Here is a 122,762-nt window from a genome sequence, read left to right as displayed (position 1 = left end):
GCCCACCCACCATCGCCCACCCCCACCATCACCCACCCCCACCCCCACCATCGCCCACCCCACCCCCACCATCGCCCACCACCATCGCCCACCCCACCCCCACCATCGCCCACCCCCCACACCCACCATCGCCCACCCCCCACACCCACCATCGCCCACCCCCACCATCACCCACCCCACCCCCACCATCGCCCACCCACCATCGCCCACCCCCCACCATCACCCACCCCCACCCCCACCATCGCCCACCCCACCCCCACCATCGCCCACCCCCCACACCCACCATCGCCCACCCCCACACCCACCATCGCCCACCCCCCACCATCACCCACCCCCCACCATCACCCACCTCCACCCCCACCATCGCCCACCCCCCACCATCACCCACCCCCACCCCCACCATCACCCACCCCCACCATCGCCCACCCCCACCATCACCCACACCTACCATCGCCCACCCCACCCCCACCATCGCCCACCCCCCCCCCCACCATCGCCCACCCCCACACCCACCATCGCCCACCCCACCCCCACCATCGCCCACCCCCCACCATCGCCCACCCCCCACCATCGCCCACCCCACCCCCACCATCGCCCACCCCCACCATCACCCACCCCCACCACCGCCCACCCCACCCCCACCATCACCCACCCCCACCATCGCCCACCCCCCCATCACCCCACCCCCCACACCCACCATCGCCCACCCCACCCCCACCATCGCCCACCCCCCACCATCACCCACCCCCACCCCACGATCGCCCACCCCCACCATCCCCCACCCCCACCACCCCCCATCCTTAACCCACCCCCACCATCGCCCACCCCCCACCATCACCCACCCCCACACCCACCATCGCCCACCCCCCACCATCACCCACCCCCACCATCGCCCACCCCCACCATCACCCACCCCCCACCATCACCCACCCCCACCATCGCCCACCCCCACCATCGCCCACCCCCACCATCGCCCACCCCCACCATCGCCCACCCCCACCATCACCCACCCCCCACACCCACCATCGCCCACCCCCCACCATCACCCACCCCCACCATCGCCCACCCCCACCATCGCCCACCTCCCACCATCACCCACCCCCACACCCACCATCGCCCACCCCCCACCATCACCCACCCCCACACCCACCATCGCCCACCCCCCACCATCACCCACCCCCACCATCGCCCACCCCCCACCATCACCCACCCCCACACCCACCATCGCCCATCCCCCACCCCCCACATCCACCATCCCCCACCCACCATCGCCCACCCCCCACCATCCCCCACCCCCCACACCCACCATCGCCCACCCCCCACCATCACCCACCCCCCACACCCACCATCGCCCACCCCCACCATCACCCACACCCCACCCCCGCCCATCCCCCACCCCCACCATCGCCCACCCCCCACCATCACTTACCCCCCACACCCACCATCGCCCACCCCCCACCATCACCCACCCCCCACACCCACCATCGCGCACCCCCCACCCCCGCCCATCCCCCAACCCCGACCCCCCACACCCACCATCGCCCACCCACCATCGCCCACCCCCCACACCCACCATCACCCACCCACCATCGCCCACACCCCACCCCCGCCCATCCCCACCCGCACCATCGCCCACCCACCATCGTCCACCCCCACCATCGCCCACCCCCCACCCCCACTCATCCCCCAACCCCGACCCCCCACCATCGCCCACCCACCATCGCCCACCCCCACCATCGCCCACCCCCCACCCCCACCATCGCCCACCCCCCACCATCACCCACCCCCCACATCCACCATCGCCCACTCCCCACCATTACCCACCCCCACTATCGCCCACCCCCACCATCCCCCACCCCCACCATCACCCACCCCCACCATCACCACCCCCCACCATCACCCACCATCGCCCACCCCCACCATCGCCCACCCCCACCATCCCCCACCCCCCACCCCCATCATCGCCCACCCCCACCATCCCCCACCCCCACCACCCCCCACCCCCCACCATCGCCCACCCCCCACCATCACCCACCCCCCACACCCACCATCGCCCACCCCCCACCATCACCCACCCCCACCATCGCCCACCCCCACCATCACCCACCCCCACCATCACCCACCCCCACCATCGCCCACCCCCACCATCGCCCGCCCCCACCATCACCCACCCCCCACCATCGCCCACACCCACCATCACCCACCCCCACCATCGCCCACCCCCCACCATCACCCACCCCCACCATCGCCCACCCCCCACCATCACCCACCCCCACACCCACCATCGCCCACCCCCACCATCACCCACCCCCACACCCACCATCGCCCACCCCCCACCATCACCCACCCCCACACCCACCATCGCCCAACCCCCACCATCACCCACCCCCACACCCACCATCGCCCACCCCCCACCATCACCCACCCCCCACCATCCCCCACCCCCCACACCCACCATCCCCCACCCACCATCGCCCACCCCCCACCATCCCCCACCCCCCACACCCACCATCGCCCACCCCCCACCATCACCCACCCCCACACCCACCATCGCCCACCCCCACCATCGCCCACCCCCGCCCATCCCCCACCCCCACCATCGCCCACCCCCCACCATCACTTACCCCCCACACCCACCATCGCCCACCCCCCACCATCACCCACCCCCCACACCCACCATCGCCCACCCCCCACCCCCGCCCATCCCCCAACCCCGACCCCCCACACCCACCATCACCCACCCACCATCGCCCACACCCCACCCCCGCCCATCCCCCACCCCCACCATCGCCCACCCACCATCGTCCACCCCCACCATCGCCCACCCCCCACCCCCACCATCCCCCACCCCCACCATCGCCCACCCCCACCCATCCCCCAACCCCGACCCCCCACCATCGCCCACCCACCATCGCCCACCCACCATCGCCCACCCCCCACCCCCACCATCGCCCACCCCCCACCCCCACCCTCACCCACCCCCCACCCCCACCATCGCCCACCCCCACCATCGCCCACCCCCCACCATTGCCCACACCACACACCCACCATCGCCCACCCCCACCCATCCCCCAACCCCGACCCCCACCCCCGCCGTCGCCCACCCTACCTTTTTGGATTCTCCTCATTGCCCTTGTCCAGTTTGTGTTTGATCATTTTGTATCGTCCCAGCGAGAGGGGAGGGCGGGAAATCCGCATACCGGCCAATTGCAGCCTGTGTAGGAGAGCAGAGGGGTCAGTGTCACTGTGGAGAGGGAGGGGGAGAGAGGGGGAGAGAGGGAGGGGGGGGAGAGAGGGAGGGGGAGAGAGGGAGGGGAGGGAGTCACTGTGGAGAGGGAGGGGGAGAGAGGGAGGGGAGGGTGTCACTGTGGAGAGGGAGAGAGGGAGGGGAGAGGGAGGGGGAGAGAGAGGGAGGGTGAGAGGTCAGTGTAGGGAGTCACTATGTAGAGGAAGAGAGGGAGGGGAGGGAGTCACTGGAGAGGGAGAGAGAGAGGGGAGGGAGTCACTGTGGAGAGGGAGGGGGAGAGAGGAAGGAGAGAGGGAGGGGGAGAGAGGAAGGGGAGAGGAAGTGGAGAGGGAGGGGGAGAGAGAGGGAGGGGGAGAGGTCAGTGTAGGGAGTCACTATGGAGAGGGAGGGGGAGAGAGGAAGAGGAGGGAGTGAGGGGGAGAGGTCAGTGTAGGGAGTCACTGTGGAGAGGGAGGGGGAGAGAGGGAGTGAGGGGGAGAGGTCAGTGTAGGGAGTCACTGTGGAGAGGGAGGGGGAGAGAGGGAGGGGAGGGAGTGAGGGGGAGAGGTCAGTGTAGGGAGTCACTGTGGAGAGGGAGGGGGAGAGAGGGAGGGGAGAGGCCAGTGTAGGGAGTCACTGTGGAGAGGGAGGGGGAGAGAGGGAGTGACGGGGAGAGAGGGAGAGGAGTGAGTGGCGGGGAGAGAGGGAGGGGAAAGGTCAGTGTATGGAGTCACTATGGGGAGGGAGGGGAGGTGGGGAGAGAGAGGGAGAGGAGAAAGAAGGAGTGGGGGAGAGATGGAGGGGAGGAGGTGAGAGGGAAGGCAGGGGGTAAGAGGGAGGGGAGGGAGAGAGTGGAGAGAGAGGGCGTGAGGGTAGAGCGTGTGAGGGGAGCGGGGGAGAGGAGGGAGGGGAGAGAAGAAGAGTGGAGAGAGAGGGAGGGAAATGAGGACAGAGAATGAGGGAGGTGAAAGGGGGTAGAGGGGGAGGGGATAGAAGGGGTAGAGAGGGTGGGAAAAGAGTTAGAGGGAGGGGAGAGAGGGGGTAGAGAGAGAATGAGGAGAGAGGGGAAAGGAAGAGTAGAGAGGGAGGGGATAGGAGGAGTAGAGAGGGAGGGGAGAGAAAGAGGGAAGAGGGAGGGGAGAGAAGGGATTAGAGAGGGAGGGGAGAGCTCAGTGTTCAAGGTTCTCTATGGAGGGGGGCTGCAACAGAGAGGAGGGAGAGGGACATGAGAAAAGGAGAGAGGGGGAGGGGTGAGATGGAGAGGGAGGGAGAGAGAAAGGGGAGAGAGCAGATGATCAGGGGGTAGTGGCAGAGAAAGGGAGTAAGAGGGAGAGATGGAGGGATTGTCAGCAAAACATAATAATTTTCATAATGTTATTGGAATTTATTGTAAGGTAGGAATAGGGGATGTGTTTGTGTGTGTGGGACTTAACTGAACTAAAGGCGGCTGGTCTGAAGGCTTTAATGTACCAGAAGAGAAGTCAGGTTTGAATTGTTAAATCGATAAAGATGTAATGGGAAATTTTGCACTTTTAGATGAACCAGAGTCATTTGATTTCAAAAGAGAGTGTGAAATGTTACACTTGGCCAGAAGAAGCCAATCAGTGTGTTTACTTTTCCCAAAGCTTACTGATTAAAATTGGTACAATGAAAGACGATTATTAGAAAAGTAGTGTTGAAAAGACACATATTGGGACAATGGGGATTTACATTAAAAAGGGAGAAACCTGTAGAAAGGAGACGGGGTTATGTGCAAGAAGGAGGAATTCTAAGATCTAACAAGCATGAAAAGCATCCAGACTCTAAGCCTCAAACTGCTGTCTGCACAAACTGAAGTGTTCAGGGCATTGTGTCACTTTGCCTGGGTCTGTTTAAAACCTGTGTGTTTTACTGTTTCCTTAACAGAGATGTAACTGGGGGTGAGATTAACATGGGGAGCTTGGAGTTACCAGAGTGGTAACTTGGAAACCGATGTATGTGCTTAAAATCATTTATTTTTTTATTAATAAAGGTTTAGTTTAGATTTGTAAGAAACCTATAAGACTCAGTGGTCTTATTACTACTGAATTCAGGCACGCATCTCGAAATAAATACAAATTGTAAAATCGTTGTGGCCGTTGGTCCAAGTTTCTCACTGGGATTTGAACAACTCAGCATTTACCATCCGCTGGGCCATAAGGGGATCGAGATAGGGGAGTGTGTGAGCGAGAGGGCGGAGGGAGAGAGGGGAAAAAGCATATGAGGGAGAGGGTGGTGGGGGGGGAAGAAAAGAGAGAAGTAAGGGGAGATGGAGAAGGGAAGGGAGAGAAGTGGAGAGAGTTGATGAGGGAGATTCTTAGCAGGAAAGAGGTGATGATGGAAGGGAGGAGGGAGAGAGGCAGAGATAGTTCACAGTAAAGTTACAGTCAGTAAGACAGGATGCTGGGGGGAGAGGGGTTACTGAGTGACAGTGTGAGGGAGCTGGATTAACATCAGTAGAGATACAGTCAGTAACACAGGGCGCTGGGGGAGAGGGGTTACTGAGTGACAGTGTGAGGGAGCTGGATTAACATCAGTAGAGATACAGTCAGTAACACAGGGCGCTGGGGGGAGAGGGGTTACTGAGTGACAGTGTGAGGGAGCTGGATTAGCATCAGTAGAGATACAGTCAGTAACACAGGGTGCTGGGGGGTGAGGGATTACTGAGTGACAGTATAAAACTTACCTTTAAAAAATGACGTTCCTGGAACATTGAAGGAGACAGAATGAGAGGGAGCAATATAGGAAGGCAGACAGGAGTGAGGGAATGGAAGAGAGAATGATATATGAATGAAAATGAGAACAATAGAAACATCAACAAGACAACAGGAACAATCGACAATGATGATCAGACAATCCAAGAACTCTCTCCCCCTCAATCTCTCTACTTCAGTCTCTCTCTCTTCCCCCTCAATCTCAGACAGTCTCGTTCCCTCTCCCTATTTCTGTCTTTTTCGGCCAATTCTTTTCCTTTTACTCTTGATCTCTGACATCCAGTCTCTCCCTCGTCCCCTTCAGTCGCTCTCAGTTCCTGTCTCTGCACACCTTGATATCGCAACTCCAGGCTGTCTCTGCTTTCACCCGGGAGTGAGTTACAGACTGGAAGCTAATCGAGGGGTTCGGGGTGGTTTATATATAGAATAACAGATACCCGGGAGTAAGTTACAGACTGGAAGCTAATCGAGGGGTTCGGGGTGGGTTTATATATAGAATAACAGATACACGGGAGTGAGTTACAGACTGGAATCTAATCGAGGGGTTCGGTGGGGTTTATATATAGAATAACAGATACACGGGAGTGAGTTACAGACTGGAATCTAATTGAGGGGTTCGGGATGGGTTTATATATAGAATAACAGATACCCGGGAGTGAGTTACAGACTGGAATCTAATTGAGGGGTTCGGGATGGGTTTATATGTAGAATAACAGATACACGGGAGTGAGTTACAGACTGGAATCTAATTGAGGGGTTCGGTGGGGTTTATATATAGAATAACAGATACACGGGAGTGAGTTACAGACTGGAATCTAATTGAGGGGTTCGGGATGGGTTTATATATAGAATAACAGATACCCGGGAGTGAGTTACAGACTGGAATCTAATCGAGGGGTTCGGGATGGGTTTATATATAGAATAACAGATACACGGGAGTGAGGTACAGACTGGAATCTAATCGAGGGGTTCAGGGTGGTTTATATATAGAATAACAGATACCCGGGGTCATTTACAGGCTGGAATCTAATCGAGGGGTTCGGGGTGGTTTATATATAGAATAACAGATACCCGGGAGTGAGTTACAGACTGGAATCTAATCGAGGAGCTCGGGGTGGTTTATATATAGAATAACAGAAACCTGGGAGTGAGTTACTGACGGGAATCTAATCAAGGGGTTCAGTGTGGTTTATATACAGCAGTCCATGCCCAATTGCAGCAAGACCTGGACAATATCCAGGCTCAGGGCTGACAGGCGGCAAGTAACATTCACGCCACACAAGTGTCAGGCAATGACCATCTCCAACAAGAGAGAATCCAACCATCGCCCCTTGATGGTCAATGGCATTACTATAACTGATTCCCCCACTATCAACATCCTGGGGGTTACCATTGACCAGAAACTGAACTGGACTGGACATGTAAATACAGTGGCTACAAGAGCAGGTCAGAGGCTGGGAATCCTGCGATGAGTAACTCACCTCCTTGACTCCCCAAAGCCTGTCCACCATCTACAAGGCACAAGTCAGGAGTGTGATGGAATACACCCCACTTGCCTGGATGAGTGCAGCTCCCACAACACTCAAGAAGCTCGACACCATCCAGGACAAAGCAGCCCCGGCTCGATCGGCACCACATCCACAAACATTCACTCCCTCCACCACCGACGCACAGTAGCAGCAGTGTGTGTACCATCTACAAGACGCACTGCAGGAATTCACCAAGGCTCCTTCGACAGCACCTTCCAAACCCACGACCACTGCCATCTAGAAGGACAAGGGCAGCAGATAGATGGGAACACCACCACCTGAAAGTTCCCCTCCGAGCCACTCACCATCCTGACTTGGAAATATATCGGCCGTTCCTTCACTGTCGCTGGGTCAAAATCCCGGAACTCCCTCCCTAACAGCGCTGTGGGCAATTAGGGATGGCCAGTACATGTTGGCTGAGCTAGTGAAGCCCACATCACACGAATGAATTTAAAAAAAAGATACCCGGGAGTGATTAAAGACTGGAATCTAATCGAGGGGTTCGGGGTGGTTTATATATAGAATAACAGATACCCGGGAGTGAGTTACAGACTGGAATCTAATCGAGGGGTTCGGTGTGGTTTATATATAGAATAACAGAAACCCGGGAGTGAGTTACAGACTGGAATCTATTCGAGGGGTTCGGGGTGTTTATATACAGAATAACAGATACCCGGGAGTGAGTTACAGACTGGAATCTGATCGAGGGGTTCGGGGTGGTTTATATATAGAATAACAGATACTGAGGAGTGAGTTACAGACTGGAATCTAATCGAGGGGTTCGGGGTTGTTTATATATAGAATAACAGATACCCGGGAGTGAGTTACAGACTGGAATCTAATCGAGGGGTTCGGGGTGGTTTATATATACAATAACAGATACCCGGGAGTGAGTTACAGACTGGAATCTAATCGAGGGGTTGGGTTGGTTTATATATAGAATAACAGATACCCGGGAGTGAGTTACATTCTCGAATCTAATCGAGGGGTTCGGGGTGGTTTATATATAGAATAACAGATGCCCGGGAGTGAGTTACAGACTGGAATCTAATCGAGGGGTTCGGGGTGGTTTATATATAGAATAACAGATACCCGGGAGTGAGTTAAAGACTGGAATCTAATCGAGGGGTTCGGGGTGGTTTATATATAGAATAACAGATACCCAGGAGTGAGTTACAGACTGGAATCTAATCGAGGGGTTCGGGTTGGTTTATAGAAAGAATAACAGATACCCGGGAGTGAGTTACAGACTGGAATCTAATCGAGGGGTTCGGGTTGGTTTATAGAAAGAATAACAGATACCCGGGAGTCAGTTACAGACTGGAATCTAATCGAGGGGTTTGGGGTGGTTTATATATAGAATAACAGATACCCGGGAGTGAGTTACAGACAGGAAATAATCGAGGGGTTCAGGGTGGTTTATGTATAGAATAACAGATACCCGGGAGTGAGTTACAGACTGGAATCTAATCCGAGGGGTTCGGAGTGGTTTATATAGAGAATAACAGAAACCTGGGAGAGGGTTACAGACGGGAATCTACGAAGGGTGAACAGGTGGGGAAGGGTTTACCTGGTCGCTATGTCATCATCCTCACCACCCCAGCCCCAATATTCATTGGGGAAGCCATTCATCTGGAGATACTGTTCTGGAGTAACGGCTGACACCCCACCAAAGTATGTCTTGTATGGAAGTCTGCAAGGGAAAAACAAAGGAAGGTTCACAAATAATATGAAGATAAATATTTATTCAGGATCATTCGTTTAATAGTGATTTCAGTGTGTGTCAGCCCGGGTGTGAAGGAACACTCCTTTAATAGTGATTTCAGTGTGTGTGAGGCCGGGTGTGAAGGAACACTCCTTTAATAGTGATTTCAGTGTGTGTGTGAGTCCGGGTGTGAAGGAACACTCCTTTAATAGTGATTTCAGTGTGTGTGAGTCCGGGTGTGAAGGAACACTCCTTTAATAGTGATCTCAGTGTGTGTGTGAGCCCGGGTGAGAAGGAACACTCCTTTAATAGTGATTTCAGTGTGTGTGAGTCCGGGTGAGAAGGAACACTCCTTTAATAGTGATTTTAGTGTGTGTGTGAGCCCGGGTGCGAAGGAACACTCCTTTAATAGTAATTTCAGTGTGTGTGTGTGAGCCCAGGTGTGAAGGAACACTCCTTTAATAGTGATTTCAGTGTGTGTGTGTGAGAGCCTGGGTGTGAAGGAACACTCCTTTAATAGTGGTTTCAGTGTGTGTGTGTGTGAGCCCGGGTGTGAAGGAACACTCATTAAATAGTGATTTCAGTGTGTGTGTGAGCCCGGGTGTGAAAGAACACTCCTTTAATAGTGATTTTAGTGTGTGTGAGCCCGGGTGTGAAGGAACACTCCTTTAATAGTGATTTCAGTGTGTGTGTGTGTGTGTGTGTGTGAGCCCGGGTGTGAAGGAACACTCCTTTAATAGTGATTTCAGAGTGTGTGTGTGTGTGAGCCCGGGTGTGAAGGAACACTCCTTTAATAGTGATTTCAGAGTGTGTGTGTGTGTGAGCCCGGGTGTGAAGGAACACTCCTTTAATAGTGATTTCAGTGTGTGTGAGAGCCCGGGTGTGAAGGAACACTCCTTTAATAGTGAGTTCAGTGTGTGTGTGAGCCCGGGTGTGAAGGAACACTCCGTTAATAGTGATTTCAATGTGTATGAGAGACCGGGTGTGAAGGAACACTCCTTTAATAGTGATTTCAATGTGTGTGTCTGTGTGAGCCCGGGAGTGAAGGAACACTCCTTTAATAGTGATTTCAGTGTGTGTGTGAGCCCCGGTGTGAAAGAACATTCCTTTAATAGTGATTTCAGTGTGTGTGTGAGTCCGGGTGTGAAGGAACACTCCTTTAATAGTGATTTCAGTGTGTGTGTGAGCCCGGGTGTGAAGGAACACTCCTTTAATAGTGATTTCAATGTGTGTGAGAGCCAGGGTGTGAAGGAACACTCCTTTAATAGTGATTTCAGTGTGTGTGTGTGTGTGAGCCCGGGTGTGAAAGAACATGCCTTTAATAGTGATTTCAGTGTGTGTGTGATTCCGGGTGTGAAGGAATACTCCTTTAATAGTGATTTCAGTGTGTGTGTGTGAGCCCGGGTGTGAAGGAACACTCCATTAATAGTGATTTCAGAGTGTGTGAGCCCGGGTGTGAAGGAACACTCCTTCAATAGTGATTTCAATGTGTGTGACTCCGGGTGTGAAGGATAACTCCTTTAATAGCGAATTCAGTGCATGTGTGAGTCCGGGTGTGAAGGAACATTCCTTTAATAGTGATTTCAGTATGTGTGTGAGTCCGGGTGTGAAGGAAAACTCCTTTAATAGTGATTTCAGTGTGTGTGTGAGCCCGTGTGTGAAGGAACACTCCTTTAATAGTGATTTCAGTGTGTGTGTGTGAGTCCGGGTGTGAAGGAACATTCCTTTATTAGTGTTTTAAGTGTGTGTGTGTGAGCCCAGGTGTGAAGGAACACTCCTTTAATAGTGATTTCAGTGTGTGTGTGTGAGAGCCTGGGTGTGAAGGAACACTCCTTTAATAGTGATTTCAGTGTGTGTGTGTGTGAGCCCGGGTGTGAAGGAACATTCATTAAATAGTGATTTCAGTGTGTGTGTGAGCCCGGGTGTGAAAGAACACTCCTTTAATAGTGATTTTAGTGTGTGTGAGCCCGGGTGTGAAGGAACACTCCTTTAATAGTAATTTCAGTGTGTGTGTGTGTGTGTGTGTGAGCCCGGGTGTGAAGGAACACTCCTTTAATAGTGATTTCAGAGTGTGTGTGTGTGTGAGCCCGGGTGTGAAAGAACACTCCTTTAATAGTGATTTCAGTGTGTGTGTGTGTGTGAGCCCGGGTGTGAAGGAACACTCCTTTAATAGTGATTTCAGTTTGTGTGTGAGAGCCCGGGTGTGAAGGAACACTCCTTTAATAGTGATTTCAGTGTGTGTGTTTGTGTGTGTGAGCCCGGGTGTGAAGGAACACTCCTTTAATAGTGATTTCAGAGTGTGCGAGCCCGGGTGTGAAGGAACACTCCTTTAATAGTGATTTCAGTGTGTGTGAGAGCCCGGGTGTGAAGGAACACTCCTTTAATAGTGAGTTGAGTGTGTGTGTGAGCCCGGGTGTGAAGGAACACTCCGTTAATAGTGATTTCAATGTGTGTGAGAGACCGGGTGTGAAGGAACACTCCTTTAATAGTGATTTCAATGTGTGTGTCTGTGTGAGCACGGGAGTGAAGGAACACTCCTTTAATAGTGATTTCAGTGTGTGTGTGAGCCCGGGTGTGAAAGAACATTCCTTAATAGTGATTTCAGTGTGTGTGTGAGTCCGGGTGTGAAGGAACACTCCTTTAATAGTGATTTCAGTGTGTGTGTGAGCCCAGGTGTGAAGGAACACTCCTTTAATAGTGATTTCAATGTGTGTGAGAGCCAGGGTGTGAAGGAACACTCCTTTAATAGTGATTTCAGTGTGTGTGTGTGTGTGAGCCCGGGTGTGAAAGAACATGCCTTTAATAGTGATTTCAGTGTGTGTGTGATTACGGGTGTGAAGGAATACTCCTTTAATAGTGATTTCAGTGTGTGTGTGTGAGCCCGGGTGTGAAGGAACACTCCATTAATAGTGATTTCAGTGTGTGTGTGAGCCCGGGTGTGAAGGAACACTCCTTTAATAGTGATTTCAGTGTGTGTGAGCCCGGGTGTGAAGGAACACTCCTTCAATAGTGATTTCAATGTGTGTGAGTCCGGGTGTGAAGGATAACTCCTTTAATAGTGAATTCAGTGCATGTGTGAGTCCGGGTGTGAAGGAACACTCCTTTAATAGTGATTTCAGTATGTGTGTGAGTCCGGGTGTGAAGGAAAACTCCTTTAATAGTGATTTCAGTGTGTGTGTGAGCCCATGTGTGAAGGAACACTCCTTTAATAGTGATTTCAGTGTGTGTGTGTGAGTCCGGGTGTGAAGGAACATTCCTTTATTAGTGTTTTAAGTGTGTGTGTGTGAGCCTCGGTGTGAAGGAACACTCCTTTAATAGTGATTTCCGTGTGTGTGTGTGAGTCGGGGTGTGAAGGAACACTCCTTTAATAGTGATTACAGTGTGTTTGAGAGTCCGGGTGTGAAGGAACACTCCTTTGATAGTGATATCAGTGTGTGTGAGTCCGGGTGTGAAGGAACACTCCTTTAATAGTGATTTCAGTGTGTGTGTGAGCCCGGGTGTGATGGAACACTCCTTTAATAGTGATTTCAGTGTGTGCGCGAGTCCGGGTGTGAAGGAACACTCCTTTAATAGTGATTTCAGTGTGTGTGTGTGAGCCCAGGTGTGAAGGAACACTCCTTTAATAGTGATTTCAGTGTGTGTGAATCCGGGTGTGAAGGAACACTCCTTTAATAGTGATTTCAGTGTGTGTGTGTACGTCCGGGTGTGAAGGAACACTCCTTTAATAGTGATTTCAGTGTGTGTGAGTCCGGGTGTAAAGGAACACTCCTTTAATAGTGATTTCAGTGTGTGTGTGAGGCTGGGTGTGAAGGAACACTCCTTTAACAGTGATTTCAGTGTGTGTGTGAGTCCGGGTGTGAAGGAACACTCCTTTAATAGTGATTTCAGTGTGTGTGAGTCCGGGTGTGAAGGAACTCTCCTTTAATAGTGATTTCAGTGTGTGTGAGTCCGGGTGTGAAGGAACACTCCTTTATTCGTGATTTCAGTGTGTGTGAGTCCGGGTGTGAAGGAACACTCCTTTGATAGTGATTTCAGTGTGTGTGTGAGCCCGGGTGTGAAGAAACACTCCTTTTATAGTGATTTCAGTGTGTGTGAGCCCGGGTGTGAAGAAACACTCCTTTTATAGTGATTTCAGTGTGTGTGAGCCCGGGTGTGAAGGAACGCCCCTTTAATAGTGATTTCAGTGTGTGCGAGCCCAGGTGTGAAGGAACACTCCTTTAATAGTGATTTCAGTGTGTGTGTGTGAGCACGGGTGTGAAGGAACACTCCTTTAATAGTGATTTCAGTGTGTGTGAGCCCGGGGCTGAAGGAACGCCCCTTTAATAGTGATTTCAGTGTGTGTGAACCCGGGTGTGAAGGAACACTCCTTTAATAGTGATTTCAGTGAGTATGTGAGCTCGGGTGTGAAGGAACACTCCTTTAATAGTGATTTCAGTCTGTGTGAGCCCGGGTGTGAAGGAACACTCCATTAATAGTGATTTCAGTGTGTGTGATCCGGGTGTGAAGGAACACTCCTTTAATAGTGATTTCAGAGTGTGTGTGTGTGAGAGCCCGGGTGTGAAGGAACACTCCTTTAAAAGTGATATCAGTGTGTGTGTGTGTGTGAGCCCGGGTGTGAAGGAACACTCCTTTAATAGTGATTTCAGATTGTGTGTGAGAGCCCGGGTGTGAAGGAACACTCCTTTAATATTGATTTCAGTGTGTGTGTGTGTGTGTGTGAGCCCGGGTGTGAAGGAACACTCCTTTAATAGTGATTTCAGAGTGTGCGAGCCCGGGTGTGAAGGAACACTCCTTTAATAGTGATTTCAGTGTGTGTGAGAGCCCGGGTGTGAAGGAACACTCCTTTAATAGTGATTTCAGTGTGTGTTTGAGCCCGGGTGTGAAGGAACACTCCTTTAATAGTGATTTCAGGGTGTGTGTGTGAGCCCGGGTGTGAAGGAACACTCCTTTAATAGTGATTTCAGTGTGTGTGTGTGAGCCCGGGTGTGAAGGAACACTCCTTTAATAGTGATTTCCGTGTGTGTGTGTGTGAGTCGGGGTGTGAAGGAACACTCCTTTAATAGTGATTACAGTGTGTTTGAGAGTCCGGGTGTGAAGGAACACTCCATTAATAGTGATTTCAGTGTGTGTGTGAGCCCGGGTGTGAAGGAACACTCCTTTAATAGTGATTTCAGTCTGTGTGAGTCCGAGTGTGAAGGAACACTCCTTTAATAGAGATTTCAGCGTGTGCGTGAGTCCGGGTGTGAAGGAACACTCCTTTAATAGTGATTTCAGTGTGTGTGTGTACTTCCGGGTGTGAAGGAACACTCCTTTAATAGTGATTTCAGTGTGTGTGAGTCCGGGTGTAAAGGAACACTCCTTTAATAGTGATTTCAGTGTGTGTGTGAGCCTGGGTGTGAAGGAACACTCCTTTAACAGTGATTTCAGTGTGTGTGTGAGTCCGGGTGTGAAGGAACACTCCTTTAATAGTGATTTCAGTGTGTGTGAGTCCGGGTGTGAAGGAACACTCCTTTAATAGTGATTTCAGTGTGTGTGAGTCCGGGTGTGAAGGAACACTCCTTTATTCGTGATTTCAGTGTGTGTGAGTCCGGGTGTGAAGGAACACTCCTTTGATAGTGATTTCAGTGTGTGTGTGAGCCCGGGTGTGAAGGAAAACTCCTTTAATAGTGATATCAGTGTGTGTGAGCCCGGGTGTGAAGAAACAATCCTTTTATAGTGATTTCAGTGTGTGTGAGCCTGGGTGCGAAGGAACGCCCCTTTAATAGTGATTTCAGTGTGTGTGAGCCCAGGTGTGAAGGAACACTCCTTTAATATTGATTTCAGTGTGTGTGTGTGAGCACGGGTGTGAAGGAACACTCCATTAATAGTGATTTCAGTGTGTGTGAGCCCGGGGCTGAAGGAACCCCCCTGTAATAGTGATTTCAGTGTGTGTGAGCCCGGGTGTGAAGGAACACTCCTTTAATAGTGATTTCAGTGTGTGTGTGAGTCCGGGTGTGAAGGAACACTCCTTTAATAGTGATTTCAGTCTATGTGAGCCCGGGTGTGAAGGAACACTCCTTTAATAGTGATTTCAGTGAGTATGTGAGCTCGGGTGTGAAGGAACACTCCTTTAATAGTGATTTCAGTCTGTATGAGCCCGGGTGTGAAGGAACACTCCATTAATAGTGATTTCAGTGTGTGTGACCCGGGTGTGAAGGAACACTCCTTTAATAGTGATTTCTGTGTGTGTGTGAGCCCGGGTGTGAAGGAATCCTCATTTAATAGTGATTTATGTGTGCGTGAGTCCGGGTGTGAAGGAAAACTCCTTTAATAGTGATTTAAGTGTGTGTGTGTGAGTCCGGGTGTGAAGGAACACTCCTTTAATAGTGATTTCAGTGTGTGTGAGTACGGGTGTGAAGGAACACTCCTTTAATAGTGATTTCAGTGTGTGTGTGAGCCTGGGTGTGAAGGAACACTCCTTTAATAGTGATTTCAGTGTGTGTGTGAGTCCGGGTGTGAAGGAACACTCCTTTAATAGTGATTTCAGTGTGTGCGTGTGTGAGTCCGGGTGTGAAAGACCACTCCATTAATAGTGATTTCAGTGTGTGTGAGCCCGGGTGTGAAGGAACACTCCTTTAATAGTGATTTCAGTGTGTGTGTGAGCCCGGGTGTGAAGGAACACTCCTTTAATAGTGATTTCAGTCTGTGTGTGTGAGCCCGGTTGTGAAGGAACACTCCTTTAATAGTGATTTCAGTGTGTGTGAGCCCGGGTGTGAAGGAACACTCCTTTAATAATGATTTCAGTGTGTGTGTGAGCCCGGGTGTGAAGGAACACTCCTTTAATAGTGATTTCAGTGTGCGTGTGAGCCCGGGTGTGAAGGAACACTCCTTTAATAGTGATTTCAGTGTGTGTGTGAGTCCGGGTGTGAAGGAACACTCCTTTAACAGTGATTTCAGTGTGTGTGTGTGAGTCCGGGTGCGAAGGAACACTCCTTTAATAGTGATTACAGTGTGTGTGTGAGTCCGGGTGTGAAGGAACACTCCTTTAATAGTGATTTCAGTGTGTGTGTGAGTCCGGGTGTGAAGGAACATTCCTTTAATAGTGATTTCAGTGTGTGTGTGAGTCCGGGAGTGAAGCAACACTCCTTTAATAGTGATTTCAGTGTGTGTGTGAGTCCGGGTGTGAAGGAACACTCCTTTAATAGTGATTTCAGTGTGACTGTGAGTCCGGGTGTGAAGGAACACTCCTTTAATAGTGATTTCAGTGTGTGTGAGCCCGGGGGTGAATGAACACTCCTTTAACAGAGATTTCAGTGTGTCTGAGCCCGGGTGTGAAGGAACACTCCTTTAATAGTGTTTTCAGTGAGTGTATGTGAGCCCGGGTGTGAAGGAACACTCCTTTAATAGCGATTTCAGTGTGTGTGAGCCCGGGAGTGAAGGAACACTCCTTTAATAGTGATTTCAGTTTGTGTGTGAGTCCTGGTGGGAAGGAACACTCCATTAATAGTGATATCAGTGTGTGTGAGCCCGCGTGTGAAGGAACACTCCTTTAATAGTGATTTCAGTGTGTGTGAGCCCGGGTGTGAAGGAACACTTCTTTAATAGTGATTTCAGTGTGTGTGTGAGTCCTGGTGGGAAGGAACACTCCATTAATAGTGATTTCAGTGTGTGTGAGCCCGGGTGTGAAGGAACACTCCTTTAATAGTGAGTTCAGTTTGTGTGAGCCCGGGTGTGAAGGAACACTCCTCTAATAGTGTTTTCAGTGTGTGTATGTGAGCCCGGGTGTGAAGGAACACTCCTTTAATAGCGATTTCAGTGTGGGTGTGAGCCCGGGTGTGAAGGAACACTAACTTAATAGTGATTTCAGTGTGTGTGTGAGTCCGGGTGTGAAGGAAAACTCCTGTAATAGTGATATCAGTGTGTGTGTGTGAGCCCGGGTGTGAAGGAACACTCCAATAATAGTGATTTCAGTGTGTGTGAGCCCGGGTGTGAAGGAACACTACTTTAATAGTGATTTCAGTGTGTGTGAGCCCGGGTGTGAAGGAACAATCCTTTAATAGTGATTTCAGTGTGTGTGTGAGCCCGGGTGTGAAGGAACACTCCTTTAATAGTGATTTCAGTGTGTGTGTGAGCCCGGGTGTGAAGGAACACTCCTTTAATAGTGATTTCAGTGTGTGTGAGCCCGGGTGTGAAGGAACACTCCTTTAATAGAAATTTCAGTGTGTGTGTGTGAGCCCGAGTGTGAAGGAACACTCCTTTAATAGTGATTTCAGTGTGTGTGTGAGTGCGGGTGTGAAGGAACACTCCTTTAATATTGAGTTCAGTGTGTGTGTGAGCCCGGGTGTGAAGGAACACTCCGTTAATAGTGATTTCAATGTGTGTGAGAGACCGGGTGTGAAGGAACACTCCTTCAATAGTGATTTCAATGTGTGTGAGAGCCAGGGTGTGAAGGAACACTCCTTTAATAGTGATTTCAGTGTGTGTGTGTGTGAGCCCGGGTGTGAAAGAACATGCCTGTAATAGTGATTTCAGTGTGTGTGTGATTACGGGTGTGAAGGAATACTCCTTTAATAGTGATTTCAGTGTGTGTGTGTGAGCCCGGGTGTGAAGGAACACTCCATTAATAGTGATTTCAGTGTGTGTGTGAGCCTGGGTGTGAAGGAACACTCCTTTAATAGTGATTTCAGTGTGTGTGAGCCCGGGTGTGAAGGAACACTCCTTCAATAGTGATTTCAATGTGTGTGAGTCCGGGTGTGAAGGATAACTCCTTTAATAGTGAATTCAGTGTGTGTGTGAGGCTGGGTGTGAAGGAACACTCCTTAAACAGTGATTTCAGCGCGTGTGTGAGTCCGGGTGTGAAGGAACACTCCTTTAATAGTGATTTCAGTGTGTGTGAGTCCGGGTGTGAAGGAACACTCCTTTAATAGTGATTTCAGTGTGTGTGAGACCGGGTGTGAAGGAACACTCCTTTTTTCGTGATTTCAGTGTGTGTGAGTACGGGTGTGAAGGAACACTCCTTTGATAGTGATTTCAGTGCGTGTGTGAGCCCGGGTGTGAAGGAAAACTCCTTTAATAGTGATATCAGTGTGTGTGTGAGCCCGGGTGTGAAGGAACACTCCTTTAATAGTGATTTCAGTATGTGTGTGAGTCCGGGCGTGAAGGAAAACTCCTTTAATAGTGATTTCAGTGTGTGTGTGAGCCCGGGTGTGAAGGAACACTCCTTTAATAGTGATTTCAGTGTGTGTGTGTGAGTCCGGGTGTGAAGGAACACTCCTTTAATAGTGATTTCAGTGTGTGTGTGTGAGCCCGGGTGTGAAGGAACACTCCTTTAATAGTGATTTCCGTGTGTGTGTGTGAGTCGGAGTGTGAAGGAACACTCCTTTAATAGTGATTACAGTGTGTTTGAGAGTCCGGGTGTGAAGGAACACTCCTTTAATAGTGATTTCAGTGTGTGTGAGTCGGGGTGTGAAGGAACACTCCTTTAATAGTGATTTCAGCGTGTGTGAGTCCGGGTGTGAAGGAACACTCCTTTAATAGTGATTTCAGTGTGTGTGTGAGCCCGGGTGTGAAGGACAACTCCTTTAATAGTGATTTCAGTCTGTGTGAGTCCGAGTGTGAAGGAACACTCCTTTAATAGAGATTTCAGCGTGTGCGTGAGTCCGGGTGTGAAGGAACACTCCTTTAATAGTGATTTCAGTGTGTGTGTGTACTTCCGGGTGTGAAGGAACACTCCTTTAATAGTGATTTCAGTGTGTGTGAGTCCGGGTGTAAAGGAACACTCCTTTAATAGTGATTTCAGTGTGTGTGTGTGCCTGGGTGTGAAGGAACACTCCTTTAACAGTGATTTCAGTGTGTGTGTGAGTCCGGGTGTGAAGGAACACTCCTTTAATAGTGATTTCAGTGTGTGTGAGTCCGGGTGTGAAGGAACACTCCTTTAATAGTGATTTCAGTGTGTGTGAGTCCGGGTGTGAAGGAACACACCTTTATTCGTGATTTCAGTGTGTGTGAGTCCGGGTGTGAAGGAACACTACTTTGATAGTGATTTCAGTGTGTGTGTGAGCCCGGGTGTGAAGGAAAACTCCTTTAATAGTGATATCAGTGTGTGTGAGCCCGGGTGTGAAGAAACAATCCTTTTATAGTGATTTCAGTGTGTGTGAGCCCGGGTGTGAAGGAACACTCCTTTAATAGTGATTTCAGTGTGTGTGAGCCTGGGTGTGAAGGAACACTCCTTTAATAGTGATTTTAGGGTGTGTGTGTGAGCCCGAGTGTGATGGAACACTCCTTTAATAGTGATTTCTGTGTGTGTGTGTGTGTGAGTCCGGGTGTGAAGGAACACTCCTTAATAGTGATTTCAGTGTGTGTGTGTGAGCCCGGGTGTGAAGGAACACTCCTTTAATAGTGATTTCAGGGTGTGTGTGTGAGCCCGAGTGTGAAGGAACACTCCTTTAATAGTGAATTCTGTGTGTGTGTGTGTGAGTCCGGGTGTGAAGGAACACTCCTTTAATAGTGATTTCAGTGTGTGTGTGAGCCCGGGAGTGAAGGAACATTCATTAAATCGTGATTTCAGTGTGTGTGTAAACCTGATTGTGAAGGAACACTCCTTTAATAGTTATTTCACTGTGTGTGTGAAATTCTGGGTGTGAAGGAACACTCCTTTAATAGTGATTTCAGTGAGTGTGAGTCCGGGTGTGAAGGAACACTCCTTTAATAGTGATTTAAGTGTGTGTGTGTGAGTCCGGGTGTGAAGGAACACTCCTTTAATAGTGATTTCAGTGTGTGTGAGTACGGGTGTGAAGGAACACTCCTTTAATAGTGATTTCAGTGTGTGTGTGAGCCTGGGTGTGAAGGAACACTCATTTAATAGTGATTTCAGTGTGTGCGTGTGTGAGTCCGGGTGTGAAAGAACACTCCATTAATAGTGATTTCAGTGTGTGTGAGCCCGGGTGTGAAGGAACACTCCTTTAATAGTGATTTCAGTGTGTGTGCGAGCCCGGGTGTGAAGGAACACTCCTTTAATAGTGATTTCAGTCTGTGTGTGTGAGCCCGCTTGTGAAGGAACACTCCTTCAATAGTGATTTCAGTGTGTGTCAGCCCGGGTGTGAAGGAACACTCCTTCAATAATGATTTCAGTGTGTGTGTGAGCCCGGGTGTGAAGGAACACTCCTTTAATAGTGATTTCAGTGTGTGTGTGAGCCCGGGTGTGAAGGAACACTCCTTTAATAGTGATTTCAGTGTGTGTGTGAGTGCGGGTGTGAAGGAACACTCCTTTAACAGTGATTTCAGTGTGTGTGTGTGAGTCCGGGTGTGAAGGAACACTCCTTTAATAGTGATTTCAGTGTGTGTGTGAGTCCGGGTGTGAAGGAACACTCCTTTAATAGTGATTTCAGTGTGTGTGTGAGTCCGGGTGTGAAGGAACACTCCTTTAATAGTGATTTCAGTGTGTGTGAGAGTCCGGGAGTGAAGCAACACTCCTTTAATAGTGATTTCAGTGCGTGTGTGAGTCCGGGTGTGAAGGAACACTCCTTAAATAGTGATTTCAGTGTGACTGTGAGTCAGGGTGTGAAGGAACACTCCTTTAATAGTGATTTCAGTGTGTGTGTGAGTCCTGTTGTGAAGGAACACTCCTTTAATAGTGAATTCAGTGCGTGTGAGCCGGGGTGTGAAGGAACACTCCTTTAATAGTGATTTCAGTGTGTGTGAGCCCGGGTGTGAAGGAACACTCCTTTAATAGTGATATCAGCGTATGTGTGTAAACTTGGCTGTGAAGGAACACTCCAGTTATAGTGATTTCAGTGTGTGTGAGCCCAGGTGTGAAGGAACACTTCTTTAATAGTGATTTCAGTGTGTGTGAGACCGGGTGTGAAGGAACACCCCTTTAATGGTGATTTCAGGGTTTGTGTGTGAGCCCGAGTTGAAGGAACACTCCATTAATAGTGATTTCAGTGTGTGTGTGTGTGATTCCGGGTGTGAAGGAACACTCCTTTAATAGTGATTTCAGGATGTGTGTGTAAGCCCGGGTGTGAAGGAACACTCCTTTAATAGTGATTTCAGTGTGTGTGTGAGCCCGGGTGTGAAGGAACACTCCTTTAATAGTGATTTCAGGGTGTGTGTGTGAGCCCGGGTGTGAAGGAACAATCCTTTAATAGTGATTTCAGTGTGTGTGTGAGCCCGCGTGTGATGGAACACTCCTTTAATAGTGATTTCAGTCTGTGTGAGTCCGGGTGTGAAGGAACACTCCTTTTATCGTGATTTCAGTGTGTGTGTGAGAGCCTGGGTGTGAAGGAACAATCCTTTAATAGTGATTTCAGTGTGTGTGTGAGCCCGGGTGTGAAGGAACACTCCTTTATGTCTGATTTCAGTGTGTGTGTGTGTGAGCCCGGGAATGAAGGAACACTCCTTTTATACTGATTTAAGTGTGTGTGAGCTCGGGTGTGAATGAACACTCCTTTAATAGTGATTTCAGTGTGTGTGTGAGCCCGGTGTGAAGGAACACTTCTTTAATAGTGATTTCAGTGTGTGTGAGCCTGGGTGTGAAGGAACACTCCATTAATAGGGATTTCAGGGTGTGTGTGTGAGCCCGAGTGTGAAGGAACACTCCTTTAATAGTGATTTCTGTGTGTGTGTGTGTGAGTCCGGGTGTGAAGGAACACTCCTTAATAGTGATTTCAGTGTGCGTGTGTGAGCCCGGGTGTGAAGGAACACTCCTTTAATAGTGATTTCAGGGTGTGTGTGTCAGCCCGAGTGTGAAGGAACACTCCGTTAATAGTGATTTCTGTGTGTGTGTGTGTGTGTGTGTGAGTCCGGGTGTAAAGGAACACTCCTTTAATAGTGATTTCAGTGAGTGTGTGAGCCCGGGTGTGAAGGAACATTCATTAAATCGTGATTTCAGTGTGTGTGTAAACCTGATTGTGAAGGAACACTCCTTTAATAGTTATTTCACTGTGTGTGTGAGATTCTGGGTGTGAAGGAACACTCCTTTAATAGTGATTTCAGTGAGTGTGAGTCCGGGTGTGAAGGAACACTCCTTTAAGAGTGATTTCAGTGTGTGTGTGAGTCCGGGTGTGAAGGAACACTCCTTTAATAGTGATTTCAGTTTGTGCGTGTGTGAGTCCGGGTGTGAAAGAACACTCCATTAATAGTGATTTCAGTGTGTGTGAGCCCGGGTGTGAAGGAACACTCCATTAATAGTGATTTCAGTGTGTGTGTGAGCCCGGGTGTGAAGGAACACTCCTTTAATAGTGATTACAGTCTGTGTGTGTGAGCCCGCTTGTGAAGGAACACTCCTTTAATAGTGATTTCAGTGTGTGTGAGCCCGGGTGTGAAGGAACACTCCTTTAATAATGATTTCAGTGTGTGTGTGAGCCCGGGTGTGAAGGAACACTCCTTTAATAGTGATTTCAGTGTGTGTGTGAGCCCGGGTGTGAAGGAACACTCCTTTAATAGTGATTTCAGTGTGTGTGTGAGTCCGGGTGTGAAGGAACACTCCTTTAACAGTGATTTCAGTGTGTGTGTGTGTGTCCGGGTGTGAAGGAACACTCCTTTAATAGTGATTTCAGTGTGTGTGTGAGTCCGGGTGTGAAGGAACACTCCTTAAATAGTGATTTCAGTGTGTGTGTGAGTCCGGGTGTGAAGGAACACTCCTTTAATAGTGATTTCAGTGTGTGTGTGAGTCCGGGAGTGAAGCAACACTCCTTTAATAGTGATTTCAGTGTGTGTGTGAGTCCGGGTGTGAAGGAACACTCCTTTAATAGTCATTTCAGTGTGTGTGTGAGTCCTGTTGTGAAGGAACACTCCTTTAATAGTGAATTCAGTGTGTGTGAGCCCGGGTGTGAATGAACACTCCTTTAACAGAGATTTCAGTGTGTCTGAGCCCGGGTGTGAAGGGACACTCCTTTAATATTGTTTTCAGTGAGTATATGTGAGCCCGGGTGTGAAGGAACACTCCTTTAATAGCGATTTCAGTGTGTGTGAGCCCGGGAGTGAAGGAACACTCCTTTAATAGTGATTTCAGTTTGTGTGTGAGCCCGGTTGTGAAGGAACACTCCATTAATAGTGATTTCAGTGTGTGTGTGAGCCCGGGTGTGAAGAAACACTCCTTAAATAGTGATTTCAGTGTGTGTCTGAGTCAGGGTGTGAAGGCACTCTCCTTTAATAGTGAATTCAGTGCGTGTGAGCCGGGGTGTGAAGGAACTCTCCTTTACTAGTGATTTCAGGTGTGTGTGAGTCCGGGTGTGAAGGAACACTCCTTTAATAGTGATTTCAGTGTGTGTGTGAGTCCTGGTGGGAAGGAAAACTCCATTAATAGTGATTTCAGTGTGTGTGAGCCCGGGTGTGAAGGAACACTCCTTTAATAGTGATTTCAGTGTGTGTGAGCCCGGGTGTGAAGTAACACTTCTTTAATAGTGATTTCAGTGTGTGTGTGAGTCCTGGTGGGAAGGAACACTCCATTAATAGTGATTTCAGTGTGTGTGAGCCCGGGTGTGAAGGAACACTCCTTTAATAGTGATTTCAGTGTGTGTGAGCCCGGGTGTGAAGGAACACTCCTCTAATATTGTTTTCAGTGTGTGTATGTGAGCCCGGGTGTGAAGGAAAACTCTTTTAATAGCGATTTCAGTGTGGGTGTGAGCCCGGGTGTGAAGGAACACTCCTTTAATAGTGATTTCAGTGTGTGTGTGAGTCCGGGTGTGAAGGAAAACTCCTTTAATAGTGATTTCAGTGTGTGTGTGTGAGCCCGGGTGCGAAGGAACACTCCAATAATAGTGATTTCAGTGTGTGTGAGCCCGGGTGTGAAGGAACACTACTTTAATAGTGATTTCAGTGTGTGTGAGCCCGGGTGTGAAGGAACAATCCTTTAATAGTGATTTCAGTCAGTGTGTGAGCCCGGGTGTGAAGGAACACTCCTTTAATAGTGATTTCAGTGTGTGTGTGAGCCCGGGTGTGAAGGAACACTCCTTTAATAGTGATTTCAGTGTGTGTGAGCCCGGGTGTGAAGGAACACTCCTTTAATAGAAATTTCAGTGTGTGTGTGTGAGCCTGGGTGTGAAGGAACACTCCGTTAATAGTGATTTCAGTGTGTGTGTGAGCACGGGTGTGAAGGAACACTCCTATAATAGTGATTTCAGTGTGTGTGTGAGCCCGGGTGTGAAGGAACACTCCATTAATAGTCATTTCAGTGTCTGTGAGCTCGGGTGTGAAGGAACACTCCTTTAATAGTGATTTCAGTGTGTGTGTGCGCCCGGGTGTGAAGGAACACTCCTTTAATAGTGATTTCAGTGTGTGAGAGTCCGGGTGTGAAGCAACACTCCTTTAATAGTGATTTCAGTGCGTGTGTGAGCCCGGGTGTCAAGGAACACTCCTTTAATAGTGATTCCAGTGTGTGTGAGTCCGGGTGTGAAGGAACACTCCTTAAAGAGTGATTTCAGTGGGTGTGTAAACCTGGCTGTGAAGGAACACTCCGTTAATAGTGATTTCAGTGTGTGTGAGCCCGGGTGTGAAGGAACACTCCTTTAATAGTGATTCCAGTGTGTGTGTGAGCTCGAGTGTGAAGGAACAATCCGTTAATAGTGATTTCAGTGTGTGTGAGCCCGGGTGTGAAGGAACACTCCTTTAATAGTGATTTCAGTGTGTGTGAGCCCGGGTGTGAAGGAACACTCCTTTAATAGTGATATCAGCGTATGTGTGTAAACTTGGCTGTGAAGGAACACTCCAGTTATAGTGATTTCCGTGTGTGTGAGCCCGGGTGTGAAGGAACACTTCTTTAATAGTGATTTCAGTGTGTGTGAGCCCGGGTGTGAAGGAACACTTCTTTAATAGTGATTTCAGTGTGTGTGAGCCCGGGTGTGAAGGAACACTTCTTTAATAGTGATTTCAGTGTATGTGTGAGCCCGGGTGTGAAGGAACACCCCTTTAATAGTGATTTCAGTGTGTGTGTGTGTGAGTCCGGGTGTGAAGGAACACTCCTTTAATAGTGATTTCAGGATGTGTGTGTGAGCCCGGGTGTGAAGGAACACTCCTTTAATAGTGATTTCAGTGTGTGTGTGAGCCCGGGTGTGAAGGAACACTCCTTTAATAGTGATTTCAGGGTGTGTGTGTGAGCCCGGGTGTGAAGGAACACTCCTTTAATAGTGATTTCAGTGTGTGTGTGAGACCGGGTGAGATGGAACACTCCTTTAATAGTGATTTCAGGGTGTGCGTGTGTGAGTCCGGGTGTGAAAGAACACTCCATCAATAGTGATTTCAGTGTGTGTGAGCCCGGGTGTGAAGGAACACTCCTTTAATAGTGATTTCAGTGTGTGTGTGAGCCCGGGTGTGAAGGAACACTCCTTTAATAGTGATTTCAGTCTGTGTGTGTGAGCCCGGTTGTGAAGGAACACTCCTTTAATAGTGATTTCAGTGTGTGTGTGAGCCCGGGTGTGAAGGAACACTCCTTTAATAGTGATTTCAGTGTGTGTGTGAGTCCGGGTGTGAAGGAACACTCCTTTAACAGTGATTTCAGTGTGTGTGTGTGAGTCCGAGTGTGAAGGAACACTCCTTTAATAGTGATTTCAGTGTGTGTGTGAGTCCGGGTGTGAAGGAACACTCCTTTAATAGTGATTTCAGTGTGTGTGTGAGTCCGGGTGTGAAGGAACACTCCATTAATAGTGATTTCAGTGTGTGTGTGAGTCCGGGTGTGAAGGAACACTCCTTTAACAGAGATTTCAGTGTGTGAGTGAGTCCTGTTGTGAAGGAACACTCCTTTAATAGCGATTTCAGTGTGTGTGAGCCCGGGTGTGAAGGAACACTCCTTTAATAGTGATTTCAGTGTGTGTGTGAGACCGGGTGAGATGGAGCACTCCTTTAATAGTGATTTCAGTGTGTGCGTGTGTGAGTCCGGGTGTGAAAGAACACTCCATTAATAGTGATTTCAGTGTGTGTGAGCCCGGGTGTGAAGGAACACTCCTTTAATAGTGATTTCAGTGTGTGTGTGAGCCCGGGTGTGAAGGAACACTCCTTTAATAGTGATTTCAGTCTGTGTGTGTGAGCCCGGTTGTGAAGGAACACTCCTTTAATAGTGATTTCAGTGTGTGTGTGAGCCCGGGTGTGAAGGAACACTCCTTTAATAGTGATTTCAGTGTGTGTGTGATTCCGGGTGTGAAGGAACACTCCTTTAACAGTGATTTCAGTGTGTGTGTGTGAGTCCGGGTGTGAAGGAACACTCCTTTAATAGTGATTTCAGTGTGTGTGTGAGTCCGGGTGTGAAGGAACACTCCTTTAATAGTGATTTCAGTGTGTGTGTGAGTCCGGGTGTGAAGGAACACTCCTTTAATAGTGATTTCAGTGTGTGTCTGAGTCCGGGTGTGAAGGAACTCTCCTTTAATAGTGAATTCAGTGCGTGTGAGCCGGGGTGCGAAGGAACTCTCCTTTAATAGTGATTTCAGTGTGTGTGTGAGTCCGGGTGTGAAGGAACACTCCTTTAATAGTGATTTCAGTGTGTGTGTGAGTCCTGGTGGGAAGGAACACTCCATTAATAGTGATTTCAGTGTGTGTGAGCCCGCGTGTGAAGGAACACTCCTTTAATAGTGATTTCAGTGTGTGTGAGCCCGGGTGTGAAGGAACACTTCATGAATAGTGATTTCAGTGTGTGTGTGAGTCCTGGTGGGAAGGAACACTCCATTAATAGTGATTTCAGTGTGTGTGAGCCCGGGTGTGAAGGAACACTCCTTTAATAGTGATTTCAGTGTGTGTGAGCCCGGGTGTGAAGGAACACTCCTCTAATAGTGTTTTCAGTGTGTGTATGTGAGCCCGGGTGTGAAGGAACACTCCTTTAATAGCGATTTCAGTGTGGGTGTGAGCCCGGGTGTGAATGAACACTAACTTAATAGTGACTTCAGTGTGTGTGTGAGTCCGGGTGTGAAGGAAAACTCCTTTAATAGTGATTTCAGTGTGTGTGTGTGAGCCCGGGTGTGAAGGAACACTCCAATAATAGTGATTTCAGTGTGTGTGAGCCCGGGTGTGAAGGATCACAACTTTAAAAGTGATTTCAGTGTGTGTGAGCACGGGTGTGAAGGAACAATCCTTTAATAGTGATTTCAGTCAGTGTGTGAGCCCGGGTGTGAAGGAACACTCCATTAATAGTCATTTCAGTGTGTGTGAGCACGGGTGTGAAGGAACACTCCTTTAATAGAAATTTCAGTGTGTGTGTGTGAGCCCGGGTGTGAAGGAACACTCCTTTAATAGTGATTTCAGTGTGTGTGTGAGCGCGGGTGTGAAGGAACACTCCTTTAATAGTGATTTCAGTGTGTGTGTGAGCCCGGGTGTGAAGGAACACTCCTTTAATAGTCATTTCAGTGTGTGTGAGCTCGGGTGTGAAGGAACACTCCTTAAAGAGTGATTTCAGTGGGTGTGTAAACCTGGCTGTGAAGGAACACTCCGTTAATAGTGATTTCAGTGTGTCTGAGCCCGGGTGTGAAGGAACATTCCTTTAATAGTGATTCCAGTGTGTGTGTGAGCTCGGGTGTGAAGGAACAATCCGTTAATAATGATTTCAGTGTGTGTGAGCCCGGGTGTGAAGGAACACTCCTTTAATAGTGATTTCAGTGTGTGTGAGCCCGGGTGTGAAGGAACACTCCTTTAATAGTGATATCAGCGTATGTGTGTAAACTTGGCTGTGAAGGAACACTCCAGTTATAGTGATTTCAGTGTGTGTGAGCCCAGGTGTGAAGGAACACTTCTTTAATAGTGATTTCAGTGTGTGTGAGACTGGGTGTGAAGGAACACTCCTTTAATGGTGATTTCAGGGTTTGTGTGTGAGCCCGAGTTGAAGGAACACTCCATTAATAGTGATTTCAGTGTGTGTGTGTGTGAGTCCGGGTGTGAAGGAACACTCCTTTAATAGTGATTTCAGGATGTGTGTGTGAGCCCGGGTGTGAAGGAACACTCCTTTAATAGTGATTTCAGTGTGTGTGTGAGCCCGGGTGTGAAGGAACACTCCTTTAATAGTGATTTCAGGGTGTGTGCGTGAGGCCGGGTGTGAAGGAACACTCCTTTAATAGTGATTTCTGTGTGTGTGTGAGCCCGGGTGTGATGGAACACTCCTTTAATAGTGATTTCAGTCTGTGTGAGTCCGGGTGTGAAGGAACACTCCTTTTATCGTGATTTCAGTGTGTGTGTGTGTCAGCCCGGATGTGAAGGAACACTCCTTTAATAGTGATTTCAGTGTGTGTCTGAGCCCAGGTGTGAAGTATCTCTCCTTTAATTGTGATTTCAGTGTGTGTGTGAGAGCCTGGGTGTGAAGGAACAATCCTTTAATAGTGATTTCAGTGTGTGTGTGAGCCCGGGTGTGAAGGAACGCTCCTTTAAGACTGATTTCAGTGTGTGTGTGTGTGAGCCCGGGAGTGAAGGAACACTCCTTTAATAGTGATTTCAATGTGTGTGTGAGCCCGGGTGTGAAGGAACACTCCTTTTATACTGATTTCAGTGTGTGTGAGCTCGGCTGTGAATGAACACTCCTTTAATAGTGATTTCAGTGTGTGTGTGAGCCCGGTGTGAAGGAACACTTCTTAATATAGTGATTTCAGTGTGTGTGAGCCTGGGTGTGATGGAACACTCCTTTAATAGGGATTTCAGGGTGTGTGTGTGAGCCCGAGTGTGAAGGAACACTCCATTAATAGTGATTTCAGTGTGTGTGAGCCCGGGTGTGAAGGAACACTCCTTTAATAGTGATTTCAGTGTGTGTGTGAGCCCGGGTGTGAAGGAACACTCCTTTAATAGTGATGTCAGTCTGTGTGTGTGAGCCCGGTTGTGAAGGTACACTCCTTTAATAGTGATTTCAGTGTGTGTGAGCCCGGGTGTGAAGGAACATTCCTTTAATAATGATTTCAGTGTGTGTGTGAGCCCGGGTGTGAAGGAAAACTCCTTTAATAGTGATTTCAGTGTGTGTGTGAGCCCGGGTGTGAAGGAACACTCCTTTAATAGTGATTTCAGTGTGTGTGTGAGTCCGGGTGTGAAGGAACACTCCTTTAACAGTGATTTCAGTGTGTGTGTGTGTGTCCGGGTGTGAAGGAACACTCCTTTAATAGTGATTTCAGTGTGTGTGTGAGTCCGGGTGTGAAGGAACACTCCTTTAATAGTGATTTCAGTGTGTGTGTGAGTCCGGGTGTGAAGGAACACTCCTTTAATAGTGATTTCAGTGTGTGTGTGAGTCCGGGAGTGAAGCAACACTCCTTTAATAGTGATTTCAGTGTGTGTGTGAGTCCGGGTGTGAAGGAACACTCCTTTAATAGTGATTTCAGTGCGACTGTGAGTCCGGGTGTGAAGGAACACTCCTTTAATAGTGATTTCAGTGTGTGTGTGAGCCCGGGTGTGAAGGAACACTCCTTTAATAGTGAATTCAGTGTGTGTGAGCCCGGGTGTGAATGAACACTCCTTTAACAGAGATTTCAGTGTGTCTGAGCCCGGGTGTGAAGGGACACTCCTTTAATAGTGTTTTCAGTGAGTATATGTGAGCCCGGGTGTGAAAGAACACTCCTTTAATAGCGATTTCAGTGTGTGTGAGCCCGGGAGTGAAGGAACACTCCTTTAATAGTGATTTCAGTTTGTGTGTGAGCCCGGTTGTGAAGGAACACTCCATTAATAGTGATTTCAGTGTGTGTGTGAGCCCGGGTGTGAAGGAACACTCCTTAAATAGTGATTTCAGTGTGTGTCTGAGTCCGGGTGTGAAGGAACTCTCCTTTAATAGTGAATTCAGTGTGTGTGTGAGTCCGGGTGTGAAGGAACACTCCTTTAATAGTGATTTCATTGTGTGTGTGAGTCCTGGTGGGAAGGAAAACTCCATTAATAGTGATTTCATTGTGTGTGAGCCCGGGTGTGAAGGAACACTCCTTTAATAGTGATTTCAGTGTGTGTGAGCCCGGGTGTGAAGGAACACTTCTTTAATAGTGATTTCAGTGTGTGTGTGAGTCCTGGTGGGAAGGAACACTCCATTAATAGTGATTTCAGTGTGAGTGAGCCCGGGTGTGAAGGAACACTCCTTTAATAGTGATTTCAGTGTGTGTGAGCCCGGGTGTGAAGGAACACTCCTCTATTAGTGTTTTCAGTGTGTGTATGTGAGCCCGGGTGTGAAGGAACACTCCTTTAATAGCGATTTCAGAGTGGTTGTGAGCCCGGGTGTGAAGGAACACTCCTTTAATAGGGATTTCAGTGTGTGTGTGAGTCCGGGTGTGAAGGAAAACTCCTTTAATAGTGATTTCAGTGTGTGTGTGTGAGCCCGGGTGAGAAGGAACACTCCAATAATAGTGATTTCAGTGTGTGTGAGCCCGGGTGTGAAGGAACACTACTTTTATCGTGATTTCAGTGTGTGTGAGCCCGTGTGTGAAGGAACAATCCTTTATTAGTGATTTCAGTCAGTGTGTGATCCCGGGTGTGAAGGAACACTCCTTTAATAGTGATTTCAGTGTGTGTGTGAGCCCGGGTGTGAAGGAACACTCCTTTAATAGTGATTTCAGTGTGTGTGAGCCCGGGTGTGAAGGAACACTCCTTTAATAGAAATTTCAGTGTGTGTGTGTGAGCCCGGGTGTGAAGGAATACTCCGTTAATAGTGATTTCAGTGTGTGTGTGAGCGCGGGTGTGAAGGAACACTCCTATAATAGTGATTTCAGTGCGTGTGTGAGCCCGGGTGTGAAGGAACACTCCATTAATAGTCATTTCAGTGTGTGTGAGCTCGGGTGTGAAGGAACACTCCTTTAATAGTGATTTCAGTGTGTGTGTGAGCCCGGGTGTGAAGGAACACTCCTTTAATAGTGACTTCAGTGTGTGAGAGTCCGGGTGTGAAGCAACACTCCTTTAATAGTGATTTCAGTGCGTGTGTGAGCCCGGGTGTCAAGGGACACTCCTTTAATAGTGATACCAGCGTGTGTGAGTCTGGGTGTGAAGGAACACTCCTTAAAGAGTGATTTCAGTGGGTGTGTAAACCTGGCTGTGAAGGAACACTCTGTTAATAGTGATTTCAGTGTGTGTGAGCCCGGGTGTGAAGGAACACTCCTTTAATAGTGATTCCAGTGTGTGTGTGAGCTCGGGTGTGAAGGAACAATCCGTTAATAGTGATTTCAGTGTGTGTGAGCCCGGGTGTGAAGGAACACTCCTTTAATAGTGATTTCAGTGTGTGTGAGCCCGGGTGTGAAGGAACACTCCTTTAATAGTGATATCAGCGTATGTGTGTAAACTTGGCAGTGAAGGAACACTCCAGTTATAGTGATTTCAGTGTGTGTGAGCCCGGGTGTGAAGGAACACTTCTTTAATAGTGATTTCAGTGTGTGTGACCCCGGGTGTGAAGGAACACTCCTTTAATGGTGATTTCAGGGTTTGTCTGTGAGCCCGAGTATGACGGAACACTCCTTTAATAGTGATTTCAGTGTGTGTGTGTGTGAGTCCGGGTGTGAAGGAACACTCCTTTAATAGTGATTTCAGGATGTGTGTGTGAGCCCGGGTGTGAAGGAACACTCCTTTAATAGTGATTTCAGTGTGTGTGTGAGCCCGGGTGTGAAGGAACACTCCTTTAATAGTGATTTCAGGGTGTGTGTGTGAGCCCGGGTGTGAAGGAACACTCCTTTAATAGTGATTTCAGGATGTGTGTGTGAGCCCGGGTGTGAAGGAAAACTCCTTTAATAGTGATTTCAGTGTGTGTGTGTGAGCCCGGGTGAGAAGGAACACTCCAATAATAGTGATTTCAGTGTGTGTGAGCCCGGGTGTGAAGGAACACTACTTTTATCGTGATTTCAGTGTGTGTGAGCCCGTGTGTGAAGGAACAATCCTTTATTAGTGATTTCAGTCAGTGTGTGATCCCGGGTGTGAAGGAACACTCCTTTAATAGTGATTTCAGTGTGTGTGTGAGCCCGGGTGTGAAGGAACACTCCTTTAATAGTGATTTCAGTGTGTGTGAGCCCGGGTGTGAAGGAACACTCCTTTAATAGAAATTTCAGTGTGTGTGTGTGAGCCCGGGTGTGAAGGAATACTCCGTTAATAGTGATTTCAGTGTGTGTGTGAGCGCGGGTGTGAAGGAACACTCCTATAATAGTGATTTCAGTGCGTGTGTGAGCCCGGGTGTGAAGGAACACTCCATTAATAGTCATTTCAGTGTGTGTGAGCTCGGGTGTGAAGGAACACTCCTTTAATAGTGATTTCAGTGTGTGTGTGAGCCCGGGTGTGAAGGAACACTCCTTTAATAGTGATTTCAGTGTGTGTGTGAGCCCGGGTGTGAAGGAACACTCCTTTAATAGTGATTTCAGTGTGTGTGTGAGCCCGGGTGTGAAGGAACACTCCTTTAATAGTGATTTCAGTGTGTGTGTGTGTGAGCCCGGGAGTGAAGGAACACTCCTTTAATAGTGATTTCAGTGTGTGTGTGAGCCCGGGTGTGAAGGAACACTCCTTTAATAGTGATTTCAGTGTGTGAGAGTCCGGGTGTGAAGCAACACTCCTTTAATAGTGATTTCAGTGCGTGTGTGAGCCCGGGTGTCAAGGGACACTCCTTTAATAGTGATACCAGCGTGTGTGAGTCTGGGTGTGAAGGAACACTCCTTAAAGAGTGATTTCAGTGGGTGTGTAAACCTGGCTGTGAAGGAACACTCTGTTAATAGTGATTTCAGTGTGTGTGAGCCCGGGTGTGAAGGAACACTCCTTTAATAGTGATTCCAGTGTGTGTGTGAGCTCGGGTGTGAAGGAACAATCCGTTAATAGTGATTTCAGTGTGTCTGAGCCCGGGTGTGAAGGAACACTCCTTTAATAGTGATTTCAGTGTGTGTGAGCCCGGGTGTGAAGGAACACTCCTTTAATAGTGATATCAGCGTATGTGTGTAAACTTGGCAGTGAAGGAACACTCCAGTTATAGTGATTTCAGTGTGTGTGAGCCCGGGTGTGAAGGAACACTTCTTTAATAGTGATTTCAGTGTGTGTGACCCCGGGTGTGAAGGAACACTCCTTTAATGGTGATTTCAGGGTTTGTCTGTGAGCCCGAGTATGACGGAACACTCCTTTAATAGTGATTTCAGTGTGTGTGTGTGTGAGTCCGGGTGTGAAGGAACACTCCTTTAATAGTGATTTCAGGATGTGTGTGTGAGCCCGGGTGTGAAGGAACACTCCTTTAATAGTGATTTCAGTGTGTGTGTGAGCCCGGGTGTGAAGGAACACTCCTTTAATAGTGATTTCAGGGTGTGTGTGTGAGCCCGGGTGTGAAGGAACACTCCTTTAATAGTGATTTCAGGATGTGTGTGTGAGCCCGGGTGTGAAGGAACACTCCTTTAATAGTGATTTCAGTGTGTGTGTGAGCCCGGGTGTGAAGGAACACTCCTTTAATAGTGATTTCAGGGTGTGTGTGTGAGCCCGGGTGTGATGGAACACTCCTTTAATAGTGATTTCAGTGTGTGTGTGAGACCGGGTGTGATGGAACACTCCTTTAATAGTGATTTCAGTGTGTGTGGGTCCGGGTGTGAAGGAACACTACTTTTATCGTGATTTCAGTGTGTGTGTGTGTGAGACCGGATGTGAAGGAACACTCCTTTAATAGTGATTTCAGTGTGTGTCTGAGCCCAGGTGTGAAGTGTCACTCCTTTAATTGTGATTTCAGTGTGTGTGTGTGAGAGCCTGGGTGTGAAGGAACAATCCTTTAATAGTGATTTCAGTGTGTGTGTGAGCCCGGGTGTGAAGGAACACTCCTTTAAGACTGATTTCAGTGTGTGTGTGTGTGAGCCCGGGAGTGAAGGAACACTCCTTTAATAGTGATTTCAGTGTGTGTGTGAGCCCGGGTGTGAAGGAACACTCCTTTTATAGTGATTTCTGTGTGTGTGTGTGAGTCCGAGTGTGAAGGAACACTCCTTTAATAGTGATTTCTGTGTGTGTGTGTGTGTGAGTCCGGGTGTGAAGGAACACTCCTGAATAGTGATTTCAGTGTGTGTGTGTGAGCCCGGGCGTGAAGGAACACTCCTTTAATAGTGATTTCAGGGTGTGTGTGTGAGCCCGAGTGTGAAGGAACACTCCTTTAATAGTGATTTCTGTGTGTGTGTGTGTGAGTCCGGGTGTGAAGGAACACTCCTTTAATAGTGATTTCAGTGTGTGTGTGAGCCCGGGTGTGAAGGAACATTCATTAAAACGTGATTTCAGTGTGTGTGTGAACCTGATTGTGAAGGAACACTCCTTTAATAGTTATTTCACTGTGTGTGTGAGATTCTGGGTGTGAAGGAACACTCCTTTAATAGTGATTTCAGTGTGTGTGAGCCCGGGTGTGAAGGAACACTCCTTTAATAGTGATTTCAGTGTGTGTGAGTGCGGGTGTGACGGAACACTCCTTTAATTGTGATTTCAGTGTGTGTGAGCCCGGGTGTGAAGGAACACTCCTTTAATAGTGATTTCAGTGTGTGTGAGAGTCCGGGTGTGAAGGAACACTCCTTTAATAGGGATTTCAGTGTGTGTGAGTGTCTGGGTTGGACGGAACACTCCTTTAATAGTGATTTCAGTGTGTGTGAGCTGGAGTGGGAAGGAACACTCCTTTAATAGTCATTTCAGTGTGTATGAGAGTCCGGGTGTGAAGGAACACTCCTTTAATAGTGATTTCAGTGTGTGTGAGCCCGGGTGTGAAGGAACACTCCATTAATAGTGATTTCAGTGTGTATGAGACTGAGTATGAAGGAACACTCCTTTAATAGTGATTTCAGTGTGTGTGTGAGCCCGGGTGTGAAGGAATACTCCTTTAATAGTGATTTCAGTGTGTGAGAGTCTGGGTGTGAAGGAACACTCCGTTAATAGTGATTTCAGTGTGTGTGTGAGCCCGGGTGTGATGGAACACTCCTTGAATAGTGATTTCAGTGTGTGTGTGTGAGTCCGGGTGTGAAGGAACACTCCTTTAATAGTGATTTCTGTGTGTGTGTGAGCCCGGGTGTGAAGGAACACTCCTTTAAGAGTGATTTCAGTGTGTGTGTGAGCCCGGGTGTGAAGGAACACTCCTTTAATAGTAATTTGAGTCTGTGTGAGCCCGGGTGTGAAGGAACACTCCTTTAATAGTGATTTCAGTCTGTGTGTGAGCCAGGGTGTGAAGGAACACTCCTTTAATAGTGATTTCAGTGTGTGTGAGTCCGGGTGTGAAGGAACACTCCTTTAATAGTGATTTCAGTGTGTGTGAGCCCGGGTGTGAAGGAACACTCCTTTAATAGAAATTTCAGTGTGTGTGTGTGAGCCCGGGTGTGAAGGAACACTCCGTTAATAGTGATTTCAGTGTGTGTGTGAGCGCGGGTGTGAAGGAACACTCCTATAATAGTGATTTCAGTGCGTGTGTGAGCCCGGGTGTGAAGGAACACTCCATTAATAGTCATTTCAGTGTGTGTGAGCTCGGGTGTGAAGGAACACTCCTTTAATAGTGATTTCAGTGTGTGTGTGAGCCCGGGTGTGAAGGAACACTCCTTTAATAGTGATTTCAGTGTGTGAGAGTCCGGGTGTGAAGCAACACTCCTTTAATAGTGATTTCAGTGTGTGTGTGAGCCCGGGTGTCAAGGGACACTCCTTTAATAGTGATACCAGTGTGTGTGAGTCTGGGTGTGAAGGAACACTCCTTAAAGAGTGATTTCAGTGGGTGTGTAAACCTGGCTGTGAAGGAACACTCTGTTAATAGTGATTTCAGTGTGTGTGAGCCCGGGTGTGAAGGAACACTCCTTTAATAGTGATTCCAGTGTGTGTGTGAGCTCGGGTGTGAAGGAACAATCCGTTAATAGTGATTTCAGTGTGTGTGAGCCCGGGTGTGAAGTAACACTCCTTTAATAGTGATTTCAGTGTGTGTGAGCCCGGGTGTGAAGGAACACTCCTTTAATAGTGATATCAGCGTATGTGTGTAAACTTGGCTGTGAAGGAACACTCCAGTTATAGTGATTTCAGTGTGTGTGAGCCCGGGTGTGAAGGAACACTTCTTTAATAGTGATTTCAGTGTGTGTGACCCCGGGTGTGAAGGAACACTCCTTTAATGGTGATTTCAGGGTTTGTCTGTGAGCCCGAGTATGACGGAACACTCCTTTAATAGTGATTTCAGTGTGTGTGTGTGTGAGTCCGGGTGTGAAGGAACACTCCTTTAATAGTGATTTCAGGATGTGTGTGTGAGCCCGGGTGTGAAGGAACACTCCTTTAATAGTGATTTCAGTGTGTGTGTGAGCCCGGGTGTGAAGGAACACTCCTTTAATATTGATTTCAGGGTGTGTGTGTGAGCCCGGGTGTGAAGGAACACTCCTTTAATAGTGATTTCAGGATGTGTGTGTGAGCCCGGGTGTGTAGGAACACTCCTTTAATAGTGATTTCAGTGTGTGTGTGAGCCCGGGTGTGAAGGAACACTCCTTTAATAGTGATTTCAGGGTGTGTGTGTGAGCCCGGGTGTGATGGAACACTCCTTTAATAGTGATTTCAGTGTGTGTGTGAGACCGGGTGTGATGGAACACTCCTTTAATAGTGATTTCAGTGTGTGTGGGTCCGGGTGTGAAGGAACACTACTTTTATCGTGATTTCAGTGTGTGTGTGTGTGAGACCGGATGTGAAGGAACACTCCTTTAATAGTGATTTCAGTGTGTGTCTGAGCCCAGGTGTGAAGTGTCACTCCTTTAATTGTGATTTCAGTGTGTGTGTGAGAGCCTGGGTGTGAAGGAACAATCCTTTAATAGTGATTTCAGTGTGTGTGTGAGCCCGGGTGTGAAGGAACACTCCTTTAAGACTGATTTCAGTGTGTGTGTGTGTGAGCCCGGGAGTGAAGGAACACTCCTTTAATAGTGATTTCAGTGTGTGTGTGAGCCCGGGTGTGAAGGAACACTCCTTTTATAGTGATTTCTGTGTGTGTGTGTGAGTCCGAGTGTGAAGGAACACTCCTTTAATAGTGATTTCTGTGTGTGTGTGTGTGTGAGTCCGGGTGTGAAGGAACACTCCTGAATAGTGATTTCAGTGTGTGTGTGTGAGCCCGGGCGTGAAGGAACACTCCTTTAATAGTGATTTCAGGGTGTGTGTGTGAGCCCGAGTGTGAAGGAACACTCCTTTAATAGTGATTTCTGTGTGTGTGTGTGTGAGTCCGGGTGTGAAGGAACACTCCTTTAATAGTGATTTCAGTGTGTGTGTGAGCCCGGGTGTGAAGGAACATTCATTGAAACGTGATTTCAGTGTGTGTGTGAACCTGATTGTGAAGGAACACTCCTTTAATAGTTATTTCACTGTGTGTGTGAGATTCTGGGTGTGAAGGAACACTCCTTTAATAGTGATTTCAGTGTGTGTGAGCCCGGGTGTGAAGGAACACTCCTTTAATAGTGATTTCAGTGTGTGTGAGTGCGGGTGTGACGGAACACTCCTTTAATTGTGATTTCAGTGTGTGTGAGCCCGGGTGTGAAGGAACACTCCTTTAATAGTGATTTCAGTGTGTGTGAGAGTCCGGGTGTGAAGGAACACTCCTTTAATAGGGATTTCAGTGTGTGTGAGTGTCTGGGTTGGACGGAACACTCCTTTAATAGTGATTTCAGTGTGTGTGAGCTGGAGTGGGAAGGAACACTCCTTTAATAGTGATTTCAGTGTGTATGAGAGTCCGGGTGTGAAGGAACACTCCTTTAATAGTGATTTCAGTGTGTGTGAGCCCGGGTGTGAAGGAACACTCCTTTAATAGTGATTTCAGTGTGTATGAGACTGAGTATGAAGGAACACTCCTTTAATAGTGATTTCAGTGTGTGTGTGAGCCCGGGTGTGAAGGAACACTCCTTTAATAGTGATTTCAGTGTGTGAGAGTCTGGGTGTGAAGGAACACCCCTTTAATAGTGATTTCAGTGTGTGTGTGAGCCCGGGTGTGATGGAACACTCCTTGAATCGTGATTTCAGTGTGTGTGTGTGAGTCCGGGTGTGAAGGAACACTCCTTTAATAGTGATTTCTGTGTGTGTGTGAGCCCGGGTGTGAAGGAACACTCCTTTAAGAGTGATTTCAGTGTGTGTGTGAGCCCGGGTGTGAAGGAACACTCCTTTAATAGTAATTTGAGTCTGTGTGAGCCCGGGTGTGAAGGAACACTCCTTTAATAGTGATTTCAGTCTGTGTGTGAGCCAGGGTGTGAAGGAACACTCCTTTAATAGTGATTTCAGTGTGTGTGAGTCCGGGTGTGAAGGAACACTCCTTTAATAGTGATTTCAGTGTGTGTGTGAGTCCGGGTGTGAAGGAACACTCCTTTAATAGTGATTTCAGTGTGCGTGAGCCCGGGTGTGAAGGAACACTCCTTTAATAGTGATTTCAGTGTGTGTGTGTGATTCCGGGATTGAAGGAAGACTCCTTTAATAGTGATTTCAGTGTGTGTGAGTCGGGTGTGAAGGAACACTCGTTTGATAGTGATTTCAGTGTGTGTGTGAGCCCGATTGTGAAGCAACACTCCTTTAATAGTGATTTCAGTGTGTGTGATCCCGGGTGTGAAGGAACACTCCATTAATTGTGATTTCAGTGTGTGTGTGAGCCCGGGTGTGAAGGAACACTCCTTTAATAGTGACTTCACTGTGTGTGTGTGTGTGTGAGCCCGGGTGTGAAGGAACACTCCTTTAATAGTGATTTCAGTGTGTGTGAGCCCGGGTGTCAAGGAACACTTCTTTAATACAGATTTCAGTGTGTGTGAGAGTCTGGGTGTGAAGAAACAATCCTTTAATAGTGATTACAGCGTGTGTGTGAGTCTGGGTGTGAAGGAACACTCCTTTAATAGTGATTTCCGTGTGTGTGTGAGTCTGGGTGTGAAGGAACACTCCTTTAATAGTGATTTCAGTGTGTGTGTGAGCTCGGGTGTGTAGGATCACTCCTTTAATAGTGATTTCAATGTGTGTGTGTGATCCCGGGTGTGAAGGAACACTCCTTTAATAGTGATTTCAGGATGTGTGTGTGAGCCCGGGTGTGAAGGAACACTCCTTTAATAGTGATTTCAGTGTGTGTGTGAGCCCGGGTGTGAAGGAACACTCCTTTAATAGTGATTTCAGGGTGTGTGTGTGAGCCCGGGTGTGAAAGAACACTCCTTTAATAGTGATTTCAGTGTGTGTGTGAGACCGGGTGTGATGGAACACTCCTTTAATAGTGATTTCAGTGTGTGTGAGTCCGGGTGTGAAGGAACACTACTTTTATCGTGATTTCAGTGTGTGTGTGTGTGAGCCCGGATGTGAAGGAACACTCCTTTAATAGTGATTTCAGTGTGTGTCTGAGCCAGGTGAGAAGTGTCACTCCTTTAATTGTGATTTCAGTGTGTGTGGGAGAGCCTGGGTGTGAAGGAACAATCCTTTAATAGTGATTTCAGTGTGTGTGTGAGCCCGGGTGTGAAGGAACACTCCTTTAAGACTGATTTCAGTGTGTGAGTGTGTGAGCCCGGGAGTGAAGGAACACTCCTTTAATAGTGATTTCAGTGCGTGTGTGAGCCCGGGTGTGAAGGAACACTCCTTTAATAGTGATTTCAGTCTGTGTGAGTCCGGGTGTGAAGGAACACTCCTTTTATCGTGATTTCAGTGTGTGTGTGTGTGAGCCCGGATGTGAAGGAACACTCCTTTAATAGTGATTTCAGTGTGTGTGAGCCCGGGTGTGATGGAACACTCCTTTAATTGTGATTTCAGTGTGTGTGTGAGAGCCTGGGTGTGAAGGAACAATCCTTTAATAGTGATTTCAGTGTGTGTGTGAGCCCGGGTGTGAAGGAACACTCCTTTTATACTGATTTCAGTGTGTGTGAGCTCGGGTGTGAATGAACACTCCTTTAATAGTGATTTCAGTGTGTGTGTGAGCCCGGTGTGAAGGAACACTTCTTTAATAGTGATTTCAGTGTGTGTGAGCCTGGGTGTGAAGGAACACTGCTTTAATAGTGATTTCAGGGTGTGTGTGTGAGCCCGAGTGTGAAGGAACACTCCTTTAATAGTGATTTCTGTGTGTGTGTGTGTGAGTCCGGGTGTGAAGGAACACTCCTTAATAGTAATTTCAGTGTGTGTGTGTGAGCCCGGGTGTGAAGGAACACTCCTTTAATAGTGATTTCAGGGTGTGTGTGTGAGCCCGAGTGTGAAGGAACACTCCTTTAATAGTGATTTCTGTGTGTGTGTGTGTGAGTCCGGGTGTGAAGGAACACTCCATAATAGTAATTTCAGTGTGTGTGTGTGAGCCCGGGTGTGAAGGAACACTCCTTTAATAGTGATTTCAGTGGGTGTGTGTGAGCCCGGGTGGGAAGGAACATTCATTAAATCGTGATTTCAGTGTGTGTGTAAACCTGATTGTGAAGGAACACTCCTTTAATAGTTATTTCACTGTGTGTGTGAGATTCTGGGTGTGAAGGAACACTCCTTTAATAGTGATTTCAGTTAGTGTGAGTCCGGGTGTGAAGGCACACTCCTTTAATAGTGATTTCAGTGTGTGTGAGCCCGGGTGTGAAGGAACACTCCTTTAATAGTGATTTCAGTGTGTGTGAGCTCGGGTGTGAAGGAACACTGCTTTAATAGTGATTTCAGTGTGTGTGAGCCCGGGTGTCAAGGAACACTTCTTTAATACTGATTTCAGTATGTGTGACAGTCTGGGTGTGAAGAAACAATCCTTGAATAGTGATTACAGCGTGTGTGTGAGTCTGGGTGTGAAGGAACACTCCTTTAATAGTGATTTCAGTGTGTGTGTGAGGCTGGGTGTGAAGGAACACTCCATTAAAAGTGATTTCAGTGTGTGTGTGAGCTCGGGTGTGTAGGATCACTCCTTTAATAGTGATTTCAATGTGTGTGGGTGATCCCGGGTGTGAAGGAACACTCCTTTAATAGTGATTTCAGTGTGTGTGAGCCTGGGTGTGAAGGAACACAACTTTAATAGTAATTTCAGCGTCTGTGAGTCCGGGTGAGAAGGAACACTCCTTTAATAGTGATTTCAGTGTGTGTGAGCCCGGGTTTGAAGGAACACTCCTTTAATAGTGATATCAGCGTATGTGGGTAAACTTGGCTGTGAAGGAACACTCCAGTTATAGTGATTTCAGTGTGTGTGAGCCCGGGAGTGAAGGAACACTTCTTTAATAGTGATTTCAGTGTGTGTGAGCCCGGGTGTGAAGGAACACTCCTTTAATGGTGATTTCAGGGTTTGTGTGTGAGCCCGAGTATGAAGGAACACTGCTTTAATAGTGATTTCAGTGTGTGTGTGTGTGAGTCCGGGTGTGAAGGAACACTCCTTTAATAGTGATTTCAGGATGTGTGTGTGAGCCCGGGTGTGAAGGAACACTCCTTTAATAGTGATTTCAGTGTGTGTGTGAGCCCGGGTGTGAAGGAACACTCCTTTAATAGTGATTTCAGGGTGTGTGTGTGAGCTCGCGTGTGAAGGAACACTCCTTTAATAGTGATTTCAGTGTGTGTGTGAGTCCGGGTGTGATGGAACACTCCTTTAATAATGATTTCAGTTTGTGTGAGATCGGGTGTGAAGGAACACTCCTTTTATCGTGATTTCAGTGTGTGTGTGTGTGAGCCCGGATGTGAAGGAACACTCCTTTAATAGTGATTTCAGTGTGTGACTGAGCCCAGGTGTGAAGTATCACTCCTTTAATTGTGATTTCAGTGTGTGTGTGAGAGCCTGGGTGTGAAGGAACAATCCTTTAATAGTGATTTCGGTGTGTGTGTGAGCCCGGGTGTGCAGGAACACTCCTTTAAGACTGATTTCAGTGTGTGTGTGTGTGAGCCCGGGAGTGAAGGAACACTTCTTTATTAGTGATTTCAGTGTGTGTGTGAGCCCGGGTGTGAAGGAACACTCCTTTTATACTGATTTCAGTGTGTGTGAGCTCGGGTGTGAATGAACACATCTTTAATAGTGATTTCAGTGTGTGTGTGAGCCCGGTGTGAAGGAACACTTCTTTAATAGTGATTTCAGTGTGTGTGAGCCTGGGTGTGAAGGAACACTGCTTTAATAGTGATTTCAGTGTGTGTATGTGAGCACGGGTGTGAAGGAACACTCCTTTAATAGTGATTTCAGTGTGTGTGAGCTCGGGTGTGAAGGAACACTCCTTTAATAGTGATTTCAGTGTGTGTGTGTGAGCCCGGGTGTGAAGGAACACTCCTTTAATAGTGATTTCAGTGTGTGTGTGAGCCCGGGTGTGAAGGAACACTCCTTTAATAGTGATTTCAGGGTGTGTGTGTGAGCCCGGGTGTGAAGGAACACTCCTTTAATAGTGATTTCAGGATGTGTGTGTGAGCCCGGGTGTGAAGGAACACTCCTTTAATAGTGATTTCAGTGTGTGTGTGAGCCCGGGTGTGAAGGAACACTCCTTTAATAGTGATTTCAGGGTGTGTGTGTGAGCCCGGGTGTGATGGAACACTCCTTTAATAGTGATTTCAGTGTGTGTGTGAGACCGGGTGTGATGGAACACTCCTTTAATAGTGATTTCAGTATGTGTGGGTCCGGGTGTGAAGGAACACTGCTTTTATCGTGATTTCAGTGTGTGTGTGTGTGAGACCGGATGTGAAGGAACACTCCTTTAATAGTGATTTCAGTGTGTGTCTGAGCCCAGGTGTGAAGTGTCACTCCTTTAATTGTGATTTCAGTGTGTGTGTGAGAGCCTGGGTGTGAAGGAACAATCCTTTAATAGTGATTTCAGTGTGTGTGTGAGCCCGGGTGTGAAGGAACACTCCTTTAAGACTGATTTCAGTGTGTGTGTGTGTGAGCCCGGGAGTGAAGGAACACTCCTTTAATAGTGATTTCAGTGTGTGTGTGAGCCCGGGTGTGAAGGAACACTCCTTTTATAGTGATTTCTGTGTGTGTGTGTGAGCCCGAGTGTGAAGGAACACTCCTTTAATAGTGATTTCTGTGTGTGTGTGTGTGTGAGTCCGGGTGTGAAGGAACACTCCTTAATAGTGATTTCAGTGTGTGTGTGTGAGCCCGGGCGTGAAGGAACACTCCTTTAATAGTGATTTGAGGGTGTGTGTGTGAGCCCGAGTGTGAAGGAACACTCCTTTAATAGTGATTTCTGTGTGTGTGTGTGTGAGTCCGGGTGTGAAGGAACACTCCTTTAATAGTGATTTCAGTGTGTGTGTGAGCCCGGGTGTGAAGGAACATTCATTAAAACGTGATTTCAGTGTGTGTGTGAACCTGATTGTGAAGGAACACTCCTTTAATAGTTATTTCACTGTGTGTGTGAGATTCTGGGTGTGAAGGAACACTCCTTTAATAGTGATTTCAGTGTGTGTGAGCCCGGGTGTGAAGGAACACTCCTTTAATAGTGATTTCAGTGTGTGTGAGTGCGGGTGTGACGGAACACTCCTTTAATTGTGATTTCAGTGTGTGTGAGCCCGGGTGTGAAGGAACACTCCTTTAATAGTGATTTCAGTGTGTGTGAGAGTCCGGGTGTGAAGGAACACTCCTTTAATATGGATTTCAGTGTGTGTGAGTGTCTCGGTTGGACGGAACACTCCTTTAATAGTGATTTCAGTGTGTGTGAGCTGGAGTGGGAAGGAACACTCCTTTAATAGTGATTTCAGTGTGTATGAGAGTCCGGGTGTGAAGGAACACTCCTTTAATAGTGATTTCAGTGTGTGTGAGCCCGGGTGTGAAGGAACACTCCTTTAATAGTGATTTCAGTGTGTGTGTGAGCCCGGGTGTGAAGGAACACTCCTTTAATAGTGATTTCAGTGTGTGACAGTCTGGGTGTGAAGGAACACTCCTTTAATAGTGATTTCAGTGTGTGTGTGAGCCCGGGTGTGATGGAACACTCCTTGAATAGTGATTTCAGTGTGTGTGTGTGAGTCCGGGTGTGAAGGAACACTCCTTTAACAGTGATTTCTGTGTGTGTGTGAGCCCGGGTGTGAAGGAACACTCCTTTAAGAGTGATTTCAGTGTGTGTGTGAGCCCGGGTGTGAAGGAACACTCCTTTAATAGTAATTTGAGTCTTTGTGAGCCCGGGTGTGAAGGAACACTCCTTTAATAGTGATTTCAGTCTGTGTGTGAGCCAGGGTGTGAAGGAACACTCCTTTAATAGTGATTTCAGTGTGTGTGAGTCCGGGTGTGAAGGAACACTCCTTTAATAGTGATTTCAGTGTCTGTGTGTGTCCGGGTGTGAAGGAACACTCCTTTAATAGTGATTTCAGTGTGCGTGAGCCCGGGTGTGAAGGAACACTCCTTTAATAGTGATTTCAGTGTGTGTGTGTGATTCCGGGTGAGAAGGAAGACTCCTTTAATAGTGATTTCAGTGTGTGTGAGCCCGGGTGTGAAGGAACACTCGTTTGATAGTGATTTCAGTGTGTGTGTGAGCCCGATTGTGAAGCAACACTCCTTTAATAGTGATTTCAGTGTGTGTGATCCCGGGTGTGAAGGAACACTCCATTAATTGTGATTTCAGTGTGTGTGTGAGCCCGGGTGTGAAGGAACACTCCTTTAATAGTGACTTCACTGTGTGTGTGTGTGTGTGAGCCCGGGTGTGAAGGAACACTCCTTTAATAGTGATTTCAGTGTGTGTGAGCCCGGGTGTCAAGGAACACTTCTTTAATACTGATTTCAGTGTGTGTGAGAGTCTGGGTGTGAAGAAACAATCCTTTAATAGTGATTACAGCGTGTGTGTGAGTCTGGGTGTGAAGGAACACTCCTTTAATAGTGATTTCCGTGTGTGTGTGAGTCTGGGTGTGAAGGAACACTCCTTTAATAGTGATTTCAGTGTGTGTGTGAGCTCGGGTGTGTAGGATCACTCCTTTAATATTGATTTCAATGTGTGTGTGTGATCCCGGGTGTGAAGGAACACTCCTTTAATAGTGATTTCAGGATGTGTGTGTGAGCCCGGGTGTGAAGGAACACTCCTTTAATAGTGATTTCAGTGTGTGTGTGAGCCCGGGTGTGAAGGAACACTCCTTTAATAGTGATTTCAGGGTGTGTGTGTGAGCCCGGGTGTGAAAGAACACTCCTTTAATAGTGATTTCAGTGTGTGTGTGAGACCGGGTGTGATGGAACACTCCTTTAATAGTGATTTCAGTGTGTGTGAGTCCGGGTGTGAAGGAACACTACTTTTATCGTGATTTCAGTGTGTGTGTGTGTGAGCCCGGATGTGAAGGAACACTCCTTTAATAGTGATTTCAGTGTGTGTCTGAGCCAGGTGTGAAGTGTCACTCCTTTAATTGTGATTTCAGTGTGTGTGTGAGAGCCTGGGTGTGAAGGAACAATCCTTTAATAGTGATTTCAGTGTGTGTGTGAGCCCGGGTGTGAAGGAACACTCCTTTAAGACTGATTTCAGTGTGTGAGTGTGTGAGCCCGGGAGTGAAGGAACACTCCTTTAATAGTGATTTCAGTGTGTGTGTGAGCCCGGGTGTGAAGGAACACTCCTTTTATACTGGTTTCCGTGTGTGTGAGCTCGGGTGTGAATGAACACTCCTTTAATAGTGATTTCAGTGTGTGTGTGAGCCCGGTGTGAAGGAACACTTCTTTAATAGTGATTTCAGTGTGTGTGAGCCTGGGTGTGAAGGAACACTCCTTTAATAGTGATTTCTGTGTGTGTGTGTGTGAGTGCGGGTGTGAAGGAACACTCCTTAATAGTGATTTCAGTGTGTGTGTGTGAGCCCGGGCGTGAAGGAACACTCCTTTAATAGTGATTTCAGGGTGTGTGTGTGAGCCCGAGTGTGAAGGAACACTCCTTTAATAGTGATTTCTGTGTGTGTGTGTGTGAGTCCGGTGTGAAGGAACACTCCTTTAATAGTGATTTCAGTGAGTGTGAGTCCGGGTGTGAAGGAACACTCCTTTAATAGTGATTTCAGTGTGTGTGAGCCCGGGTGTGTAGGATCACTCCTTTAATAGTGATTTCAATGTGTGTGTGTGATCCCGGGTGTGAAGGAACACTCCTTTAATAGTGATTTCAGTGTGTGTGAGCCTGGGTGTGAAGGAACACAACTTTAATAGTAATTTCAGCGTGTGTGAGTCCGGGTGAGAAGAAACACTCCTTTAATAGTGATTTCAGTGTGTGTGAGCCCGGGTGTGAAGGAACACTCCTTTAATAGTGATATCAGCGTATGTGGGTAAACTTGGCTGTGAAGGAACACTCCAGTTATAGTGATTTCAGTGTGTGTGAGCCCGGGTGTGAAGGAACACTTCATTAATAGTGATTTCAGTGTGTGTGAGCCCGGGAGTGAAGGAACACTCCTTTAATGGTGATTTCAGGGTTTGTGTGTGAGCCCGAGTATGAAGGAACAATCCTTTAATAGTGATTTCAGTGTGTGTGTGTGTGAGTCCGGGTGTGAAGGAACACTCCTTTAATAGTGATTTCAGGATGTGTGTGTGAGCCCGGGTGTGAAGGAACACTCCTTTAATAGTGATTTCAGTGTGTGTTTGAGCCCGGGTGTGAAGGAACACTCCTTTAATAGTGATTTCAGGGTGTGTGTGTGAGCCCGGGTGTGAAGGAACACTCCTTTAATAGTGATTTCAGTGTGTGTGTGAGCCCGGGTGTGATGGAACACTCCTTTAATAGTGATTTCAGTCTGTGTGAGTCCGGGTGTGAAGGAACACTCCTTTTATCGTGATTTCAGTGTGTGTGTGTGTGAGCCCGGATGTGAAGGAACACTCCGTTAATAGTGATTTCAGTGTGTGTCTGAGCCAAGGTGTGAAGTATCACTCCTTTAATTGTGATTTCAGTGTGTGTGTGAGAGCCTGGGTGTGAAGGAACAATCCTTTAATAGTGATTTCAGTGTGTGTGTGAGCCCGGGTGTGAAGGAACACTCCTTTAAGACTGATTTCAGAGTGAGTGTGTGTGAGCCCAGGAGTGAAGGAACACTCCTTTAATAGTGATTTCAGTGTGTGTGTGAGCCCGGGTGTGAAGGAACACTCCTTTTATACTGATTTCAGTGTGTGTGAGCTCGGGTGTGAATGAACACTCCTTTAATAGTGATTTCAGTGTGTGTGTGAGCCCGGTGTGAAGGAACACTTCTTTAATAGTGATTTCAGTGTGTGTGAGCCTGGGTGTGAAGGAACACTGCTTTAATAGTGATTTCAGGGTGTGTGTGTGAGCCCGAGTGTGAAGGAACACTCCTTTAATAGTGATTTCTGTGTGTGTGTGTGTGAGTCCGGGTGTGAAGGAACACTCCTTTAATAGTGATTTCAGTGGGTGTGTGTGAGCCCGGGTGGGAAGGAACATTCATTAAATCGTGATTTCAGTGTGTGTGTAAACCTGATTGTGAAGGAACACTCCTTTAATAGTTATTTCACTGTGTGTGTGAGATTCTGGGTGTGAAGGAACACTCCTTTAATAGTGATTTCAGTTAGTGTGAGTCCGGGTGTGAAGGCACACTCCTTTAATAGTGATTTCAGTGTGTGTGAGCCCGGGTGTGAAGGAACACTCCTTTAATAGTGATTTCAGTGTGTGTGAGTGCGGGTGTGACGGAACACTCCTTTAATTGTGATTTCACTGTGTGTGAGCTCGGGTGTGAAGGAACACTGCTTTAATAGTGATTTCAGTGTGTGTGAGCCCGGGTGTCAAGGAACACTTCTTTAATACTGATTTCAGTATGTGTGAGAGTCTGGGTGTGAAGAAACAATCCTTGAATAGTGATTACAGCGTGTGTGTGAGTCTGGGTGTGAAGGAACACTCCTTTAATAGTGATTTCAGTGTGTGTGTGAGTCTGGGTGTGAAGGAACACTCCTTTAAAAGTGATTTCAGTGTGTGTGTGAGCTCGGGTGTGTAGGATCACTCCTTTAATAGTGATTTCAATGTGTGTGGGTGATCCCGGGTGTGAAGGAACACTCCTTTAATAGTGATTTCAGTGTGTGTGAGCCTGGGTGTGAAGGAACACAACTTTAATAGTAATTTCAGCGTCTGTGAGTCCGGGTGAGAAGGAACACTCCTTTAATAGTGATTTCAGTGTGTGTGAGCCCGGGTGTGAAGGAACACTCCTTTAATAGTGATATCAGCGTATGTGGGTAAACTTGGCTGTGAAGGAACACTCCAGTTATAGTGATTTCAGTGTGTGTGAGCCCCGGTGTGAAGGAACACTTCTTTAATAGTGATTTCAGTGTGTGTGAGCCCGGGTGTGAAGGAACACTCCTTTAATGGTGATTTCAGGGTTTGTGTGTGAGCCCGAGTATGAAGGAACACTGCTTTAATAGTGATTTCAGTGTGTGTGTGTGTGAGTCCGGGTGTGAAGGAACACTCCTTTAATAGTGATTTCAGTGTGTGTGTGAGCCCGGGTGTGAAGGAACACTCCTTTAATAGTGATTTCAGTGTGTGTTTGAGCCCGGGTGTGAAGGAACACTCCTTTAATAGTGATTTCAGGGTGTGTGTGTGAGCCCGGGTGTGAAGGAACACTCCTTTAATAGTGATTTCAGTGTGTGTGTGAGCCCGGGTGTGATGGAACACTCCTTTAATAGTGATTTCAGTCTGTGTGAGTCCGGGTGTGAAGGAACACTCCTTTTATCGTGATTTCAGTGTGTGTGTGTGTGAGCCCGGATGTGAAGGAACACTCCTTTAATAGTGATTTCAGTGTGTGTCTGAGCCAAGGTGTGAAGTATCACTCCTTTAATTGTGATTTCAGTGTGTGTGTGAGAGCCTGGGTGTGAAGGAACAATCCTTTAATAGTGATTTCAGTGTGTGTGTGAGCCCGGGTGTGAAGGAACACTCCTTTAAGACTGATTTCAGAGTGAGTGTGTGTGAGCCCAGGAGTGAAGGAACACTCCTTTAATAGTGATTTCAGTGTGTGTGTGAGCCCGGGTGTGAAGGAACACTCCTTTTATACTGATTTCAGTGTGTGTGAGCTCGGGTGTGAATGAACACTCCTTTAATAGTGATTTCAGTGTGTGTGTGAGCCCGGTGTGAAGGAACACTTCTTTAATAGTGATTTCAGTGTGTGTGAGCCTGGGTGTGAAGGAACACTCCTTTAATAGTGATTTCAGGGTGTGTGTGTGAGCCCGAGTGTGAAGGAACACTCCTTTAATAGTGATTTCTGTGTGTGTGTGTGTGAGTCCGGGTGTGAAGGAACACTCCTTTAATAGTGATTTCAGTGGGTGTGTGTGAGCCCGGGTGGGAAGGAACATTCATTAAATCGTGATTTCAGTGTGTGTGTAAACCTGATTGTGAAGGAACACTCCTTTAATAGTTATTTCACTGTGTGTGTGAGATTCTGGGTGTGAAGGAACACTCCTTTAATAGTGATTTCAGTTAGTGTGAGTCCGGGTGTGAAGGCACACTCCTTTAATAGTGATTTCAGTGTGTGTGAGCCCGGGTGTGAAGGAACACTCCTTTAATAGTGATTTCAGTGTGTGTGAGTGCGGGTGTGACGGAACACTCCTTTAATTGTGATTTCACTGTGTGTGAGCTCGGGTGTGAAGGAACACTGCTTTAATAGTGATTTCAGTGTGTGTGAGCCCGGGTGTCAAGGAACACTTCTTTAATACTGATTTCAGTATGTGTGAGAGTCTGGGTGTGAAGAAACAATCCTTGAATAGTGATTACAGCGTGTGTGTGAGTCTGGGTGTGAAGGAACACTCCTTTAATAGTGATTTCAGTGTGTGTGTGAGTCTGGGTGTGAAGGAACACTCCTTTAAAAGTGATTTCAGTGTGTGTGTGAGCTCGGGTGTGTAGGATCACTCCTTTAATAGTGATTTCAATGTGTGTGGGTGATCCCGGGTGTGAAGGAACACTCCTTTAATAGTGATTTCAGTGTGTGTGAGCCTGGGTGTGAAGGAACACAACTTTAATAGTAATTTCAGCGTCTGTGAGTCCGGGTGAGAAGGAACACTCCTTTAATAGTGATTTCAGTGTGTGTGAGCCCGGGTGTGAAGGAACACTCCTTTAATAGTGATATCAGCGTATGTGGGTAAACTTGGCTGTGAAGGAACACTCCAGTTATAGTGATTTCAGTGTGTGTGAGCCCCGGTGTGAAGGAACACTTCTTTAATAGTGATTTCAGTGTGTGTGAGCCCGGGTGTGAAGGAACACTCCTTTAATGGTGATTTCAGGGTTTGTGTGTGAGCCCGAGTATGAAGGAACACTGCTTTAATAGTGATTTCAGTGTGTGTGTGTGTGAGTCCGGGTGTGAAGGAACACTCCTTTAATAGTGATTTCAGTGTGTGTGTGAGCCCGGGTGTGAAGGAACACTCCTTTAATAGTGATTTCAGGGTGTGTGTGTGAGCCCGCGTGTGAAGGAACACTCCTTTAATAGTGATTTCAGTGTGTGTGTGAGCCCGGGTGTGATGGAACACTCCTTTAATAGTGATTTCAGTTTGTGTGAGATCGGGTGTGAAGGAACACTCCTTTTATCGTGATTTCAGTGTGTGTGTGTGTGAGCCCGGATGTGAAGGAACACTCCTTTAATAGTGATTTCAGTGTGTGACTGAGCCCAGGTGTGAAGTATCACTCCTTTAATTGTGATTTCAGTGTGTGTGTGAGAGCCTGGGTGTGAAGGAACAATCCTTTAATAGTGATTTCAGTGTGTGTGTGAGCCCGGGTGTGCAGGAACACTCCTTTAAGACTGATTTCAGTGTGTGTGTGTGTGAGCCCGGGAGTGAAGGAACACTTCTTTAATAGTGATTTCAGTGTGTGTGTGAGCCCGGGTGTGAAGGAACACTCCTTTTATACTGATTTCAGTGTGTGTGAGCTCGGGTGTGAATGAACACTCCTTTAATAGTGATTTCAGTGTGTGTGTGAGCCCGGTGTGAAGGAACACTTCTTTAATAGTGATTTCAGTGTGTGTGAGCCTGGGTGTGAAGGAACACTCCTTTAATAGTGATTTCAGTGTGTGTATGTGAGCACGGGTGTGAAGGAACACTCCTTTAATTGTGATTTCAGTGTGTGTGAGCTCGGGTGTGAAGGAACACTCCTTTAATAGTGATTTCAGTGTGTCTGAGAGTCTGGGTGTGAAGGAACACTCCTTTAATAGGGATTTCTGTGTATGTGAGAGACAGGGTGGGAAGGAACACTCCTTTAATAGTGGTTTCAGCGTGTGTGAGAGTCTGGGTGGGAAGGAAAACTCCTTTAATAGTGATTTCAGTGCGTGTGAGTCCGGGTGTGAAGGAACACTCCTTTAATTGTTATTTCAGTGTGTGTGAGCTCGGGTGTGACGGAACACTCCTTTAATAGTGATTTCAGTGTGTGTGAGACCGGGTGTGAAGGAACACTCCTTTAATAGTGATTTCAGTGCGTGTGAGAGTCCGGGTGTGAAGGAACACTCCTTTAATAGTGAATTCAGTGTGTGTGTGAGCCCGGTGTGAAGGAACACTTCTTTAATAGTGATTTCAGTGTGTGTGTGAGTCCGGGTGTGAAGGAACACTCCTTTAAAAGTGATTTCAGTGCGTGTGTGTGTGAGTCCGGGTGTGAAGGAGCACTCCTTTAATAGTGATTTCAGTGTGTGTGTGTGAGCCTGGTTGTGAAGGAACATTCATTAAATCGTGATTTCAGTGTGTGTGTAAACCTGATTGTGAAGGAACACTCCTTTAATAGTTATTTCACTGTGTGTGTGAGCCCGAGTGTGAAGGAACACTCCTTTAATTGTGATTTCAGTGTGTGTGAGCCCGGGTGTGAAGGAACACTCCTTTAATAGTGATTTCAGTGTGTGAGAGCCCGGGTGTGATGGAACACTCCTTTAATAGTGATTTCAGTGTGTGTGTGTGAGCCCGGGTGTGATGGAACACTCCTTTAATTGTGATTTCAGTGTGTGTGAGCTCGGGTGTGAAGGAACACTCCTTAAATAGTGATTTCAGTGTGTGTGTGTCCGGGTGTGAAGGAACACTCCTTTAATAGTGATTTCAGTGTGTGTGAGTCCGGGTGTGAAGGAACACTCCTTTAATTGTGATTTCAGTGTGTGTGAGCTCGGGTGTGAAGGAACACTCCTTTAATCGTGATTTCAGTGTGTGTGAGAGTCTGGGTGTGAAGGAACACTCCTTTAATAGTGATTTCAGTGTGTGTGAGAGTCTGGGTGGGTAGGAATACTCCTTTAATAGTGATTTCAGTGTGTGTGTGAGTCCGGGTGTGAAGGAACACTCCTTTAATTGTGATTTCAGTGTGTGTGAGCTCGGCTGTGAAGGAACACTCCTTTAATAGTGATTTCAGTGTGTGTGAGCCTGGGTGTGAAGGAACACTCCTTTAATAGTGATTTCAGTGTGTGAGAGTCTGGGTGTGAAGGAACACTCCTTTAATAGTGATTTCAGTGTGTATGAGACTGAGCATGAAGGAACACTCCTTTAATAGTGATTTGAGTGCGTGTGTGAGCCCGGGTGTGAAGGAACACTTCTTTAAAAGTGATTTCAGAGTGTGTGAGCCCGGGTGTGAAGGAACACTCCTTTAAAAGTGATTTCAGTGTGTGTGTGTGTGAGTCCGGGTGTGAAGGAGCACTCCTTTAATAGTGAATTCAGTGTGTGTGTGAGCCCGGTGTGAAGGAACACTTCTTTAATAGTGATTTCAGTGTGTGTGTGTGTGAGTCCGGGTGTGAAGGAGCACTCCTTTAAAAGTGATTTCAGTGTGTGTGTGTGTGAGTCCGGGTGTGAAGGAGCACTCCTTTAATAGTGATTTCAGTGTGTGTGTGTGAGCCTGGTTGTGAAGGAACATTCATTAAATCGTGATTTCAGTGTGTGTGTAAACCTGATTGTGAAGGAACACTCCTTTAATAGTTATTTCACTGTGTGTGTGAGCCCGAGTGTGAAGGAACACTCCTTTAATTGTGATTTCAGTGTGTGTGAGCCCGGGTGTGAAGGAACACTCCTTTAATAGTGATTTCAGTGTGTGAGAGCCCGGGTGTGATGGAACACTCCTTTAATAGTGATTTCAGTGTGTGTGTGTGAGCCCGGGTGTGATGGAACACTCCTTTAATTGTGATTTCAGTGTGTGTGAGCTCGGGTGTGAAGGAACACTCCTTAAATAGTGATTTCAGTGTGTGTGTGTCCGGGTGTGAAGGAACACTCCTTTAATAGTGATTTCAGTGTGTGTGAGTCCGGGTGTGAAGGAACACTCCTTTAATTGTGATTTCAGTGTGTGTGAGCTCGGGTGTGAAGGAACACTCCTTTAATCGTGATTTCAGTGTGTGTGAGAGTCTGGGTGTGAAGGAACACTCCTTTAATAGTGATTTCAGTGTGTGTGAGAGTCTGGGTGGGTAGGAATACTCCTTTAATAGTGATTTCAGTGTGTGTGTGAGTCCGGGTGTGAAGGAACAGTCCTTTAATTGTGATTTCAGTGTGTGTGAGCTCGGGTGTGAAGGAACACTCCTTTAATAGTGATTTCAGTGTGTATGAGCCTGGGTGTGAAGGAACACTCCTTTAATAGTGATTTCAGTGTGTGAGAGTCTGGGTGTGAAGGAACACTCCTTTAATAGTGATTTCAGTGTGTATGAGACTGAGCATGAAGGAACACTCCTTTAATAGTGATTTGAGTGTGTGTGTGAGCCCGGGAATGAAGGAACACTACTTTAATAGTGATTTCAGTGTTTGTGAGTCTGGGTGTGAAGGAACACTCCTTTAAAAGTGATTTCAGTGTGTGTGAGCCCGGGTGTGAATGAAAACTCCTTTAATAGTGATTTCAGTGTGTGTGTGAGCCCGGGTGTGAAGGAACACTTCTTTAATAGTGATTTCAGTGTGTGTGAGCCGGGTGTGAAGGAACACTCCTTTAATAGTGATTTCAGTGTGTGTGAGTCCGGGTGTGAAGGAACACTCCTTTAATAGTGATCTCAGGGTTTGTGTGTGAGCCGGAGTGTTAAGGAACACTCCTTTAATAGTGATTTCACTGTGTGAGAGGCCGGGTGTAAAAGAACACTCCTTTAATAGTGATTTCAGTGTGTGTGTGAGCCCGGGTGTGAAGGAACACTCCTTTAATAGTGATTTCAGTGTGTGAGAGCCCGGGTGTGAAGGAACACTCCTTTAATAGAGATTTCAGTGTGTGTGTGTGAGCCCGGGTGTGAAGGAACACTCCTTTAATAGGGATTTCAGTGTGTGTGTGTGAGTCCGGGTGTGAAGGAACACTCCTTTAATAGTGATTTCAGTGTGTGTGTGTGAGCCCGGGTGTGAAGGAACACTCCTCTAATAGTGATTTCAGTGTGTGTGTGAGCTCGGGTGTGAAGGAACTCTCCTTTAATAGTGATTTCAGTGTGTGTGTGTGAGCCCGGGTGTGAAGGAACACTCCTTTAATAGTGATTTCAGTGGGTTTGTGAGCCCAGGTGTGAAGGAACACTCCTTAAATAGTGATTTGAGTGTGTGTGTGAGCCCGGGAATGAAGGAACACTCCTTTAATAGTGATTTCAGTGTTTGTGAGTCTGGGTGTGAAGGAACACTCCTTTAAAAGTGATTTCAGTGTGTGTGAGCCCGGGTGTGAATGAAAACTCCTTTAATAGTGATTTCAGTGTGTGTGTGAGCCCGGGTGTGAAGGAACACTTCTTTAATAGTGATTTCAGTGAGTGTGAGCCGGGTGTGAAGGAACACTCCTTTAATAGTGATTTCAGTGTGTGTGAGTCCGGGTGTGAAGGAACACTCCTTTAATAGTGATCTCAGGGTTTGTGTGTGAGCCGGAGTGTTAAGGAACACTCCTTTAATAGTGATTTCACTGTGTGAGAGGCCGGGTGTAAAAGAACACTCCTTTAATAGTGATTTCAGTGTGTGTGTGAGCCCGGGTGTGAAGGAACACTCCTTTAATAGTGATTTCAGTGTGTGAGAGCCCGGGTGTGAAGGAACACTCCTTTAATAGAGATTTCAGTGTGTGTGTGTGAGCCCGGGTGTGAAGGAACACTCCTTTAATAGGGATTTCAGTGTGTGTGTGTGAGTCCGGGTGTGAAGGAACACTCCTTTAATAGTGATTTCAGTGTGTGTGTGTGAGCCCGGGTGTGAAGGAACACTCCTTTAATAGTGATTTCAGTGTGTGAGAGCCCGGGTGTGAAGGAACACTCCTTTAATAGTGATTTCAGTGTGTGTGTGAGAGCCCGGGTGTGAAGGAACACTCCTCTAATAGTGATTTCAGTGCGTGTGTGAGCTCGGGTGTGAAGGAACTCTCCTTTAATAGTGATTTCAGTGTGTGTGTGTGAGCCCGGGTGTGAAGGAACACTCCTTTAATAGTGATTTCAGTGGGTTTGTGAGCCCAGGTGTGAAGGAACACTCCTTTAATAGTGATTTCAGTGTGTGTGTGAGTCCGGGTGTGAAGGAACACTCCTTTAATAGTGATTTCAGTGTGTGTGTGAGCCCGGGTGTAAAGGAACACTCCTTTAATAGTGATTTCAGTGTGTGAGAACCGGGGTGTGAAGGAACACTCCTTTAATAGTGATTTCAGTGTGTGTGAGTCCGGGTGTGAAGGAACACTCCTTTAATAGTGATTTCAGTGTGTGTGTGTGAGCCCGGGTGTGAAGGAACACACCTTTAATCGTGATTTCTGTGTGTGTGTGTTAGCCCAGGAGTGAAGAAACACTCCTTTACTAGTGATTTCAGTGTATGTGAGAGCCCGGGTGTGAAAGAACAATCCATTAATAGTGATTTCAGTGTGTGTGTGAGCCCGGGTGTGAAGGAACACTTCTTTAATAGTGATTTCAGGGTGTGTGAGGCTGGGTGTGAAGGAACACTCCTTTAATAGTGATTTCAGTGTGTGTGTGAGTCTGGGTGTGAAAGAACACTCCTTTAATAGTGATTTGTGTGTGTGTGAGCCCGGGTGTGAAGGAACACTGCTTTAATAGTGATTTCAGTGCACGTGTGAGCCCGGGTGTGAAGGAACACTCCTTTAATAGTGATTTCAGTGTGTGTGTGAGCCCGGGTGTGAAGGAACACTCCATTAATAGTGATTTCAGTGTGGGTGAGCCTGGGTGTGCAGTAAGACTCCTTTAATAGTGATTTCAGAGTGTGTGAGAGTCCGGGTGTGAAGGAGCACTCCTTTAATAGTGATTTCAGAGTGTGTAAGCCCGGGTGTGAAGGAACACTCCTTTAATAGTGATTTCAGTGTGTGTGAGCTCTTGTGTGAAGGAACACTCCTTTAAGAGTGATTTCAGTGTGTGTGTGTGTGAGTCCGGGTGTGAAGGAACACTCCTTTAATAGTGATTTCAGTGTGTGTGTGAGCCCGGGTGTGAAGGAACACTCCTTTAATAGTGATTTCAGTGTGTGTGTGTGAACCCGTGTGTGAAGGAACACTCCTTTAATAGTGATTTCAGTGTGTGTGTGTGAGTCCGTGTGTGTAGGAACACTCCTTTAATAGTGATTTCAGTGTGTGTGTGAGTCCGGGTGTGAAGGAACACTCCATTAATAGTGATTTCAGTGTGTGTGAGTCCGGGAGTGAAGGAACACTCCTTTAATAGTGATTTCAGTGTGTGTGAGTCCGGGTGTGAAGGAACACTCCTTTAATAGTGATTTCAGTGTGTGTTAGTCCGGCTGTGAAGGAACACGCCTCTAATAGTGATTTGAGTGTGTGTGTGAGTCCGGGTGTGAAGGAACACTCCTTTAATAGTGAATTCAACGTGTGTGTGAGCCCGGGCGTGAAGGAACACTCCTTTAATAGTGATTTCAGTGTGTGTGAGACCGGGTGTGAAGGAACACTCCTTCAATAGTGATTTCAGTGTGTGTGTGTGAGTCCGGGTGTGAAGGAACATTCCTCTAATAGTGATTTCAGTGTGTGTGAGCACGGGTGTGAAGGAACACGCCTCTAATAGTGATTTGAGTGTGTGTGTGAGTCCGGGTGTGAAGGAACACTCCTTTAATAGTGATTTCAGTGTGTGTGAGTCCGGGTGAGATGGAACACTCCTTTAATAGTGATTTCAGTGTGTGTGAGCCCGGGTGTGAAGGAACACTCCTTTAATAGTGATTTCAGTGTGTGTGTGAGCCCGGGTGTGAAGGAACACTCCTTTAATAGTGAATTCAATGTGTGTGTGAGCCCGGGAGTGAAGGAACACTCATTTAATAGTGATTTCAGTGTGTGTGTGAGTCCGGGTGTGAAGGAACACTCCTTTAATAGTGATTTCAGTGTATGTGAGCATGGGTGTGAAGGAACACTCCTTTAAGAGTGATTTCAGTGTGTGTGAGCTCTTGTGTGAAGGAACGCTCCTTTAAGAGTGATTTCAGTGTGTGTGTGTGTGTGAGTCCGAATGTGAAGGAACACTCCTTTAATAGTGATTTCAGTGTGTGTGTGTGAGCCCGGGTGTGAAGGAACACTCCTTTAATAGTGATTTCAGTGCGTGTGTGTGCCCGGGTGTGAAGGAACACTCCTTTAATAGTGATTTCAGTGTGTGTGTGAGCCCGGGTGTGAAGGAACACTTCTTTAATAGTGATTTCAGTGTGTGTGTGGGAGCACGGGTGTGAAGGAACACTCCTTTAATAGTGATTTCAGAGTGTGTGTGTGAGTACGGGTGTGAAGGAACACTCCTTTAATAGTGATTTCAGAGTGTGTGTGAGCCCGGGTGTGAAGGAACACTCCTTTAATAGTGATTTCAGTGTGTGTGTGTGAGCCCGGGTGTGAAGGAACACTCCTTTAATAGTGATTTCAGTGTGTGTGTGTGAGTCCGGGTGTGAAGGAACACTCCTTTAATAGTGATTTCAGTGTGTGTGAGTCCGGGAGTGAAGGAACACTCCTTTAATAGTGATTTCAGGGTGTGTGAGTCCGGGTGTGAAGGAACACTCCTTTAAAAGTGATTTCAGTGTGTGAGTCCGGGTGTGAAGGAACACTCCTTTAATAGTGATTTCAGTGTGTGTGAGTCCGGGGGTGAAGGAACACTCCTTTAATAGTGATTTCAGTGTGTGTGAGTCCGGGTGTGAAGGAACACTCCTTTAATCGTGATTTCAGTGTGTGTGTGTGAGCCCGGGAGTGAAGAAACACTCCTTAACTAGTGAGTTCAGTGTATGTGAGAGCCCGGGTGTGAAAGAACAATACTTTAATAGTGATTTCAGTGTGTGTGTGAGCCCGGGTGTGAAGGAACACTTCTTTAATAGTGATTTCAGTGTGTGTGAGGCTGGGTGTGAAGGAACACTCCTTTAATCGTGATTTGTGTGTGTGTGAGCCCGGGTGTGAAGGAACACTCCTTTAATAGTGATTTCAGTGCCCGTGTGAGCCCGGGTGTGAAGGAACACTCCTTTAATAGTGATTTCAGTGTGTGTGTGAACCCGGGTGTGAAGGAACACTCCTTTAAAAGTGATTTCAGTGTGGGTGAGCCTGGGTGTGAAGGAACACTCCTTTAATAGTGATTTCAGAGTGTGTGAGCCCGGGTGTGAAGGAACACTCCTTTAATAGTGATTTCAGTGTGTGTGAGAGTCCGGGTGTAAAGGAACACTCCTTTAATAGTGATTTCATTGTGTGAAAGACCGGGTGTGAAGGAACACTACTTTAATAGTGATTTCAGGGTTTGTGTGTGAGCCCGGGTGTAAAGGAACACTCCTTTAATAGTGATTTCAGAGTGTGTGTGAGCCCGGGTGTGAAGGAACACTCCTTTAATAGTGATTTCAGTGCATGTGTGAGCACGGGTGTGAAGGAACACTCCTTTAATAGTGATTTCAGTGTGGGTGAGCCTGGGTGCGAAGGAACACTCCTTTAATAGTGATTTCAGAGTGTGTGAGAGTACGGGTGTGAAGGAGCACTCCTTTAATAGTGATTTCAGAGTGTGTGAGCCCGGGTGTGAAGGAACACTCCTTTAATAGTGATTTCTGTGTGTGTGAGAGTCCGGGTGTAAAGGAACACTCCTTTAATAGTGATTTCATTGTGTGAAAGCCCAGGTGTGAAGGAACAATACTTTAATAGTGATTTCAGTGTGTGTGTGTGAGCCCGGGTGTGAAGGAACACTCCTTTAATAGTGATTTCAGTGTGTGTGTGAGCCCGGGTGTGAAGGAACACTCCTTTAATAGTGATTTCAGTGCATGTGTGACCCCGGGTGTGAAGGAACACTCCTTTAATAGTGATTTCAGTGTGTGTGTGAGCCCGGGTGTGAAGGAACACTCCTTTAATAGTGATTTCAGTGTGTGTGTGTGAGCACGGGTGTGAAGGAACACTCCTTTAATAGTGATTTCAGAGTGTGTGTGTGAGTCCGGGTGTGAAGGAACACTCCTTTAATAGGGATTTCAGTGTGTGTTAGCCCGGGTGTGAAGGAACACTCCTTTATTAGTGATTTCAGTGTGTGTGAGCCCGGGTGTGAAGGAACACTCCTTTAATAGTGAATTCAATGTGTGTGTGAGCCCGGGAGTGAAGGAACACTCCTTTAATAGTGATTTCAATGTGTGTGTGAGTCCGGGTGTGAAGGAACACTCCTTTAATAGTGATTTCAGTGTATGTGAGCCTGGGTGTGAAGGAACACTCCTTTAATAGTTATTTCAGTGTGTGAGTTCGGGTGTGAAGGAACACTCCTTTTATAGTGATTTCAGTGTGTGTGTGTGAGTCCGGGTGTGAAGTAACACTCCTTTAATAGTGATTTCAGTGTGTGTGAGCCCGGGTGCGAAGGAACAATCCTTTAATAGTGATTTCAGTGTGTGTGTGAGCACGGGTGTGAAGGAACAATCCTTTAATAGTGATTTCAGTGTGTGTGTGTGAGCACGGGTGTGAAGGAACACTCCTTTAATAGTGATTTCAGTGTGTGTGTGTGAGCCCGGGTGTGAAGGAACAATCCATTAATAGTGATTTCAGTGTGTGTGTGTGAGCCTGGGTGAAAAGGAACAATCCATTAATAGTGATTTCAGTGTGTGTGAGCCCGGGTGTGAAGGAACACTCCTTTAATAGTGATTTCAGTGTGTGTGTGAGCCCGGGTGTGATAAAACACTCCTTTAATAGTGATTTCATTGTGTGAGAGCCCTGGTGTAAAGGAACACTCCTTGAATAGTGATTTCACTGTGTGTGAGCCCGGGTGTAAAGGAACACTCCTTTAATAGTGATTTCATTGTGTGAAAGCCCGGGTGTGAACGAACACTCCTTTAATAGTGATTTCAGTGTGTGTGTGTGAGCCCGGGTGTGAAGGAACACTACTTTAATAGTGATTTCACTGTGTGTGAACCCAGGTGTGAAGGAACGCTCCTTTAATAGTGATTTCAGTGTGTGTGTGTGAGCCCAGGTGTGAAGGAACACACCTTTAATCGTGATTTCAGTGTGTGTTGGTGAGCCCGGGAGAGAAGAAACACTCCTTTACTAGTGATATCAGTGTATGTGAGAGCCCGGGTGTGAAAGAACAATCCTTTAATAGTGATTTCAGTGTGTGTGTGAGCCTGGGTGTGAAGGAACACTTCTTTAATAGTGATTTCAGTGTGTGTGTGTGAGCCCGGGTGTGAAGGAACACTCCTTTAATAGTGATTTCAGTGTGTGTGTGAGCCCGGGAGTGAAGAAACACTCCTTTACTAGTGATTTCAGTGTATGTGAGAGCCCGGGTGCGAAAGAACAATCCATTAATAGTGATTTCAGTGTGTGTGTGAGCCCAGGTGTGAAGGAACACTTCTTTAATAGTGATTTCAGAGTATGTGAGGCTGGGTGTGAAGGAACACTCGTTTAATAGTGATTTCAGTGTGTGTGTGAGTCCGGGTGTGAAGGAACACTCCTTTAATAGTGATTTGTGTGTGTGTGAGCGCGGCTGTGAAGGAACACTCCTTTAATAGTGATTTCAGTGCACGTGTGAGCCCGGGTGTGAAGGAACACTCCTTTAATAGTGATTTCAGTGTGTGTGTGAGCCCGGGTGTGAAGGAACACTCCTTTAATAGTGATTTCAGTGTGGGTGAGCCTGGGTGTGATGGAACACTCCTTTAATAGTGATTTCAGAGTGTGTGAGATTCCGGGTTTGAAGGAGCACTCCTTTAATAGTGATTTCAGAGTGCGTGAGCCCGGGTGTGAAGGAACACTCCTTTAATATTGATTTCATTGTGTGAAAGCCCGGGTGTGAAGGAACACTACTTTAATAGTGATTTCAGTGTTTGTGTGTGAGCCCGGGTGTGAAGGAACACTCCATTAATAGTGATTTCAGTGCATGTGTGAGCACGGGTGTGAAGGAACACTCCTTTAATAGTGATTTCAGTGTGTGTGAGCCCGGGTGTGAAGGAACATTCCTTTAATAGTGATTTCAGTGTGTGTGTGAGCCCGGGTGTGAAGGAACACTCCTTTAATAGTGATTTCAGTGTGTGTGTGTGAGCACGGGTGTGAAGGAACACTCCTTTAACAGTGATTTCAGAGTGTGTGTGTGAGTCCGGGTGTGAAGGAACACTCCTTTAATAGTGATTTCAGTGTGTGTGTGTGAGTCCGTGTGTGAAGGAACACTCCTTTAATAGTGATTTCAGTGTGTGTGTGAGTCCGGGTGTGAAGGAACACTCCATTAATAGTCATTTCAGTGTGTGTGAGTCCGGGAGTGAAGGAACACTCCTTTAATAGTGATTTCAGTGTGTGTGAGTCCGGGTGTGAAGGAACACTCCTTTAATAGTGATTTCAGTGTGTGTGAGTCCGGCTGTGAAGGAACACGCCTCTAATAGTGATTTAAGTGTGTGTGTGAGTCTGGGTGTGAAGGAACACTCCTTTAATAGTGAATTCAATGTGTGTGTGAGCCCGGGCGTGAAGGAACACTCCTTTAATAGTGATTTCAGTGTGTGTGAGACCGGGTGTGAAGGAACACTCCTTCAATAGTGATTTCAGTGTGTGTGTGTGAGTACGGGTGTGAAGGAACACTCCTTTAATAGTGATTTCAGAGTGTGTGAGCCCGGGTGTGAAGGAACACGCCTCTAATAGTGATTTGAGTGTGTGTGTGAGTCCGGGTGTGAAGGAACACTCCTTTAATAGTGATTTCAGTGTGTGTGAGTGCGGGTGTGATGGAACACTCCTTTAATAGTGATTTCAGTGTGTGTGAGCCCGGGTGTGAAGGAACACTCCTTTAATAGTGATTTCAGTGTGTGTGTGAGCCCGGGTGTGAAGGAACACTCCTTTAATAGTGAATTCAATGTGTGTGTGAGCCCGGGAGTGAAGGAACACTCATTTAATAGTGATTTCAGTGTGTGTGTGAGTCCGGGTGTGAAGGAACACTCCTTTACTAGTGATTTCAGTGTATGTGAGCATGGGTGTGAAGGAACTCCCCTTTAATAGTGATTTCAGTGTGTGTGTGAGTCCGGGTGTGAAGGAACACTCCTTTAATTGTGATTTCAGTGTGTGTGTGTGAGTCCGGGTCTGAAGGAACACTCCTTTAATAGTGATTTCAGTGTGTGTGAGCCCGGGTGTGATAGAATACTCCTTTAATAGTGAATTCAGTGTGTGTGTGAGAGCCTGGGAGTGAAGGAACACTTCTTTAATAGTGATTTCAGTTTGTGTGAGCTCTTGTGTGAAGGAACGCTCCTTTAAGAGTGATTTCAGTGTGTGTGTGTGTGAGTCCGGGTGTGAAGGAACACTCCTTTAATAGTGATTTCAGTGTGTGTTTGTGAGCCCGGGTGTCAAGGAACATTCCTTTAATAGTGATTTCAGTGTGTGTGTGTGAGCCCGGGTGTGAAGGAACAATCCTTTAATAGTGATTTCAGTGTGTGTGTGTGAGCCTGGGTGTGAAGGAACAATCCATTAATAGTAATTTCAGTGTGTGTGTGAGCCCGGGTGTAAAGGAACACTCCTTTAATAGTGATATTCATTTTGTGAAAGCCCGGGTGTGAAGGAACACTCCTTTAATAGTGATTTCAGTGTGTGTGTGTGAGCCCGGGTGTGAAGGAACACTACTTTAATAGTGATTTCACTGTGTGTGAACCCAGGTGTGAAGGAACACTCCTTTAATAGTGATTTCAGTGTGTGTGTGTGAGCCCGGGTGTGAAGGAACACACCTTAAATCGTGATTTCAGTGTGTGTTGGTGAGCCCGGGAGTGAAGAAACACTGCTTTACTAGTGATTTCAGTGTATGTGAGAGCCCGGGTGTGAAAGAACAATCCTTTAATAGTGATTTCAGTGTGTGTGTGAGCCGGGGTGTGAAGGAACACTCCTTTAATAGTGATTTCAGTGTTTGTGTGAGAGTCCGGGTGTGAAGGAACACTCCTTTAATAGTGATTTCAGTGTGTGTGTGAGTCCGGGTGTGAAGGAACACTCCTTTAATAGTGATTTCAGTGTGTGAGAGCCCGGGTGTGAAGGAACACTCCTTTAATAGTGATTTCAGTGTGTGTGAGCCCGGGTGTGAAGGAACACTCCTTTAATAGTGATTTCAGTGTGTGTGAGCCCGGGTGTGAAGGAACACTCCTTTAATAGTGATTTCAGTGTGTGTGAGCCCGGGTGTGAAGGAACACTCCTTTAATAGTGATTTCAGTGTGTGTGAGCCCGGATATGAAGGAACACTCCTTTAATAGTGATTTCAGTGTGTGTGAGTCCGGGTGAGAAGGAACACTCCTTTAATAGTGATTTCAGTGTGTGTGAGCCCGGGTGTGAAGGAACACTGCTTTAATAGTGATTTCAGTGTGTGTGAGTCCGGGTGTGAAGGAACACGCCTCTAATAGTGATTTGAGTGTGTGTGTGAGTCCTGGTGTGAAGGAACACTCCTTTAATAGTGATTTCAGTGTGTGTGAGTCCGGGTATGAAGGAACACTCCTTTAATAGTGATTTCTGTGTGTGTGTGAGCCCGGGTGTGACGGAAGACTCCTTTAATAGTGATTTCAGTTTGAATGTGTGAGCCCGGCTGTGAAGGAACACTCCTTTAATAGTGATTTCAGTGTGTGTGTGTGTGAGTCCGGGTGTGAAGGAACACTCCATTAATGGTGATTTCAGTGTGTGTGTGAGAGCCCGGGTGTGAAGGAACACTCCATTAATAGTGCTTTCAGTGTGTGCGTGTGAGCACGGGTGTGGAGGAACACTCCTTTAATAGCGATTTCAGTGTGTGTGTGATCCCGGGTGTAAAGGAACACTCCTTTAATAGTGATTTCAGTGTGTGTGAGTCCGGGAGTGAAGGAACACTCCTTTAATAGTGATTTCAGTGTCTGTGAGTCCGGGTGTGAAGGAACACTCCTTTAATAGTGATTTCAGTGCGTGTGTAAGCCCGGGTGTGAAGGAACACTCCTTTAATAGTGATTTCAGTGTGTGTGTGAGCCCGGGTGTGAAGGAACACTCCATTAATAGTGATTTCAGTGTGTGTGTGTGAGCCCGGGTGTGATGGAACACTCCTTTAATAGTGATTTCAGTGTGTGTGAGCCCGGGTGTGAAGGAACACTCCTTTAGTAGTGATTTCAGTGTGTGTGTGAGCCCGGGTGTGAAGGAACACTCCTTTAATAGTGTTATCAGTGTGTGTGTGTGAACCCGAGTGTGAAGGAACACTCCTGTAATAGTGATTTCAGTGTTTGTGTGTGAGCCCGGGTGTGAAGGAACACTCCTTTAAATGTGATTTCAGTGTGTGTGTGTGTCCGGGAGTGAAGGAACACTGCTTTAAAAGTGATTTCAGTGTGTGTGTGAGTCCGGGTGTGAAGGAACACTCCATTAATAGTGATTTCAGTGTGTGTGTGAGCCCGGGTGTGAAGGAACACTCCTTTAATAGTGATTTCAGTGTTGTGAGCCCGGGTGTGAAGGAACACTCCTTTAATAGTGATTTCAGTGTGTGTGTGAGCACGGGTGTGAAGGAACACTCCTTTAATAGTGTTTTCAGTGTGTGTGTGAGCCCAGGTGTGAAGGAACACTCCTTTAATAGTGATTTCAGTGTGTGTGTGAGCCCGGGTGTGAGGGAACACTCCTTTAGCAGTGATTTCAGTGTGTGTGTGAGCCCGGGTGTGAAGAAACACTCCTTTAATAGTGTTTTCTGTGTGTGTGTGAGCCCAGGTGTGAAGGAACACTCCTTTAGCAGTGATTTCAGTGTGTGTGTGAGTCCGGGTGCGAAGGAACAGTCCTTAAATAGTGATTTCAGTGTGAGAGAGTCCGGGTGTGACGGAACAGTCCATAATGGTGATTTTAGTGTGTGTGTGTGTGAGTCCGGGTGTAAAGGAACACTCCTTTAATAGTGATTTCAGTGTGTGTGTGAGCCCGGGTGTGAAGGAACACTCCTTTAATAGTGATTTCAGTGTGTGTGAGTCCGGGTGTGAAGGAACACTCCTTTAATAGTGATTTCAGTGCGTGTGAGCCCGAGTGTGAAGGAACACTCTTTTAAAAGTGATTTCAGTGTGGGTGAGAGTCCGGGTGTGAAGGAACAATCCTTTAATAGTGATTTCAGTGCGTGTGAGCCCGGGTGTGAAGGAACACTCCTTTTATAGTGATTTCAGTGTGTGTGTGAGCCCGGGTGCGAAGGAACACTCCTTTAAAGGGATTACAGAGTGTGTGAGAGACGGGTGTGATGGAACACTCCTTTAATAGTGATTTCAGTGTGCGTGTGAGCCCAGGTGTGAAGCAACACTGCTTTAATAGTGATTTCAGTGTGTGTGTGTGAGTCCGGGTGTGAAGGAACACTCCTTTAATAGTGATTTCAGTGTGTGTGAGACCGGGTGTGAAGGAACACTCCTTTAATGTGATTTTAGTGTGTGTGTGTGTGAGTGCGGGTGTGAAGGAACACTCCATTAATAGTGATTTCAGTGTGTGTGTGAGCCCGGGTGTGAAGGAACACTCCTTTAACAGTGATTTAAGTGTGTGTGTGAGCCCGGGTGTGAAGGAACACTCCTTTAATAGTGATTTCAGTGTGTGCGTGAGCCCGGGAGTGAAGTAACACTCCTTTAATAGTGATTTCAGTGTGTGTGTGTGAGTCCGGGTGTGAAGGAACACTCCTTTAATAGTGATTTCAGTGTGTGTGAGTCTGGGTGTGAAGGAACACTCCGTTAATAGTGATTTCAGTGTGTGTGTGAGCCTGGGTGTGAAGGAACACTCCTTTAATAGTGATTTCAGAGTGTGTGTGAGCCCGGGTGTGATGGAACACTCCTTTAATAGTGACTTCACTGTGTGTGTGTGTGTGAGCCCAGGTATGAAGGAACAATACTTTAAAAGTGATTTCATTGTGTGTGAGCCCGGGTGTGATGAAACACTCCTTCAATAGTGATTTCAGTGTGTGTGTGAGCCCGGGTGTGAAGGAACACTCCTTTAATAGTGATTTCAGTGTGTGTGAGCCCGGGAGTGATGGAACACTCCTTTAATAGTGATTTCAGTGTGTGTGAGCCCGGGTGAGAAATAACACTCCTTTAATAGTGATTTCAGTGTGTGTGAGCCCGGGTGTGATGGAACACTCCCTTAATAGTGATTTCAGTGTGTGAGAGCCCGGGTGTGAAGGAACACTCCATTAATAGTGATTTCAGTGTGTGCATGTGAGCCCAGGTGTGAAGGAACACTCCTTTAATAGTGATTTCAGTGTGTGTCAGCCCGGGTGTGAAGGAACACTCCTTTTATAGTGATTTCAGTGTGTGTGAGCCCGGGTGTGAAGGAAAACTCCTTTAATAGTGATTTCAGTGTGTGTGAGCCCGGGTGTGACTCAACACTCCTTTAATAGTTATTTCAGTGTGTGTGAGCCCGGAAATGAAGGAACACCCCTTTAATAGTGATTTCAGTGTGTGTGTGAGCCTGGGTGGGAAGCAACACTCCTTTAATAGTGAATTCAGTGTGTGTGTGTGAGTCCGGGTATGATGGAACACTCTTTTAATAGTGATTTCAGTGTGTGTGTGAGGCCGGGTGTGAAGGAAACTCCTTTAATAGTGATTTCAGTGCGTGTGAGTCAGGGTGTGAAGGAAAACTCCTTTAATAGTGATTTCAGTGTGTGTGTGTGAGACCGGGTGTGAAGGAACACTCCATTAATAGTGATTTTGGTTTATGCTTGTGAGCACGGGTGTGAAGGAACACTCCTTTAAATGTGATTTCAGTGTGTGTGTGTGTCCGGGAGTGAAGGAACACTGCTTTAAAAGTGATTTCAGTGTGTGTGTGAGTCCGGGTGTGAAGGAACACTCCATTAATAGTGATTTCAGTGTGTGTGTGAGCCCGGGTGTGAAGGAACACTCCTTTAATAGTGATTTCAGTGTTGTGAGCCCGGGTGTGAAGGAACACTCCTTTAATAGTGATTTCAGTGTGTGTGTGAGCCCGGGTGTGAAGGAACACTCCTTTAATAGTGTTTTCAGTGTGTGTGTGAGCCCAGGTGTGAAGGAACACTCCTTTAATAGTGATTTCAGTGTGTGTGTGAGCCCGGGTGTGAGGGAACACTCCTTTAGCAGTGATTTCAGTGTGTGTGTGAGCCCGGGTGTGAAGGAACACTCCTTTAATAGTGTTTTCTGTGTGTGTGTGAGCCCAGGTGTGAAGGAACACTCCTTTAGCAGTGATTTCAGTGTGTGTGTGAGTCCGGTTGCGAAGGAACAGTCCTTAAATAGTGATTTCAGTGTGAGAGAGTCCGGGTGTGACGGAACAGTCCATAATGGTGATTTTAGTGTGTGTGTGTGTGAGTCCGGGTGTAAAGGAACACTCCTTTAATAGTGATTTCAGTGTGTGTGTGAGCCCGGGTGTGAAGGAACACTCCTTTAATAGTGATTTCAGTGCGTGTGAGCCCGAGTGTGAAGGAACACTCTTTTAAAAGTGATTTCAGTGTGGGTGAGAGTCCGGGTGTGAAGGAACAATCCTTTAATAGTGATTTCAGTGCGTGTGAGCCCGGGTGTGAAGGAACACTCCTTTTATAGTGATTTCAGTGTGTGTGTGAGCCCGGGTGCGAAGGAACACTCCTTTAAAGGGATTACAGAGTGTGTGAGAGACGGGTGTGATGGAACACTCCTTTAATAGTGATTTCAGTGTGCGTGTGAGCCCAGGTGTGAAGCAACACTGCTTTAATAGTGATTTCAGTGTGTGTGTGTGAGTCCGGGTGTGAAGGAACACTCCTTTAATAGTGATTTCAGTGTGTGTGAGACCGGGTGTGAAGGAACACTCCTTTAATGTGATTTTAGTGTGTGTGTGTGAGAGTGCGGGTGTGAAGGAACACTCCATTAATAGTGATTTCAGTGTGTGTGTGAGCCCGGGTGTGAAGGAACACTCCTTTAACAGTGATTTAAGTGTGTGTGTGAGCCCGGGTGTGAAGGAACACTCCTTTAATAGTGATTTCAGTGTGTGCGTGAGCCCGGGAGTGAGGTAACACTCCTTTAATAGTGATTTCAGTGTGTGTGTGTGAGTCCGGGTGTGAAGGAACACTCCTTTAATAGTGATTTCAGTGTGTGTGAGTCTGGGTGTGAAGGAACACTCCGTTAATAGTGATTTCAGTGTGTGTGTGAGCCTGGGTGTGAAGGAACACTCCTTTAATAGTGATTTCAGAGTGTGTGTGAGCCCGGGTGTGATGGAACACTCCTTTAATAGTGACTTCACTGTGTGTGTGTGTGTGAGCCCAGGTATGAAGGAACACTCCTTTAATAGTGATTTCAGTGTGTGTCAGCCCGGGTGTGAAGGAACACTCCTTTTATAGTGATTTCAGTGTGTGTGAGCCCGGGTGTGAAGGAAAACTCCTTTAATAGTGATTTCAGTGTGCGTGTGAGCCCAGGTGTGAAGCAACACTGCTTTAATAGTGATTTCAGTGTGTGTGTGTGAGTCCGGGTGTGAAGGAACACTCCTTTAATAGTGATTTCAGTGTGTGTGAGACCGGGTGTGAAGGAACACTCCTTTAATGTGATTTTAGTGTGTGTGTGTGTGAGTGCGGGTGTGAAGGAACACTCCATTAATAGTGATTTCAGTGTGTGTGTGAGCCCGGGTGTGAAGGAACACTCCTTTAACAGTGATTTAAGTGTGTGTGTGAGCCCGGGTGTGAAGGAACACTCCTTTAATAGTGATTTCAGTGTGTGCGTGAGCCCGGGAGTGAAGTAACACTCCTTTAATAGTGATTTCAGTGTGTGTGTGTGAGTCCGGGTGTGAAGGAACACTCCTTTAATAGTGATTTCAGTGTGTGTGAGTCTGGGTGTGAAGGAACACTCCGTTAATAGTGATTTCAGTGTGTGTGTGAGCCTGGGTGTGAAGGAACACTCCTTTAATAGTGATTTCAGAGTGTGTGTGAGCCCGGGTGTGATGGAACACTCCTTTAATAGTGACTTCACTGTGTGTGTGTGTGTGTGAGCCCAGGTATGAAGGAACAATACTTTAAAAGTGATTTCATTGTGTGTGAGCCCGGGTGTGATGAAACACTCCTTCAATAGTGATTTCAGTGTGTGTGTGAGCCCGGGTGTGAAGGAACACTCCTTTAATAGTGATTTCAGTGTGTGTGAGCCCGGGAGTGATGGAACACTCCTTTAATAGTGATTTCAGTGTGTGTGAGCCCGGGTGAGAAATAACACTCCTTTAATAGTGATTTCAGTGTGTGTGAGCCCGGGTGTGATGGAACACTCCCTTAATAGTGATTTCAGTGTGTGAGAGCCCGGGTGTGAAGGAACACTCCATTAATAGTGATTTCAGTGTGTGCATGTGAGCCCAGGTGTGAAGGAACACTCCTTTAATAGTGATTTCAGTGTGTGTCAGCCCGGGTGTGAAGGAACACTCCTTTTATAGTGATTTCAGTGTGTGTGAGCCCGGGTGTGAAGGAAAACTCCTTTAATAGTGATTTCAGTGTGTGTGAGCCCGGGTGTGACTCAACACTCCTTTAATAGTTATTTCAGTGTGTGTGAGCCCGGAAATGAAGGAACACCCCTTTAATAGTGATTTCAGTGTGTGTGTGAGCCTGGGTGGGAAGCAACACTCCTTTAATAGTGAATTCAGTGTGTGTGTGTGAGTCCGGGTATGATGGAACACTCTTTTAATAGTGATTTCAGTGTGTGTGTGAGGCCGGGTGTGAAGGAAACTCCTTTAATAGTGATTTCAGTGCGTGTGAGTCAGGGTGTGAAGGAAAACTCCTTTAATAGTGATTTCAGTGTGTGTGTGTGAGACCGGGTGTGAAGGAACACTCCATTAATAGTGATTTTGGTTTATGCTTGTGAGCACGGGTGTGAAGGAACACTCCTTTAAATGTGATTTCAGTGTGTGTGTGTGTCCGGGAGTGAAGGAACACTGCTTTAAAAGTGATTTCAGTGTGTGTGTGAGTCCGGGTGTGAAGGAACACTCCATTAATAGTGATTTCAGTGTGTGTGTGAGCCCGGGTGTGAAGGAACACTCCTTTAATAGTGATTTCAGTGTTGTGAGCCCGGGTGTGAAGGAACACTCCTTTAATAGTGATTTCAGTGTGTGTGTGAGCCCGGGTGTGAAGGAACACTCCTTTAATAGTGTTTTCAGTGTGTGTGTGAGCCCAGGTGTGAAGGAACACTCCTTTAATAGTGATTTCAGTGTGTGTGTGAGCCCGGGTGTGAGGGAACACTCCTTTAGCAGTGATTTCAGTGTGTGTGTGAGCCCGGGTGTGAAGGAACACTCCTTTAATAGTGTTTTCTGTGTGTGTGTGAGCCCAGGTGTGAAGGAACACTCCTTTAGCAGTGATTTCAGTGTGTGTGTGAGTCCGGTTGCGAAGGAACAGTCCTTAAATAGTGATTTCAGTGTGAGAGAGTCCGGGTGTGACGGAACAGTCCATAATGGTGATTTTAGTGTGTGTGTGTGTGAGTCCGGGTGTAAAGGAACACTCCTTTAATAGTGATTTCAGTGTGTGTGTGAGCCCGGGTGTGAAGGAACACTCCTTTAATAGTGATTTCAGTGTGTGTGAGTCCGGGTGTGAAGGAACACTCCTTTAATAGTGATTTCAGTGCGTGTGAGCCCGAGTGTGAAGGAACACTCTTTTAAAAGTGATTTCAGTGTGGGTGAGAGTCCGGGTGTGAAGGAACAATCCTTTAATAGTGATTTCAGTGCGTGTGAGCCCGGGTGTGAAGGAACACTCCTTTTATAGTGATTTCAGTGTGTGTGTGAGCCCGGGTGCGAAGGAACACTCCTTTAAAGGGATTACAGAGTGTGTGAGAGACGGGTGTGATGGAACACTCCTTTAATAGTGATTTCAGTGTGCGTGTGAGCCCAGGTGTGAAGCAACACTGCTTTAATAGTGATTTCAGTGTGTGTGTGTGAGTCCGGGTGTGAAGGAACACTCCTTTAATAGTGATTTCAGTGTGTGTGAGACCGGGTGTGAAGGAACACTCCTTTAATGTGATTTTAGTGTGTGTGTGTGTGAGTGCGGGTGTGAAGGAACACTCCATTAATAGTGATTTCAGTGTGTGTGTGAGCCCGGGTGTGAAGGAACACTCCTTTAACAGTGATTTAAGTGTGTGTGTGAGCCCGGGTGTGAAGGAACACTCCTTTAATAGTGATTTCAGTGTGTGCGTGAGCCCGGGAGTGAAGTAACACTCCTTTAATAGTGATTTCAGTGTGTGTGTGTGAGTCCGGGTGTGAAGGAACACTCCTTTAATAGTGATTTCAGTGTGTGTGAGTCTGGGTGTGAAGGAACACTCCGTTAATAGTGATTTCAGTGTGTGTGTGAGCCTGGGTGTGAAGGAACACTCCTTTAATAGTGATTTCAGAGTGTGTGTGAGCCCGGGTGTGATGGAACACTCCTTTAATAGTGACTTCACTGTGTGTGTGTGTGTGAGCCCAGGTATGAAGGAACACTCCTTTAATAGTGATTTCAGTGTGTGTCAGCCCGGGTGTGAAGGAACACTCCTTTTATAGTGATTTCAGTGTGTGTGAGCCCGGGTGTGAAGGAAAACTCCTTTAATAGTGATTTCAGTGTGTGTGAGCCCGGGTGTGAAGCAACACTCCTTTAATAGTTATTTCAGTGTGTGTGAGCCCGGAAATGAAGGAACACCCCTTTAATAGTGATTTCAGTGTGTGTGTGAGCCTGGGTGGGAAGCAACACTCCTTTAATAGTGATTTCAGTGTGTGTGTGTGAGTCCGGGTATGATGGAACACTCTTTTAATAGTGATTTCAGTGTGTGTGTGAGGCCGGGTGTGAAGGAAACTCCTTTAATAGTGATTTCAGTGCGTGTGAGTCAGGGTGTGAAGGAAAACTCCTTTAATAGTGATTTCAGTGTGTGTGTGTGAGACCGGGTGTGAAGGAAACTCCTTTAATAGTGATTTCAGTGTGTGTGTGAGCCCGGGTGTGAAGGAACACTCCATTAATAGTGATTTTGGTTTATGCTTGTGAGCACGGGTGTGAAGGAACACTCCTTTAATAGTGATTTCAGTGTGTGTGAGTCCGGGTGTGAAGGAACACTCCTTTAATAGTGATTTCAGTGTTTGTGAGCCCGGGTGTGAAGGAACACTCCTTTAATAGTGATTTCAGTGTGTGTGAGCCCATGTGTGAAGGAACACTCCTTTAATAGTGATTTCAGTGTGTGTGTGAGCCCGGGTGTGAAGGAAAACTCCTTTAATAGTGATTTCAGTGTTTGTGAGCCCGGGTGTGAAGGAACACTCCTTTAATAGTGATTTCAGTGTGTGTGAGCCCAGGTGTGAAGGAACACTCCATTAATAGTGATTTCAGTGTGTGTGTGTGAACCCGGGTGTAAAGGAACACTCCTTTAATAGTGGTTTCAGTGTGTGTGTGAGCCCGGGCGTGAAGGAACAATCCTTTAATAGTGATTTTAGTCTGTGTGTGAGTCCTTGTGTGAAATAACACTCCTTCAATAGTGATATCGGTGTGTGTGTGTGAACCCGGGTGTGAAGGAACACTCCTTTAATAGTGATTTCAGAGTTTGTGTGTGAGCCCGGGTGTGAAGGAACACTCCTTTAATTGTGATTTCAGTGTGTGTGTGAGTCCGGGAGTGAAGGAACACTCCTTTAATAGTGATTTCAGTGTATGTGAGAGCCCGGCTGTGAAGAAACAATCCTTTAATAGTGATTTCAGTGTGTGTGTGTGAGCCCGGGTGTGATGGAACACTCCTTAAATAGTGATTTCAATGTGTGTGTGTGAGCACGGGTGTGAAGGAACACTCTTTTAATAGTGCTTTCAGAGTGTGTGTGTGAGCCCGGGTGTGAAGGAACACTCCTTTAATAGTGATTTCAGTGTGTGTGAGCACGGGTGTGATGGAACACTCCCTTAATAGTGATTTCAGTGTGTGTGAGCCCGGGTGTGAAGGAACTCTCCTTTAATAGTGATTTCAGTGCGTGTGTGAGCCAGGGAGTGAAGTAACACTCATATAATAGTGATTTCAGTGTGTGTGTTAGTCCGGGTGTGAAGGAACACTCCTTTAATAGTGATTTCAGTGTGTGTGAGTCCGGGTGTGAAGGAACACTCCTTTAATAGTGATTTCAGTGTGTATGTGAGCCTGGGTGTGAAGGAACACTCCTTTAATAGTGACATCACTGTGTGTGTGTGTGTGAGCGCAGGTATGAAAGAACACTCCTTTAAAAGTGATTTCATTGTGTGTAAGCCCGGGAGTGATGAAACACACCTTTAATAGTGATTTCAGTGTGTGTGTGAGCACGGGTGTAAAGGAACACTCCTTTAATAGTGATTTCAGTGTGTGTGAGCCTGGGTGTGATGGAACACTCCTTTAATAGTGATTTCAGTGTGTGTGAGCACGGGTGAGAAGGAACACTCCTTTAATAGTGATTTCGGTGTGTGTGAGCACGGGTGTGATGGAACACTCCCTTAATAGTGATTTCAGTGTGTGTGAGCGCGGGTGTGAAGGAACACTCCTTTAATAGTGATTTCAGTGTGTGCATGTGAGCCCAGATGTGAAGGAACACTCCTTTAATAGAGATATCAGTGTGTGTGAGCCCGGGTGTGAAGGAACACTCCTTTAATAGTGATTTCAGTGTGTGTGAGCCCGGGTGTGAAGGAACACTCCTTTAATAGTGATTTCAGTGTGTTTGAGCCCGGGTGTGAAGGAACACTCCTTTAATAGTGATTTCAGTGTGTGTGAGCACGGGTGTGATGGAACACTCCCTTAATAGTGATTTCAGTGTGTGTGGTCTCGGGTGTGAAGGAACACTCCTTTAATAGTGATTTCAGAGTGTGTGTGTGAGCCCGGGAGTGAAGGAACACTCCTTTAATAGTGATTTCAGAGTGTGTGTGAGTCCGGGTGTGAAGGAACACTCCTTTAATAGTGATTTCAGTGTATGTGAGCGTGTGTGTGAAGGAACACCCGTTTAATAGTGATTTCAGTGTGTGTGTGTGAGCCCGGGTGTGAAGGAAGACTCCTTTAATAGTGATTTCAGTGTGTGTGTATGAGCACGGGTGTGAAGGAACACTCCTTTAATAGTGATTTCAGAGTGTGTGTGTGAGTCCGGGTGTGAAGGAACACTCCTTTAATAGTGATTTCAGTGTGTGTGTGTGAGCCCGGGTGTGAAGGAACACTCCTTTAATAGTGATTTCAGTGTGTGTGTGTGAGTCCGGGTGTGAAGGAACACTCCTTTAATAGTGATTTCAGTGTGTGTGTGAGTCCGGGTGTGAAGGAACACTCCTTTAATAGTGATTTCAGTGTGTGTGAGCCCGGGTGTGAAGGAACACTCCATTAATAGTGATTTCAGTGTGTGTGTGTGAGCCCGGGTGTGAAGGAACACTCCTTTAATAGTGATTTCAGTGTGTGTGAGCCCGGGTGTGAAGGAACACTCCTTTAATAGTGATTTCAGTGTGTGTGTGAGCCCGGGTGTGAAGGAACACTCCTTTAATAGTGATATCAGTGTGTGTGTGTGAACCCGGGTGTGAAGGAACACTCCTTTAATAGTGATTTCAGTGTGTGTGTGAGCCCGGGTGAGAAGGAACACTCCATTAATAGTGATTTCAGTCTGTGTATGAGTCCTTGTGTGAAATAACACTCCTTTAATAGTGCTATCGGTGTGTGTGTGTGAACACGGGTGTGAAGGAACACTCCTTTAATAGTGATTTCAGTGTGTGTGTGTGAGTCCGGGTATGAAGGAACACTCTTTAAAAGTGATTTCAGTCTGTGTGTGAGCCCGGGTGTGAAGGAACACTCCGTTAATAGTGACATCACTGTGTGTGTGTGTGTGTGAGCCCAGGTATGAAAGAACACTCCTTTAAAAGTGATTTCATTGTGTGTGAGCCCGGGAGTGATGAAACACTCCTTTAATAGTGATTTCAGTGTGTGTGTGAGCCCGGGTGTGAAGGAACACTCCTTTAATAGTGATTTCAGTGTGTGTGAGCCTGGGTGTGAAGGAACACTCCTTTAATAGTGATTTCAGTGTGTGTGAGTCCGGGTGTGAAGGAACACTCCTTTAATAGTGATTTCAGTATGTGTGAGCCCGGGTGAGAAGGAACACTCCTTTAATAGTGATTTCAGTGTGTGTGAGCCCGGGTGTGATGGAACACTCCCTTAATAGTGATTTCAGTGTGTGTGAGCACGGGTGTGAAGGAACACTCCTTTAATACTGATTTCAGTGTGTGCATGTGAGCCCAGGTGTGAAGGAACACTCCATTAATAGTGATTTCAGTGTGTGTGAGTCCGGGTGTGAAGGAACACTCCTTTAATAGTGATTTCAGTGTGTGTGAGCCCGGGTGTGAAGGAACACTCCTTTAATAGTGATTTCAGTGTGTTTGAGCACGGGAGTGAAGGAACACTCCTTTAATAGTTATTTCAGTGTGTGTGAGCCCGGGTGTGAAAGAACACTCCTTTAATAGTGATTTCAGTGTGTGTGTGTGAGCCCGGGTGTGAAGGAACACTCCTTTAATAGTGATTTCAGTGTGTGCATGTGAGCCCAGGTGTGAAGGAACACTCCTTTAATAGTGATTTCAGTGTGTGTGAGCCCAGGTGCGAAGGAACACTCCTTTAATAGTGATTTCAGTGTGTGTGAGTCCGGGTGTGAAGGAACACTCCTTTAATAGTGATTTCAGTGTGTGTGAGTACGGGGGTGAAGGAACACGCCTCTAATAGTGATTTGAGTGTGTGTGTGAGTCCGGGTGTGAAGGAACACGCCTCTAATAGTGATTTGAGTGTGTGTGTGAGTCCGGGTGTGAAGGAACACTCCTTTAATAGTGATTTCAGTGTGTGTGAGTCCGGGTGAGATGGAACACTCCTTTAATAGTGATTTAAGTGCGTGTGAGCCCGGGTGTGAAGGAACACTCCTTTAATTGTGATTTCAGTGTTTGTGTGAGCCCGGGTGTGAAGGAACAATCCTTTAATAGTGATTTCAGTGTGTGTGTGATCCCGGGTGCGATGGAACACTCCTTTAACAGTGATTTCAGTGTGTGTGAGCCCGGTTGTGAAGGAACACTCCTTTAATAGTGAATTCAGTGTGTGTGTGAGCCCGGGAGTGAAGGAACACTCCTTTAATAGTGATTTCAGTGTGTGTTTTAGCGCGGGCGTGAAGGAACACTCCTTTAATAGTGATTTCAGTGTGTGTGGTCCCGGGTGTGAAGGAACACTCCTTTAATAGTGATTTCAGTGTGTGTGTGTGAGAACGGGTGTGAAGGAACACTCCTTTAATAGTGATTTCAGAGTGTGTGTGTGAGTCCGGGTGTGAAGGAACACTCCTTTAATAGTGATATCAGTGTGTGTGTGTGAGCCCGGGTGTGAAGGAACACTCCTTTAATAGTGATTTCAGTGTGTGTGAGCCCGGGTGTGAAGGAACACTCCTTTAATAGTGATTTCAGTGTGCGTGAGCCCGGGTGTGAAGGAACACTCCTTTAATAGTGATTTCAGTGTGTTTGAGCCCGGGAGTGAAGGAACACTCCTTTAATAGTTATTTCAGTGTGTGTAAGCCCGGGTGTGAAGGAACACTCCTTTAATAGTGATTTCAGTGTGTGTGTGTGAGCCCGGGTGTGAAGGAACACTCCTTCAATAGTGATTTCAGTGTGTGCATGTGAGCCCAGGTGTGAAGGAACACTCCTTTAATAGTGATTTCAGTGTGTGTGAGCCCGGGTGTGAAGGAACACTCCTTTAATAGTGATTTCAGTGTGTGTGAGCACAGGTGCGAAGGAACACTCCTTTAATAGTGATTTCAGTGTGTGTGAGTCCGGGTGTGAAGGAACACTCCTTTAATAGTGATTTCAGTGTGTGTGAGTACGGGGGTGAAGGAACACGCCTCTAATAGTGATTTGAGTGTGTGTGTGAGTCCGGGTGTGAAGGAACACGCCTCTAATAGTGATTTGAGTGTGTGTGTGAGTCCGGGTGTGAAGGAACACTCCGTTAATAGTGATTTCAGTGTGTGTGAGTCCGGGTGAGATGGAACACTCCTTTAATAGTGATTTAAGTGTGTGTGAGCCCGGGTGTGAAGGAACACTCCTTTAATTGTGATTTCAGTGTTTGTGTGAGCCCGGGTGTGAAGGAACACTCCTTTAATAGTGATTTCAGTGTGTGTGTGATCCCGGGTGCGATGGAACACTCCTTTAACAGTGATTTCAGTGTGTGTGAGCCCGGTTGTGAAGGAACACTCCTTTAATAGTGAATTCAGTGTGTGTGTGAGCCCGGGAGTGAAGGAACACTCCTTTAATAGTGATTTCAGTGTGTGTTTCAGCCCGGGCGTGAAGGAACACTCCTTTAATAGTGATTTCAGTGTGTGTGGTCCCGGGTGTGAAGGAACACTCCTTTAATAGTGATTTCAGTGTGTGTGTGTGAGCACGGGTGTGAAGGAACACTCCTTTAATAGTGATTTCAGAGTGTGTGTGTGAGTCCGGGTGTGAAGGAACACTCCTTTAATAGTGATTTCAGTGTGTGTGTGTGAGCCCGGGTGTGAAGGAACACTCCTTTAATAGTGATTTCAGTGTGTGTGTGTGAGACCGGGTGTGAAGGAACACTCCTTTAATAGTGATTTCAGTGTCTGTGTGAGTCCGGGTGTGAAGGAACACTCCTTTAATAGTGATTTCAGTGTGTGTGAGCCCGGGTTTGAAGGAACACTCCATTAATAGTGATTTCAGTGTGTGTGTGTGAGCCCGGGTGTGAAGGAACACTCCTTTAATAGTTATTTCAGTGTGTGTGAGCCCGGGTGTGAAGGAACACTCCTTTAATAGTGATTACAGTGTGTGTGTGAGCCCGGGTGTGAAGGAACACTCCTTTAATAGTGATATCAGTGTGTGTGTGTGAACCCGGGTGTGAAGGAACACTCCTTTATTAGTGATTTCAGTGTGTGTGTGAGCCCGGGTAAGAAGGAACACTCCATTAATAGTGATTTCAGTTTGTGTATGAGTCCTTGTGTGAAATAACACTCCTTTAATAGTGATATCGGTGTGTGTGTGTGAACACGGGTGTGAAGGAACACTCCTTAAATAGTGATTTCAGTGTGTGCATGTGAGCCCAGGTGTGAAGGAACACTCCTTTAATAGTGATTTCAGTGTGTGTGAGCCCAGGGGCGAAGGAACACTCCTTTAATAGTGATTTCAGAATGTGTGAGTACGGGGGTGAAGGAACACGCCTCTAATAGTGATTTGAGTGTGTGTGTGAGTCCGGGTGTGAAGGAACACGCCTCTATTAGTGATTTGAGTGTGTGTGTGAGTACGGGTGTGAAGGAACACTCCTTTAATTGTGATTTCAGTGTGTGTGAGTCCGGGTGAGATGGAAGACTACTTTATTAGTGATTTCAGTGTGTGTGAGCCCGGGTGTGAAGGAACACTCCTTTAATTGTGATTTCAGTGTTTGTGTGAGCCCGGGTGTGAAGGAACACTCCTTTAATAGTGATTTCAGTGTGTGTGTGATCCCGGGTGGGATGGAACACTCCTTTAATAGTGACTTTAGTGTGTGTGAGCCCGGTTGTGAAGGAACACTCCTTTAATAGTGAATTCAGTGTGTGTGTGAGCCCGGGAGTGAAGGAACACTCCTTTAATAGTGATTTCAGTGTGTGTTTTAGCGCGGGCGTGAAGGAACACTCCTTTAATAGTGATTTCAGTGTGTGTGGTCCCGGGTGTGAAGGAACACTCCTTTAATAGTGATTTCAGTGTGTGTGTGTGAGCACGGGTGTGAAGGAACACTCCTTTAATAGTGATTTCAGAGTGTGTGTGTGAGTCCGGGTGTGAAGGAACACTCCTTTAATAGTGATTTCAGTGTGTGTGTGTGAGCCCGGGTGAGAAGGAACACTCCTTTAATAGTGATTTCAGTGTGTGTGTGTGAGTCCGGGTGTGAAGGAACACTCCTTTAATAGTGATTTCAGTGTGTGTGTGAGTCCGGGTGTGAAGGAACACTCCTTTAATAGTGATTTCAGTGTGTGTGAGCCCGGGTTTGAAGGAACACTCCATTAATAGTGATTTCAGTGTGTGTGTGTGAGCCCGGGTGTGAAGGAACACTCCTTTAATAGTTATTTCAGTGTGTGTGAGCCCGGGTGTGAAGGAACACTCCTTTAATAGTGTTTTCAGTGTGTGTGTGAGCCCGGGTGTGAAGGAACACTCCTTTAATAGTGATATCAGTGTGTGTGTGTGAACCCGGGTGTGAAGGAACACTCCTTTATTAGTGATTTCAGTCTGTGTGTGAGCCCGGGTGAGAAGGAACACTCCATTAATAGTGATTTCAGTCTGTGTATGAGTCCTTGTGTGAAATAACACTCCTTTAATAGTGATATCGGTGTGTGTGTGTGAACACGGGTGTGAAGGAACACTCCTTAAATAGTGATTTCAGCGTTTGTGTGTGAGCCCGGTTGTGAAGGAACACTGCTTTAATTGTGAATTCAGTGTGTGTGTGAGTCCGGGAGTGAAGGAACACTCCTTTTATAGTAATTTCAGTGTATGTGAGAGCCCGGGTGTGAAGGAACAATACTTTAATAGTGATTTCAGTGTGTGTGAGCCCGGGTGTGAAGGAACACTCCTTTAATAGTGATTTCAGTGTGTGTGTGTGAGCCAGGGTGTGAAGGAACACTCCTTTAATAGTGATTTCAGTGTGTGTGTGTGAGCACGGGTGCGAAGGAACACTCCTTTAATAGTGATTTCAGAGTGTGTGTGTGAGTCCGGGTGTGAAGGAACACTCCTTTAATAGTGATTTCAATGTGTGTGTGTGAGCCCGGGTGTGAAGGAACACTCCTTTAATAGTGATTTCAGTGTGTGTGTGAGTGCGGGTGTGAAGGAACACTCCTTTAATAGTGATTTCAGTGTGTGTGGGTGAGCCCGGGTGTGAATGAAAACTCCTTTAATAGTGATTTCAGTGTGTGTGTGAGTCCGGGTGTGAAGGAACACTCCATTAATAGTGATTTCAGTGTGTGTGTGAGCTCGGGTGTGAAGGAACACTCCATTAATAGTGATTTCAGTGTGTGAGAGCCAGGGTGTGAAGGAACACACCTTTAATAGTGATTTCAGTGCGTGTGAGCCCGGATATGAAGGAACACTCCTTTAATAGTGATTTCAGTGTGTGTGAGTCAGGGTGTGAAGGAACACTCCTTTAATAGTGATTTCAGTGTGTGTGAGCCCGGGTGTGAAGGAACACTCCTTTAATAGTGATTTCAGTGTGTGTGAGTCCGGGTGTGAAGGAACACGCCTCTAATAGTGATTTGAGTGTGTGTGTGAGTCCTGGTGTGAAGGAACACTCCTTTAATAGTGATTTCAGTGTGTGTGAGTCCGGGTGTGAAGGAACACTCCATTAATAGTGATTTCAGTGTGTGTGAGTCCGGGGGTGAAGGAACACGCCTCTAATAGTGATTTGAATGTGTGTGTGAGTCCGGGTGAGAAGGAACACGCCTCAAATAGTGATTTGAGTGTGTGTGTGAGTCCGGGTGTGAAGGAACACTCCTTTAATAGTGATTTCAGTGTGTGTGAGTCCGGGTGTGATGGAACACTCCTTTAATAGAGATTTCAGTGTGTGTGTGTGAGCCCGGGTGTGAAGGAACACTCCTTTAATAGTGATTACAGTGTATGTGAGAACGGTGTGAAGGAACACTCCTTTAATAGTGATCTCAGTGTGTGTGTGATCCCGGGTGTGAAGGAACACTCCTTTAATAGTGATTTCAGTGTGTGTGAGCCCGGTTGTGAAGGAACACTCCTTTAATAGTGAATTCAGTGTGTGTGTTAGCCCGGGTGTGAAGGAACACTCCTTTAATAGTGAATTCAGTGTGTGTGTGAGCACGGGAGTGAAGGAACACTCCTTTAATAGTGATTATAGTGTGTGTGAGTCCGGGTGAGATGGAACACTCCTTTAATAGTGATTTAAGTGCGTGTGAGCCCGGGTGTGAAGGAACACTCCTTTAATTGTGATTTCAGTGTTTGTGTGAGCCCGGGTGTGAAGGAACAATCCTTTAATAGTGATTTCAGTGTGTGTGTGATCCCGGGTGCGATGGAACACTCCTTTAACAGTGATTTCAGTGTGTGTGAGCCCGGTTGTGAAGGAACACTCCTTTAATAGTGAATTCAGTGTGTGTGTGAGCCCGCGAGTGAAGGAACACTCCTTTAATAGTGATTTCAGTGTGTGTTTTAGCCCGGGCGTGAAGGAACACTCCTTTAATAGTGATTTCAGTGTGTGTGGTCCCGGGTGTGAAGGAACACTCCTTTAATAGTGATTTCAGTGTGTGTGTGTGAGAACGGGTGTGAAGGAACACTCCTTTAATAGTGATTTCAGACTGTGTGTGTGAGTCCGGGTGTGAAGGAACACTCCTTTAATAGTGATTTCAGTGTGTGTGTGTGAGCCCGGGTGTGAAGGAACACTCCTTTAATAGTGATTTCAGTGTGTGTGAGCCCGGGTGTGAAGGAACACTCCTTTAATAGTGATTTCAGTGTGTGTGAGCCCGGGTGTGAAGGAACACTCCTTTAATAGTGATTTCAGTGTGTTTGAGCCCGGGAGTGAAGGAACACTCCTTTAATAGTTATTTCAGTGTGTGTAAGGCCGGGTGTGAAGGAACACTCCTTTAATAGTGATTTCAGTGTGTGTGTGTGAGCCCGGGTGTGAAGGAACACTCCTTCAATAGTGATTTCAGTGTGTGCATGTGAGCCCAGGTGTGAAGGAACACTCCTTTAATAGTGATTTCAGTGTGTGTGAGCCCAGGTACGAAGCAACACTCCTTTAATAGTGATTTCAGTGTGTGTTAGTCCGTGTGTGAAGGAACACTCCTTTAATAGTGAATTCAGTGTGTGTGTGAGCCCGGGAGTGAAGGAACACTCCTTTAATAGTGATTTCAGTGTGTGTTTTAGCCCGGGCGTGAAGGAACACTCCTTTAATAGTGATTTCAGTGTGTGTGTGAGTCCGGGTGTGAAGGAACACGCCTCTAATAGTGATTTGAGTGTGTGTGTGAGTCCGGGTGTGAAGGAACACTCCTTTAATAGTGATTTCAGTGTGTGTGAGTCCGGGTGAGATGGAACACTCCTTTAATAGTGATTTAAGTGTGTGTGAGCCCGGGTGTGAAGGAACACTCCTTTAATTGTGATTTCAGTGTTTGTGTGAGCCCGGGTGTGAAGGAACACTCCTTTAATAGTGATTTCAGTGTGTGTGTGATCCCGGGTGCGATGGAACACTCCTTTAACAGTGATTTCAGTGTGTGTGAGCCCGGTTGTGAAGGAACACTCCTTTAATAGTGAATTCAGTGTGTGTGTGAGCCCGGGAGTGAAGGAACACTCCTTTAATAGTGATTTCAGTGTGTGTTTTAGCCCGGGCGTGAAGGAACACTCCTTTAATAGTGATTTCAGTGTGTGTGGTCCCGGGTGTGAAGGAACACTCCTTTAATAGTGATTTCAGTGTGTGTGTGTGAGCACGGGTGTGAAGGAACACTCCTTTAATAGTGATTTCAGAGTGTGTGTGTGAGTCCGGGTGTGAAGGAACACTCCTTTAATAGTGATTTCAGTGTGTGTGTGTGAGCCCGGGTGTGAAGGAACACTCCTTTAATAGTGATTTCAGTGTGTGTGTGTGAGACCGGGTGTGAAGGAACACTCCTTTAATAGTGATTTCAGTGTCTGTGTGAGTCCGGGTGTGAAGGAACACTCCTTTAATAGTGATTTCAGTGTGTGTGAGCCCGGGTTTGAAGGAAAACTCCATTAATAGTGATTTCAGTGTGTGTGTGTGAGCCCGGGTGTGAAGGAACACTCCTTTAATAGTTATTTCAGTGTGTGTGAGCCCGGGTGTGAAGGAACACTCCTTTAATAGTGATTACAGTGTGTGTGTGAGCCCGGGTGTGAAGGAACACTCCTTTAATAGTGATATCAGTGTGTGTGTGTGAACCCGGGTGTGAAGGAACACTCCTTTATTAGTGATTTCAGTGTGTGTGTGAGCCCGGGTAAGAAGGAACACTCCATTAATAGTGATTTCAGTTTGTGTATGAGTCCTTGTGTGAAATAACACTCCTTTAATAGTGATATCGGTGTGTGTGTGTGAACACGGGTGTGAAGGAACACTCCTTAAATAGTGATTTCAGTGTGTGCATGTGAGCCCAAGTGTGAAGGAACACTCCTTTAATAGTGATTTCAGTGTGTGTGAGCCCAGGGGCGAAGGAACACTCCTTTAATAGTGATTTCAGTGTGTGTGTCCGGGTTTGAAGGAACACTCCTTTAATAGTGATTTCAGTGTGTGTGAGTACGGGGGTGAAGGAACACGCCTCTAATAGTGATTTGAGTGTGTGTGTGAGTCCGGGTGTGAAGGAACACGCCTCTAATAGTGATTTGAGTGTGTGTGTGAGTCCGGGTGTGAAGGAACACTCCTTTAATAGTGATTTCAGTGTGTGTGAGTCCGGGTGAGATGGAACACTACTTTATTAGTGATTTCAGTGTGTGTGAGCCCGGGTGTGAAGGAACACTCCTTTAATTGTGATTTCAGTGTTTGTGTGAGCCCGGGTGTGAAGGAACACTCCTTTAATAGTGATTTCAGTGTGTGTGTGATCCCGGGTGGGATGGAACACTCCTTTAATAGTGATTTCAGTGTGTGTGAGCCCGGTTGTGAAGGAACACTCCTTTAATAGTGAATTCAGTGTGTGTGTGAGCCCGGGAGTGAAGGAACACTCCTTTAATAGTGATTTCAGTGTGTGTTTTAGCGCGGGCGTGAAGGAACACTCCTTTAATAGTGATTTCAGTGTGTGTGGTCCCGGGTGTGAAGGAACACTCCTTTAATAGTGATTTCAGTGTGTGTGTGTGAGCACGGGTGTGAAGGAACACTCCTTTAATAGTGAATTCAGAGTGTGTGTGTGAGTCCGGGTGTGAAGGAACACTCCTTTAATAGTGATTTCAGTGTGTGTGTGTGAGCCCGGGTGAGAAGGAACACTCCTTTAATAGTGATTTCAGTGTGTGTGTGTGAGTCCGGGTGTGAAGGAACACTCCTTTAATAGTGATTTCAGTGTGTGTGTGAGTCCGGGTGTGAAGGAACACTCCTTTAATAGTGATTTCAGTGTGTGTGAGCCCGGGTTTGAAGGAACACTCCATTAATAGTGATTTCAGTGTGTGTGTGTGAGCCCGGGTGTGAAGGAACAGTCCTTTAATAGTTATTTCAGTGTGTGTGAGCCCGGGTGTGAAGGAACACTCCTTTAATAGTGATTTCAGTGTGTGTGTGAGCCCGGGTGTGAAGGAACACTCCTTTAATAGTGATATCAGTGTGTGTGTGTGAACCCGGGTGTGAAGGAACACTCCTTTATTAGTGATTTCAGTCTGTGTGTGAGCCCGGGTGAGAAGGAACACTCCATTAATAGTGATTTCAGTCTGTGTATGAGTCCTTGTGTGAAATAACACTCCTTTAATAGTGATATCGGTGTGTGTGTGTGAACACGGGTGTGAAGGAACACTCCTTAAATAGTGATTTCAGCGTTTGTGTGTGAGCCCGGTTGTGAAGGAACACTGCTTTAACTGTGAATTCAGTGTGTGTGTGAGTCCGGGAGTGAAGGAACACTCCTTTTATAGTAATTTCAGTGTATGTGAGAGCCCGGGTGTGAAGGAACAATACTTTAATAGTGATTTCAGTGTGTGTGAGCCCGGGTGTGAAGGAACACTCCTTTAATAGTGATTTCAGTGTGTGTGTGTGAGCCAGGGTGTGAAGGAACGCTCCTTTAATAGTGATTTCAGTGTGTGTGTGCGAGCAAGGGTGCGAAGGAACACTCCTTTAATAGTGATTTCAGAGTGTGTGTGTGAGTCCGGGTGTGAAGGAACACTCCTTTAATAGTGATTTCAGTGTGTGTGTGTGAGCCCGGGTGTGAAGGAACACTCCTTTAATAGTGATTTCAGTGTGTGTGTGAGTGCGGGTGTGAAGGAACACTCCTTTAATAGTGATTTCAGTGTGTGTGGGTGAGCCCGGGTGTGAATGAAAACTCCTTTAATAGTGATTTCAGTGTGTGTGTGAGTCCGGGTGTGAAGGAACACTCCATTAATAGTGATTTCAGTGTGTGTGTGAGCCCGGGTGTGAAGGAACACTCCTTTAATAGTGATTTCAGTGTGTGAGAGCCAGGGTGTGAAGGAACACACCTTTAATAGTGATTTCAGTGCGTGTGAGCCCGGATATGAAGGAACACTCCTTTAATAGTGATTTCAGTTTGTGTGAGTCAGGGTGTGAAGGAACACTCCTTTAATAGTGATTTCAGTGTGTGTGAGCCCGGGTGTGAAGGAACACTCCTTTAATAGTGATTTCAGTGTGTGTGAGTCCGGGTGTGAAGGAACACGCCTCTAATAGTGATTTGAGTATGTGCGTGAGTCCTGGTGTGAAGGAACACTCCTTTAATAGTGATTTCAGTGTGTGTGAGTCCGGGTGTGAAGGAACACTCCATTAATAGTGATTTCAGTGTGTGTGAGTCCGGGGGTGAAGGAACACGCCTCTAATAGTGATTTGAATGTGTGTGTGAGTCCGGGTGAGAAGGAACACGCCTCAAATAGTGATTTGAGTGTGTGTGTGAGTCCGGGTGTGAAGGAACACTCCTTTAATAGTGATTTCAGTGTGTGTGAGTCCGGGTGTGATGGAACACTCCTTTAATAGAGATTTCAGTGTGTGTGTGTGAGCCCGGGTGTGAAGGAACACTCCTTTAATAGTGATTACAGTGTATGTGAGAACGGTGTGAAGGAACACTCCTTTAATAGTGATCTCAGTGTGTGTGTGATCCCGGGTGTGAAGGAACACTCCTTTAATAGTGATTTCAGTGTGTGTGAGCCCGGTTGTGAAGGAACACTCCTTTAATAGTGAATTCAGTGTGTGTGTTAGCCCGGGTGTGAAGGAACACTCCTTTAATAGTCATTTCAGTGTGAGTGAGCCCGGGTGTGAAGGAACACTCCTTTAATAGTGAATTCAGTGTGTGTGTGAGCACGGGAGTGAAGGAACACTCCTTTAATAGTGATTATAGTGTGTGTGTGAGTCCGGGTGTGAACGAACACTCCTTTAATAGTGATTTCAGTGTATGTGAGCCTGGGTGTGAAGGAACACTCCTTTAATAGTGATTTCAGTGTGTGTGTGAGTCCGGGTGTGAAGGAACACTCCTTTAATAGTGATTTCAGTGTGTGTGAGAGTCCGGGTGTGAAGGAACACTCCTTTAATAGTGATTTCAGTTTGTGAGAGCCCGGGTGAGAAGGAACACTCCTTTAATAGTGATTTCAGTGTGTGTGTGAGCCCGGGTGTGAAGGAACACTCCTTTAATAGTGATTTCAGCGTGTGTGTGAGCCTAGGTGTGAAGGAACACTCCTTTAATAGTGATTTCAGTGTGTCTGTGAGCCCGGGTGTGAAGGAACACTCGTTTAATAGTGATTTCAGTGTGTGAGAGCCCGGGTGTGAAGGAACACTCCTTTAATAGTGATTTCAGTGTGTGAGAGCACGGGTGTGAGGGAACACACCTTTAATGTAGATTTCAGTGTGTATGTGTGAGTCTGGGTGTGAAGGAACATTTCCTTAATAGTGATTTCAGTGTGTGTGAGGCTGGGTGTGAAGGAAGACTCCTTTAATAGTGATTTCAGTGTGTGGGTGAGCCCGGGTGTGAAGGAACACTCCTTTAATTGTGATTTCAGTGTGTGTGTGAGCACGGGTGTGAAGGAACACTCCTTTAATAGTGATTTCAGTGTGTGAGAGCCCGGGTGTAAAGGAACAATCCTTTAATAGTGATTTCAGTGTGTGTGTGTGAGCCCGGTTGTGAAGGAACACTGCTTTAATTGTGAATTCAGTGTGTGTGTGAGTCCGGGAGTGAAGGAACACTCCTTTAATAGTAATTTCAGTGTATGTGAGAGCCCGGGTGTGAAGGAACAATACTTTAATAGTGATTTCAGTGTGTGTGAGCGCGGGTGTGAAGGAACACTCCTTTAATAGTGATTTCAGTGTGTGTGTGTGAGCCAGGGTGTGAAGGAACACTCCTTTAATAGTGATTTCAGTGTGTGTGTGTGAGCACGGGTGCGAAGGAACACTCCTTTAATAGTGATTTCAGAGTGTGTGTGTGAGTCCGGGTGTGAAGGAACACTCCTTTAATAGTGATTTCAGTGTGTGTGTGTGAGCCCGGGTGTGAAGGAACACTCCTTTAATAGTGATTTCAGTGTGTGTGTGAGTGCGGGTGTGAAGGAACACTCCTTTAATAGTGATTTCAGTGTGTGTGGGTGAGCCCGGGTGTGAATGAACACTCCTTTAATAGTGATTTCAGTGTGTGTGTGAGACCGGGTGTGAAGGAACACTCCTTTAATAGTGATTTCAGTGTGTGTGGGAGCCCGGGTGTGAAGGAATACTCCTTTAATAGTGATTTCAGTGTGTGAGAGCCAGGGTGTGAAGGAACACACCTTTAATAGTGATTTCAGTGTGTGTGAGCCCGGATATGAAGGAACACTCCTTTAATAGTGATTTCAGTGTGTGTGAGTCCGGGTGTGAAGGAACACTCCTTTAATAGTGATTTCAGCGTGTGTGAGCCCGGGTGTGAAGGAACACTCCTTTAATAGTGATTTCAGTGTGTGTGAGTCCGGGTGTGAAGGAACACGCCTCTAATAGTGATTTGAGTGTGTGTGTGAGTCCTGGTGTGAAGGAACACTCCTTTAATAGTGATTTCAGTGTGTGTGAGTCCGGGTGTGAAGGAACACTCCATTAATAGTGATTTCAGTGTGTGTGAGTCCGGGGGTGAAGGAACACACATCTAATAGTGATTTGAATGTGTGTGTGAGTCCGGGTGAGAAGGAACACTCCTCAAATAGTGATTTGAGTGTGTGTGTGAGTCCGGGTGTGAAGGAACACTCCTTTAATAGTGATTTCAGTGTGTGTAAGTCCGGGCGTGATGGAACACTCCTTTAATAGAGATTTCAGTGTGTGTGTGTGAGCCCGGGTGTGAAGGAACACTCCTTTAATAGTGATTACAGTGTATGTGAGCCCGGGTGTGAAGGAACACTCCTTTAATAGTGATTTCAGTGTGTGTGTGATCACGGGTGTGAAGGAACACTCCTTTAATAGTGATTTCAGTGTGTGTGAGCCCGGTTGTGAAGGAACACTCCTTTAATAGTGAATTCAGTGTGTGTGTGAGCCGGGGAGTGAAGGAACACTCCTTTAATAGTGATTTCAGTGTGTGTGTTAGCCCGGGTGTGAAGGAACACTCCTTTAATAGTGATTTCAGTGTGAGTGAGCCCGGGTGTGAAGGAACACTCCTTTAATAGTGAATTCAGTGTGTTTGTGAGCACGGGAGTGAAGGAACACTCCTTTAATAGTGATTATAGTGTGTGTGTGAGTCCGGGTGTGAAGGAACACTCCTTTAATAGTGATTTCAGTGTGAGTGAGCCCGGGTGTGAAGGAACACTCCTTTAATAGTGAATTCAGTGTGTGTGTGAGCACGGGAGTGAAGGAACACTCCTTTAATAGTGAATTCAGTGTGTGTGTGAGCACGGGTGTGAAGGAACACTCCTTTAATAGTGATTTCAGTGTGTGTGTGAGTCCGGGTGTGAAGGAACACTCCTTTAATAGTGATTTCAGTGTATGTGAGCCTGGGTGTGAAGGAACACTCCTTTAATAGTGATTTCAGTGTGTGTGTGATCCCGGGTGTGAAGGAACACTCCTATAATAGTGATTTCAGTGTGTGTGAGCCCGGTTGTGAAGGAACACTCCTTTAATAGTGAATTCAGTGTGTGTGTGAGCCCGGGAGTGAAGGAACACTCCTTTAATAGTGATTTCAGTGTGTGTGTTAGCCCGGGTGTGAAGGAACACTCCTTTAATAGTGATTTCAGTGTGAGTGAGCCCGGGTGTGAAGGAACACTCCTTTAATAGTGAATTCAGTGTGTGTGTGAGCACGGGAGTGAAGGAACACTCCTTTAATAGTGATTATAGTGTGTGTGTGAGTCCGGGTGTGAAGGAACACTCCTTTAATAGTGATTTCAGTGTATGTGAGCCTGGGTGTGAAGGAACACTCCTTTAATAGTGATTTCAGTGTGTGTGTGAGTCCGGGTGTGAAGGAACACTCCTTTAATAGTGATTTCAGTTTGTGAGAGCCCGGGTGTGAAGGAACACTCCTTTAATAGTGATTTCAGAGTGTGTGTGAGCCCGGGTGTGAAGGAACACTCCTTTAATAGTGATTTCAGCGTGTGTGTGAGCCTGGGTGTGAAGGAACACTCCTTTAATAGTGATTTCAGTGTGTCTGTGAGCCCGGGTGTGAAGGAACACTCCTTTAATAGTGATTTCAGTGTGTGAGAGCCCGGGTGTGAAGGAACACTCCTTTAATGTAGATTTCAGTGTGTATGTGTGAGTCCGGGTGTGAAGGAACATTTCCTTAATAGTGATTTCAGTGTGTGTGAGGCTGGGTGTGAAGGAACACTCCTTTAATAGTGATTTCAGTGGGTGGGTGAGCCCGGGTGTGAAGGAACACTCCTGTAATAGTGATTTCAGTGTGTGTGTGAGCACGGGTGTGAAGGAACACTCCTTTAATAGTGATTTCAGTGTGTGTGTGAGCCCGGGTATGAAGGAACTCTCCTTTAATAGTGATTTCAGAGTGTGTGTGATCCCGGGTGTGAAGGAACACTCCATTGATAGTGATTTCAGTGTGTGTGAGCACGGTTGTGAAGGAACACTCCTTTAATAGTGAATTCAGTGTGTGTGTGAGCCCGGGAGTGAAGGAACACTCCTTTAATAGTGATTTCAGTGTGTGTGTGAGTCCGGGAGTGAAGGAACACTCCATTAATAGTGATTTCAGTGTGTCTGTGAGCCCGGGTGTGAAGGAACACTCCTTTAAAAGTGATTTCAGTGTGTGAGAGCCGGGGTGTGAAGGAACACGCCTTTAATAGTGATTTCAGTGTGTGAGAGCCCGGGTGTGAGGGAACACTCCTTTAATGTTGATTTCAGTGTGTATGTGTGAGTCCGGGTGTGAAGGAACATTTCCTTAAAAGTGATTTCAGTGTGTGTGAGGCTGGGTGTGAAGGAAGACTCCTTTAATAGTGATTTCAGTGTGTGGGTGAGCCCGGGTGTGAAGGAACACTCCTTTAATTGTGATTTCAGTGTGTGTGTGAGCACGGGTGTGAAGGAACACTCCTTTAATAGTGATTTCAGTGTGTGAAAGCCCGGGTGTAAAGGAACAATCCTTTAATAGTGATTTCAGTGTGTGTGTGAGCCCGGGTGTGAAGGAACACTCCTTTAATAGTGATTTCAGTTTGTGTGTGTGAGCCCGGGTGTGAAGGAACACTCCTTTAATAGTGATTTCAGTGTGTGTGTGTGAGTCCGGGTGTGAAGGAACACTCCTTTAATAGTGATTTCAGTGTGTGTGTGAGAGCCCGGGTGTGAAGGAACACTCCATTAATAGTGCTTTCAGAGTGTACGTGTGAGCACGGGTGTGAAGGAACACTCCTTTAATAGTGATTTCAGTGTGTGTGAGATCCCGGGTTTAAAGGAACACTCCTTTAATAGTGATTTCAGTGTGTGTGAGTCCGGGTGTGAAGGAACACTCATTTAACAGTGATTTCAGTGTGTGTGAGTCCGGGTGTGAAGGAACACTCCTTTAATAGTGATTTCAGTGTGTGTGTAAGCCCGGGTGTGAAGGAACACTCCTTTAATAGTGATTTCAGTGTGGGTGAGTCCGAGTGTGAAGGAACACTCCTTTAATGGTTATTTTAGTGTGTGTGTGTGTGAGTCCGGGTGTGAAGGAACACTCCTTTAATAGTGATTTCAGTGTGTGTGTGAGCCCGGGTGTGAAGGAACACTCCTTTAATAGTGATTTCAGTGTGTGTGTATGAGTCCGGGTGTGAAGGAACACTCCTTTAATAGTGATTTCAGTGTGCGTGAGTCTGGGTGTGAAGGAACACTCCTTTAATAGTGATTTCAGTGCGTGTGAGACCGGGTGTGAAGGAACACACTTTTAATAGTGATTTCAGTGTGGGTGAGAGTCCGGGTGTGAAGCAACAATCCTTTAATATTGATTTCAGTGTGTGTGAGAGTCCGGGTGTGAAGAAACACTCCTTTAACAGTGATTTCAGTGTGTGTGAGCCCAGGTGTGAAGGAACACTCCTTTTATAGTGATTTCAGTGTGTGTGTGAGCCCGGGTGTGAAGGAACACTCCTTTAAAGGGATTACAGAGTGTGTGAGAGCCGGGTGTGATGGAACACTCCTTTAATAGTGATTTCAGTGTGTGTGTGAGAGCCCGGGTGTGAAGGAACACTCCATTAATAGTGATTTCGGTGTGTGCGTGTGAGCACGGGTGTGAAGGAACACTCCTTTAATAGTGATTTCAGTGTGTGTGAGTCCGGGTGTGAAGGAACACTCCTTTAATAGTGATTTCAGTGCGTGTGAGCACGGGTGTGAAGGAACACTCTTTTAATAGTGATTTCAGTGTGGGTGAGAGTCCGGGTGTGAAGGAACAATCCTTTAATAGTGATTTCAGTGTGTGTGAGAGTCCGGGTGTGAAGAAACACTCCATTAACAGTGATTTCAGTGTGTGTGAGCACGGGTGTGATGGAACACTCCTTTTATAGTAATTTCAGTGTGTGTGAGAGCCCGGGTGTGAAGGAACACTCCTTTAAAGGGATTACAGAGTGTGTGAGAGCCGGGTGTGATGGAACACTCCTTTAATAGTGATTTCAGTGTGTGTGAGCCCGGGTGTGAAGGAACACTCCTTTAATAGTGATTTCAGTGTGTGTGTGGTGAGTCAGGGTGCGTAGGAACACTCCTTTAATAGTGATTTCAGTGCGTGTGAGTCCGGGTGTGAAGGAACCATCCTTTAATGTTGATTTTAGTGTGTGTGTGTGTGAGTCCGGGTGTGAAGGAACTTCTCCTTTAATAGTGATTTAAGTGTGTATGTGAGCCCGGTGTGAAGGAACACTCCTTTAATAGTGATTTCAGTGTGTGTGTGAGCCCGGGTGTGAAGGAACACTCCTTTAACTGTGATTTCAATGTGTGTGTGTGAGTCCGGGTGTGAAGGAACACTCCTTTAATAGTGATTTCAGTGTGTGTGAGTCCGGATGTGATGGAACACTCCTTTAATGGTTATTTTAGTGTGTGTGTGTGAGAGTCCGGGTGTGAAGGAACAGTCCTTTAATAGTGATTTCAGTGTGTGTGTGAGCCCGGGTGTGAAGGAACACTCCTTTAATAGTGATTTCAGTGTGTGTGTGTGAGTCCGGGTGTGAAGGAACACTCCTTTAATAGTGATTTGAGTGTGTGTGAGTCCGGGTGTGAAGGAACACTCCTTTAATAGTGATTTCAGTGCGTGTGAGCCCGGGTGTGAAGGAACACTCTTTTAATAGTGATTTCAGTGTGGATGAGAATCCGGGTGTGAAGGAACAATCCTTTAATAGTGATTTCAGTGTGTGTGAGAGTCCGGGTGTGAAGAAACACTCCTTTAACAGTGATTTCAGTGTGTGTGAGCCCGGGTGTGAAGGAACACGCCTTTTATAGTGATTTCAGTGTGTGTGTGAGCCCGGGTGTGAAGGAACACTCCTTTAAAGGGATTACAGTGTATGTGAGAGCCGGGTGTGATGGAACACTCCTTTAATAGTGATTTCAGTGTGTGTGTGAGCCCAGGTGTGAAGGAACACTCCTTTAATAGTGATTTAAGTGTGTGTGTGAGCCCGGGTGTGAAGCAACACTGCTGTAATAGTGATTTCTGTGTGTGTGTGTGAGTCCGGATGTGAAGGAACACTCCTTTAATAGTGATTTCAGTGTGTGTGTAAGCCCGGGTGTGAAGGAACACTCCTTTAATAGTGATTTCAGTGTCTGTGTGAGCCCGGGTGTGAAGAAACACTCCATTAGTAGTGATTTCAGTGTGTGTGTGTGAGCCCGGGTGTGAAGGTACACTCCTTTAATAGTGATTTCAGTGTGTGTGAGCCCGGGTGTGAAGGAACACTCCATTAATAGTGATTGCAGTGTGTGTGTGAGCCCGGGTGTGAAGGAACGCTCCTTTAATAGTGATATCAGTGTGTGTGTGTGAACCCGGGTGTGAAGGAACACTCCTTTAATAGTGATTTCAGTGTTTGTGTGTGAGCCCGGGTGTGAAGGAACACTCCTTTAATTGTGATTTCAGTGTGTGTGTGAGTCCGGGAGTGAAGGAACACTGCTTTAATAGTGATTTCAGTGTGTGTGTGAGTCCGGGTGTGAAGGAACACTCCTTTAATAGTGATTTCAGTGTGTGTGAGAGCCCGGGTGTGAAGGAACATTCCTTTAATAGTGATTTCAGTGTGTGTGTGTGAGTCCGGGTGTGAAGGAACACTCCTTTAATAGTGATTTCAGTGTGTGTGAGTCCGGGTGGGAAGGAACACTCCTTTAATAGTGATTTCAGTGCGTGTGAGCACGGGTGTGAAGGATCACTCTTTTAATAGTGATTTCAGTGTGGGTGAGAGTCTGGGTGTGAAGGAACAATCCTTTAATAGTGATTTCAGTGTGTGTGAGAGTCCGGGTGTGAAGAAACACTCCATTAACAGTGATTTCAGTGTGTGTGAGCACGGGTGTGATGGAACACTCCTTTTATAGTAATTTCAGTGTGTGTGAGAGCCCGGGTGTGAAGGAACACTCCTTTAAAGGGATTACAGAGTGTGTGAGAGCCGGGAGTGATGGAACACTCCTTTAATAGTGATTTCAGTGTGTGTGAGCCCGGGTATGAAGGAACACTCCTTTAATAGTGATTTCAGTGTGTGTGTGGTGAGTCAGGGTGCGTAGGAACACTCCTTAAATAGTGATTTCAGTGCGTGTGAGTCCGGGTGTGAAGGAACCATCCTTTAATGTTGATTTTAGTGTGTGTGTGTGTGAGTCCGGGTGTGAAGGAACACTCCTTTAATAGTGATTTAAGTGTGTGTGTGAGCCCGGTGTGAAGGAACACTCCTTTAATAATGATTTCAGTGTGTGTGTGAGTCCGGGTGTGATGGAACACTCCTTTAATGGTTATTTTAGTGTGTGTGTGTGTGAGTCCGGGTGTGAAGGAACACTCCTTTAATAGTGATTTCAGTGTGTGTGTGAGCCCGGGTGTGAAGGAACACTCCTTCAATAGTGATTTCAGTGTGTGTGTGTGAGTCCGGGTGTGAAGGAACACTCCTTTAATAGTGATTTGAGTGTGTGTGAGTCCGGGTGTGAAGGAACACTCTTTTAATAGTGATTTCAGTGTGGGTGAGAGTCCGGGTGTGAAGGAACAATCCTTTAATAGTGATTTCAGTGTGTGTGAGAGTCCGGGTGTGAAGAAACACTCCGTTAAAGGGATTACAGTGTGTGTGAGAGCCGGGTGTGATGGAACACTCCATTAATAGTGATTTCAGTGTGTGTGTGAGCCCAGGTGTGAAGGAACACTCCTTTAATAGTGATTTAAGTGTGTGTGTGAGCCCGGGTGTGAAGCAACACTGCTTTAATAGTGATTTCTGTGTGTGTGTGTGAGTCCGGATGTGAAGGAACACTCCTTTAATAGTGATTTCAGTGTGTGTGAGTCCGGGTGTGAAGGAACACTCCTTTAATGGTGATTTTATTGTGTGTGTGTGTGTGAGTTCGGGTGTGAAGGAACACTCCTTTAATAGTGATTTCAGTGTGTGTGAGTCCGGGAGTGCAGGAACACTCCTTTAATGGTGATTTTAGTGTGTGTGTGTGTGTGAGTCCGGGTGTAAAGGAACACTCCATTAATAGTGATTTAAGTGTGTGTGTGAGCCCGGGTGTGAAGGAACACTCCTTTAATAGTGATTTCAGTGTGTGTGTGTGAGTCTGGGTGTGAAGGAACACTCCTTTAATAGTGATTTCAGTGTGTGTGAGTCCGGGTGTGAAGGAACACTCCATTAATGGTGATTTTAGTGTGTGTGCGCGAGACTGGTTGTGAAGGAACACTCCTTTAATAGTGATTTCAGAGTGTGTGTGAGCCCGGGTGTGAAGGAACACTCCTTTAATAGTGATTTCAAATGTGTGTGTGTGAGCCTGGATGTGAAGGAACACTCCTTTAATAGTGATTTCAGAGTGTGTGAGAGCCCGGGTGTGAAGGAACACTCCTTTGATAGTGACTTCACTGTGTGTGTGTGTGTGTGAGCCCAGGTATGAAGGAACACTCCTTTAAAAGTGATTTCATTGTGTGTGAGCCCAGGTGTGATGAAACACTCCTTTAATAGTGATTTCAGTGTGTGTGTGAGCTCGGGTGTGAAGGAACACTCCTTTAATAGTGATTTCAGTGTGTGTGAGCCCGGGTGTGAAGGAACACTCCTTTAATAGTGATTTCAGTGTGTGTATGTGAGCCCGGGTTTGAAGGAAAACTCCTTTAATAGTGATTTCAGTGTTTGTGAGATACCGGGTGTCAAGGGGCACTCCTTTAATAGTGATTTCAGTGTGAGTGTGAGACGGGTGTGAAGGAACAATCCTTTAATAGTGATTTCAGTGTGTGTGAGTGCGGGTGTGAAGGAACACTCCTTTAATAGTGATTTCAGTGTGTGTGTGTGAGCCCGGGTGTGAAGGAACACTCCTTTAATAGTGATTTCAGTGTGTGTGTGTGAGCCCGGGTGTGAAGGAACTCTCCTTTAATAGTGATTTCAGTGTGTGTGAGCCCGGGTGTGTAGGAACACTCCTTTGATAGTGATTTCAATGTGTGTGTGAGTCCGGGTGTGAAGGATCTCTCCTTTAATAGTGATTTCAGTGTGTGTGTGTGAGCCCGGGTGTGAAGGAACTCTCCTTTAATAGTGATTTCAGTGTGTGTGAGCCCGGGTGTGAAGGAACACTCCTTAAATAGTGATTTCAGTGTGTGTGTGAGCGCGGTTGTGAAGGAACACTCCTTTAATAGTGATTTCTGTGTGTGTGAGCCCGGGTGTGAAGGGACACTCCTTTAATAGTGATTTCAGTGTGCTTGAGCCCAGGTGTGAAGGAACACTGCTTTAATAGTGATTTCAGTGTGTGTGAGACCGGGTGTGAAGGTACACTACTTTAATAGTGATTTCAGTGTGTGTGTGAGTCCGGGTGTGAAGGAACACTCCTTTAATAGTGATTTCATTGACTGTGTGAGAGCCCGGGTGTGAAGGAACACTCCTTTAATAGTGATTTCAGTGTGTGTGAGTCCGGGTGTGAAGGAACACTCCTTTAATAGTGATTTCAGTGTGTGTGAGATGCCGGGTGTGAAGGTACACTCCTTAATAGTGATTTCAGTGTGAGTGTGAGACGGGTGTGAAGGAACAATCCTTTAATACTGATTTCAGTGTGTGTGTAAGTCTGGTTGTGAATGAATCCTCCTTTAATAGTGATTTCAGTGTGTGAGAGTCCGGGTGTGAAGGAACACTCCTTTAATAGTGATTTCAGTGTGTGTGAGATCCTGGGTGTCAAGGGACACTCCTTTAACAGTGATTTCAGTGTGTGTGTGTGTGTGTGTGTGTGAGTCCGGGTGTGAAGGAACAATCCTTTAATAATGATATCAGTGTGTGTGTGTGAGCCCGGGTGTGAAGGAACACTACTTTAATAGTGATTACAGTGTGTGTGTGAGAGCCCGGGTGTGAAGGAACACTCCTTTAATAGTGATTTCAGTGTGTGTGTGCACGGGTGTGAAGGAACACTCCTTTAATAGTGAATTCAGTGTGGGTGTGAGCATGGGGGTGATGGAACACTACTTTAATAGTGATTTCAGTGTGTGTGTGTGAGCCCAGGTGTGAAGGAACACTCCTTTAGTAGTGATTTCAGTTTGTGTGTGAGGCTGGGTGTGAAGGAAGACTCCTTTAATAGTGATTTCAGTGTGTGGGTGAGCCCGGGTGTGAAGGAACACTCCTTTAATTGTGATTTCAGTGTGTGTGTGAGCACGGGTGTGAAGGAACACTCCTTTAATAGTGATTTCAGTGTGTGAGAGCCCGGGTGTAAAGGAACAATCCTTTAATAGTGATTTCAGTGTGCGTGTGAGCCCGGGTGTGAAGGAACACTCCTTTAATAGTGATTTCAGTTTGTGTGTGTGAGCCCGGGTGTGAAGGAACAATCCTTTAATAGTGATTTCAGTGTGTGTGTGTGAGTCCGGGTGTGAAGGAACACTCCTTTAATAGTGATTTCAGTGTGTGTGTGAGAGCCCGGGTGTGAAGGAACACTCCATTAATAGTGCTTTCAGTGTGTACGTGTGAGCACGGGTGTGAAGGAACACTCCTTTAATAGTGATTTCAGTGTGTGTGAGATCCCGGGTTTAAAGGAACACTCCTTTAATAGTGATTTCAGTGTGAGTGAGTCCGGGTGTGAAGGAACACTCCTTTAATATTGATTTCAGTGTGTGTGAGTCCGGGTGTGAAGGAACACTCCTTTAATAGTGATTTCAGTGTGTGTGTAAGCCCGGGTGTGAAGGAACACTCCTTTAATAGTGATTTCAGTGTGTGCGTGAGCCCGGGTGTGAAGAAACACTCCATTAGTAGTGATTTCAGTGTGTGTGTGTGAGCCCGGGTGTGAAGGAACACTCCTTTAATAGTGATTTCAGTGTGTGTGAGCCCGGGTGTGATGGAACACTCCATTAATAGTGATTGCAGTGTGTGTGTGAGCCCGGGTGTGAAGGAACGCTCCTTTAATAGTGATATCAGTGTGTGTGTGTGAAACCGGGTGTGAAGGAACACTCCTTTAATAGTGATTTCAGTGTTTGTGTGTGAGCCCGGGTGTGAAGGAACACTCCTTTAATTGTGATTTCAGTGTGTGTGTGAGTCCGGGAGTGAAGGAACACTGCTTTAATAGTGATTTCAGTGTGTGTGTGAGTCCGGGTGTGAAGGAACACTCCTTTAATAGTGATTTCAGTGTGTGTGTGAGCCCGGGTGTGAAGGAACACTCCTTTAATAGTGATTGCAGTGTGTGTGAGCCCGGGTGTGAAGGAACACTCCTTTAATAGTGATTTCAGTGTGTGTGTGAGCCCGGGTGTGAAGGAACACTCCTATATACGGATTACAGTGTGTGTGAGAGCCGGGTGTGATGGAACACTCCTTTATTAGTGATTTCAGTGTGTGTGTGAGCCAAGGTGTGAAGGAACACTCCTTTAATAGTGATTTAAGTGTGTGTGTGAGCCCGGGTTTAAAGGAACACTCCTTTAATAGTGATTTCAGTCTGTGTGTGTGTGAGTCAGGGTGTGAAGGAACACTCCTTTAATAGTGATTTCAGTGCGTGTGAGTCCGGGTGTGAAGGAACACTCCTTTAATGGTGATTTTTGTGTGTGTGTGTGTGAGTCCGGGTGTGAAGGAACACTCCTTTAATAGTGATTTAAGTGTGTGTGTGAGTCCGGGTGTGAAGGAACACTCCGCTAATAGTGATTTCAGTGTGTGTGTGAGCCCGGGTGTGAAGGAACACTCCTTTAACAGTGATTTCAGTGTGTGTGTGTGAGTCCGGGTGTGAAGGAACACTCCTTTAATAGTGATTTCAGTGTGGGTGAGTCCGAGTGTGAAGGAACACTCCTTTAATGGTTATTTTAGTGTGTGTGTGTGTGAGTCCGGGTGTGAAGGAACACTCCTTTAATAGTGATTTCAGTGTGTGTGTGAGCCCGGGTGTGAAGGAACACTCCTTTAATAGTGATTTCAGTGTGTGTGTATGAGTCCGGGTGTGAAGGAACACTCCTTTAATAGTGATTTCAGTGTGCGTGAGTCTGGGTGTGAAGGAACACTCCTTTAATAGTGATTTCAGTGCGTGTGAGACCGGGTGTGAAGGAACACACTTTTAATAGTGATTTCAGTGTGGGTGAGAGTCCGGGTGTGAAGCAACAATCCTTTAATATTGATTTCAGTGTGTGTGAGAGTCCGGGTGTGAAGAAACACTCCTTTAACAGTGATTTCAGTGTGTGTGAGCCCAGGTGTGAAGGAACACTCCTTTTATAGTGATTTCAGTGTGTGTGTGAGCCCGGGTGTGAAGGAACACTCCTTTAAAGGGATTACAGAGTGTGTGAGAGCCGGGTGTGATGGAACACTCCTTTAATAGTGATTTCAGTGTGTGTGTGAGAGCCCGGGTGTGAAGGAACACTCCATTAATAGTGATTTCGGTGTGTGCGTGTGAGCACGGGTGTGAAGGAACACTCCTTTAATAGTGATTTCAGTGTGTGTGAGTCCGGGTGTGAAGGAACACTCCTTTAATAGTGATTTCAGTGCGTGTGAGCACGGGTGTGAAGGAACACTCTTTTAATAGTGATTTCAGTGTGGGTGAGAGTCCGGGTGTGAAGGAACAATCCTTTAATAGTGATTTCAGTGTGTGTGAGAGTCCGGGTGTGAAGAAACACTCCATTAACAGTGATTTCAGTGTGTGTGAGCACGGGTGTGATGGAACACTCCTTTTATAGTAATTTCAGTGTGTGTGAGAGCCCGGGTGTGAAGGAACACTCCTTTAAAGGGATTACAGAGTGTGTGAGAGCCGGGTGTGATGGAACACTCCTTTAATAGTGATTTCAGTGTGTGTGAGCCCGGGTGTGAAGGAACACTCCTTTAATAGTGATTTCAGTGTGTGTGTGGTGAGTCAGGGTGCGTAGGAACACTCCTTTAATAGTGATTTCAGTGCGTGTGAGTCCGGGTGTGAAGGAACCATCCTTTAATGTTGATTTTAGTGTGTGTGTGTGTGAGTCCGGGTGTGAAGGAACTTCTCCTTTAATAGTGATTTAAGTGTGTATGTGAGCCCGGTGTGAAGGAACACTCCTTTAATAGTGATTTCAGTGTGTGTGTGAGCCCGGGTGTGAAGGAACACTCCTTTAACTGTGATTTCAATGTGTGTGTGTGAGTCCGGGTGTGAAGGAACACTCCTTTAATAGTGATTTCAGTGTGTGTGAGTCCGGATGTGATGGAACACTCCTTTAATGGTTATTTTAGTGTGTGTGTGTGAGAGTCCGGGTGTGAAGGAACAGTCCTTTAATAGTGATTTCAGTGTGTGTGTGAGCCCGGGTGTGAAGGAACACTCCTTTAATAGTGATTTCAGTGTGTGTGTGTGAGTCCGGGTGTGAAGGAACACTCCTTTAATAGTGATTTGAGTGTGTGTGAGTCCGGGTGTGAAGGAACACTCCTTTAATAGTGATTTCAGTGCGTGTGAGCCCGGGTGTGAAGGAACACTCTTTTAATAGTGATTTCAGTGTGGATGAGAATCCGGGTGTGAAGGAACAATCCTTTAATAGTGATTTCAGTGTGTGTGAGAGTCCGGGTGTGAAGAAACACTCCTTTAACAGTGATTTCAGTGTGTGTGAGCCCGGGTGTGAAGGAACACGCCTTTTATAGTGATTTCAGTGTGTGTGTGAGCCCGGGTGTGAAGGAACACTCCTTTAAAGGGATTACAGTGTATGTGAGAGCCGGGTGTGATGGAACACTCCTTTAATAGTGATTTCAGTGTGTGTGTGAGCCCAGGTGTGAAGGAACACTCCTTTAATAGTGATTTAAGTGTGTGTGTGAGCCCGGGTGTGAAGCAACACTGCTGTAATAGTGATTTCTGTGTGTGTGTGTGAGTCCGGATGTGAAGGAACACTCCTTTAATAGTGATTTCAGTGTGTGTGTAAGCCCGGGTGTGAAGGAACACTCCTTTAATAGTGATTTCAGTGTCTGTGTGAGCCCGGGTGTGAAGAAACACTCCATTAGTAGTGATTTCAGTGTGTGTGTGTGAGCCCGGGTGTGAAGGTACACTCCTTTAATAGTGATTTCAGTGTGTGTGAGCCCGGGTGTGAAGGAACACTCCATTAATAGTGATTGCAGTGTGTGTGTGAGCCCGGGTGTGAAGGAACGCTCCTTTAATAGTGATATCAGTGTGTGTGTGTGAACCCGGGTGTGAAGGAACACTCCTTTAATAGTGATTTCAGTGTTTGTGTGTGAGCCCGGGTGTGAAGGAACACTCCTTTAATTGTGATTTCAGTGTGTGTGTGAGTCCGGGAGTGAAGGAACACTGCTTTAATAGTGATTTCAGTGTGTGTGTGAGTCCGGGTGTGAAGGAACACTCCTTTAATAGTGATTTCAGTGTGTGTGAGAGCCCGGGTGTGAAGGAACATTCCTTTAATAGTGATTTCAGTGTGTGTGTGTGAGTCCGGGTGTGAAGGAACACTCCTTTAATAGTGATTTCAGTGTGTGTGAGTCCGGGTGGGAAGGAACACTCCTTTAATAGTGATTTCAGTGCGTGTGAGCACGGGTGTGAAGGATCACTCTTTAAATAGTGATTTCAGTGTGGGTGAGAGTCTGGGTGTGAAGGAACAATCCTTTAATAGTGATTTCAGTGTGTGTGAGAGTCCGGGTGTGAAGAAACACTCCATTAACAGTGATTTCAGTGTGTGTGAGCACGGGTGTGATGGAACACTCCTTTTATAGTAATTTCAGTGTGTGTGAGAGCCCGGGTGTGAAGGAACACTCCTTTAAAGGGATTACAGAGTGTGTGAGAGCCGGGAGTGATGGAACACTCCTTTAATAGTGATTTCAGTGTGTGTGAGCCCGGGTATGAAGGAACACTCCTTTAATAGTGATTTCAGTGTGTGTGTGGTGAGTCAGGGTGCGTAGGAACACTCCTTAAATAGTGATTTCAGTGCGTGTGAGTCCGGGTGTGAAGGAACCATCCTTTAATGTTGATTTTAGTGTGTGTGTGTGTGAGTCCGGGTGTGAAGGAACACTCCTTTAATAGTGATTTAAGTGTGTGTGTGAGCCCGGTGTGAAGGAACACTCCTTTAATAATGATTTCAGTGTGTGTGTGAGTCCGGGTGTGATGGAACACTCCTTTAATGGTTATTTTAGTGTGTGTGTGTGTGAGTCCGGGTGTGAAGGAACACTCCTTTAATAGTGATTTCAGTGTGTGTGTGAGCCCGGGTGTGAAGGAACACTCCTTCAATAGTGATTTCAGTGTGTGTGTGTGAGTCCGGGTGTGAAGGAACACTCCTTTAATAGTGATTTGAGTGTGTGTGAGTCCGGGTGTGAAGGAACACTCTTTTAATAGTGATTTCAGTGTGGGTGAGAGTCCGGGTGTGAAGGAACAATCCTTTAATAGTGATTTCAGTGTGTGTGAGAGTCCGGGTGTGAAGAAACACTCCGTTAAAGGGATTACAGTGTGTGTGAGAGCCGGGTGTGATGGAACACTCCATTAATAGTGATTTCAGTGTGTGTGTGAGCCCAGGTGTGAAGGAACACTCCTTTAATAGTGATTTAAGTGTGTGTGTGAGCCCGGGTGTGAAGCAACACTGCTTTAATAGTGATTTCTGTGTGTGTGTGTGAGTCCGGATGTGAAGGAACACTCCTTTAATAGTGATTTCAGTGTGTGTGAGTCCGGGTGTGAAGGAACACTCCTTTAATGGTGATTTTATTGTGTGTGTGTGTGTGAGTTCGGGTGTGAAGGAACACTCCTTTAATAGTGATTTCAGTGTGTGTGAGTCCGGGAGTGCAGGAACACTCCTTTAATGGTGATTTTAGTGTGTGTGTGTGTGTGAGTCCGGGTGTAAAGGAACACTCCATTAATAGTGATTTAAGTGTGTGTGTGAGCCCGGGTGTGAAGGAACACTCCTTTAATAGTGATTTCAGTGTGTGTGTGTGAGTCTGGGTGTGAAGGAACACTCCTTTAATAGTGATTTCAGTGTGTGTGAGTCCGGGTGTGAAGGAACACTCCATTAATGGTGATTTTAGTGTGTGTGCGCGAGACTGGTTGTGAAGGAACACTCCTTTAATAGTGATTTCAGAGTGTGTGTGAGCCCGGGTGTGAAGGAACACTCCTTTAATAGTGATTTCAAATGTGTGTGTGTGAGCCTGGATGTGAAGGAACACTCCTTTAATAGTGATTTCAGAGTGTGTGAGAGCCCGGGTGTGAAGGAACACTCCTTTAATAGTGATTTCAGTGTTTGTGTGTGAGCCCGGGTGTGAAGGAACACTCCTTTAATTGTGATTTCAGTGTGTGTGTGAGTCCGGGAGTGAAGGAACACTGCTTTAATAGTGATTTCAGTGTGTGTGTGAGTCCGGGTGTGAAGGAACACTCCTTTAATAGTGATTTCAGTGTGTGTGAGAGCCCGGGTGTGAAGGAACACTCCTTTAATAGTGATTTCAGTGTGTGTGTGTGAGTCCGGGTGTGAAGGAACACTCCTTTAATAGTGATTTCAGTGTGTGTGAGTCCGGGTGGGAAGGAACACTCCTTTAATAGTGATTTCAGTGCGTGTGAGCACGGGTGTGAAGGATCACTCTTTTAATAGTGATTTCAGTGTGGGTGAGAGTCTGGGTGTGAAGGAACAATCCTTTAATAGTGATTTCAGTGTGTGTGAGAGTCCGGGTGTGAAGAAACACTCCATTAACAGTGATTTCAGTGTGTGTGAGCACGGGTGTGATGGAACACTCCTTTTATAGTAATTTCAGTGTGTGTGAGAGCCCGGGTGTGAAGGAACACTCCTTTAAAGGGATTACAGAGTGTGTGAGAGCCGGGAGTGATGGAACACTCCTTTAATAGTGATTTCAGTGTGTGTGAGCCCGGGTATGAAGGAACACTCCTTTAATAGTGATTTCAGTGTGTGTGTGGTGAGTCAGGGTGCGTAGGAACACTCCTTAAATAGTGATTTCAGTGCGTGTGAGTCCGGGTGTGAAGGAACCATCCTTTAATGTTGATTTTAGTGTGTGTGTGTGTGAGTCCGGGTGTGAAGGAACACTCCTTTAATAGTGATTTAAGTGTGTGTGTGAGCCCGGTGTGAAGGAACACTCCTTTAATAATGATTTCAGTGTGTGTGTGAGTCCGGGTGTGATGGAACACTCCTTTAATGGTTATTTTAGTGTGTGTGTGTGTGTGAGTCCGGGTGTGAAGGAACACTCCTTTTATAGTGATTTCAGTGTGTGTGTGAGCCCGGGTGTGAAGGAACACTCCTTCAATAGTGATTTCAGTGTGTGTGTGTGAGTCCGGGTGTGAAGGAACACTCCTTTAATAGTGATTTGAGTGTGTGTGAGTCCGGGTGTGAAGGAACACTCTTTTAATAGTGATTTCAGTGTGGGTGAGAGTCCGGGTGTGAAGGAACAATCCTTTAATAGTGATTTCAGTGTGTGTGAGAGTCCGGGTGTGAAGAAACACTCCGTTAAAGGGATTACAGTGTGTGTGAGAGCCGGGTGTGATGGAACACTCCATTAATAGTGATTTCAGTGTGTGTGTGAGCCCAGGTGTGAAGGAACACTCCTTTAATAGTGATTTAAGTGTGTGTGTGAGCCCGGGTGTGAAGCAACACTGCTTTAATAGTGATTTCTGTGTGTGTGTGTGAGTCCGGATGTGAAGGAACACTCCTTTAATAGTGATTTCAGTGTGTGTGAGTCCGGGTGTGAAGGAACACTCCTTTAATGGTGATTTTATTGTGTGTGTGTGTGTGAGTTCGGGTGTGAAGGAACACTCCTTTAATAGTGATTTCAGTGTGTGTGAGTCCGGGAGTGCAGGAACACTCCTTTAATGGTGATTTTAGTGTGTGTGTGTGTGTGAGTCCGGGTGTGAAGGAACACTCCATTAATAGTGATTTAAGTGTGTGTGTGAGCCCGGGTGTGAAGGAACACTCCTTTAATAGTGATTTCAGTGTGTGTGTGTGAGTCTGGGTGTGAAGGAACACTCCTTTAATAGTGATTTCAGTGTGTGTGAGTCCGGGTGTGAAGGAACACTCCATTAATGGTGATTTTAGTGTGTGTGCGCGAGACTGGTTGTGAAGGAACACTCCTTTAATAGTGATTTCAGTGTGTGTGTGAGCCCGGGTGTGAAGGAACACTCCTTTAATAGTGATTTCAGTGTGTGTGAGCCCGGGTGTGAAGGAACACTCCTTTAATAGTGATTTCAGTGTGTGTATGTGAGCCCGGGTTTGAAGGAAAACTCCTTTAATAGTGATTTCAGTGTTTGTGAGATACCGGGTGTCAAGGGGCACTCCTTTAATAGTGATTTCAGTGTGAGTGTGAGACGGGTGTGAAGGAACAATCCTTTAATAGTGATTTCAGTGTGTGTGAGTGCGGGTGTGAATGAACCCTTCTTTAATAGTGATTTCAGTGTGTGTGAGCCCGGGTGTGAAGGAACACTCCTTTAATAGTGATTTCAGTGTGTGTGTGTGTCCGGGTGTGAAGGAACACTCCTTTAATAGTGATTTCAGTGTGTGTGTGTGAGCCCGGGTGTGAAGGAACACTCCTTTAATAGTGATTTCAGTGTGTGTGTGTGAGCCCGGGTGTGAAGGAACTCTCCTTTAATAGTGATTTCAGTGTGTGTGAGCCCGGGTGTGTAGGAACACTCCTTTGATAGTGATTTCAATGTGTGTGTGAGTCCGGGTGTGAAGGATCTCTCCTTTAATAGTGATTTCAGTGTGTGTGTGTGAGCCCGGGTGTGAAGGAACTCTCCTTTAATAGTGATTTCAGTGTGTGTGAGCCCGGTGTGAAGGAACACTCCTTAAATAGTGATTTCAGTGTGTGTGTGAGCCCGGTTGTGAAGGAACACTCCTTTAATAGTGATTTCTGTGTGTGTGAGCCCGGGTGTGAAGGGACACTCCTTTAATAGTGATTTCAGTGTGCTTGAGCCCAGGTGTGAAGGAACACTGCTTTAATAGTGATTTCAGTGTGTGTGAGACCGGGTGTGAAGGTACACTACTTTAATAGTGATTTCAGTGTGTGTGTGAGTCCGGGTGTGAAGGAACACTCCTTTAATAGTGATTTCATTGACTGTGTGAGAGCCCGGGTGTGAAGGAACACTCCTTTAATAGTGATTTCAGTGTGTGTGAGTCCGGGTGTGAAGGAACACTCCTTTAATAGTGATTTCAGTGTGTGTGAGATGCCGGGTGTGAAGGTACACTCCTTAATAGTGATTTCAGTGTGAGTGTGAGACGGGTGTGAAGGAACAATCCTTTAATACTGATTTCAGTGTGTGTGTAAGTCTGGTTGTGAATGAATCCTCCTTTAATAGTGATTTCAGTGTGTGAGAGTCCGGGTGTGAAGGAACACTCCTTTAATAGTGATTTCAGTGTGTGTGAGATCCTGGGTGTCAAGGGACACTCCTTTAACAGTGATTTCAGTGTGTGTGTGTGTGTGTGTGTGAGTCCGGGTGTGAAGGAACAATCCTTTAATAATGATATCAGTGTGTGTGTGTGAGCCCGGGTGTGAAGGAACACTACTTTAATAGTGATTACAGTGTGTGTGTGAGAGCCCGGGTGTGAAGGAACACTCCTTTAATAGTGATTTCAGTGTGTGTGTGCACGGGTGTGAAGGAACACTCCTTTAATAGTGAATTCAGTGTGGGTGTGAGCATGGGGGTGATGGAACACTACTTTAATAGTGATTTCAGTGTGTGTGTGTGAGCCCAGGTGTGAAGGAACACTCCTTTAGTAGTGATTTCAGTGTGTGTGTGAGGCTGGGTGTGAAGGAAGACTCCTTTAATAGTGATTTCAGTGTGTGGGTGAGCCCGGGTGTGAAGGAACACTCCTTTAATTGTGATTTCAGTGTGTGTGTGAGCACGGGTGTGAAGGAACACTCCTTTAATAGTGATTTCAGTGTGTGAGAGCCCGGGTGTAAAGGAACAATCCTTTAATAGTGATTTCAGTGTGCGTGTGAGCCCGGGTGTGAAGGAACACTCCTTTAATAGTGATTTCAGTTTGTGTGTGTGAGCCCGGGTGTGAAGGAACAATCCTTTAATAGTGATTTCAGTGTGTGTGTGTGAGTCCGGGTGTGAAGGAACACTCCTTTAATAGTGATTTCAGTGTGTGTGTGAGAGCCCGGGTGTGAAGGAACACTCCATTAATAGTGCTTTCAGTGTGTACGTGTGAGCACGGGTGTGAAGGAACACTCCTTTAATAGTGATTTCAGTGTGTGTGAGATCCCGGGTTTAAAGGAACACTCCTTTAATAGTGATTTCAGTGTGAGTGAGTCCGGGTGTGAAGGAACACTCCTTTAATATTGATTTCAGTGTGTGTGAGTCCGGGTGTGAAGGAACACTCCTTTAATAGTGATTTCAGTGTGTGTGTAAGCCCGGGTGTGAAGGAACACTCCTTTAATAGTGATTTCAGTGTGTGCGTGAGCCCGGGTGTGAAGAAACACTCCATTAGTAATGATTTCAGTGTGTGTGTGTGAGCCCGGGTGTGAAGGAACACTCCTTTAATAGTGATTTCAGTGTGTGTGAGCCCGGGTGTGATGGAACACTCCATTAATAGTGGTTGCAGTGTGTGTGTGAGCCCGGGTGTGAAGGAACGCTCCTTTAATAGTGATATCAGTGTGTGTGTGTGAAACCGGGTGTGAAGGAACACTCCTTTAATAGTGATTTCAGTGTTTGTGTGTGAGCCCGGGTGTGAAGGAACACTCCTTTAATTGTGATTTCAGTGTGTGTGTGAGTCCGGGAGTGAAGGAACACTGCTTTAATAGTGATTTCAGTGTGTGTGTGAGTCCGGGTGTGAAGGAACACTCCTTTAATAGTGATTTCAGTGTGTGTGTGAGCCCGGGTGTGAAGGAACACTCCTTTAATAGTGATTGCAGTGTGTGTGAGCCCGGGTGTGAAGGAACACTCCTTTAATAGTGATTTCAGTGTGTGTGTGAGCCCGGGTGTGAAGGAACACTCCTATATACGGATTACAGTGTGTGTGAGAGCCGGGTGTGATGGAACACTCCTTTATTAGTGATTTCAGTGTGTGTGTGAGCCAAGGTGTGAAGGAACACTCCTTTAATAGTGATTTAAGTGTGTGTGTGAGCCCGGGTTTAAAGGAACACTCCTTTAATAGTGATTTCAGTGTGTGTGTGTGTGAGTCAGGGTGTGAAGGAACACTCCTTTAATAGTGATTTCAGTGCGTGTGAGTCCGGGTGTGAAGGAACACTCCTTTAATGGTGATTTTTGTGTGTGTGTGTGTGAGTCCGGGTGTGAAGGAACACTCCTTTAATAGTGATTTAAGTGTGTGTGTGAGTCCGGGTGTGAAGGAACACTCCGCTAATAGTGATTTCAGTGTGTGTGTGAGCCCGGGTGTGAAGGAACACTCCTTTAACAGTGATTTCAGTGTGTGTGTGTGAGTCCGGGTGTGAAGGAACACTCCTTTAATAGTGATTTCAGTGTGGGTGAGTCCGGGTGTGAAGGAACACTCCTTTAATGGTTATTTTAGTGTGTGTGTGTGTGAGTCCGGGTGTGAAGGAACACTCCTTTAATAGTGATTTCAGTGTGTGTGTGAGCCCGGGTGTGAAGGAACACTCCTTTAATAGTGATTTCAGTGTGTGTGTATGTGTCCGGGTGTGAAGGAACACTCCTTTAATAGTGATTTCAGTGTGCGTGAGTCCGGGTGTGAAGGAACACTCCTTTAATAGTGATTTGAGTGTGTGTGAGTCCGGGTGTGAAGGAACACTCCTTTAATAGTGATTTCAGTGCGTGTGAGCCCGGGTGTGAAGGAACACTCTTTTAATAGTGATTTCAGTGTGGATGAGAATCCGGGTGTGAAGGAACAATCCTTTAATAGTGATTTCAGTGTGTGTGAGAGTCCGGGTGTGAAGAAACACTCCTTTAACAGTGATTTCAGTGTGTGTGAGCCCGGGTGTGAAGGAACACGCCTTTTATAGTGATTTCAGTGTGTGTGTGAGCCCGGGTGTGAAGGAACACTCCTTTAAAGGGATTACAGTGTATGTGAGAGCCGGGTGTGATGGAACACTCCTTTAATAGTGATTTCAGTGTGTGTGTGAGCCCAGGTGTGAAGGAACACTCCTTTAATAGTGATTTAAGTGTGTGTGTGAGCCCGGGTGTGAAGCAACACTGCTGTAATAGTGATTTCTGTGTGTGTGTGTGAGTCCGGATGTGAAGGAACACTCCTTTAATAGTGATTTCAGTGTGTGTGAGTCCGGGTGTGAAGGAACACTCCTTTAATGGTGATTTTATTGTGTGTGTGTGTGAGTCCGGGTGTGAAGGAACACTCCTTTAATAGTGATTTCAGTGTGTGTGAGTCCGGGTGTGCAGGAACACTCCTTTAATGGTGATTTTAGTGTGTGTGTGTGTGTGAGTCCGGCTGTGAAGGAACACTCCATTAATAGTGATTTAAGTGTGTGTGTGAGCCCGGGTGTGAAGGAACACTCCTTTAAAAGTGATTTCAGTGTGTGTGTGTGAGTCTGGGTGTGAAGGAACACTCCTTTAATAGTGATTTCAGTGTGTGTGAGTCCGGGTGTGAAGGAACACTCCTTTAATGGTGATTTTAGTGTGTGTGTGCGAGACTGGTTGTGAAGGAACACTCCATTAAAAGTGATTTCAGAGTGTGTGTGAGCCCGGGTGTGAAGGAACACTCCTTTAATAGTGATTTCAATGTGTGTGTGTGAGCCTGGTTGTGAAGGAACACTCCTTTAATAGTGATTTCAGAGTGTGTGAGAGCCCGGGTGTGAAGGAACACTCCTTTAATAGTGACTTCACTGTGTGTGTGTGTGTGTGAGCCCAGGTATGAAGGAACACTCCTTAAAAAGTGATTTCATTGTGTGTGAGCCCAGGTGTGATGAAACACTCCTTTAATAGTGATTTCAGTGTGTGTGTGAGCCCGGGTGTGAAGGAACACTCCTTTAATAGTGATTTCAGTGTGTGTGAGGCCAGGTGAGAAGGAACACTCCTTTAATAGTGATTTCAGTGTGTGTGAGCCCGGATGTGATGGAACACTCCTTTTATAGTGATTTCAGTGTGTGTGAGCCCGGGTGTGAAGGAACACTCCTTTAATAGTGATTTCAGAATGTGTATGTGAGCCCGGGTTTGAAGGAAAACTCCTTTAATAGTGATTTCAGTGTTTGTGAGATACCGGGTGTCAAGGGGCACTCCTTTAATAGTGATTTCAGTGTGAGTGTGAGACGGGTGTGAAGGAACAATCCTTTAATAGTGATTTCAGTGTGTGTGAGTGCGGGTGTGATTGAACCCTTCTTTAATAGTGATTTCAGTGTGTGTGAGGCCGGGTGTGAAGGAACACTGCTTTAATAGTGATTTCAGTGTGTGTGTGTGTCCGGGTGTGAAGGAACACTCCTTTAATAGTGATTTCAGTGTGTGTGTGTGAGCCCGGGTGTGAAGGAACACTACTTTAATAGTGATTTCAGTGTGTGTGTGTGAGCCCAGGTGTGAAGGAACACTCCTTTAATAGTGATTTAAGTGTGTGTGTGAGCCCGGGTGTGAAGCAACACTGCTGTAATAGTGATTTCTGTGTGTGTGTGTGAGTCCGGATGTGAAGGAACACTCCTTTAATAGTGATTTCAGTGTGTGTGAGTCCGGGTGTGAAGGAACACTCCTTTAATGGTGATTTTATTGTGTGTGTGTGTGAGTCCGGGTGTGAAGGAACACTCCTTTAATAGTGATTTCAGTGTGTGTGAGTCCGGGTGTGCAGGAACACTCCTTTAATGGTGATTTTAGTGTGTGTGTGTGTGTGAGTCCGGGTGTGAAGGAACACTCCATTAATAGTGATTTAAGTGTGTGTGTGAGCCCGGGTGTGAAGGAACACTCCTTTAAAAGTGATTTCAGTGTGTGTGTGTGAGTCTGGGTGTGAAGGAACACTCCTTTAATAGTGATTTCAGTGTGTGTGAGTCCGGGTGTGAAGGAACACTCCTTTAATGGTGATTTCAGTGTGTGTGTGCGAGACTGGTTGTGAAGGAACACTCCATTAATAGTGATTTCAGAGTGTGTGTGAGCCCGGGTGTGAAGGAACACTCCTTTAATAGTGATTTCAATGTGTGTGTGTGAGCCTGGTTGTGAAGGAACACTCCTTTAATAGTGATTTCAGAGTGTGTGAGAGCCCGGGTGTGAAGGAACACTCCTTTAATAGTGACTTCACTGTGTGTGTGTGTGTGTGAGCCCAGGTATGAAGGAACACTCCTTAAAAAGTGGTTTCATTGTGTGTGAGCCCAGGTGTGATGAAACACTCCTTTAATAGTGATTTCAGTGTGTGTGTGAGCCCGGGTGTGAAGGAACACTCCTTTAATAGTGATTTCAGTGTGTGTGAGGCCAGGTGAGTAGGAACACTCCTTTAATAGTGATTTCAGTGTGTGTGAGCCCGGATGTGATGGAACACTCCTTTTATAGTGATTTCAGTGTGTGTGAGCCCGGGTGTGAAGGAACACTCCTTTAATAGTGATTTCAGTGTGTGTATGTGAGCACGGGTTTGAAGGAAAACTCCTTTAATAGTGATTTCAGTGTTTGTGAGATACCGGGTGTCAAGGGGCACTCCTTTAATAGTGATTTCAGTGTGAGTGTGAGACGGGTGTGAAGGAACAATCCTTTAATAGTGATTTCAGTGTGTGTGAGTGCGGGTGTGATTGAACCCTTCTTTAATAGTGATTTCAGTGTGTGTGAGGCCGGGTGTGAAGGAACACTGCTTTAATAGTGATTTCAGTGTGTGTGTGTGTCCGGGTGTGAAGGAACACTCCTTTAATAGTGATTTCAGTGTGTGTGTGTGAGCCCGGGTGTGAAGGAACACTACTTTAATAGTGATTTCAGTGTGTGTGTGTGAGCCCGGGTGTGAAGGAACTCTCCTTTAATAGTGATTTCAGTGTGTGTGAGCCCGGGTGTGTAGGAATACTCCTTTGATAGTGATTTCAATGTGTGTGTGAGTCTGGGTGTGAAGGAACTCTCCTTTAATAGTGATTTCAGTGTGTGTGTGTGAGCCCGGGTGTGAAGGAACTCTCCTTTATTAGTGATTTCAGTGTGTGTGAGCCCGGGTGTGAAGGAACACTCCTTAAATAGTGATTTCAGTGTGTGTGTGAGCCCGGGTGTGAAGGAACACTCCTTTAATAGTGATTTCTGTGTGTGTGAGCCCGGGTGTGAAGGGACACTCCTTTAATAGTGATTTCAGTGTGCTTGAGCCCGGGTGTGAAGGAACACTCCTTTAATAGTGATTTCAGTGTGTGTGAGACCGGGTGTGAAGGTACACTACTTTAATAGTGATTTCAGTGTGTGTGTGAGTCCGGGTGTGAAGGAACACTCCTTTAATAGTGATTTCATTGACTGTGTGAGAGCCCGGGTGTGAAGGAACACTCCATTAATAGTGATTTCAGTGTGTGTGAGTCCGGGTGTGAAGGAACACTCCTTTAATAGTGATTTCAGTGTGTGTGAGATCCCGGGTGTGAAGGTACACTCCTTTAATAGTGACTTCAGTGTGAGTGTGAGACGGGTGTGAAGGAACAATCCTTTAATAGTGATTTCAGCGTGTGTGAGCCCAGGTGTGAAGGAACAGTCCTTAAATAGTGATTTCAGTGTGTGTGAGTCCGGGTGTGAAGGAACACTCCTTTAATAGTGATTTCAGTGTGTTTGAGTCCGGGTGTGAAGGAACACTCCTTTAATAGTGATGTAAGTGTGTGTGAGCCCGGGTGTGAAGGAACACTCCTTTAATAGTGATTTCAGTGTGTGTGAGTCTGGGTGTGAAGGAACACGCCTCTAATAGTGATTTCAGTGTGTTTGTGAGTCCGGGTGTGAAGGAACACTCCTTTAATAGTGATTTCAGTGTGTGTGAGTCCGGGTGTGAAGGAACACTCCTTTCTTTAATAGTGATTTCAGTGTGTGTGAGTCCGTGGGTGAGGGAACACGCCTCTAATAGTGATTTGAGAGTGTGTGTGAGTCCGGGTGTGAAGGAACACGCCTCGAATAGTGATTTGAGTGTGTGTGTGAGTCCGGGTATGAAGGAACACGCCTCTAATAGTGATTTGAGTGTGTGTGTGAGTCCGGGTGTGAAGGAACACTCCTTTAATAGTGATTTCAGTGTGTGTGAGTCCGGATTTGATGGAACACTCCTTTAATAGTGATTTCAGTGTGTGTGAGCCCGGGTGTGAAGGAACACTCCTTTAATAGTGATTTCAGTGTGTGTGTGCCCGGGTGTGAAGGAACACTCCTTTAATAGTGATTTCAGTGTGTGTGTGAGCCCGGGTATGAAGGAACTCTCCTTTAATAGTGATTTCAGAGTGTGTGTGATCCCGGGTGTGAAGGAACACTCCATTAATAGTGATTTCAGTGTGTGTGAGCACGGTTGTGAAGGAACACTCCTTTAATAGTGAATTCAGTGTGTGTGTGAGCCTGGGAGTGAAGGAACACTCCTTTAATAGTGATTTCAGTGTGTGTGTGAGTCCGGGAGTGAAGGAACACTCCATTAATAGTGATTTCAGTGTATGAGAGCCCGGGTGTGAAGGAAAACTCCTTTTATAGTGATTTCAGTGTGTGTGTGAGCCCGGGTGTGAAGGAACACTCCTTTAATAGTGATTTCAGTGTGGGTGAGAGCCCGGGTGTGAACGAACACTCCTTTAGTAGTGATTTCAGTGTGTGTGAGCCTGGGTGTGAAGGAACGCTCCTTTAATAGTGATTTCAGTGTGTGTGAGCCCGGGTGTGAAGGAACACTCCTTTAATAGTGATATCAGTGTGTGTGTGAGCCCGGGTGTGAAGGAACATTCCTTTAATAGTGATTTTAGTGTGTGTGTGTGAGTCCGGGTGTGAAGGAACACTCCTTTAATAGTGATTTAAGTGTGTGTGTGAACCCGGGTGTGAAGGAACACTCCTTTAATAGTGATTTCAGTGTGTGTGTGAGCCCGGGTGTGAAGGAACACTCCTATAACTGTGAATTCAGTGTGTGTGTGTGAGTCCGGGTGTGAAGGAACACTACTTTAATAGTGATTTCAGTGTGGGTGAGTCCGGGTGTGAAGGAACACTCATTTAATGGTTATTTTAATGTGTGTGTGTGTGAGTCCGGGTGTGAAGGAACAGTCCTTTAATAGTGATTTCAGTGTGTGTGTGAGCCCGGGTGTGAAGGAACACTCCTTTAATAGTGATTTCAGTGTGTGTGTGTGAGTCCGGGTGTGAAGGAACACTCCTTTAATAGTGATTTCAGTGTGTGTGAGTCCGGGTGGGAAGGAACACTCCTTTAATAGTGATTTCAGTGCGTGTGAGCACGGGTGTGAAGGAACACTCTTTTAATAGTGATTTCAGTGTGGTTGAGAGTCCGGGTGTGAAGGAACAATCCTTTAATAGTGATTTCAGTGTGTGTGAGAGTCCGGGTGTGAAGAAACACTCCATTAACAGTGATTTCAGTGTGTGTGAGCACGGGTGTGATGGAACACTCCTTTTATAGTAATTTCAGTGTGTGTGAGAGCCCGGGTGTGAAGGAACACTCCTTTAAAGGGATTACAGAGTGTGTGAGAGCCGGGTGTGATGGAACACTCCTTTAATAGTGATTTCAGTGTGTGTGAGCCCGGGTGTGAAGGAACACTCCTTTAATAGTGATTTCAGTGTGTGTGTGGTGAGTCAGGGTGCGTAGGAACACTCCTTTAATAGTGATTTCAGTGCGTGTGAGTCCGGGTGTGAAGGAACCATCCTTTAATGTTGATTTTAGTGTGTGTGTGTGTGAGTCCGGGTGTGAAGGAACTTCTCCTTTAATAGTGATTTAAGTGTGTATGTGAGCCCGGTGTGAAGGAACACTCCTTTAATAGTGATTTCAGTGTGTGTGTGAGCCCGGGTGTGAAGGAACACTCCTTTAACTGTGATTTCAATGTGTGTGTGTGAGTCCGGGTGTGAAGGAACACTCCTTTAATAGTGATTTCAGTGTGTGTGAGTCCGGATGTGATGGAACACTCCTTTAATGGTTATTTTAGTGTGTGTGTGTGTGAGTCCGGGTGTGAAGGAACAGTCCTTTAATAGTGATTTCAGTGTGTGTGTGAGCCCGGGTGTGAAGGAACACTCCTTTAATAGTGATTTCAGTGTGTGTGTGTGAGTCCGGGTGTGAAGGAACACTCCTTTAATAGTGATTTGAGTGTGTGTGAGTCCGGGTGTGAAGGAACACTCCTTTAATAGTGATTTCAGTGCGTGTGAGCCCGGGTGTGATGGAACACTCTTTTAATAGTGATTTCAGTGTGGATGAGAATCCGGGTGTGAAGGAACAATCCTTTAATAGTGATTTCAGTGTGTGTGAGAGTCCGGGTGTGAAGAAACACTCCTTTAACAGTGATTTCAGTGTGTGTGAGCCCGGGTGTGAAGGAACACGCCTTTTATAGTGATTTCAGTGTGTGTGTGAGCCCGGGTGTGAAGGAACACTCCTTTAAAGGGATTACAGTGTATGTGAGAGCCGGGTGTGATGGAACACTCCTTTAATAGTGATTTCAGTGTGTGTGTGAGCCCAGGTGTGAAGGAACACTCCTTTAATAGTGATTTAAGTGTGTGTGTGAGCCCGGGTGTGAAGCAACACTGCTGTAATAGTGATTTCTGTGTGTGTGTCTGAGTCCGGATGTGAAGGAACACTCCTTTAATAGTGATTTCAGTGTGTGTGAGTCCGGGTGTGAAGGAACACTCCTTTAATGGTGATTTTATTGTGTGTGTGTGTTAGTCCGGGTGTGAAGGAACACTCCTTTAATAGTGATTTCAGTGTGTGTGAGTCCGGGTGTGCAGGAACACTCCTTTAATGGTGATTTTAGTGTGTGTGAGTCCGGCTGTGAAGGAACACTCCATTAATAGTGATTTAAGTGTGTGTGTGAGCCCGGGTGTGAAGGAACACTCCTTTAAAAGTGATTTCAGTGTGTGTGTGTGAGTCTGGGTGTGAAGGAACACTCCTTTAATAGTGATTTCAGTGTGTGTGAGTCCGGGTGTGAAGGAACACTCCTTTAATGGTGATTTTAGTGTGTGTGTGCGAGACTGGTTGTGAAGGAACACTCCATTAATAGTGATTTCAGAGTGTGTGTGAGCCCGGGTGTGAAGGAACACTCCTTTAATAGTGATTTCAATGTGTGTGTGTGAGCCTGGTTGTGAAGGAACACTCCTTTAATAGTGATTTCAGAGTGTGTGAGAGCCCGGGTGTGAAGGAACACTCTTTTAATAGTGACTTCACTGTGTGTGTGTGTGTGTGAGCCCAGGTATGAAGGAACACTCCTTAAAAAGTGATTTCATTGTGTGTGAGCCCAGGTGTGATGAAACACTCCTTTAATAGTGATTTCAGTGTGTGTGTGAGCCCGGGTGTGAAGGAACACTCCTTTAATAGTGATTTCAGTGTGTGTGAGGCCAGGTGAGAAGGAACACTCCTTTAATAGTGATTTCAGTGTGTGTGAGCCCGGATGTGATGGAACACTCCTTTTATAGTGATTTCAGTGTGTGTGAGCCCGGGTGTGAAGGAACACTCCTTTAATAGTGATTTCAGTGTGTGTATGTGAGCCCGGGTTTGAAGGAAAACTCCTTTAATAGTGATTTAAGTGTTTGTGAGATACCGGGTGTCAAGGGGCACTCCTTTAATAGTGATTTCAGTGTGAGTGTGAGACGGGTGTGAAGGAACAATCCTTTAATAGTGATTTCAGTGTGTGTGAGTGCGGGTGTGAATGAACCCTTCTTTAATAGTGATTTCAGTGTGTGTGAGGCCGGGTGTGAAGGAACACTCCTTTAATAGTGATTTCAGTGTGTGTGTGTGTCCGGGTGTGAAGGAACACTCCTTTAATAGTGATTTCAGTGTGTGTGTGTGAGCCCGGGTGTGAAGGAACACTACTTTAATAGTGATTTCAGTGTGTGTGTGTGAGCCCGGGTGTGAAGGAACTCTCCTTTAATAGTGATTTCAGTGTGTGTGAGCCCGGGTGTGTAGGAACACTCCTTTGATAGTGATTTCAATGTGTGTGTGAGTCCGGGTGTGAAGGAACTCTCCTTTAATAGTGATTTCAGTGTGTGTGTGTGAGTCCGGGTGTGAAGGAACTCTCCTTTATTAGTGATTTCAGTGTGTGTGAGCCCGGGTGTGAAGGAACACTCCTTAAATAGTGATTTCAGTGTGTGTGTGAGCCCGGGTGTGAAGGAACACTCCTTTAATAGTGATTTCTGTGTGTGTGAGCCCGGGTGTGAAGGGACACTCCTTTAATAGTGATTTCAGTGTGCTTGAGCCCGGGTGTGAAGGAACACTCCTTTAATAGTGATTTCAGTGTGTGTGAGACCGGGTGTGAAGGTACACTACTTTAATAGTGATTTCAGTGTGTGTGTGAGTCCGGGTGGAAAGGAACACTCCTTTAATAGTGATTTCAGTGTGTGTGTGAGCCCGGGAGTGAAGGAACACTCCTTTAATAGTGATTTCAGTGTGTGTGTGAGCCCGGGAGTGAAGGAACACTCCTTTATTAGTGATTTCAGTGTGTGTGTGAGCCCGGGTGTGAAGGAACACTCCTTTAATACTGATTTCAGTGTGTGTGTGAGCCCGGGTGAGAAGGAACACTCCTTTAATAGTGATTTCAGTGTGTGTGTGAGCCCGGGTGTGAAGGAACACTCCTTTAATAGTGATTTCAGTGTGTGTGAGAGTCCGGGTGTGAAGGAACACCCCTTTAATACTGATTTCAGTGTGTGTGTGAGCCCGGGTGTGAAGGAACACTCCTTTAATAGTGATTTCAGTGTGTGTGTGAGCCCGGGTGTGAAGGAACACTCTTTTAATAGTGATTTCAGTGTGTGTGAACCCGGGAGTGAAGGAACACTCCTTTAATAGTGATTTCAGTGTGTGTGTGTGAGCCCGGGTGTGAAGGAACACTCCTTTAATAGTGATTTCAGTGTGTGTGTGAGCCCGGGTTTGAAGGAACACTCCTTTAATAGTGATTTCAGTGTGTGTGAGCCCGGGTGTGAAGGAACACTCCTTTAATAGTGATTTCAGTGTCTGTGAGCCCGGGTGTGAAGGAACACTCCTTTAATAGTGATTTCAGTGTGTGTGTGAGCCCGGGAGTGAAGGAACACTCCTTTAATAGTGATTTCAGTGTGTGTGAGCCCGGGTGTGAGGGAACACTCCTTAAATAGTGATTTCACTCTGTGTGAGAGTCCGGGTGTGAATGAACACTCCTTTGATAGTGAGTTCAGTGTGTGTGTGAGCCCGGGTGTGAAGGAACACTCCGCTAATAGTGATTTCAGTGTGTGTGTGAGCACGGGTGTGAAGGAACACTCCTTTAATAGCGATTTCAGTGTGCGTGTGAGCCCGGGTGTGAAGGAACACTCCTTTAATAGTGATTTCAGTGTGTGTGTGAGCCCGGGTGTGAAGGAACACTCCTTTAATAGTGATTTCAGTGCATGTGGTCCTGGGTGTGAAGGAACACTCCTTTAATAGTGATTTCAGTGTATGTGTGAGTCCGGGTGTGAAGGAACACTCCTTTAATAGTGATTTCAGTGTGTGTGTGAGTGCGGGTGTGAAGGAACACTCCTTTAATAGTGAGTTTAGTTTGTGAGAGCCCGGGTGTGAAGGAACACTCCTTTAATAGTGATTTCAGTGTGTGTGTGTGTGAGCCCGCGTGTGAAGGAACACTCCTTTAATAGTGATTTCAGTGTGTGTGTGAGTCCGGTTGTGAAGGAACACTCCTTTAATAGTGATTTCAGTGTGTGTGTGAGTCCGGATGTGAAGGAACACTCCTTTAATAGTGATTTCAGTGTGTGTGAGTCCGGGTGTGAAGGAACACTCCTTTAATAGTGATTTCAGTGTGTGTGATCCCGGGTGTGAAGGAACATTCCTTTAATAGTGATTTCAGTGTGTGTGAGCCCGGGTGTGAAGGAACACTCCTTTAATAGTGATTTCAGTGTGTGTGTGAGCCTGGGTGTGAAGGAACACTCCTTTAATAGTGATTTCAGTGTGTCTGTGAGCCCGGGTGTGAAGGAACACTCCTTTAATAGTGATTTGAGTGTGTGTGTGAGCCCGGGTGTGAAGGAACACTCCTTTAATAGTGATTTCAGTGTGTGTGAGCCCGGGTGTGAAGGACCATTCCTTTAATAGTGATTTCAGTGTTTGTGTGAACCTGGGTGTGAAGGAACACTCCTTTAATAGTGATTTCAGTGTGTATGTGAGAGTCCGGGTGTGAAGGAACACTCCTTTAATAGTGATTTCATTGTGTGTGTGAGAGTCCGGGTGTGAAGGAACACTCCTTTAATAGTGATTTCAGTGTGTGTGAGCCCGGGTGTGAAGGAACGCTCCTTTAATAGTGATTTCAGTGTGTGTGAGCCCGGGTGTGAAGGAACACTCCTTTGATAGTGATTTCAGTGTGTATGTGTGAGCCCGGGTGTGAAGGATCACTCCTTTAATAGTGATATCAGTGTGTGTGAGCCCGGGTGTGAAGGAACACTCCTTTATTAGTGACTTCAGTGTGTGTGTGTGAGCCCGGGTGTGAAGGATCACTCCTTTAATAGTGATATCAGTGTGTGTGAGCCCGGGTGTGAAGGAACCCTCCTTTAATAGTGACTTCAGTGTGTGCGTGTGAACCCGGGTGTGAAGGAACACTCCTTTAATAGTGGTTTCAGTATTTGTGTGTGTGTGAGTGTGTGTGTGATGTGTGTGTGTGTGGTGTGTGTTTGTGTGGGTGTGTGGTGTGTGTGTGTGTTTGTCCGTGTGTTTGTCCGTGTGTGTTTGTCCGTGTGTGTTTGTCCGTGTGTGTTTGTCCGTGTGTGTTTGTCCGTGTGTGTTTGTCCGTGTGTGTTTGTCCGTGTGTGTTTGTCCGTGTGTGTTTGTCCGTGTGTGTTTGTCCGTGTGTGTTAGTCCGTTTGTGTTTGTCCGTGCGTGTCTATGTGTGTGTGTGTGTGTCTGCCTGTGTGTGTGTGTGTGTCTGCCTGTGTGTGTGTGTGTGTCTGTTTGTGTGTCTCTGTGTGTGTGTGTGTCTGTGTGTGTGTGTGTGTGTGTCTGTGTGTGTGTGTCTGTGTGTCTGTGTGTGTCTGTGTATCTGTGTGTGTGTGTGTGTGTCTGTGTGTGTGTGTGTGTGTGTCTGTGTGTGTGTGTGTGTCTGTGTGTCTGTGTGTGTTTGTCTGTATGTGTTTGTCTGTGTGTGTTTGTCTGTGTGTGTTTGTCTGTGTGTGTCTGTCTGTGTGTGTCTGTGTCTGTGTGTGTGTGTGTGTCTGTGTATGTGTGCAGGTTTTCTCCTCACCTGTAGCCGAATTTGTTCATGGCGATGGAGACGTGCTTGGGGTTTCCGGCGTCACAGATGTACAGGTTGTAGTCGTTCTCCGGGATGAGGTCGATGTCGTGCAGGAAGAGACAATCCCACTCTTCATCTCGCAAAGCCTCCTTCACCCCGACGTTCAGGAGCTTGGCCCGGTTGAAGGTCTGGTTGCCCGCCTGGGAATCGAGTGAGCGCACGGACCCACAGAGCGAGGGAGGGAGGGAGAAAGAGACAGAGAGAGAGAGAGAGAGAGAGATGTCAAACTGTCCGTGAGGGAGTGAGGGAGAGGCGCACTGGGGATGACAGGAGTCAGCGGCCGTCCATGTCTCACCTGGTGGATGATGTAGATGCCGTACTGGAGCTGCTGCCTCTGCAGGAACGGGTGCAGGTAATAGAGGAAGTGCCGGAGGTGGGTCTCCCGATTCCGGTGGGGGACAATCAGGGCCGTGCGGTACTGAGGCACACAGTTCGGGGGGATGTAAAAGCCGCCCTCCTGCACCAGGGGGTTCCTCTCCTGGATGACGGCGAGCGGGGGGACGTTGTCGAACTGGATGCTGAGCGGCCCGACTGGAAAGGAGAACGGGGGAGGGGAGGGAGAGAGGGAAAAAAGGGAGAGGGAGGTAGAGATTGATGATGCATTTCCCATCTGTCACGCTGTCCCCTCCCCCTCCCTCTCCCCCCCTCCCCCTTCCCGTCCCCTCACCCTCTCCCCCTCCTTGTCCCCTCACCCTCCCTCTCCCCCACTCCCCCTCCCCGTCCCCTCACCCTCCCTCTCCCACCTCCCCCTCACCCTCCCCGTCCCCTCACCCTCCCCCCTCCCCGTCCCCTCACCCTCCCCCCTCCCCGTAGCCTCACTCTCCCCGTCCCCTCACCCTCCCCCTCCCCGTACCCTCACCCTCCCCCTCCCCGTACCCTCACCCTCCCCGTCCCCTCACCCTCCCTCTCCCCCACTCCCCCTCCCCGTACCCTCACCCTCCCCCTCCCCGTCCCCTCACCCTCCCTCTCCCCCACTGCCCCTCCCCGTACCCTCACCCTCCCCTTCCCCGTCTCCTCACCCTCCCCCTCCCCGTCCCCTCACCCTCCCCCTCCCCTCACCCTCCCCCTCCCTGTCCCCTCACCCTCCCTCTCCCCCACTCCCCCTCCCCCTCCCCTCACCCTCCCCCTCCCTGTCCCCTCACCCTCCCTCTCCCCCACTCCCCCTCCCCGTCCCCTCACCCTCCCTCTCCCCCCCTCCCCCTCCCCGTCCCCTCACCCTCCCTCTCCCCCACTCCCCCTCCCCTTCCCTCCCTCCTCCCCTCCCCCCTCGCCCTCCCCGCCCCTCCCCGATCCGAGTTTGTTGTCGGGTTGCGACGCTCATGTCCTTACCCAGATACGGTGACTTGTCCGGGCAGTCAGGGAGGCTCTGGGTGCCGGAGCCGGCCCGCTGGATGAGGCTGAGGTTGGTGTAGACATCGTGAGTCTTTGTGTAGTCCCAGGCAGGCTCGCTGCCCCAGGAGAAGAAGGCGGCGATGCTCTGGAGCCCCCCGAAGGAATAGTAGACCAGGAAGAACAACTGCGAGGCCACCAGAAGCGTGAAGGTGCACTGCCGATCCAGCCAGGGGCTCATCGCTCATCGGGGAGGAGGGGCTGTCCCTTCAACCTGTAGGTGGGGTTGTGGGGGGGAGGCGGAAGGGAGGGGGGTGGGTGTGGGTGCAGGGAGGCAAGGAGCAGAGTCATTAGTAGGTACACCCACCGCGCTGTTAGGGAGGGAGTTCCAGGATTTTGACCCAGCGACAGTGAAGGAACGGCCGATATATTTCCAAGTCAGGATGGTGAGTGACTTGGAGGGGAACTTCCAGGTGGTGGTGTTCCCATCTATCTGCTGCCCTTGTCCTTCTAGATGGTAGTGGTCGTGGGTTTGGAAGGTGCTGTGGAAGGAGCCTTGGTGAGTTGCTGCAGTGCATCTTGTAGATGGTACACACACTGCTGCTACTGTGCGTCGGTGGTGGAGGGAGTGAATGTTTGTGGATGGGGTGCCGATCGAGCGGGGCTGCTTTGTCCTGGACGGTGTCGAGCTTCTTGAGTGTTGTGGGAGCTGCACTCATCCAGGCAAGTGGGGAGTATTCCATCAAACTCCTGACTTGTGCCTTGTAGATGGTGGACAGGCTTTGGGAGGTGAGTTACTCGCTCCAGTGAGTTGATGAGGTCAGGGGTGAGGGTCGGGGTGCGTTTACAGGGTCGGGGGTGAGGGGTCAAGGTGAATTTAAGGGCTCGGGGGTGAGGGGCCGGGGTGAGTTTACAGTGTTGGGGGTGAGGGGTTGTGAGTTTACGGGGTCTGGGGTGAGGGGTCGGAGTGATTTTACAGGGTTGGGGGTGAGTTTACGGGGCCGGGGGTGAGGGGTCAAATTGGGAGTGAATTTACGGATTCGGGCGTGAGGGTCCAAAGTGAACTTACAGGTTCGGAGTGAGGATGAAAGTAAGTTTAGTTTGGGGATGAGGGGTCAAAGCGAGTTTACGAGTTTGGAGGCGAGGGGTTAGAGTGAGTTTATGGGGTCAGGAGTAAGTTTACAGGTTTAGGGGTGAGGGGTCGGAGTGAGGTTAAGGGGTTAGGGGTGAGTTTATAGGGTCAGGGGTGAGTTTATAGCATCAGGGGTGCGGGGTCGGGGCGAGTTTATGGGGTTGGGGGTGAGGGGTCGAGGTGAGTTTATGGGGTTGGGGGTGAGGGGTCGGGGCGAGTTTATGGGGTTGGGGGTGAGGGGTCGGGGTGAGTTTATGGGGTTGGGGGTGAGGGGTCGGGGTGAGTTTATGGGGTTGGGGGGGTGAGGGGTCGGGGTGAGTTTATGGGGTTGGGGGTGAGGGGTCGGGGTGAGTTTATGGGGTTGGGGGGGTGAGGGGTCGGGGTGAGTTTATGGGTTCGGGGTCAGGGTTGAGGAGTCAAGGAGAGTTTATGGGAACCGGGGTGAGGATTAAATGCGAGTTTACGGGGTCGGGGGTGAGGGGTCGAGGTGAGTATGGGATTGGGGGCAAGGGGTCGGACTGAGTTTACGGGATCGGGGTGCGTTTACGGGGTCAGGGGTGAGTTTACGGGGTCAGGGGTGAGGGGTCGAGGT

The 122,762-nt window shown here is 46.8% G+C and overlaps 1 protein-coding gene across 2 annotated transcripts; it reads right to left on the bottom strand.

Moving 5' to 3' along the window:
• Window positions 1-3,105: 3,105 nt before the first annotated feature.
• On the bottom strand, window positions 3,106-121,313 carry LOC144675560 (beta-1,4-galactosyltransferase 3-like). Of its 2 annotated transcripts, XM_078536233.1 has the most exons (6): window positions 121,039-121,313; window positions 120,005-120,240; window positions 119,659-119,849; window positions 9,058-9,180; window positions 5,931-6,003; window positions 3,108-3,214 (listed from the first exon to the last, which is right to left on the bottom strand). In XM_078536233.1, exons 1-6 carry the CDS (start codon window positions 121,277-121,279, stop codon window positions 3,125-3,127), a joined length of 954 nt encoding a protein of 317 aa, XP_078392359.1. In that variant the 5' UTR covers window positions 121,280-121,313; the 3' UTR covers window positions 3,108-3,124. The 2 variants fall into 2 exon arrangements, with proteins under 2 accessions (XP_078392360.1, XP_078392359.1); XM_078536234.1 differs by lacking the exon at window positions 5,931-6,003 and having other exon boundaries at window positions 3,106-3,214.
• Window positions 121,314-122,762: the final 1,449 nt, after the last annotated feature.

The sequence above is a fragment of the Cetorhinus maximus genome, unplaced genomic scaffold, assembly GCF_964194155.1.
Source record: "Cetorhinus maximus unplaced genomic scaffold, sCetMax3.hap1.1 HAP1_SCAFFOLD_1009, whole genome shotgun sequence".
NCBI lineage: Eukaryota > Metazoa > Chordata > Chondrichthyes > Lamniformes > Cetorhinidae > Cetorhinus > Cetorhinus maximus.
This window is presented reverse-complemented; position numbering and strand designations above follow the sequence as displayed.

Bases quoted from the DNA above. Each gene is read 5' to 3' on its own strand.
- LOC144675560 (XM_078536233.1), bottom strand. From the start codon at position 121,279: ATGAGCCCCTGGCTGGATCGGCAGTGCACCTTCACGCTTCTGGTGGCC. The intron at 9,181-119,658 runs GTGAGGAGAAAA...TTTCCCTTGCAG, and splicing joins ATGAACAAATTCGGCTACAG to ACTTCCATACAAGACATACT. The intron at 3,215-5,930 runs GTAAGTTTTATA...TCTCCTACACAG, and splicing joins AGGAACGTCATTTTTTAAAG to GCTGCAATTGGCCGGTATGC.